The sequence below is a fragment of the Cupressus sempervirens genome, chromosome 9 (assembly GCF_028749045.1).
Source record: "Cupressus sempervirens isolate cs-2001-9-10 chromosome 9, ASM2874904v1, whole genome shotgun sequence".
Taxonomy (NCBI): domain Eukaryota; kingdom Viridiplantae; phylum Streptophyta; class Pinopsida; order Cupressales; family Cupressaceae; genus Cupressus; species Cupressus sempervirens.
The window spans coordinates 131,288,313-131,432,491 of NC_143126.1; positions in this window are offsets into that span (position 1 = coordinate 131,288,313).

Sequence of the window (144,179 nt, forward strand, 5' to 3'; positions counted from 1 at the left end):
ACTACATAAGTAGCTATAAGAAAAAAATTTAATTTGTTGTTGAAGCTTCTATTAAAGTATTGCCAAGAAGGGGACATACTAGAGGTGTGCATGGTTAAACTTGTTAGAAAGTAAAGTCCACCAAGATAACTGGTGGGGGGGGGGGGGGGGGGTTGGGAGGTGAATCAGTTATGAAATTAAAAAAACTCTCAATATTTTCTTTAATTCTAAAATGTGTAAACATTAGATACAACCATGGAAAGATAACCATACACAATAACACTATATTTGTTAACTAGGGAAACTCCTGTCAGAGGGAAAACCTCGGTGGGGATGGTACCCACAAGATGATGTACTAATATAAAAGTTCCTTGTGAAAGGATAGACTTTTTTAGGATTCAATTAAATAAATTCACTACATATGAGTCCCTTTTGGGAGACTTTGAAGTCCTATTAGGAGATTTTAACCCTGTTAGGAGTTGTACCTGTTAGAGTAGGGTTACTGTTGCACCAAAAGACCAATCTATCAATTCCCAATACAACAATTTAACTTATAGTGCACAAGAGGTGGTTAAGCTCTTATCATAAATCTATAGGGGAGTGGTGAATAAATTTACAACAATCTCCCCCTTAGCATTATCCGAGGGTCTGAGGATTCAAACCTGTGACCAAGCTTTGATACCACTTGTTAGAGTGGGGTTGTTGTTGCACCAAAAGATGAATTTGTCAATGCCTGATACAACAATCAAAGTTATAGTAAACAAGAGACAGTTAGGCCCTTGTCACAAATCCTGAGGGGAGCTCTAAACAAATTGATAACAGTGCCAACCCTATTAGGAGTTGAAGGAAGACAAATGGACCTACTATCCAAATAACTCTAGTACTATCCTTATTGAATAATACAAGTATACATAAAAAATTGTCCAACAAAAAATCCTCTAATCAAATACATTTCCTTATAAGTTGACTATGTCTCAACTGCACCAATCTCTGCTATGATCCAATAGATATTTGCATGTAAGCTCGTACAGTACATCAAATAAATATGACTGCATTTCACACTTTACATATAAGGAAAGTATATTTCACTTATACCAATCTCTAGAATAATTTATTGAATTGCCCTTAAGGCTTTCCCAATTTTCAATAATAATATATGGCCAACTTAAGGTATTATATTATACGTTACATTGCAATTTTACACCTTTTCACAATTACAAGTAATCTACCAGCTCATGGTCTTCATAACTTTCTACTCTTTGATCATCTGAATGTGTGTGATTAACCAAAGCATATTGAGCATGTATTCAACCTCTTTCTTATCTCTCTCAACTATATTCCATCTTTGTTAGGAGATAACATCTAAACATTAGTACTCACTTTCTATAGACACTTTTTGAAAGCCGCCTTCACCAAATCCTTCATAACTTTGTCTATACTTCATATTTTGGTACACACTCGTAATTGTGGCATCTAGATATACTCTACAACATAATCCCACATGTGCATAAGTTTATCCTCATTCCTCAGACTACACAAAGCCAATCTTTGTATGGTGCTCTATCAGTCCTCATGTAATAACCAATATGTTGACATCAATGAAAAAATCTATCATAAACACAATATATAACCACTAGATCATGTCTCCAACACTACTAGGATACTCCCCTATAGAAACATAATCAAAATTCATGCTAAAAATCTCCCCCTTTGGCATTGATGGCAACATAGATGAAAAATAATTAAGTTTCACAAATACCGAATTTGTCTTTGTTGCATCTACTCCCTCATTCATGTTGTCCATGAATGTTATATACACTATAACCATCATGCACAAGGAAGGTGTTAATTTTCCCAATACATCAACATATTTTCAATTCATCTTCATCATTCAAAATGAATCTCTCCCTTAAGCATATCTCTCATAGAATGTTATCCATGTGCTACTCCCACCATAAGTCCACGTGTTGACCTCCCATAAGATGTCTCTAAACATTCATATCAAAGGATGTTTTTAATGTGTTACTCTCCCCCATTGAAATCAATGAAAAAGGTATCATTATGTCAATTCTCTAAGAATGATCTAAAATAAGCTCAAGTCTCCAAAGACATAATTTAAATATTACTTACCAAGAGTCCTTCATGACTCATCTCAAACACAAATGCTCCCCCATAGAGGAAGCATCAAGCATCTAATCTAGATAAAGGAAATAGTTCTCCACTACCATTGGACTAATGTAATCTCTACGTCAACTACTCAAAAGTAGGTTGGGGAATAACCTGAATCATACCTCTCAAGTACTATATTGTGTCCTTCACCAAGGTTTTGTAAATATGTCTACTATCTACTCTTTTGTTCTAATAAACTCCATTCTAATCTCTTTCTCTACAATTTTCTCTCTCAAAAAATGATACTTAAAAGATATATGCTTTGTCTTTGAATGTAAAACTAGATTATTTGACATACTCACTATACTTGTGTTATCACAATGTATAATAATAGGCTTTGTATTCAATCCCAATGTCTTTCAACATTTTCTTCATCCAAATAATTTGATTACAAATTTTTTTGCTACTACATACTTTGCTTCTAACATACTTTGTGAAATACAATCATGTTTCTCTTTTAACTAAGAAACTATTGTGGTTCCACAAAACATGCCCCATTCCTTGCTAGGAATGGGGAACCCCTATTTTTTTTTGGATTCTTAGGCTCACAATTCAGGACTCGAAAAAATTCGAAAGGTCAAAAGGTCAAAAGATTAAAAAATCAAAAAAATGAAAAAAATTGAAAAATTGAAAAGGACATAAAAAATATAAAATCTGAAAAAATATAGAAATTACAAATAATAATAATAAATTTTTAAAGCATACCCACACACCATACATGATGCGTGGGGTGTGCATCATCCAAAGGGTGCGCGACATGCACCTGCACGCTTGTGTAGGGGTGTGCCATGCACCTTGCTAGTGGGTGGGGTTATAAAAACCCCCACCTTCCCCCAAAACCCTTAAACATTTTTCATTTGTACTGCATTTTTTCAAGATCGTTGGGTTTGTTGCCTTAGTCTTCAAGCTCTTTGTACCACGCACGACTGAGCTCTCCACATCTACAATGAGATTTGCTAAACATGAAAAACCATGTCATGCGGCTCATATGTGCGTGCATCACGCCACTCACCTACGTAGTCCACACCTCTCACACCACTTGTGCTGTGATTTGCACACAAAAAAAACTCATCATGTCACGCGCCATTTTTCCACTGTGTCGCATGCCATTTTTCCACTATGCACCCACCATATTGTGATCCACGCCATGGCGGCACCCATCACACTGTTCTCTACATGCCATTCATCCACCGTGCCACTTGCAATTTGTTCGTTGTGCACCCACCATGCTGCGATCCACACCATCGCACGTGCCCACCATGTTGTGCTTGTCACTGCACCTGTGTCACTGCCCCGCGCACATGCCAATCTCAAACATGTCGTGTGCGCACCACCAAGCCATGCCGCATGTGCACGCTCTGGCTCCTTTGAACTGCCATATATATATATATAAAATAAAATAATATATATATATATATAAAATAAAATTATATATATATATATAATATTAAATAATAATAATAATAATAATAAAATATAAAAAAAGAGCACACCTTATTTATTTTGCATTAAATAAAAGGAGGAATTACATTTTTTTTGTGTTTTTTTATTTTTTTTATTTTGAACTAATAAACATTTTTTTGTGTGTCGTGCAGATATAATGGCATCCACATCTGGAGAGAAAATGACACCTAAGCCAGTTGTGTTCAAGTTCCAAGGTGTGCCATCAAAGTTGAGGTTCCAAGATGATTATGTAGAGATTAAGGACACTAATATAAGACACACTAACTTAGGAGAGTTCCTCAAAATCTGCAACAAATCCACTAAAAGATCAGCTCTTGTATCCACCTTGATCCGTTCCAAGTTAGTGAGCGCAACTTCACATCTAGTAGCAGTACAATTAACATAATCAATTATGACACTAGCTTAACACTCTGTTCCTGAGGAAAGGGTAGTAAAGAGTGTGACTGGAGAAGTTGTATTGGAACTCTGACTTGACAACATTGAAAGGGTCTTCCATCTCCTGAGGTCGGATCAGTTCATAAGACTCTCTTATGAAGTAGCTGAGAGATAGTATAGGGAACACCAGAAAGAGGTGATAGAAATCATCCAATTCTTCTATCTCATTGAGAAGACTCCTTTGGGTAGGGTCACAGGAAAGGTGGACATGACTAGGGGATACATGAAGGATGACATTGGATATTCTATCATTCTTTTGAGCAGAGTCATGGGTCTACTAGCAGTTGGCCACCTCAACGCTTTCATGGTCAATTTCTTTGAAATAAGAAAGATGACAAGGATGGCACTAGACTAGGCCACCATCCTGAGTGAGAACTTGTGTGAGCAATTGGGGGTAGTTAAAGACAAGAAGACGTTCTATATGACTTCTTACATGGTATATCTACTTGCAGCAAGGGCGAAAAACTACCCGAGTTTGTATAAAAGAGGCAACATGCAAGATCCTAATGCTTGGCCCTATATTGTCTACCCTCAGTTGGTGAAGAAGAAGCTCTAAACACAGAGTAAGGAACATAGAATCGTGAATGACACATTCATTTTTGCGATTATCTGATTCATAAAAGGTGATTACGCAAAGAGGTTATCTGATGAGGCAATAATACAAATAACAACTCTCAAGGCCTACTTCATCCAATTTAAGACATTCACATATTTTTGGGTAGCTAGTGCATCTATCAACCCCAAGAAGCTCTCCACATATCCAAGTGACAAATTGGTGTTATTGGAGATTGCACGGTAGATTGAATCTGCGTATGAGAGGGTGAAAAGATAATAAAGGCCCTATTGGACATCACCCCTGGTCATTGGACCATACCAGGTGAAATAGAAACAAGATATTCCATCCTTTGACTAGGAGTGGGAGAATTATTCCCTCAAGGAGTACAATTCCCTAAGGCTCTATTTTGACAATATCGAGAAAGTGGAGAGTCTAGCTGGCAAAGAGTTCCACCATGAAGATGCCATTGAAGACCATTGGATGAAGACAATAAATGATGATGATGTCCACATAAAGGACTATTGTAGGATGACTTTGTATTTGGCTAAGAAGGCTCTCAAGTTGAACATTTTAGAGGAAATAAAGCAATAGGATTCACAGGAGCTGTTGGATCCCCCATTCAACTTAGACAAAATAGGAGAGAGACCCATCATGAATGTTGAGGTTGACAGGGAGGAGTATGATGATATTAATCATCAGGCAAGGCATGTAATAAGAATGAAAAAGGATTGGATCAAGAAGCCTTTTCAACTTGATCCAATACCAAACACCATGATCTTTCATGATCAAGCCTGCCCTAAGAAAGGTAGAGGGAAGAAAGTTATAATTCCTACCTTTGCAGCCCAGTCTCCCATTAGGTCAGAGACAATATACCAAATTGACCACCCAGTTGGATACTATCATCCTCCAGAGGAAGGGAAAGAACAAAAGGAAGAGGACCTCCCCTCAAAGGATTCAAACAGAATAGGTTGAAGCGCAAGTATCTCTCCAGCAATAAGAAGAGAGTGTATAAGGGTCCAAGGATACTTGAGCTACTCAAGCCCAGGATGACCGTCAATTGCCTCCCTTTGTGCCTAGCCAATCAAAAGAGGGAGAGAGTCAATGGGTTCCCATACCTCCTTCATAAGAAGAGCTAGTGTCCCCTTCTACCTCTACAAAGCAAAAGAGGATTAAAATTTGAATGAAGAAGAGGCAAAGGGTGACTAAGAGAATGGTGTCTTTTCTGTATATTCTAGAGACCATACCAGAGGGAGAAGAAGAAGAAGAAGAAAAGGAAACTGATGAGGAGGAACAACTACCCTTTTAGAGAAGAACTCAGCTAGCTAGATCCATAGAGCAAGAGAGGAGAAGAAGTACCACGGGTGGATCACCATCCACCCTAGCAGGACCCTTAGAAGTCTCTTCTTTGGAAGATGAAGCACAAAAGTGGGTGGAGGAGCAGAGTGAAGAAGGTGATGACATTTTCAAAATGTCAAATTTTGATTTTATGCCTATCAGAATAGAGCTAGTTAGGGATAAGATAAGGGATACCCCTACAGGTGAACCTCAATAAGAAGACTAGACACAGATGTTGCTAGATTCATAGGGTCCTAATCTTACTCCCCCATCTCCACCACAAGTCACAGTGGTAGATAAAGGCTCGATTATCTTCTACCCTAGAGTCCATAAGAGGAACAAGTTCAAAAGGAATCATCACAAGTGGAGGAACAAAAACAAATGGCGATTGATGAAGTGTCAAAGGAGAGACAAATGGTAGAATATTCTCAACCACCTTCCCAAGACACCGAGGTGTAAGCTGCAGGGTCTACTAAAATAGAGACCACAGAAGGAGAGCCCTCTCAAAGGGAGAGTACTCCAAGGAAGAGTGATAAGGGAAAGGAGGTAGTAGAACATACTCCTTCATCCTTGAGAGGTAGGTCTTTGGCTAAGCACATCCCAAGATGGCTCTAGTAAGAAGTAATGAGGAGTACCAAACCTCAATTTTGCATCAATGAGGAAGACATTTTTGAGATTTCAAAGATTTTGAATAAGCCCAAGTCCCCATTGCATGAGGCAAGACTATTGACATTTGTCACCAATACGTGGGACTAGGAGTTGTTTATGCAAGTAGTTGTCCCTTCTGAAGACATAGATGTAGAAAGCCTTGGTCCCCAAGATTATCAATACAAAGAGGTTATGTTGGGAAGACCCACATAGGATACAACCCAATTGATGGTGACCATGGGAATCAAAGAAGTCTTTAGGAGCATGGAGCAGGAAGAGGTCAAACTCCAAACACTTCGAAGGCATAATGAGATCCTAAGGGGATATTTAGCTGAAGTGGTTGGTCCTCTTGATCCTGAGCACCTCGAGGACAAATTGAATACCATACTCAGAGAAGGGGTAGCTGTACATGTGGAACCATTTTTGAAAGCCTATCAATAGTGGCGAGAAAGTTTTGAGGATAAAGGAATTTTGATAATTAAGGGGAACCTAAAGTTACTGTAGGCTACACAGGAGAACATGAATAAGATGGTAGTGAATTTGAAGCAGGACTTTAGCATTATGGACGAGGTAAGGGTTTGGAGCAAGGACTTACAAATTTTGTAGACAATAAAGGGACAGAGGTACAAATTTTTGGTAGATGTATACACTATTGAAGAATTAGATTTGATCGATGATTGGATAGAGAAGATCACTAATAGTAATAAAGTAATGGAAACATTACATGCAGAGATTCATAGGCTCAAGGACCAAGCCTGAGAGTGAATTTTGGAAGTAGAGAAGCATTAGAATGATGTTGGCCTAAGGATTTTTGAGGATGAAGAACAAGAGAAGTTGTTACCTGTAGAGGTAGTAGTGGAAAGTTTTAAGAAGATTTTTGTGGAAGCTGCTAATGATGAGGATATTAGACAAGCCTTTAGGATTGAAGAAGCTTTGTTAGGATACCAAACTCAGGGATTTTGTTGACACCTAAATTGAGGTAGACAATTATAAGAAAAAGGTCAAGGAAAAATATGAGGTTTTGGATTTACTAGATGCAGCTAAAATTATTGATATTATAGAGAAATTCAAGGGCAAACATCCAAACATAGCTTTGGGATGAAGAAGAACAAAACCCAGATGCCAGAATTTCATTTTTGACACTTTGTACAATTTTAAAGTTTTGGACATTTTTTAACTCCATAGGTCCACAGCTCCGCAAGTGCACATTTTTGGAAAGCTCCACCAACAATTAACCGCCAATTCCAAAAATGGAGCTTTCCATGCATCGAAAGCGCATTCTAATGACAATTAAACTCTGAAAAATGCTATAGTAAAGGATCAACTTCCAATTTTGGTACTCCTAGACACTTCCACTTTGACTCAGAGCTTTCTCATTCTTTCTTCTCTCATAATTCTTTGTTTTTTAACATGTAATGGCTCATCCATCTAATTAATGAATACAATATAGATGGAGTCCTACTTAGCACCAATCATATTGTAGTTTGTATTTAATTAGTTTATTTTGTTGATTAAAAGCATTTTATTGCATGGAGAATATCTCTTACTCTCAACAAAAATTGAGGAAACAATTTCTTATAAATACCCCATTGTAATATGTAATAAGGGTTGCCATTATTTTGCAATAAAATTATGCTTTTGGTGTTCGCATTTGGAGTGTAGTAATTCTTGCATGAATGTGTCATTGTTTTGTGAATAATATTTGTGGAATTATGATTGAGCCAAAGGTTTATTACTTTGTTTTTGGTCATGCATTTCATTAGTTTTGGTGTTTTTTATGGTATTGATGAGTTCCGTTGCATAACTGGCTTAAGAAGAAATCATCAAATTGTGCCTACATAACTTTTTATCTCGCATGAGCACACTTTTTGTGGCCTTGCAATTTGATGAAGGGTGAAACATCATACACTCACTAAGTTTCTCACTAATGATTGCATCAGTGGAATTAGGGAAGTGATGTTGCTTCTTTCATTAGTTATTCACTGATCTCTTTGAAAGCTTAATTTGTAGATGTATTGTTCTCCATAACTTATGTCCATTAGGAATTTTTCAATTTCACATTATTTTCTTTCAAGTTTTGTTATTTTCTTTGCTAACCCCCTTGTTAGAATAGGAATTCATACTAGTTGCATTGTTAGATTGCGTTGATAAAAAACATAAAAAATACAAAAAACATAGTTCTTTTTGTGTGTTATTTTGAAATAGTGTGCAGATTCTTCATCTCATCCAAAATTGAAATGAACCAGCAAAGGCCTCCTTGTGAACAATCACATTTATCTTCAACTGAATTGATTCTATTAGATCGCAAGATCAACCTGGAACCTTGGAGTTGATTCACAAAATCAGCTTTTTAAAAGAGGAATTCACAAGAATTCCTACCATTTAGCATCGTGCATAATGAAAACTCAATAGAAACCAATCTTTTTCCTAAGAAAAATGCTCCACTACTAGTGTTCTTTCTATCATGTACACTTTCTACCCAATTTGAATCAGTGTATGCACATAAAGTAAAATCATTTGATCTATCATACCATAAGCCATAATAAAGTGTACCCTTCAAACATTTAAAAATTATTTTTACTATTGCATAATGTCTCTTTAGGATTTTCTTGAAATCTTGTCATAATTCTAACTTCATTAGCTATATCAAGTCTCGTATGTGTCAAATATTTCAATCCAAAAATCATAGATATGTACTTTTCATGTTCAACACTAGTGGATTAATCTTTGCTAGATAATTTACATCCAGTTATCATAGGTGTTCCAATAGTTTTACAACTTTTCAAACCAAATCTCTTCAAATAGTCTTTAAGATACTTAGCTTGTGATATGAAAATACCATCATAGTTTTGCACAATATGAAATCCCAAGAATTACTTCATCTCACCAATCACTCATTTCATATTCTTTGTTCATTTCTTCTAAAAATTCCTTACTTGCTTCATCATTACCTCTAAAAATAATGACATACACAAATACTACAACAATAAGTAATCCTTTATCATCTTTTCTCATATACAAGTTACTATCAACATTATCTTTCATAAATTCCAAATTTGTCAAGTGTTTGTTTAATCTTGCATACCGGGCTGTAGGTGCTTGTTTTAGTCCATACAATGTCATCTTCAATCTATAACCCATATATGTTAGCATGAATGTCGATGATATTCCTTTGGGGGAGTATCCTAAGCATTAGAGAGATTTTTTAAGATTTACATGTTGCATTGATTACTGCATTTTTCATTGATGTCAGCATAATTTTGATTCTATGAAGACTGACAGAGTAATAGGTAGAGAATGAGATCCTACAAATTGTACATTGATGTTCAAATCAAGCATAGTTAAGGAAGTTTTCTACACTTTTTCCTAATGAAGTGGACAAGAGCTCATACAGAGAGTCAATGATATGAAGGAGATATTCCTAATTTACAAAGGATAGTATACAGACAAAGTACTTGAGAAGCAATTTTTGATGTTTGGATTGTATCTTCTAACAGAGATAGAAGAAAAAATGATGATTATGTTAGTGAGTGTACAATATCAGAGGTCACGCGTGTGATAAGTTGTAAATATTGTGGGCCGATAGTGTAAGAATTTTCCTTAGGGAAAAATCACCCAAGATCAAGAAGCTCAAGCACTAGCACAATATGGACCAATAAAGTATGATCAAAATAACAATATGAAATTCAATTGATGTACATACACTCTACGAGTGCCTGAATATAAAGGCCTCTAGACTAACTAGGAGTCATCATGGTGATAAATCTCACAACCAAGAACATGTCCATTGAGAGTGGATTATCCTCCATTGAGCACAGAAGTTAATGCGATAATGAGAGGATAAGATTAACATGGGTGTCATGTAAAATTATGTTGTAGACACCATATGCTTAATTAGATTGTGAACAACTATGTTATCTACATGATAACTCAGTTGATTATGCAAACTCTAGTGTTGTAGACACCATGTGCTAGAATAAGATGCTAACTCCTATGTTGTCAACAAGACAACTCATATGAGTATGCATACTCCTAGGTGTCTAATCTAATAAATAATAAAATAATTCATTAACCTAAGAAAACTTAAGTGTAATAATAATTTATTATTTACACTAACACCCCCTCTTAAGTTCAACTTAGGGGAATGCACTTAAGCTTATGAAAGCTATAATGAAAATGCATGATGGGTCTCGGCTACTAGGCCATGTTAGGTACCCATGTACAAATGCAATGCAATCTCTCTAAAAATGGAGAAAGAGGGAAGACCTCATGGGAAAAATCCTCCCCCAAAAAAAGAGATGAAAAAACAAGATGCATGGATGGATGGAGTAATTTAAAACCCCTCATTACACCATACATCGTGTATGTACAATAGAGAAGTATGAGAAGTATGAGAAGGAAAAAACCCCATAAGAGAGAAGAAGAAGAAAGGATACAAGGTAGTCACCCCCCCACCCAAATGTAGATGTTGATCAGTGATAGTTTCTCTAAGATGAATGTAGAAGTTGATCCATGACTGCTAAATAATGTTCCTCCCTTTAGGAAGAAACAATATCATAGGTACATATGAGATGATTCCCCAATGTGTAGAAAGAATCACCTACTCAACTATCCCTATGTTGATACTGATGGTCACCCCTTCCAATACTATTGAAAATAACATGTTCAGATCTAGCAAGGATGGATGTAGAACATATCCCAAAGAACCAACTGTCTCCTCGAATGATAAAGAGACCTCCTGCAACTGTTGTACACAAGAATCTGCAATCATATCAACATGGTAAGACTGATCATGTAGAGAATAGACAAGAGGGTTAGAGTATTCCCTCACAACAACTAAAGAAGGATCTTCTTCATCAAAGAGAAGATGTATATCATCAATGATGTCTTCCAAATCTACTATGTAGGACTTAATAAACAAGCATGAAATATCTGTTATGTAGTCATCCCCTAATTCTGGAATTAAGGTGTACCCAACTGTACTGAATTACATAGACCTATCATTATAGCAATGTATGCATGTGGAAGGTGTTAATGATGTGCATCTGTCAATAGGACCCCTCCATAGCTAAACCTATTAATTCACTATCACTATTGTCACTATCAATTTCCACAATGTATGAAGTATGGAGAGGATTAGAGGATAAGCTAGGTGAACTTTCCTCAAAGTGAACATTCCTCTCTATGAATATCTCATGAGTCTCAAGATCCATAAGTCTATATGCCTTAACACTTTTTTCATATTTAATGAAAATACAAGGTCATGGTGGTGGTGCCTTGCATTCCCTTGAAGATATGTATGCCCAAGCTAGACAACCAAAAACCCTGAAGTGTTTCACAACTAGTTTCCTTCTGCACCATGCCTCAAAAGGAGTCATTCCATCTAAGACATTATGAGGAGACCTATTAAGGATGTGATTGGAACTACTTATAGCTTTGACTTCAAGTGATGGATTAAGAGACTTAGCTTGAATCATGCAACTGCCATTGACTTAAGAGTTCTAATCCTTATCGCTGCAACACTTGTCTTTTGTGGACTAAATAGTACAAGATTCTAAAGATCAATACCCTCAGGTTCACAAAAGTCTCTAAGTCTTGAGTTCACATATCTACTTTCATTATTCATATGAAGAACCTTGATGGCTTTACATTGATTGCTTCTCAACATGACTCTTGAAGGCTAGAAACTTATCAAACACTTTATTCTTGTGATTAAGAAAGTAGACCCATGTGTAGCATGAAAAGTCATCAATGAAAGTGAGGAAATAGCAACCGTTGCTAATTGATGTCACTAAAAAAGGGCTAGCTAAAACCATATGAACTAACTCAAGAATAATTGATGCTCTCAAATACTTCTCTTTGTCAATCTTCTCCTCTAGATGCGTATCCATTGAACAAGTTGAACATTCACTTGTAGAAAAGTTGATTGTAGGTAGACCTTTGACCATATTTTTTGAGCTAAGTTGATGAAGATAGCAGAAGGCAAGATGTCCATATAGCTCATGCCATAATTTACTTTGTGAGTGAGAGTGTGTCAACAATGCATGTGAAGGAAACTTAGGCACAAAGTGGCAGAAGGAATAAAGCCTTGTGTCATGATTGACTTTACCTACTACAACCAATGAATCATCCTTAAGATTTTGCACCATTACTGAATTAGGAAGGAACTCAAATTTATTGCCACCTCCATAGTAAGTGATTTGGTAAATTGAAAGGAGATTAGTGCTAAGGTTAGGAATGTAGAGGACATCTTTGAACTCTCCATTTTCCATCTCAACTTGTCCTATCCCTTAAACTTCCACTTGTGTATCATTCCCTACAAAGATGTGAGGTACCTTAGACTACTTCAATGAAGAAAAATGTCCTTTTGAAGAACCCATATGACATATGATATGAGACACTTGAGTCAAGAATCCATTCCCCTGAAGAACTTAAACTTTCCATAAATGCTTTCCCTTTTCCCTGTGAAGTGGATGGATTTGAATCCTTGGAAGCATTTGGCACATTGATTTTGTTCTTCCTAAGTAAGTTTTCCAACTTATCTATTCTCTTAGTCTTGCAATGATGCTCATCATGATTTGGTTTTGCAATATACAGAAAATAGTTTATCCTTCTTGTTGTTGTTCCCCTTCTTGTTGGAAGAAGAATTGCCTTGATGTGAGGAGGAAGATTGTTGTGTCTCTAGTTGTGATTTTTTCTTACACTGCTTTTCATGTTGTTGGTAAAACTTTTTCCGCCTTGATTTGATTGGTTCTCATTACTAGCTACCGATGTCCTAGACTTGGATGACTTGAGAAGTCTCATATCTATCAACTTGGATTGTTCCAACATCAATATTTATGCAAATGCATCAAATGTACGCTCAGTCAAGGCACTTCCCATGGTCAACTTGTGAGTGTTGTAACTTAAAGCAAAAGATGCATACTCTGAAGGTAGCCTCTTCAAGATGTGATGAATCAATCTATCATCCTTCATGAGACTACCATAATCTTTAAGTAGTGCTCTCAATTCATTGGCTTTGTTGACATAGTCTTGAATTGTGTCAAAATTCTTGGGATCTAATAGAAGTAAATCATCCTCAATTTGGAATCCCTTTTCCTCATCCACCTTACCATACAAACCTTAAAGTTTCTCCCAAGCACCCTTGGCATCCTTAAAGCTAGAAATGTGGAAGAAGAGATCTCTATTAACACAACTCCTAATAATTCCTAAAGCCTAGTTGTCTTTAACTTGCCAATCAACTAGTGCAGTAGCATCAGTGGGTTTTACAATTGCACCATCAACATATAGATTTAAACTTTTTTCCATTAGTCTACCCCATACAATATCTTTCCATGTAGTATAACTATGTGAAGTTAAAAGTGGAGTTTTAGGTGAACCCATGATGCAAAAAATTAAAAGAGCACAAGAACACAAGACACACCCCCCATTCACTCAATCAAAGAACCTCCCCCCCCCTCCCCAATGATGTTTTTGGCACTTTATATGTAGTGCATTTAAAATAGGCCACTTGTTAAAATGGAAAAAAGTGGACTTTTGATTTTCTGTTTACAACCTCCTCTTGGAGTTCAAATCTGGTACTTAGCAATGTAGCTCAAATGTACAACAATTGTGAAGTTTTATCAAAGCAATATAATGCAAAAAAGGACCTATTTTTGAAAGTGGTATTTTTGTCCAAACAAGCCTATAATTTTATTGTAGATTTGGAAAGTAGACAAAAAAAAAACACTTAAAAAAGAATAGAACCTGAATATGTGTCCAGATGAGCTCGAATTAAGCCTTTGAAGTTGCAAAAATTAGGATTTGCAATTTGCAAAAAAAATCAAGAATAGAGGTCTCAAACACCCTACACTAATGTGTAGATCATAAAATTCCACCCCAAAAGGAAAAAAAAATTGCTTGGAAAATGGAGTCCGTATGAGGGAGATATCGCTATTTGAAAATCACCTCTACAATTATTTTTCCTGAATCGCCACCGTCACACCTCCAAAAATTAATTGACTCTAGATTTCAACTCAGATGTCCAATTTTGATGAAACAAAAGTTGATTTGGGGTTTTTTTAACCTTTTCAATATGATGCTGATATTTTATTTGCACCAGCAAGCTCCAATCTTGTGTTGAAAAAAAATGTCTCGTACTGGCCTAGAAGGCCAATTTTTTTGCAGAATTTTGGAAATAAAATGCAAATCTGAAAAGCAAAAATGTAGAGACACAAAAATATTAAGATCTAAAAAATTAATAGCACAAATCTACAGAGATTATAACAATTTCACAAATCGGGCCTTTTGGTTCTAGTTTGCAAAAAAAAATTGCCTTAGATTTGACTATAGCCTAGGGTAGGCAAAATTATAGTCAAAATTCACCGAATCAATGTTTCAGATGCAATGATGAGGTTTTCTTTAGCTCTAAATTCTCCCAATGACTGCGATACTCCAGATCTGCATCGAGGTCCTCAAAGAGGTGAAGCAAAAATTGTCTCCAATGACTATGTGAAGAGAAGCTCCCTCATGTCTGATACCATGTAAGAATTTGCCTTAGGGATAAATCACCCAAGATCAAGAAGCTCAAGCACTAGCACAATATGGACCAATAAAGTATGATTAGAATAACAATTATGAAATTCAATTGATGTACATACTGTAATGTCTCCTTTCTACCATTCATAGCATGACATGTCGTTAGCCTATTTCCCCATGGTCCCATAGGCTAACCAGGACATCAAAGGGACTTAGAGGCCATTTGACCTAGACAGTTTCAGTTGTAGGTGTCTCTGAGGTGTTTTGAGGTAGTTTTGGGCATACTTACTATTTATAGTAAGTCATTCTGGATATGATTGGACATTCTATGGCAGCAACATATCAATGGTAAATGTTTAAAATCAAAAAAAAAAATCATTAATTATTGATATGATTTATTTTCATGCATTAATAAAGTCATTTTATATAGTTAAATTCAAATATTTAACTTTGTTAATGCTTAGACTATAGTTGGTGGGAAATATTTAAATAAAAGAGTCCCCTTTATTTTATAATACATTGGAGACATAAGTTACATAAGGGAGTTATGTTTTATCCCACATTGACAAGACGAAGGCATGGGTTTTGTGAGAACAAAATGAAAGAGGTGGAAGAGCTTCCATTGAGGCATGCTTTGGTTGATTGAAAAAATTACTTGTTTAGTTTGGAGATAATCTTCCTCGGGCTTTGAAGACGAAATCCCTCTCATCTATCAATCTCCACATTGTTGCAATATATATTCTGGTGGTTTATTTGGTGCCTGCAAATCAGAAACTAATATGCATAAGGTTTTAAGAGCAGATTGCAAGTTTTTTATTTGATGCTATAGTACTCGCTTGAATAGTACCCGCAGGAATAGTGTCGTGCTACAGTAACTCATGAATAGTAAAATTGCTACAGTGAGATGCTTGAGTTTCACTCTTTCCCATGAAAAGTATCTTTTCTAACCTGCACTAGAGTTCTAGGTGTTATTCTCCAATCCTAGTAGATTAAATGAGAATCACAGTTGGAGATAAGAAGATGGACTTGTTCTTGGTGGCTGCCAACAATATAACAGATCAGTAGCAAGTTCAATTGTAGGGTAGAGATGCCATCATTAGGCACTACAATGATTTGAAATTTGTCATCAACACCAACAAACATCTATGTGATTTATGGAAATCCAGGTTCCTTCAATTTTGAATGTTTTTTGAAGACTTTAAATAATGTCAAGTTGCCTAAAGGGTTAATAGTTTCAGTCATTTATATCTGTAGAAGCTATTTTGTTACAAGTTTCTTATTGTAAGTGTAAATAATCTTCCATGAATGTATATCTCACATCCATATTTGAACTAAGTTGATTGCTCAGTATTTTTATCTACAATAGTACAGATCAAATTGCTTGCCAAGTGTTTGATGGAATTCTTGAGTACATATCTAGTACTTTAATTTGCTCAGTTCAGGTACATGCCAAGCGTTTGACAAAATTCTATAGTGCAATATCAATGTTTTGGTGATCTTATTAGCAAGGGTCTTTATAGTGATATCTAGAGGATAATTTACATTTTGATGTGTTGATTCTCAAGCATTAGAAGCCACCTATAGCTACTTTTAAGTACATATCAAATTGATAAAATTAGACCCAACAAGTTGGAAGGTTGCAATATTCCTTGTGTCTCTCAAGCACATTTTAGCCCTATAAGACCAAGGGATATTACACATACACACTAGGAGTGCCTAAATATAAAGGCTGCTAGATTGACTAGGAGTCAACACAATGATAAGTCTCACAACTAAGTGCATGTCCACTAAGAGTGGATTATCCTCCATTGAGCACACAAGTTAGTGTGATAATGAGAGGATAAGCTTAAAATGGGTGTGTCACATAAAATTATGTTGTAGACACCATGTGCTAGAATAAGATGTTGACTCCTATGTTGTTAACAAGACAACTCATATGAGTACACATAATCCTAGATGTCTAATCTAATAAATAATAAAATAATGCATTAACCTAAGTAAACTTAAGTAAAGTGTAATAATAATTAATTATTTACACTAACAGATAGTATTGTGTAATTACAATATAATTGTTTATCTTAAAGGTCCTATTATAATTATTTGGGAAATCCTCAAGGATGACTCCAGAAATTATTTTAAGGACATGGTATAAAGGAAGCTTATTTTTCTTCTAATAAAGTGTAAGATGTGAGAAATCATTCAAGTTTGTGATATGTGAAGTATTTGATAAATGTGAGTAAGTGATCCAAGAGATTATTGGATGTGAATTTGATGATCTGGTATCAAGATCATAAGAGGTTTGATCTGGTCAAGAGGACAACAAAGGAGCTAGGATCATTACATTTCTATTATTTTGCAAGGAATAATATAGAGACCAATTGGATAGTGAGTTCAGTGGTCTTTCCTATGAAGTTGTTTGATCACTAGGTCCTTCTGCCTTCCACAACTCCTAACTAGGTTGGAACCTCCTCAAAAGGATTCAAAGTCTCCTAACAAGGACTAATATGTACTAATTTTATTTTATTGACTCCTAATAGAGTCCATCCTCTTATAAGGAACTTTTATATTAGTAAATCATTTTGTGGGTACCATCCCCACTGGGGTTTTCCCTCTGATCAAGGGTTTCCCTAGTTAACATATCTAGTGTTATCATGTATGAGTATCTTCTTATGATTGCTCAACCAAATTCCATCATTGTTAGGAGATAAAATCTAAACAGTAGTACTTTCTTTCTATAAACATTGTTTGAAATTTTCCTTCACCAAATCCTTTATAGATTTATCCAGACTTCATATTTTTGCATGCACTCAAAACTCTATCTTGTAGACATACTCTAAAACATAATCCCATATGCACATAAGTTGATCTTCAATCCTTGAATTATGCAAAGCCAATCTTTGTTCTTTTCTTTTCCAATCTTCACACAATAGCTAGTATGTTGACATCAATGAATTTTTTTGTCATGAATTCAATAAATAACCACTAAATAATTATTCCAACACTGCTAGGATACTCCCCCATAAAAATACCATCAACATTCATGCTCACTAAACCTATTGTAGAATAGAGTACTAAGACACACAAGGGACATAATCAAACATATCAGTCACATAAAGGTGATCAAGTATTGAGAAGAAGAGGGATTTTAACATAAAAGTAAGTTGCATTCATAGAAATCAAATTCATTGCTATTCTCTAGTCATTGTAGTAGACAAATCCTTTCATAAGGAGAGACTATACACTTTGTATCGTGTTGTAAAATCCTTTAAAAAAGTAGGTCCTAATAGATCCCATTGTATTACTCCTAATAGAGTAAGTCACTAGAAGAGAAAAAACATTGTAGCCCTAACAAGGCAACCTCTTACTGTAGTAGTGATGGATTTGAGGGTGTCATCCCCACCACAGTTTTCCTTCTGACCAAGGGTTTATGAATGACCAATATCTTTGTGTTATGAGTTATTCTATTATAGATTATGGTTTCATGTTTATGGTAAGATATAATAGTTAAATCTATTCTTATTTTAGTGTTGATGTTGAGTATATGTATAGTTAATGAGTTGGAAAAAAGAAAAGGGTATATCAGATTTGATTAAGTGTAAAAGGATACTGATTTTCCCCTTTCCCCTCCTCCTCTCAATATCATGCCTTTCCTAAATAATCCAATATAATTTTGGTTGAGGCTTCTAGATCACATCAATCAAAATAGGGATATTGAGATTACTTTGGATTTGAGATTCTACTTGTCACACTACTCAAAACACAATTCTCAACTTTTTTGATTTATGTTTAACACCTAAATTTTTCTTGAAATTTTCAAATTGACACCAAATATAGTGAAAATCATGATATTCTCAATAGTTCACTTCTCAAGAGTGTTTATAGATATAAGTGTGAAGAATGATAATTATTTTCCCTTTATTTATGCACGAAACCTCTTATAATGGTTAAAAGTGTTTTTCACTAGTTAAAGCTAGTAGTCATTACAAATCTTGTTCTACTCTAGTAAAATTGTTTACCTTTTAATTATTTTCTCTTCTTAATTACTCTTGAGCTTTCATTGTTACTTTATAAGGTACAGTCATTACATTACATATTTTATGAAAATTTAAATGACTATTCATATATTTTAGGGATCAGTTAATGATATCCTTTTAAGTACTCCCCTTAAGTCATTTCTTGACTTAGTTTGATGAAGATTCCACCACACCTATGATTGATGGCTATTGCTCCTATTGCCTAATTACTTGTCATTTTTCTTCTTCCATATCTTATTCTTCCTAGTTCTCACTATTTTTATATTAACATCTTTATTTCCTTTTTTATTTTCTAATTGGTTTAATGATTAGTTGTTCATCCTACAATCCTTTTCCAAATGACCAATATTATGACATAAAAACATGCCATATAGTTGACCTCCAAGGTCATGTATGACCTTTTTTTAGTTAATAGCCATGTGTCCATAGTGTCCACATATTGTACATAAATCATCAAATTATCTTTCCTTAGCCATTGCGATCACCTATTTGATAGGGGACCAGGGAGCAGTTATTTTTGACATGCAATCTTCAACTTTATGACCATATGTGTTACATGCATAATAATAACCATCAATTATACTTCCACTTGACTTGGTTCTCTTATTGGATCTACATTCATAAATTGTAGCAATGGCCATTAAATACTTGTAGTTTATTAATCACTAATTTTCTCTATGAACATTAGTAGTATGGCCAACTTTTCCATAATTGAAATAAGTAGGTTTAGTGGTTTTCTTACCAGTTATACTAGTGTGTACCTTCAAATCTTATGGAGTCTCCTCTAGCTTTGATGATTCTCATTTCCTTAAATAGTGTTAAGCTTTCATTTTGCACGATGCTTAATGGCAAGAATCCTTTCAAATTCCTCTCTTGAAAAGCTAATCTAGGATCAACTCCAAGGTTCCAGGCAATCTTGTGACCTAATAAAATCTACTCAATTGAAGATAAATGTTTATGTTCATGAGGAGGCCTTTTTTGGTTTGTTCCAACCAATTTTGGATAAGATGTTTGATATGCTTGTTGTTTCAAAAAGTAACCACAAAAGAGATATATTTTTGGTATTTTTTGTTTTATGATGAATGCAATTTATCGATGCAACTATATGAATTCCTATTTTAATCAAGTGTTATAAAAGCAAATAACAAAGATAAGGTGATGAGAGACTAAAGAAAATAACTTGAAAGGGAAATCTCTAATGGACATAAACCATTGTAACAACACGTATGAGAGTTAAATCATTGAAAAGATAGGGTAGGAAACCAATGAAAATAGGAGCAGTGCTTCCTCAATTCCACTGATGCAATCATCAATCAGAACTCAATAATAAACAAAATATGTTCCACTTCTCATAAAATCACAAGGCTACGTAAAGTGTGCTCATACAAGACAAGAAGATATGTAGGAACAATAGTGATCTCTTCTCCAACTTAATACATCGGCAAAAAATTGTTAACACAAGCCAAACACAAAAACTAAAAGGCCGCACAATCATAACAACACAATTAAACCATTTTCTCCATTATTATTCATGAACATGCATTCACAAAAATAACACACTCCAACAAGAATAACTACACTCAGAATGAGATCACCTATAACATATATTATTGCATCAAAATAATGACCTAGAGTATATATTACATCCCTATATTTATAATATATCATCTCCTCTTTTTGTGTTGAGAGAAATATTATCATGAAAACATATGATCAAAACTAAGAAAACAAATCTAATTATATACAAACTGACTCTGTAAATGGTGCCAAGTAGGTCTCCACCCTTGTTTATATCAATTAATGGGTGCATGAGCCTTCAAATGACTTAAAACAATAAAATAAAGTGGTGATAAGAAGAAGGAAGTTGCAAGAGGATTTGAGAGTCACTAGAAGCTCTAAAAATGAAAACTTGACCTTCTGTGGGCATTTATGGGAGTTGAACTATCATCAAAATGTGTTTCTGGTGCATGGAATGCTCTAAATTTAGAACTGGCAGTTAACTATTGGTGCACTATTGCTTCTTCAAAATTGTTGATGCACCTCTATGAATAATGCACCTATGCACTTGTGCACCTTTGTGATAGGTTCTAAAATTCCAAAAATTTCCCCCAAGTGTCAAAATTGAATTTCCAGCATCTAGGTTTTCTTCCCCCTTTATACCAATATGATGTCTAGATGTTTTCTCTTGAATTTCTCAATTATCTTTGTCACTTGGGTGGCTATAGTAAAATCTAAAGCTCCATATATATCCTTAACAACCTATCAGTAATTACTAACTTCTATTTGGGTTATCGCAAAATCCTCAAGTTTAGTGTCCAGCTCCAACAATACCTCTTTAGTCTTGAATGCTTTCTTGATATCTTCATTGGACGAAGCATCCTCAAAAATTATTCAAAATCATTGAACTACTAATTGTACTAAATTGAGCTTGGTTTTTGACTCATCCTCAAAAATGTCAAGGTTGGTAGAATTGTAATACCTCTCTGCTTCCAAAATCTATTCTTGAGTATGATCCATCAACCTTTGTATATCCTCATGCAATTCTTGTATAACTTTATCCCCAATAGATATTTTTCCTATCCAATCATTGAGCTTATCTAGCTCCTCTACAGTATATACTTCCATGAGCATACAACACCTTTGACCTTTTAGTGATGTCAAATCCTATAGGTCTTTTGCTCAGGTATGTACCTCATCCATCAATCTAAAATTTTGGTTCACTATGGATACCAACTTATCTGCGCTCAAATGAAAATATTGTAATAGGTTCAAGTTACCCTATATTATCTATACACCTTTCTCCTCAAAACTATTAAGTCATTTCTAACATGCTCCCAAAAATGAATCCACCTATACATTGCCCTTTTTCTTCCTCTCTAGTGCCATAGCAAGAGTGATCTCTAGATGATCTCAGTCTATAGGGCCCACTACTCTATATAAATAACCTCTTAGAAGCTCATTCTATTTCTACAGTAGTATCAACTCAGACTTATCTTGGTCCATGTGTCTAAACACCTATTTTATGCTCGCAGTGATCAATATTTTGGTGGTATCTATTGTGGGCCTTCCTAATAGGACCTCCTTGATTTGGTAATCTTTAGGAGTCAAATCCTCACTCATAGGTGGCTCAGGATTTTTAATGAATTTTAATAGCTCATGTATTCCCTCCTTGCAGTTGCATTCAACTGTCTCTTTTGTTGAACCATAACCTCCCTCTTCAGCCAGGTCGATGTAGTGCCCATTAGATATGTATACTTAACTAAAGAGGGGTTTTGCTCTATAGGCCCCTTTCTTGTATCAATACTCTTTGGAGTCTTTTCTTTTTGAGAAAGATCACCAATTTGAGTTTTTGTACTTGCTTGGGCTAAGGTCCTAGCCTCTTTACCATGATGAGTTTGTCAAGGTTCCTCATATATTTTCCCCTTCTTCAGTACTTCATCAACTTGTAATTGTTGAGGCTCTTCTTCCTCTACTGCTTGTTCTTTTGAGTCTGTAATGGGAGGAAGTAGCATTGTTGATCCTTTGTCTACGAAAAACAAATCCTAAGATGGTGGTGTTGGTAGGCCCAAAGGTCATTAAGCTAGAGGTGGTAATTGGTTCTAGTCCTCTCCTAGGGATTGACTCATGGGAGTATCCCTTATCTTGTCACCCACCATCATAGTACCCACTAGCATAAAGTCAAAATTAGAGAGGTCAAAGACATCTATCTCTTGACCCTCTATGTCTTCAATCTACTTTTGTTGCTCATCCTCTGAGCTAGCAACTTGAATAGGTTCTTTTGGAATGGATGACAGTGTTATAGTGGAGCTTCTTCTTCTTTCCTTTTCTATGGCCCTAGCTGAATGAGTCCTCTGACTCAAGGGGACATATTCAATCTATTCCCCTTCTTTTGCTTCAAATTCTAGAATGGTATTAGGTGTATACATCCTAAAATGGTCACCTAGGCTATGGGCCCTAATTCTTCAATTTATCAATTTCTTAAATCAATGCATCACAATATTTTATTGAATCAATTCAAATCATTTTTCCTTGATCAAATTGTAATTAATTTAATTATTTCAATATTTTCTAAGGTTTGATCATTTCATCAATAATATTATTTAATTAAAATAAAACATCATTTTAAATAAATAAAATAATCTTATTTAATTAAAAGAAAATCTCTCTTTTAATTAAATAGTTTTATATTATTTAATTAAAATCTTTCCTTTTATTAAATTATCTTATCTTATTTAATTAAAAGAAAATATCTTTTTAAATAAATAAAATAATCCTATTTAATTAAAAAAAACTCTCTTTTAATTAAATAATCTTATCTTATTTAATTAAGAGAAAATTCCTCTTTTAATTAAATAAATAAATCCCCACTTAAAGCTCTCTTTTTGATGAAAAAAGGAAATAAATCAAATAAAGATTCCTTTTTTTTGCACATATCTCTAAGTGGTGAGCTTTTTCCTCTTGTCTTTTTAGGGATTCATCCCACATTCCTCTTGTGAGAAGTCTCCCACCTCCACAATTTTTTTTATAAGGAGCCCTCTCCTTCTCATTTAGATAGATGTTAGTTGCTATAGTATTGTTATGCTTCAGGTTTGGAGAGTGATTTTGGAGAAGAAGTTTGTGCATTAGAATTTGGACATTGGAGCTTCATTGCAACTTCCCTCTTGTTGTCTTCTTCTCTCATGCATCCATGAATTCCATCATCATGCTTCATCCTTGCATTTTCATATAAGCTTACAGTCATATTTTCTTTCATAGATTAATCTTGCATTGTTATTTCCTTTCATAGATTAGATTTCATTTCAAGCATTGCTTTGCATTGTTATCATTTAGATTAGCTTGAATATTCATTTGCATGCATATTTTGATCTTTGAATCTTATTTATGGTGTACTTGCATGGGCACAAACTAGGTAAAACTGAGGACCTTCACTAAAAATCCTTGCACTCCTTGAATAGAGAGCTATGAGTTATCATTTGAGACCTCATTCTTGAGCAATCTTGGATAGAATGACTCATAGAAGTGTGTCAACATTTTTTCACACATCAGGCACTTTTGGGGGAGAGTTTTCTTTTTCTTCAATCTTCTTCTACATGTCTTCACCATAGTAGACTCTATCCTATCCTTTTTAGGAGTTGAGGGGGAGGCTTCTTCCTCAATACTTGTCGGTGACACCCTTTATTCTTCCTATTCCTATTCTAGCTTTAGCTCTTGCTCTTGTTGGTGAGGTACTTTCTTTGCTTCTTGGCCTTGAGTAGTTGGTTGGGCTTGAGGATTTTCCTATCCAGGATTAACCTATTGTTGAGGTGGTTGGGCTTGAGATGTTTATTTATTACCCTTTTCCCCTCTCTTCCTTTTCACTCCTTTATCTGCTTCAAAGTACCCAACCTCTCGCTTGTGTTGATGAACCATTTCTAGCCTTACTAGGGAATAAGTTAAGAAAGTTGGTACTATAAATTTTGCACCTTTTCCTTTGGTAGGCCATGTTGTGGTTTGTAGAGGAACAACATGTGGAACTAGATCAAGTTTTAAATTTTTCTTGATCCATTCCTTTGCTAAGTTGACTAAATGGTGGGCTTTATTGTTGATGTCTGTGTTATCATCCCTACCAATCTCTGCATTCATTATCAACCTATCATAATTTTTTTCCCTATTGTACAATGGTCTAAGACATCTTCTATGTCTTTCTTGACAACCTTTAATGGGATTTTTATTTTTAGGGTCTTCTCTGTCAAATATAGAGTCATCCTACAATAATCCCTTATTCGGATATCATAGTCATCTATTGCATTTATCTAGTGGTCCTCCAATGCATCTTCTTGTATGAAAGGCTTCCCTGCTAGATGCATGACCATCCTTGTATTGTTAAAGTAAGGCTGAGGGGATTTGTACTCTTCTAAGGGATACTAATCCCATTATGAATCAAAGGTCATGATGTCTTTCTTTTGTTTGACCTCGAAAGCATCAATGGTGATTGGTCATACCCATGCCTTTTTATGTTGTTTCCTCACTCTGTTATATGTAGATGTGAGTTCCCTGGTGATCTCCAACAAAATGAGTCTATCAGACAGATATCTTGGGAGCTTCTTTGAGTTAACCATGGTACTGGCTACCCTTAGGTAGGTGAATGTTTTAAACTAGATGTAGTAGGCATTGATCTCTATTATTTTGGATGTTTCCTCTACTGACATCCTTTTGGCATAATCACCCTCTATGAATTAGATAATTGCAAATATAAAGTTTTCATTCACTATACTCTACACTCTGCTCCAAGAGTTTCTTCTTCACCAGCTGAGGATATACCACATAGGGCCATGCATTAACATCTTGCATGCTACCTCTTATGTAAAGTCCTAGGTAGTCAGTTTTTTGGCTTCTAATAAGTACAACAAATATGACATCATGTAGAATTTGGGGTATATCTTAACAACTACCAGCTACTCATCTAGGTTATCACTCAACATTATGGCCCAGCTAATTGGTATCTTGGTCATTTATATGGTTTCTATGAAATGGGCCATCTAGATATGAAGATGTGCAGCTGCTGGTAGACCCATAACGCTGCTTAAAAGTACTATGGCATATCTAATCTCATCCTTCATGTATCCTCGGGTCATGTCTACCTTTTTCACTCTGTGGCCCCCTAGTGTTCTATCAATCAAAAATGATGATTGGATTATCTCTCTAGCTTACTTCTCATTTTCTTGGTACCATCTTTCTAATCCCTCATAGGATATCTACAAGTATTGATCATCCCTATGAAGCTGGAACGCTTTCTTGATGTTTTGAGATTAGAGGTCCAGGACTATCTCACTTGTGATGCTCTTGACAACCTTTTTTTCCTGTACTAAAGATTTTCTTCTACCAATGTGTTCATCTCTCTATCATCTGATCTTCACTACTTGCTTTGTATTCACCACTCATCTTTGTCTCACACCTTTTGTATGTCTCGACCACTTATCTACTTCTAGTGTATTTTTCTCTCTATCTCTACTCCCACTGTTTTCCTTAAAACGTATTCAATATTTTGTGTCTTATATTCTTTTTTTCTTAATTTCGCGTAATAACCCTCTAGTCATGATGAGAATAAGTAGATTTTGGATATAGTTTAAATAAACTTAGGTTATTTTGGTAGATAAGGTTATTTCTTAGACACCCTAATTTCATATCTCAACAAACACTAGCATAAGCAAGATACCTATCTATAGGTGACCTTTTTAATGTAATTTAATTGACTAGATTCCTATGATATAATATGTTTATTAATAACTCTATCCTAAACACACATTTTTGTAACACTATTTAGAGATTGCTTGTGGTGTTTTCATCAAGAAAATGATCATGTTTTATATTTAATGTATTTTTGTAACAATACTCTTAGGATATTAAAAATTATGCTATTGTGGACCATGCTTTATATTTTCTTAGAATTCTTATTCAATATCATTCTTTCAATACCTTGGTAGACATGTTGGCTATGTCTTCTTTTAATTCATGTTTATAATTTTTTTAAAATCTAACCTCATTAACCCATTGTGCTTTATTTATACGTGTATGTGCTTACTCTATCTGGTGTGTATTTGGGATGAGGGGAGGTGGTCATAGTTACTTCTTTGGGAGATCTACAAGATGTATTATACCTCCTTTGTTGCCTATCATTTTTTGTATGTGTGTGTGTGTGTGTGCACGTGCGCGTGCATGTGTATATATGCATATGCATATGTAATGTATCTTGTTAGTCTGTGATGCACATATTTGTAATTACTAGGAATTGAATCCACTTGGATACATAGGTTTGAGTGTGCCTCAAAATTCTCAAACCAATTGTTGTTAAAAAGGAGATGGATCCATGATCCATATAGGAACCCTATGCCTATAATTCTTGATTAGAGAGTTAACTACCGATTGGGGATCTTTTGTTGTTTTACTTACGTTGGCATTGTGATATTTTTACATTGACAGTTTTATGAATGGTTGTGATCTTGAGTAGATAATTTCATACATAGACATTTTATTTGTGATTTTTATGATCTTGATTTCATTATATTTATGTGGGTTAATCAGGTATGTTTATCTGAGTATATAAGGGTCCACACATATATGCTCGAATAGATAGACATTTACAATTAGTTATTGCTAGAAATATATGATAGGCTAAGTTACTAAGAGGGGAGGGGTGAATCAGTAACTATTAAAACTTAATCTTTACTTACCAATTAATCCTTCATGAATATTTTGATCTAATTACATGCATGAAAAACTAAAAGCATTTAAACATTCATAACACTTTGACTCACAATATGGTGACCCAGAAACCTTCCAAATAGAAAGTACAACTAGAATGGGGATGATACCCACAAGCTTTAGTATTGTAGTATAAAGTTGGCCTATTAAGGCTTACAATGATCACTTTTGATGATCCACCTTGTTAGGAGCAATAAGGACTGCTAGGTCCACCTTGCAAAAGGATTTACAAACATATAATGAAGTATGCACTTGATAAAGAGATGTAAAAAAGATTTTTAAGTCTAGCTTGTGAAAGGATTTAACTGTTCCACCTATTAGGATGAACCAGAGGATGATCTTTGATCTGCAACTTGATTTGTTGAATGAAATTCCTTTGAGTGTAATGATCACCTTCTTGTGATAGATAAGTCTTTGTTGCTCCTTGTATTATTGTAGCCTTTTACTTTTCACTTCTGCACTTTTATACTTTGATGATACCTCTTTTGGATGTGATTCAATATATTACATATATGCCAATCTAATTTACAAATCAACAAAGTCGGCTACAATAAAAGTTTCATCAAAATACACAAAGTTAGCCCAACTGCAGGTACTTGGGTTCTAAAGAAAAAATCGATGAGGTTTTGATACTTGGCAGCCATTGTCAATGCTTGACATCATCATGCACTTGGTAAACATAGAAACTCAACTCATACTAATCACTTCCAATTAGTATGAACTCAGTCTACACTAGTGACTCGATGAATATTGCAAAACTTGACATATAAATTGCATCACTTAATTCACACTACATAGCTTGGTCAACACTGGACTCACATCACTAAAATTATGAACTCGGTAACCATTGCATAACTTGGTTTGCATTGAGAAACTCAATAAGCACTATGAAGCTCAGTTTATGGTGATAATCACCAACTTTGTACATACTGCCCAGTGCAAACTGAATGATGTCCTTGGTACTTGGTAGCAACTGTAGAGCTTGGTAAAGCCTAAATTACTTGGTTAGCATTGTTAACTATACAATAATCTTGGTAGTTATTAGCTATCTGATTAAGTATGTGTGTGTTTGTGTGTCACTAATAAAAAAACTTGACTGAGATTTCAACAATCTCCCCCTTTGGCATTAGTAACAAAAACACTTATCAATCAAAACTAAATCCTCAAAAAGTTTCAAACAATCTTAAGTCTTCATCTTGTGTCTTCAACTTAGTAACATAAATTATTTTTGAGATTTTTCAAATTACTTTTGTAAGAGATGTTTATCTAAATATCTATGCATGTATATAATATGATGGTGCTCCCCAACACATATATATTCAATATACTTTACATTATATACATTTTCTCATCTTCTCCCTATTATTGCATCTTATATTACATATTCTTCCCATTTACAATATGCTTTACATGTTATATACATCTTCTCCCCCTTTTTGACATAAATGCCAAAGGTGTATTCTATACAATTATGCCAAAATGTAACAAGAAATCAGAATGTACCTTTATAATTAGTGACATTGTCTTGTCCCAATTTTCTTGCAACACCTTGCTTGCATGTAATGCAATCTGCACTACTGCTGATAATTCTATCATGTGATCAGCAGTGGAGAATTTGTTATCATGGATGAGAGTTTTAGCATGTGCAACATGTTTTTGCAATGTATCCATGTTAGGAAGAATCATGCCCTATATATCTACAAGTGTAGCTCTTATCCTGGCCTCTTCCCTTAGCCATTCTGCCTGTATATTAGTTAGAAATATGATCTTTGTATAGTGAGAAGAATTGTAGCTCAGGTCAAGTGACAACTGGTTTGCACTTGCCTTCAAATCTTCATTAATCTTGGAGAGTTCATCTTTAATTTCCTATGTGAAAATGGATGTATCACAGATTTTATTGAATAGAGAAGTCATGTTGTTTTTTATTAAGGAAAACAAGCTTTAAAAGGGCCCTGAAACCCCAAACATAGAAAAGAAAGTCAACAGTTTAAACAAAAAAGGCCACCAAGAGCCTGAAAGTAAAATAACAACTCCCTAAAACATAAAACAAGGAAAAGCCAGGGAAGAGTACCAAATACCAGGACAGGCCACCAAAGGCCAGGGCAGATCAACCAATGTCTCTGAGCATCTCTATGACATTGATCTCAAGCTCAAACAACTCTCCCATTTCCTCCTTTGTTTCCATAGTGTCCTGCTTAGGGGCGATGGTGTCTTTCTTTCTGGTGCTGGCCTTGGTTCTTTTCTGGACACCTTCCTCTAGGGGCTTGTCTTTCTGATTTATACCCTATTCCTTCTCCTTTCTACTTTGATCCTTGCCATGGTGGATGAGCCTCTTTATGTTATCTTGATCCTTGAGGATGTTGAGGTTTTTCGAAGATATGCCCTACAAGGTCTTCACCATATCCAAGGAGGTAGTGTTCAAAGCCTCCAACTTCTTCTTTGTGCTGAGTTCATCCTCATTAACCCTATTCCTAAGGCTGTAGGTCTCCCTTTCCAACTCACTGAGTCTATGTTTGAGATCAAAGATCTTATGGTAGAGCCATTTAGTTGTCTTGTAGCTATCCACAACACTGTTCTTAGCATTATTCAACACATCCATCTCCAGGTTGTCCCTAGCAATGTCATTGAGGATTATTAAGGAAGGGTCTATAAGTTCTTCTATCTAGATCCTATCCTCCTCATTCTCATGAACCTAGGTACATATAATCTCTCTCTTGATCCCCAAATTAGTAGTGGTGTGGTCAAAATTTCTCTAGACCACCTTCCTATCCTTGCCAGTGATGGAGCACCTATAGGTGGAAGTGCCCACATCATCATAACCCTGGTTGAGTTCCAAGTTGGGCTACTGCTCAGGCTTGTCCATTGGGTTCTCTTCCATCATCGCACTTCCCTCGCCCTACTTCTCCTTATTGACTTCCTCCTTCTTCCTCTTATTCTTGATTGTCTCCACGCCTTCCTTTTCTCTGCTGGAAGGCACTTTGATAATAATCTTCGACTTGCTCTTCTTGCTATCTTTTCCTTTTTCATCCTTGGTCGTCTCCTTTCCATCAGCACTATTGCCCCCAGTCTCCATGCCATTGTCCTGTTCATTATACCCTTTGTCTAAAGAGGTATCTCTCCTAGTCTCAAGGGGAGTACCTGTGAGATTGTACTTTCACTTCATAGATCTACACCTTCTCAAAAAGAAAATTATTACCCTTTTGAGAACACACATGTGTGTACTAAAATCAGCCTACGGGAAACTAATATTCATTATTATCATTAATAATACCCAATCTGCCTGAGATCGATCCATATTGATGGTTTCATTAATTTTTGATGGAATGTCACTTCCATCTGTCTATCTAGCCACCTCACCATTTTTGATCCCCCAGTTCACCAGCCTATCCACCACATTTTTGGCTTTGCAAAATTCATGTGCCATGTGAATTTTATCAAAGGTTTGAAGGTCTTTGATGCTCTCCCCGATAATATTTTCCATAGTCTAGGTAGGTTTAATTTTCCCCTTAAGGCAGTTGATAATGTTTTTGGAGTCTCCCTCTAACCAGAGACATTTCACTCCCACATCTTTGGCCAACTTGATAATTTGGTGAGCAACCAAGGCCTCGGAAAAGTGATTAGTTTGTCACTCAATGGGAGCAGTAAAAGCTGGAATGCCTTTGCCATGTTCATTCCTGATAATTCCCCCCATTCTAGCCCTGCCCGGGTTGCCTTTAGCAGCCCCATCAAAGTTGGCCTTGAGCCAACCAGCAGGAGGGAGAGACCAGCAATAATTCTCTCTATTATTCTTGATCTTGAGAGGGGGAGGGGAGGGGCCCTTGGTAGTGGTGTGGTTTTCCATAAGGGAATGGAAGCATTTATGGAAAACAACTAGCTCATTCGCCTCTTTGTCCCTAAAGATGTGGTTGTTCCTCTCCTTCTACACCCCCCAACAAAGATGGGGGAGAGCCCAAATCCATAAAGAATTAGGGTGGTTTCCCTCCAAACCAAACTACCATTGAACAAAGAGCTCGAGGGTGTTTAAGGGAAAGCACCAGGACACTTTGAAAAAAGACAGGAAGTGGGACCAGACTACAACAATGAAGGGGCAATGTAAAAACAAATGATCCACACTCTCACAATGCCTTTTGCAAAGGATGCATCTATTGGGTAATATGTTGCCACATTTGGTGAGATTATCAACCATGAGAATGCAATTTTGCAAGAGATTCCAGGAAAAGAAGTTAATCTTCAGAGTAAGGCCATGAAGCCAGGATTTTTCCCACTCTGGGGCCTGGACCTAGGAAAGGAGAGATGCATAGCTAGAGGCAACCATGTAGAGACCATTAGTAGTGTCCCCCCATACAATAGCATCCTTATTATTGGATAAAGGGATGAGTCTCAGCTAGTTCATAAGCGGTCTCAAGTCCTCAGAGATCTTAGTGAGGTCTATCCAACTGTCATTGATTTTGTAGTCCCTAACCTTGTTGCCAAATCTCTCGGTGCAAGCATTAACCTAGGGAATGAAGGTCTCACTCTCCTTGAGTGGGCCTAGGCTAAGCCAATCATCCCTCCAAAAATTGATATCAACACCATTGCCCACTGACCATTTGGCTTTGCCAAAGGCCAGGACCTTGGATCGCAAGAGCCCATTCCAAATGAAAGAGCCACTAAAAGAGAAGTCATGTTGTTGGCAGAGGTTTCTAGTAAGCTTAGAATAGTAGACAAGTCTACTTGGTATATTGCAATCTTCTATACAATTAACTCCAATACTTTATTTTCAAATTTCTTTTTTGCTCTCTGCAATATTTTTTCTTGTCCATTCAAATCTTCATTGAATTTCTGGACCACTTTTGCTAACTAAGCCAAAATATGTTGAGAAGTGTCAACCTCAGTGTTGAGTGCCTCTACAATAATGTTCTTTGCATCTTCAAGAACTTGTTGCTCTTTATTCCTTTCTTCTTTAAGACTTTGTTGCTTAGATTTCTTCTATAGAAGTTCTCCTATTATATGCATTTGATCAAGATTTAGATTAGAGCTATCCTAATTCAAGATAACTATATCCTCATCAAGATCAATGTCTTCTTCCTTTTCTTTACCTTTTCTAGAAACTTTTGTACTCAGTTGAGGCTTGCTTTCAAATGTCTTAGTACTTATTATTTGCATGCTTGGAATAGAAATAATGGCAGAAATAGTAGGAGTGGCAGAAAAAGTAGATGTTGCACTTATTGAAGAAATACCTTGATGCTGAGTGACCAAAATTAATGGAGGAGGAAGTATTGACTACTTGGTAGATGAAGTGATGGTCACTTCAGTCAATGAAGTACTGAGCTAAATAGGTGCAAAGATTGGTTAAGTGCTTGAATTTGCAGTATTTGACACAACCAACTTGGTAGTAGCTTTCTCTAAGCTAGATAGCTTTGAAGCTTTGCTCAGAGAGTGAGAAAGTGAGGCTATAATTGCTACTACAATCTTCTTAGGTTCGATCTCCTCAATGCTCTAAATCTAAGGGAGATTCTCCTTGGTAGCTTCCTATTCTTGTTCATCGTCATCTTTATTCTCATGATTGGTTTCTTCTTCATCATCTTTGTCCTCTTCCTTGTCATCTTCATTATCATTCTTGTCACTGACATGAACCACAAAATCACTCTACTTATGAAGATTGTAAATATTCTTCCATGTGTTAGTGGCATTCCTTACCACATGTTCAATGTCATTGATCAATATTGAACAAGTGTTAAACTTCAAAGTAAGTTTCTCTTCATTCTGCTTGATGGATTCTTTCACTTCTTTATCACTTAAGCTCAGCATGAGTTCCCTCAAGGTTTTCTCATATATATCTTTTACAATTTTCTTAGCATGTTCCCATCTTGGCTTAATTTTATCCATTAATTCATTGGGAATTTGTGGTGCAAGTTGGTATGGAGAATATTTCCATTTACCTATCTTAGACATAACCATGTCTTCAACTTTCTTTTTCTCTTCTACGGTTTTGGTTTCATACCTCAATGATTTAAAGTTAGCCATGATGGCTCTAGAATCAATTTCTTTTACTTTCTCTTTAAATGTGGGTGGAGGCCATTTGAAAATCACATCTCCTACTTCTTCACCCAATTTTAGTTTTTTCCTAGATGCCCTTCTTGTAAACATTGCAGTAGATATCTTGGTAGGTTTGGTTAGATGAACCTTACCTTTCTTCTTGACCGGCTCTTCTTCTTTTTTCATCTTCTACATCATCTTCTTCTATATCATCTCCTTTTCCTTCTGTCAACAGGAGACTAGAGCTAGTTTGTTTTAGTTTAGCTATCCTTTTCTTACCTTTTTTGACAGCCTAAGGGAGTTTTATTTCTAATTCAATTCTTTATTTAGCTTCCTATATGTTCCAAAATATGTATCCTTTGGATCAATAGGTTCATTTAACAATGCCTCAATAATATCCCTTGTGTCATCAATATTAACCTCATAACCTAGAGGACTGACCCATACAATTCTCGATTTGACTGCTTATATATATAGTTTGTCACAATCTACCATAAAACAAATATCATCCTTGTATTCTTCTACAAGTTTATTTGGTATCCTGAACCTATTATTCATCTTATCCTCAAATGTATGAAAGTATTTGTCCATGATACTGACATAATTTTCTCCCATTTCTACTATATACTCATTGATTTGATAAAGAACAGGTATATCTTTTCTCCATACAACTGTACCTTTTAAAGGGAAAAAAATTGCACAAAGAAAAATAAATAGATTAAGAGTAAACCAAAATTACAAGGATTATTCTTTGATTTCCTGATGCTTTTTATATTTTTGTTGAACTGGTTCAACATCAACTCGACAAGGTCAAAGGACATGTTGTTCTTGACTACTTTGAAAGTGAGATCCACAGCTTCACATGATACACTATTGAGTCAACTGGAGCTATATATCTTGTGTGCAATAATATGAATTCCAAATTTTAGCTCCATATTAGTAACACAACTGATGTTCATACCCCTTCCATCTCATTCAGAAAGGTTTTTCTTCTCCAGTTCCACCCGACTTAGGGTTTTGATGGTTTTTGCCTTTGTTAACATTGGAAGCCCTATGATCTGATGAATCATTTTCTTTGTTATCAAAATAGGTTTCTCCAACCATAACTATCTATTGTGCACATGGCTAAGGATAAGCCTTATCCATTTTATCTAAAAATCTTAGGGCATGTGTGGAATGTGGGTCAAACTCTTCACTTCCAGGTGTTGATGTTCTAGTTTTAACACACCATTCATACACAAAAACTCCAAAGTTTCATCCATTCCTAAGGTTCCTATGTCTTAGATAGAAGATTGAAAATTCAAAAAAATATTATTTATCAGAAGTACCTTCGATGGAATCTGAGATTTTTCTCTGATGGGATCAAGTGTTTTTGTCATTGCCAGACTAAGGTTGAAATTAGGTGTTGTCCATTCAACAGCTTGAACCAACATTTTGGACCCTTTCTTTGTCTTGTTGCTGGAGGATTCCATCACTCGGCAGGGTTTGAGAAAATGTGGAACAATTCACATAGATCTCTTGGATGAATAGAAATTGCTCTTTGCAAATAGCTCTTGAAAATTCAAAGTAAAAAATGAATTTGGTTTCACCCTTGTTAACAAATTTCAATCACCATAAATGCTTGGTACATTCACTTGGTTGATGATATACTATCTTCCACTTGGCTTGAATTAATTTCTTGGTGGGAACATTCATGAATCGGTGTCCACATAACAACTTAGTTACTTTTGACCTTTCTTGACAAGGTCTTGCAGCCTGACGTCGCTCGGTAATGTTCCAAATTTTGTCAGACACTTGATGATCCCTTTACATCTTGAATTCTGATATGGATCTTTCTTTTCTACTAACTAGAACTGATATAGGATGTCTACTTCAAAATCTTAGTTCCATTTATCCTTGTGGGAGACCAAGTAGAAATGTTTGAGTCACCCAATTCTTGAGTGACATGTGCTTCATTCCTCGAACTTGCATTCTCAAAAAATTTAGGAATTCACTGCTACCTTATTTTCTTTTTGATGTTATCAGCCTTGACTTTCTTTTCATCTTCAATTCTTCTAGTGTTCGTATAGTTATTGGCAAGATGACCAAGTTCTGTACAAATGAAACATCTTGTAGTGGTGTCTTTTGTCCTCATGTGATGTTTCACATAGTTTATTCCAATGTGTCCAAATTCTCCACAATAATGACATCTACACCAATTTTTGTTGTCCCAACCATATATATCTTTTACAATATGTTATGCTAGATTCAATATCTTGATTTTGCATTCAGAGGATTTGTGCCCATGCTTCTTGCATATGGGACATTTACCCTCAAATTTAGGTCTCTCTTTGCATTCATTAGCTTTATGACCATGCTGATTGCAATTGTAGTATTTTCCATTGAATTTAGCTTTACCATTGCTCCAACATTTTTTTGATGTATGACCTAACTTACCATAGTGACTACAAGTAGGTCTTTAATTCTTTTGAGCTCCTTGTTTGGATGATTCACCTTCTTCTATATATCCAATTCTTGCATTGCCCTTTTGTCTATATTGGATTTTCTAATTCAATTGATCCATGTCTGCTTGATATTTCATCATCCTCTAATTGGTTTTCCTTTCGGTGTTTAGATCATTCTTTGATCTTAAATTCATGATTTCTTCATTTGCATTAGTAAGATAATTAATGAAGTCTACCTGTTGAAGGGATAGATGCTAAATTTCATTATTGTTTCCATTTAATTCTTCTTTTGTTTTTATCTTCCATGACTTCACATAGTCTTACTGACTGAATTTCTTGCTCTATTTTCAGCTTTCTTACTTCTTCTTGAAGTGTGCCATTCTTTTCTAATAGTTCTATGATTTCCTCATTAGCTTCATCTGAATTACTTTTTGAATGAATGTCTACAATTTCTTCTTCAATGTAGAGTTTTTCATTCATCTGTACTACAAGATCTTTTATTTTTTTCAAGGATTGAAAGAGTTGCTCCTTTGTTTTCTTGAGTTGCCTGATATCCAAATCCAAATCTAGCTTTTTATTGTCAATAGCCTTATGAAGTCTGAATAACTCCATAGCCTTTGATCTTTGCTCAAGTTGTTAAACTTTTTATCTGAGAACTACAAAGCTCTAATACCAATTGTTGGAAATATATGATAGGCTAAGTTACTAAGAGGGGAGGGGTGAATCAATAACTATTAAAACTTAATCTATACTACCATTTAATCCTTCATGAATATTCTAATCTAATTGCATGCATGAAAAATTGAAAGCATTAAAACATTCATAACACTTTGACTCACAATATGGTGACCTAGAAACCTTCCAAATAGAAAGTAAAACTAGGGTGAGGATGATACCCACAAGATTTAGTATGACAGTATAAAGTTGGCCTATTAAGGCTTACAATGATCGCGTCTAATGATTTGCCCTGTTAGGAGCAATAAGGACTGCTAGGTCCACCTTGCAAAAGGATTTACAAACATATAATGAAGTATGCACTTGGTAAAGAGATTTACAAAAGATTGTTAAGTCTAGCTTGTGAAAGGATTTAACTGTTCCACCTATTAGGATGACCTAGTAGATGATCTCTAATCTGCAACTTGATCTGCTAAATAAGATTCCTTTGAGTGTAATGATCACCTTGTTGTGATAGATAAATTTTGTTTCTCCTTATACTAATGTAGCCTTTTACTTTGCACTTCTACACTTTTATACTTCGATGATACCTCTTTTGGATGTGATTCAATAAAATACATATATACCGATCCAATCTACAAATTAGAAAAGTTGGCTCCAATACAAGTTTCACCAAAATACACAAAGTTGGCCCAACTGTAGGTACTCAAGCTCTGAAGACAAACTTGGTGAGGTTTTGATACTTGGAAACCATTGTCAATGCTTGGAATCATCATGCACTCGATATACGTAGTAGCTCGACTCATACTAATCATTTCCAAGTAATTTGAACTCAGTCTGCACTAGTGACTCGGTGAATACTATGAAACTCGACATATAAACTAAATAACTTCATTCACACTGCATAGCTTGGTCAACACTGGATTCACATCACTCAAACTACAAACATGGTAACCACCATATAACTTGGCTTGTACTGAGAAACTCAGTAAGCACTATGAAGCTCGGTTTATACTGATAATCACCAACTTGGTACAAACTGCTTGGTGCAAACTGAATGATGTTCCTGGTACTCAGTAGCAATTTTAGAACTTGGTAGGGCTTGAATTACTTGGTTAACATTGTTAACTGTACAATAAGCTTGGTAGTTGTTAATTGTTTGATTAAGTGTGTTTGTCACTAATAAACAAACTTGACTAAAATGTCAACAGTTATATGTGTGTCATTAGTTTAGATACACTTCTTAGTGAGTCTTAGTTTGATTGTATTATTTTGTGAAATAAAAAAGACACAATTTAATTGAATAAAATAAATATAATAAAACATAATTACACCATAACCTCTTTTTGAGAATTGAACACTTAACTTGCTAACTACCAAGCCCACTATCCACCATCTCACCACTCACATTATTTAGGAACCTTAGTAAAGTATGTATGGTACAAGCTATTATGAAAGGATAAATCAATAAATACAAATAGTAAAAGGACATGGGAGTTGAACCTTTGACCTTGTGGATGAGAAGGGAGAATCTTAACTATTGGGCTATAAAAATTCTTTGAGATGAGAGCCCATAAGACAAACACTTAAGAGATTTTGAGATACAAATCTCAACAAATAAAGATAAAATAATAATTTATTTATTTATTTAATAAATAATATCTATACAACCTTTTAATAGATTCATGATTGTAACATCTATAACCAATGCAAATATCCAATTGCTCATCAAGAATGCTTCTTGGAAGTTTGAGGGGGAGAAGTATGGAAATAGTATTGAAACAAAAACTTTGTAGGATTTTTGGAAATATTCTAAGGAAGATGAGGACTTCTAAAAAATTCTTGAACCAAGGATACTTTTCAGATTAGAATGCACTTCTCAAAAGAAATTTGAGAAGGAAAGAAAAGAGAATAAGGGAGGGAGCATACCAAACCAAGGACTAAAGGAAATTCTAATTGACCTGGACATCTCCCTCAATACCCTACAAGTAGCTCTCTCTCTCTCTCTCTCTCTCTCTCTCTCTCTCTCTCTCTCTCTCTCTCTCTCTCTCTCTCTCACACACACACACACACACACACACACACACACACACACACACGCGCGCGCGCGCGGCACACACACACACACACACACACACACGAGACAAGAAATAAGTATTATGGTAAAATATCAAAGATGGAGAATTTGATTAACGCAAGAACATGTGTGTTGTATACTATCATTCTTTGCGAATCATATGTGTAAATGTGTTATGAGTTGTCCTCATATTGAAATACAATTTTTGAATATGTATGTGGCCATACGAATGTTGTGATGTCATAATTTTATAAATTGTATCCCAGAGTAGGAATGGACCAAGATAGGGTTTCCAACTTGTAATGTATTCTCGGAGTGGTAATGGGACACCTCATATGTTGAAAACTAAATGGGGCTTCAATTCTTGACATTCAATTATATTTTTCATGTCTAGAAGAAATGTGCAGGAATATTGCATGTATGCATAGGAATACATCAAATATGTGTATCCTTGTGCATTCATAGTCTATAAGAAATTATTGCATAATTGCACAACTTTATAGCATAAAAGTGCAATGTTATGAAACAAAAACACAATAACATGAAAGATAAGCACAAGTGTATGAAACAAAAGTACAAAAATATTAAACAAATACATAGTTTCATAAAATTACACAAATGCACAACTATATTGGATGGATGCATAGGCATATTAAATGGAAGCACATAAAAATTGCATGAATATGCAAGAATAATGAACAAATGCACAATAAAATTAAATGGATGCACAACAATGGGGAAACTCTATGAAGCTAACCTACAAAGTCATATTGTAGCATCAAGGTATTAAAGTGAATATTTAAGTATAAGAATTCCTTCCTTATACTTTAAGTTACATTTCATGTTATACATCTTGCACCTTTTCAGATAGATTTTGACCCCATAAGAGTTAAAAGAAATATTTTATATTTTTCAAGTTTTTAAAAAAAATTAGACTTGTCCAGATTTTAGTAACTAGGAATTCATATTGTTCTTTTATATTTTGTGGCTTTACATCTACTTTCAAGGTATTTACTTTCTAGGGATATGATATTCATTCTATTTATGCTTACAAAGTTTTTCAAAATATGTTTGTTGAAAGTTATTTCATATAAGATGTTTTAGGGTTTAGTGGATTGACCTAGGGGTATGAGATCCTATAAATGCACCATAAACTAGTTTTCCCTCCTGAATGATTGATTTATAATTTGAAATGAAGCCTATTTGGTCACTAGAGCCCTATGGATTATGTGGCTTATTTTCTTATGTTGTTATAACTTCGTGATGTTGTTTTATGTGGATATGTTTGAAGTATGAGTCAGGTTTTGGAACTATGGAATATGGTACCCTAGGTCATTGTACCCTAAACTCTTTCTGACTTTTGGTGAGTAGGGTAGAGGCCTTAGATGAATGGCTCACTATAGGTTTTAGGGTTCAGAAATGACAACTAGAGGATGTTTTGATGTGGAGACTGATCAGACTCAAAGGTTTATTCAGTGTAATTTCTCCCCAGATTATTTCTACAGGGTCAAGGGGCAACACCCCTACCGAGTCATGGGGTAGCACCCCAAGTGCACTCCCTTACTCTTTGGTTGTGAAGCATTTATACATATTTATTTTGAAAATAGAACTAAGCTGTAAGCTAAGTCAAAGAAATGTGTATTTTTTGGATATGGCATTGATGAATTTGGTTATACAATTTGGGATTTTAAAAATCATAAAATTGTAAGAAGCAAGGATGTCATATTCAATGAGAAAGTGTTACACAAAGATTTGTTGCAACAGCATGAGAAGAATTAAAGTGATTATGTAGTGTTGGATGATACTCCAAAAGATGATGTTCCAACAATCCCTCATGCTATGCAACAACTGCAACAACAAATATCACACACCCTAGTGAATGTTACATGGTCAATAAGGTTAATTAGAACACCAAAAAGATTTTCTCCCTCTTTGTTTCTATTTTATTAATAGATGTTGGAAAACTTGAATGTTATGATGAAGCTACGCAAGTGGATACAAAGATTCAATGGGAGTCTACAATGAAAGAAGAAATGGACTCCTTGCTGAAAAAATAGACATGGGATTTATGCAAGTTGTTTGCCGATAAAAGGGCTTTACAAAATACATGATTTTACAAGTTGAAAGAAGAGGATGGAAGTAAGAAATTATTTAAAGCCAAGTTAGTGGTAAAAGGATTTTCACAAAAAAAGGGTATTGATTTTGATGAGATATTTTTTCCTATTGTTAAAATGACTTATATTTGTATTGTTTTAAGTATTTGGCTATTGAAGATTTACATTTGGAGAAACTTGATGTTATAACAACTTTTCTTCATGCTGATTTGGATGAAGAAATTTATATGGTACATCCATAGGGATTTGAGGTCAAAGGTAATGAGAATCAAGTGTGCAAATTGAAGAAAAGTTTATATCGCTTGAAACAAGCACCTCAATAACATTATATGAAATTTGATAGTTTTATGAATGAGCATGGTTATACTCGGTGTCATTCTGACCATTGTATTTATTTTAAGAGGTTAGATGATGACAACTACATTGTTTTATGTTTATATTTTGATGGTATGCTTGTACCTGGGTCTAACATGGATCACATTAAGGATTTAAAAGAACAGTTGCCAGATTAATTTTCTATGAAGGATTTGTAGAGATAGGAAGAAAAAAATTGACATTATCTCAAGCTAATTATATTATGAAGGTGTTGCAATTTTTCTCTATGGAGAATGCTAAAGTTGTCAGAAAACCTTTACCTGGTCATTTCAAGTTAACTAGGGAAATGTGTCCAAAGACACAAACAAAGGAGGACAAAATGTCCAAGGTAATTTATGCTTCAGCTATAGGAAGCTTGATGTATGATATGGAATGTACTAGGCCAGATATTGCACATGTAGTAGGAGTTGTTAGTAGGTATATGAGTCATCTAGGGCTTGAGCATTTGAATGCAGTTAAATGCATTCTCAAATATTTGAGAGGAACATCCAGTAAGTGTTTACATTTTGGGGGCTTTACTACCAATTTATAAGGATATGTTGATTTAGGTTTGGTAAGGGATATTGATACTAGGTGAAGTACTCCAGGTTATGTATTTACTATTGGTGGGACAATAGTGAGTTGGATTTCTCAATTGCAAAAGGTTAATGCTTTATCCACTAATGAGGTAGAGTATTTTATTGCTATAGAGGAAGCCAAGGAGATGATATGGCTTTAGCTCTTTATAGAAGAATTGGGACACCCATAGAGGGATAATTATTTTTTGACAAATAGCCAGAGTGTCATTTATCTTACAAACGATTATTCTCTCCATTCAAAGACAAAACACATACAGTTGTGGTACCATTTCATTTGGTCAGTTTTGGATGATGGATAGTTAAAGCTAGAGAAGATACATATAGATGATAATCTAATAGATATATTTACAAAGGTAGTAACAAGGGAGAATTTAAACTCTTTTTTAGCTTCATTTGGTCTTCTAGACTGAATAGAATAAAAGTATAACAAGGCCCAGGGTGGTTTGATATCCCAGTGAGAGCTATACGTTTAGCAGTGTTATGATCAGTCTCTAAGTGGAAAATTATTGTTGTGGAGTCTAATCAGTCTCCAAAAGGGAGATTATTGTAATGTGGAGCCTAATCAGACTCAAAGGTTTTTTTAGTGCATTTTCTCCCCATATTATTTCTATGGTAGTTTGGGGGCAACACCCCAGGTGTAAGGTCGAGGGGCAATGCCCTCGCCCCTCGAAGCCATAAATGACTCAGTATTGTAAAAGGCATCGGCTGCTATTTTTCTATTATATGACTTATTCTAGCCCTAATTTTGTAAGTAGTAAAAGTTTGTATAAAATGGATTAGGGTTAGCGATTTCATACTGTATGGTGATATTGTAGCTTCTTGCAGTGGTATTGAACTGTAAGTAATTACAAATTGTAATAACTAGATAATAATATTATTGGACTTGTTGTTAGTGGAGATAACCTAGGGATTGGGTGAGCCATGTTAAATCCTTGTGTCTTGTGTTCTCTTCTATTAGATTTATTATTTTTATGATATTGGTTATGTTTAAATGTAACTTTTATTTTTGTCTCTAGTTGATCCTAATAGAGGATCATATGTGATAGAGACCAGGGCCGTATGTATGCTATCTCTAGATGTGATTTTTGTTAATCAAGATGAAAAATTAATAAAATTAATGGGTTATGTGTTTGGTAATTCACATTAATCAAGATAATTAGATATCATGTATGTTAGAGTACTTAGGTAGGGATATTCTATGCTACGAGATTTTCTAGCTCTCTGGTAGGTTGATCCCTATATTATAGAAATGTATTATAGTACATCATACATATTGCCATTAGAGTAATTGGGTATGGATATTCTATGTTTTAGGATGGTCTAGATCCCTAGTAGGTTGATCCCAATATATAGAAATGTATGGTGATACTCACCTAGATGTAGTCAAACCTCTCACACGTGATCTTCCATCTAGTTGTCCATTTTCTCATGTCTTCTTTTTGGAAATTTTCTCTCATGTGGCTTATTGTTATCTTTGTACTTTTATTTTGGGGTATAAGCCTTATATTGCCTTACAACCTACGTGGATCATGGTCTTGTCACCTAGCTTAGGGGAGTGGAGCATTTATGGCTCCATGTGGTTGGGTTGAAAAACATTTTCAAGGTATTGCTCGAGTTCTTATGGATGGCTTTATGTGGACCTTGCTAAGTAGTTATTGAAGATTATTTTTTGAAGTCTATATGATGTATTTCTTTGGAATAAATATATGTTATATTGTAATTTAAACTCTAGAAGAAATTATAGGTTGAAAGGTTTATGTATCATGAATTGAAAATCTATGTAAAAGGGTAAAGGGTATCTCTAGGAGGAATGTACATACATATTTTATTATTTTAAAAGATAAATAAAGTTATGATGATGTCACAACATTGTATATTTCCTTGTATTTAGATTATGATAATGATAACATGTATGAAGAATAAAAAGAACTAGACACTTTTCAAATGTTATCAAATGAATGATCAAATTAATTAGCGAATAAAATAAGATTTGGTAAACATATATATTTAATGGTTTAAACATAAGTAAATGCATTTGATTAATAAAGCTTATGACAAGAGTTCCTAACTTACAAATGGTAATAGTAATTCAAGTTGTACAAATAGTGTTTGGGTTTAAGGAACAAATAGTTAGGAAAGACTATTTAAGTGTTTATTATTACACCCTAACTTATATAAGGTCATATGTGGATTAACTTGGGACCAATCCTACTTGATGATCTAGGAATAAGAAAAAAGTTGGTTTAAAACCTAATTAATATAACAAGGAAATGGATATTGGGATGAATAATATATCAAACCATAAGTGGACATAAAAATGATATATGGGTTAACTTCAACAGTGAGGATGAAATGTTAGAAAAGAAATTAAGTGAGCAATAATTAAGGAATACTTTTTGAGTTGGTTGGATGAGAAAACCCAACTCTTTAATTTTAGAAATTAACTAATTTTTCTAGGGAACCTATTAGGACTCTTAAACCTATCATTAAGTGAACTTAGTGAGCAAAAAATAATTGAAAAAAAATGTCATTCACCAAACTTAGTAACATTTTGTGTTGTCCATTCATATTCCCTAAAGGGCCATTACATCTCATCCCTTTATTCAAATTACATTATTACGATTCTTGTACCATATTCCCTTGTTGTATCTTTATTTCCTTGACACATTTCCAATCATTTTCTTTCATCACTATTGGATATGTTCTTGTGTGATTTCCAAGATAAGTCAAAACATGTTTGACCTGTTGATATTCCTTCTTGAATTCTCTTTACTTGTATCCATCTCATCTTCTAGTTGTAAAAGTAATATTATTTGTTTCAAGATATTTAATAATTACTACCTTGTCTTTGACCTTATGGATTTTACCAATAATTTGATCACACTCCCTATCATAAATCTATGTTACCTATAACTTTTCCTTACATTAACAGTTGTGACCAAGTGTCACCAACCATAACAGTTGTTCTACCACTTGTGCTTATAAAACCAAATTGATAGGGTTATCATCAATGAAAACCTATCATACTAACTTTTAAAATTCCAACATTTGAGGAACTCCCTTCACCCTTTATCCAAAGACCTTTTCAAACAACAAGTATTGGCCAATCCATTATGAATTTTCACAATATGACTATCAACACCTTTGCCATAATAGTCAACCTTTTCCTTTTATGATGCATGTTTACACTCCTTTGGTACCTTTCAAAATTATATGATAATTTTTGAAGATACCTCCTAGGGTCCATTCAATCAATCTTCCATCATGAAGCATTTACCAATCAACAATTAAACATAAAATGGTAATACACATTCTAATTTTCACAATGGAATTGGAAACAAAAATCTCTAATAACTTTTGAAATATTTAATATTTTCCCAATTACTCCATATAGTATCTATATTTACTACTTAATTATAGCATAGACAATTTACTTAAAGATCTAATATTGCAACCCTAACATATGGCATTTTCCCTAAAACTAATAACCCTCGTTGAGAGCTTTGAATATAGTTTTTGCCAAAATATACATACTTTATGAAATCCAATTAAATGACGTGAATATAAAATTACATTAATCATACCATTTTTCTAAATGAGTTTGGGATTGTTCTAGGGTCATATAGCTATGTAGACTTTAAAGAAATCAAACACAAAACATGGAAAACGCATAATTTCTTGACTGACTTTTATTGATTCTTGAAACCTCCATAGAAAATATTGACTCAAACATGATTCTCTCAAAACAAAGAGGTTTTATGAACGTATAAAATAAATTTTCAACTCAATCTATCAAATCTCCACATTGGCTTATCTATTGATCCACTCATTAACACTATTTTGCAAATGCTACAAAAGTTCTCAAGCAATGTTTACAAATTCTCAAAACCTTACCATGACCTGCTCATGTACATCATGACATAAAAATTATGTCACATATAGCCAAAATGACTCAAAAAAATCCCATTCTACTTTTATTTTCCCCTTTGACTAGTTTGACCATGTTTGACCTTTTGGTCCTAGTTGCCCTAATTGGAAGCTTGGCTTAATAGCCATACACGATAACTTCACTTTATTACACTTGACATATAATTAACTAATAGACCTTATTACATATGTGATTCATCATAGATCCTTGGAACCATATGTTCTCATGTACCATAAACCTGAGGATAAGAGAATTTGAGTCCCCTTGAATGCCCTTCTTCTTCTTTCTAGACTTCCAATTCGTTTGTGCAATGCTTTTTATCACTAAAAAAATGGAGTTCTTTCTCCTTTATCTTCATTTTTTTCCTTCTTACATCCAAGTTTTAAGCAATTTCTTAGTTCTGAGAACTCAAATCTTCAAGATGTGTGTCCATGTCCTCATGGGCATCTTTAGCACAATCATCTATATAGAATCTCTACATGGTTTCATATAACTAGTTAGGGAAAAAAGCATACCTCCTTTATTGGAATAAGAGAATAAGAACCCATTTGGTTATTTGTGTTAACCATCACATAATTATGCACATTGATTTCTTTTCCATATTCTTGACTAGCTACAACACTAATCACCTTATGAACACTAACATCAAAATACTTATACATTTTCTTTTCAAGCAACAGACAATATTGGTCATCTTCTTGTTTAAAAAAAATTCATCATGAGATTCAACATCAACATGTCCTTTTATTGGTTCATCCATTAGAAAATCAAAAAATTTATCTCCTAGATCATATTGAGCAATAGATTCATGTTTCACCTTTGCTTGTTATCTCATTCTATTGATAGTCTTCCTTGTAGGCCACTCGATATTTGGTATGATTTGAAATTACCATGATTGAATCACCTACTCTATGTAGGCATCCATGGGTTATTCAACCCTTTTTTTGAACCTCCCTAACTTTTTTATTAGTTATTTCTCTTTTTCCTCTTCCCTTGTTTTCCTTTATTCTCTCTTTTTCCTCCTTTCCTCCTCTCTATCTCTTCTTTTCTTTTCTTTCTTCTTCTTCTTTTGTTGGTGCAAGGAGGGATGGAAACAAATAGGGCCAAGGGCACACCCAGGTATCGAAACCACCTTACAAAGTAAACAAAATGAAAGCAACATAGAGAACAACACCAAGGAAAGAGTGAACAAAACACTTCTATTTATTCATCAAATTATCAACATACATGCCTAGCTATAAGGCATTCTAGGTTATGACTAGATACAAAATAAAACTTCAAGATCCATGATCTAGCTTCAAATTCGCACTTCTAGACACATCTACTTTGAAATCTCTAAGCCCTCTAAGTCCTACTCTAGCCTAAGCCTAAGCACCTTATTTATTCTTGGTAAAACAAATTATAAAAGACTCTAGATCATTACATAATAGAAAGGCCATCCTCAAAATGGTCAACACTCATCCCCAGACAAGATCCTATCAATAAATTCACGATCCAAATTAAATACAAAAATTGGTTCCAACAAAGAACCAAAACACAGAAAACTTGGTCAATAAAGGACTTGGGCATCAGAAAAAATCATGTTCACTTGGCACATGAAGGAAAAATTGACCAACATTGCACAACTCAGCCAATACTAGACAAGTCGACAGTAATTGGAACTTGGTAGCAACTGGAACTCGACAGTAATTGGAACTTGGCAGTAATTGGAACTTGGCAATAACTAGAACTTGGTAGTACCTAGCAGAATGAAAAAAGAAGAAGCAAGATTACATGGAAACCTAGGATGCTCTTGCATCATTGAATCCCAATAAGCTTTCAATGCAATACATGCATCCCACAACACTTCTTGTTATGGGTTAACTCTGTCCTTTTGTCTTACCTATATTTAGTCCCCACCTAGTCTTTTGACAATTGCTCACAAGTTTTCCCAACCTATCACAAATTAGAAAATCAATCAAATTATGTCTCCACCCAAACTTTATGGGCTTTGATACCAATCTAATACAAATATCATAGGGAATCATATCCTTTGCTTTGACACAAGGTCATCACCTTCTTATTTTTGTGATAACACCCACTCAAAGGAGTCCCGTGATGATCCACCTTAAAATTTTATCAAAATTAGATTTTAATAAAATCCACAAAGTATAATGGACCCAATGAAATAGTCTATTATCAACCCAAAGTCACTCACCTTTACAAAGCTTAGATTATTTGTATTTATGCTTGGAATAATCACCATCCCCTTCTCCATAATAAATTTCAGCAATCAATTTATATCGAGGTATTTTCTCAATCTTGAAAGCTAAACAATACTTTAATGCATATTGGATCCTCATATCCCTAAGTTATTCCCTTTGTATATCCAATGATAATACTAATTGATATTTTATGGTAACAATATGTCAAGAAACATCAAGGGTTGTAAGTGCTCATCTATTTGTTTTAGTTTTACTTAAATGTTCCATTACCAAAACTTGGATCAAGACAAGGAGAACATAATATTGAGGTACACCCTTATTCCTTCATCCAAAGACTTTTTCAAATAGCAAACATTGACCAATCTATTATAATTTTTTGCAATATGATCATCATTATCTTTGTCATAACATTCACCCTTTGACTTTTGTGATTAGTGACTACACTCTAGTAGTACCTTTCACAATGATATGGAAATACCTCAAGTCAACTCCTTGGGTCCATTCAATTGACATTTCATCATGAAGCATTTATAGATCAACACTTAAACATAAAATTGTCATACACATGATCATTTTCATAATAAAATTTTAAACAACAACTATAACTTTCCAATAATGCACGAGTTCCAATTTCGTCTAATTTTTGGTATATGGCTTAGTTACAAACATCATATCCAATTTATAGAAAAAATTGAGCAGTGCAACCCTAACTTACAACATTTTTTCTTAAAACTAGTAATCCTCATTAAAGATTTTGAATTTTTTTCCAAAGCATTCATAACTTCCATTATACTTTATGAAATCCAATGAAACCAAGTGTATATAAAATTACATCCATCATAACATGTTTCCAATTTTTTTTTGGGATTGTTCCAAGTTGTACGACTATAAAAACTTTCAAGAAATTAAACAAATAACATGAAAATTACAAAATTTATTGATTATTCTCTATCGATTCTTTAAACCTTTGAAAATACCCTTTACACACATCCCATTCTCTCAATCTAAAAATGTATAATAATCATATAAATTATCTTTCAACTAAGTCTAATTGTTCTCTGAGTTGGTTGGTTAGTTGATCCACTCATTAACATTATTTTACAAATATTTGCAAAAGATGTTAAGAAACATTTTTTAAACTTAGTATCATGACCTTAATTGCACGTGATGACCTAAATTTTGTGTCACACATGACCAAAATAACTAAAAAATCCTATTCTACCTTGATCTTTCCCCTTTTACCAATTTGAGCAAGGGTGACCTATCCCTCCTAGTTGCCCTTATGATGCAAGTTTGGCTTAATATCCATACAAGGTAACTTCATTTTATTATAATTGACATAGAAATGGTCTAATATACCTTATTACATATGTGATTCATCATAGATCCTAGGACCCATAGGTGCTCTTGCACCATACTCCAGAGGAAAAAAGAATTCGAGTCCCCTTGAATGCCCTTCTTCTTCTTTCTAGACTTCCAATTCCTTTGTACAATGCTTTTGATCCTTGTAAAAAAATTGAGTTAATTTTCCTTTTTCATCATGGTTTACCTTCTTCCATCCAAGTGGTAAGCAATGTCTTGGTTCTAAGAACTCAAATCTTCAAGATGTGTGCTCATGTCCTCATAGGCATCTTTAGCACAATCATCCATATAGAATCTATTCATAGTTTCACTTAAATGGTCAGCAAAAATTTGTATACCTCATTTATTGGAATAAGGGAATAAGCATCCATCTGGTTCTCAATGTGAACCATGACATCATCATGCATAGTGATATAGATTTGATTGAATTATAAGCAAATATATTACAATATCAAGAAATCAGAGAATAATTTTTTAAAATATCTAGTTGAAGGAAAATATAAGCCACAGAGGATGATGGATTTTTTAATTAATTTTGTTAATAAAATCAAAGTATAAGAAAAAGTTGATTTGAAATTAAAAAGTTAAATCTTTATGAAAGCAAGTTAATATTATTAAAAAAAAGAGAGCAAAATTTAAAGATGACAACATTTACGAAACTCTAAAACAAAATCATAAATTATTATCTAATTTTTAAAACCCTTTATAACAAAACATGTGAATAAAATAGATGGGTGATTGCTTTTTATTGATAAAAAAATGTGAATATAATAAAATGATTGAATGCTAAGAATATTTTAAAATAAGTTGTAATGTTGCACTTTATATGACAAAGGTTTAGTTATTCAAATTTTATAAACTAAATGTAAATTTATCATAAAATTTTGATTGAAACTTTAAACATAAAAGGAACAAGTTTGAGAAATCCAGTAGAAAGAAGAATAGTATTTAATAATAAACCAATTTTGGAAGCAACCATTCCAAACTACTTAAACCAATAAACATAATGGCTTTGACAAAAAGCTATCCAAACTAAAGAGAAAAAAAAAAAAAAAAAACTTAAACAAAAGATCAAAGTTCTTTGGCGACAAGGCATCCAAAGAGGGTTAAAAAAAGAAGATATTAATAAAACCTATAAATGCAATGAGTTAAAGACAAATATTTCAGTCTATCTTCTCAAAAAGTGTCATAGCAAAAATGTGTTCTCTACAAAATGCCAACCTTCATCAACTACTAATCAAACAAGGATTAGTAACCCACTCTAATACCATAAAAGGAAAAATAAAGAGAAAATAAATAAATGAGATTCTAGGAGATTTTGTAACACAACATGAAATTGTCTACCTTGTTTAGTATCTTTTGTAAGGAAACTTACAAACTTATGGTGATAGTTTTCAAATAATTCAATTGAAAAATTAATCAAATAAAAAAAATGAATCCATATGTAAATAATATTCAACATACCCATGATAATGTGACATAAAATATACTCTAGGAAAATCCTCATGAGGGGGGGAAAAAAAACCCAACCTCCAAAAGCATTTATGTCACATTTATTATTTAGTAAAGCATCGTTTCAATGTATCCATGAAAGCCTTCAACATGGCAACCATAGAAAAAACATCCCATGTGAAGAAGCATGTGATTGTACATATCATGACATGCTTCTAACATCCATGAATGCTAACTTGGTTTACCTTAACAACTACCCTTGTCACTAATTCTATATAAATAAGCTCCCACAAACCACCAAGTGGTATTACATAAAAATAACATGTTGAAACAATGTGTTAACTAACCCTTGACCTCATATTTAATATTGGGTGCTTTATTTTTCCCCTTTTAAACATATATCCCCAATATTAAATATTTTCAATGTAATATAACAAGATTACAATACAAGATCAAGTTGCCCAAAGAAAATTCTAAAATAATCTTGACATGCTACATGTCCATATAAGTGCTCCTATGTGTAACATACACAATAAATTAAATACAAAACTTTTAAACATTGTTATGGAAGGTGTACAACACCCATATTCCTAAAACTTTTTCCTCAAATTGAGTTACAAGAAAAGTTACATAGCCAACATTCTCTTGATTTTCTAATTGTGATGCATTAGCCACCTATAACAATACATAATATACAACTTTTATTACTATAGAAAAGGATCAAAATTTTGTATCTCCACAATGGAACCAACCTAAGCATGTTTACTTCTTGGGGAGTAAGAAAATTTAACCTACAATGTACAACAATTACATGCAAAACATCAAATAAAGCCATTAACTGGCTTGTTGAAGTAGTTTCCCTTACTAACCAAGTTTTGGTTTCTTTCATGCACTTAGGAAACCAACTAGGGAAACAAGCATGAATTTTATTTCACATTTTTCTTAACTACCCTCCCAATGCTAAAAAAATAAAGCTCTCTAATATTGTATCACTCTCTATTTGAGAAAGACATGCTTACTCATTGTGATTTTTAACCATGTGCTCTGAAATAAGCATGACTAGGAGAAATTTGAAAATTTATTGTAGAGATAGATGTCTTATAGGGCATCCTCTTGATAGTAATAGCTCCAAGAAATCAACCTTGACTGTCTTGTTCTACTCCTCAATTTTGACACCTTACTATATTGAAACTAGATGCTCAATTTTATTGTAAAGAGATGATCTCCACATATTTCTCATGTTTCTTATGAACAACTTCCTTGAAATATACTAATATAGTGTCAAACCTTGAGATGAAATCCATTACAATGATGGAAAAATCATCTTCCAACTTATACCTTACATCTACCTTATCTTTATCCTTCTTCTAATGCTTGTCTTATTGTTGTAATCTATGGTTCTACTCTTCTTTTATTATAGTAGGTATGACTCTTCCTCCTTTTCTTCAATTAAGGTTTTGGTGTGTTAGAATTGCTTTATAATAACTAAGAGGGGGGTGAATCAGTAATTCAAGGTCCAAATGTCCTAATAAAACTTTTCATCAAGTAAAGTGAGCCCGTTAAACTATTCATGCATCCAAGCTTAAACTTTCCTACTTAGCAAGTTACTGTAAAATCAACATGAAAAAATAAGACATGAAAGATCAACAAATAACACAGTGATTTACATGGAAACCCAATTTCAGAAAAACCACCAGTAACATGCTACTCAATTCTCACTCTTTTGAAGTGATGCCCTATGAAAGGCCTACCCTGTTAAAGGCTACAACACACTATTAAATGTGACCTAGATTTAACCACCCTATTAGAAGTGGGTCTAGTTAGAGGACTTTAGAACATTCACTTGGAATGCCACCCTATTAAAGGATTTACAAATGGTTGTTAAACCAACCTAAGTACATAGGATTTTACCCTAACTGAAACAATTGTTAGAGAGTAACAACAAGGGCTTTTGACCTGATACAACTCATAACTTAACTTGCAGATTTTAGATCTCGGTTCAGCTCACAACATTGCCTGGTTTTCAATCTCTATAGCTCTGATAGCTTGTCCTCCTTTCAAGCTTTGTCTCCTTGAGTCTCCATGCCTTATATACCAATGCAATCTCCTATATGGCCACTTATTGAAACTAAGTCTCTATGCTATGTTCTTCCTCCTTCTCCTTGACACCCTTCAACAACTTCAACCCAACAACTCTAGCTTCTTATCCTGTGACTTCTTAAATAGAAGTCTAGAATTCTCTCAAATCTTCTCACTTTTAATGTCAGTTTGAATGGATTAGGTAGGATTTAATGAATCTAACCCATAGCTTGTTCCTTCTAGAAACATCATGAAGAATTCTCTTGAATTCACCCAAAAATGGTTTACTTCAAATTCTATGCCACCAACTCATCATCCTTATCCTCCATCTGGTTCACAAAATTTAGGGTAACAAACTTGTTAGCTCAGATTTGTTGAATCTTTGACTTTTCACATAATGCAGTAGCTCGACACTATTGAAATTTTGGTGCTCGACACGTACTATGTTACTTAACACCAACTACATTTTACTGATGCTCAACACCTACTATGGATTCACTTGGCATCCACTAAGTTATTCTAATTCTTGACACCTATGACTTTCTCATCTCTTTCTGTATCACTCAACACCCACTAGATTTTACATTTACTCGGCACTAACTAAAAATTTGCTCGACATGAACTAGCTTGCTCAAAATCACTAATGAACTTAGTCAAGCTTTGCAAATAGCCTTGTTACAACTTGTACTTTTGAAGTTTCTTTGATCTTTGTACTTCATTACAAAACCATAACTCAACCTTTCCCTTAGGTACTTTTTTTACATCTTGTTGATTAAATTATCTTCATCAATCAACTAAGTGATAGTACTTGGATCTTATAAGAAATTGTCATTCTAGAAAATAACAAGTTTGACATCAGTGACAAAACAATGATTAAAAATATTCTTTATCAACAATCTCCCTCTTTGCAAACAATCAATGATCTTTTCAATCAGATTTCCAACAATCTCCCTCTTTGGTATTGATTACAAACCAAACTAATCAACCAAGTCATTAAAATGCCAAAAAGCAATTTTGTTACCATTTCTATTTTCATCAGCTTTCACATCTCCCTCTCTAATCTACTATCCTAATTTTTTTGCTTCTACTTCTCCCTCTTAAATGTTGTTTCCTTTCTCTTTCCTTTCTACAAATAATCTTCTGCATGTCTGATTATTTCCTGTATGACTCCCTCCTTTTGTAGCTTAATACTTTGATCAGTTTTGCTCTTCTTAACTACTATTTCTCCCTCTTACATTTTTTTCTTTCTTAGTTTCTACTATTTCTCCTTTTTTTCATTTGATTCTATAGATTTGATTAGTTTTTTCTATTTCTCCCTCTTTGACAACAATGCCAAAGACATATTATCTCAGCATCTTAACATGCAAGTGTAGCAGTTGCAAGTACTCCAATTTCTCCCTCTATCACTTTACTTGTGGCTTGTTTGGATTTTTAGTACTTTGATTACTTTAGGCAAAACCCTAAATTAAATATCATCTACATCAATTTGTAACTTTTTAACAGTTGACTCATTTGATGCAAGGCAATCTTGTTGTTCTTTAAACAACCTTGGATAGGGGTATCACCCCTTTAAGATACTCAAATTCATATTTAGGTAGTGCTTTTGTGAAGATGTCAGCAATTTGTTCCTTTGAGCTGACATATTCCATCCTTACTTTCTTGTCTTCCACCAATTCTCTTACATAGTGATACTTAATTGCGATGTGCTTTGTTTTGGCATGCATCCTAGGATTCTTTGATATGTTGATGGCACTTGTGTTATCACAATAGAGTATCATAGGTTTAGTTACCTCTTCCTTTATACCTTGCAACAGATGTTTGATCCATACAATATTGGTGCAGTTGATAGCAATAGCAACATACTTAGCTTCTGATGTGGACTGTGAGGTACAACTTTGCTTTTTGTTGGTCCAAGTAACCAATTTTTTACCTAAGAAAAGTGCTCCTCCACTAGTGCTTTTTCTGTTGTCAATATTACCTCCCAAGTCTGCATTAGTGTAGGCTTTCAACTCAAATGTTTCACTCCTCTTGTAATATAAGCCAAAGTCATTTTTTCCTTTTAGGTACCTCAATATTCTTTTTACTACCATCAGATAATTTTCTCTTGGGTTAACAAAAAATCTAGGAACTATTCCAACAACTAATGCAATGTCTGGTCTACTGTGCACAACATACTACAACTTTCCAATCATTGATCTATACAATGTCTGATATACTTCAACTGACTCATCATTATTGGATAACTTATGTCCTGTTACCATTGGTGTACTGATTGGTTTTGAATCTTCTAACCCAAATGTCTTGAGTATCTCCTTGATATATTTTGATTGGGTCACAAATATGTCATGCTTTAGTTGATGTATTTGCAATCCAACAAAGAATTTGATTTCTCCAAACATTAACATCTCAAATTCATGTTTCATTTGATCAAAAAAAATTTGCATAGGGTATCTTTTCTTCAAAATATTATATCATCAACAAAGATCTCAGATATCAAAATGTCTTTACCTTTTTCTACCTTGATATACAGGTTGCTATTGTCATCTGTTCTCTCAAATCCATTCTTCACAAGATATTTGTGCAGTCTCTCATACCATGCTTTAGGTTCTTGCTCCAAACCATAGAGTGCTTTATGCAGTTTATAAACCATATCCTTGTTGTTTTCATCAACAAATCCCTCTGGTTGTTCTATATAGACTTCCTCTTCTAGTATACCATTCAGAAAAATAGACCTTACATCCATTTGATAGACTTTGAAACCTTTATAAGCAACATATGCAAGCAGTATTCTCACTCCTTCCATTCTTGCAATAGGGGAAAATGTTTCCCCATAGTCCAATCCTTCTTCTCATCAAGCTTGTTCCTAAAGACTCATTTGATACCAATCACATTCTTATCAACTAGTCTTGGGACTAAGGTCCAAGTTTTGTTCTTCTTTATCTGATCTATCTCTTCTTCCATAGCTATATGCTAATTATCATCTTGCAATGCATCTTTTACTATTTTGGGCTCAATCTTGCTCAGCATACATGATTCATTCCTTAATCTATTCCTTGTCATTGGTTTGGCTTCCTTGTCACCAATGATTTGTTTTACAGAGTGATGTCTTCTCACAGACTTGGATAGTCTTGGTTCTTTCCTTCTTTCCATGTTTGACCCTTCATCTTCAGAGTCACTAAGCACATCTCTATCTTTTATTTCATCATCTCTTTTATGTGTACTAATTTTAGAATCAAAATGTGCATTTTCTTCATTCTGCAACTTAGCTTCTGAATGCAGCTTGACATTCACTAGTTGTGACTCGATTGATACTAAAACTTGTTGCTAATTCTCAACTTGATTGGAAGCTTCATCTTTAGTAGACATTCCTTCATAGGAGTATACAAAGGATTTATATTCTTCTAATTTCTTAATTTCATCAACCTGAGTTTTTGCATGCTCATCAAAATCTACATTTTCACTCTCCACAATCTTGTTAGTATTAGTATTCAAACACTTATATGCTTTCCTTCTAGTGGAGTATCCAAGGAATATGCCTTCATCACTCTTTGCATCAAACTTTCCATTTCTAGAATCTTTAAGAATATAGCATTTACAACCAAACACTTTGAAATCTTTTGCATTAGGTGTGTGTCCATACTATAATTCAAAAGGTGTTACATTTGTACCTTTCTTGATTTGAACTCTATTTAGGGTGTAGATGGTTGTACTTACAGCTTCTCTCCAATACTTTATAGAAACATTTTTCTCCATCATTAATGTTTTGGCATAGTCTATCACTGATATATTTTTTCTTTCTGCAATGTCATTCTAAGATGGAGGCCTTGGTGCTAATTTTTTTCTTTTAATTTCTTTGTCACTACAAAATGTCTCAAACTCCTTTGATGTTAATTCTCCTCCTCTATCTGATCTTAGGCACTTTAGACTCTTTCCTATTTCTTTCTCAACCTTGGACAAATACCATTAAACATTTGAAATGCATCAAATTTTTATTTTAGGAACATGGCAATCATCATCCTAGAGTAGTCATCCACAAACAACATTATGTATCTATCTCCTTGGTAGCTTTGTACTTCTATTGGGCCACATAAGTCTGGATGGACTAGTTCTAATACTTCTTTGGAGGTGTAGGTTTTTCTTTTGAAACTTAATTTGGTCATCTTTCCTAGTTTACATTGGTTGCACATTGTATTTTCAGGCTTCTTCAGCTTAGGCAAACCTCTGACTTTCTTCTTTTTGCTAATGCTAATTAGATTATCAAAGTTAACATGACATAACCTCTTATGTCATAGCCACACATCATTAAGTTTTATAATAAGACAGCTTGTATCTTCCATATAAAGGTAAAACAAGTTACTCCTATTTTGTTCACCTTTTCCTATCATATTTCCATCAATGTCATAGATTCTAGCCGATTTGTTTCCAAATTCTACTTTGCAACCTATATTGCCTAGTTGTGACACACTCAGCAGATTATAGTTCAATCTTTCAACATAATATGCATTGTCACATGAAATTTTCTTTGTAAGTTTAATAGAACCTTTTCCTTTGATTTGACATGGAGCATCATTTCCAAATCTAACACTATTTCCATCATACTGAGTAAAGGTAATAAACTTACTTTTGTCTCATGTCATGTGATTTGAGCATCCACTATCTCTGATCCATTTGTCATTCTTGTTCACACAAGTTACCAGTTTTGTTTACTCATCTTCATTTGACTTATCCTTCATGGTTACATAGACTACCTCATCATCATTTTCTTCAAAATCTTCTTCTTCAACAATATAACACATTTTGCCTTTGTCTTTGTAATCTCTGCTATCATCTTCTCTTATGTTCTTGTTCTTGTTTCCTTCTCTGTAGTTCTTCTTTTGTGTGCATCTTGTAGCAATATGTCCTACTTCATTGTGATTAAAAAAAATGATAGGAAGCTTACCTTTGAATTTACCTTTGCCTCTATGAAATCTTCTAGCCAGTAGTGCTTCCAATTGTTCCACATCTTCTTCATCTATGTTGCTTTCATTGGATGCATATTTTACCGTTTTCTTCTTCTTCTTTGACTTCATATCCTCAATGTATTTTATTAAATAGCTTGGCCTTGAAACTAGATTCAATATTATCAAGTCTGTAGTTGTCAAAATTGGACAACTCAAATGTAGTGAGTCTTCCTACTATTCCTTCAAAAGTTAGCTAGTTTCTTGGTATACACCTTAACTCTTGGATGGCTGAAACTCTAATAGCATAGATAGGGAGCATGATTCTTAAGTATTTTCTATTAACAGTTTCATCTTCTAAATGACCACCCAAACTTCTTATTGCACTTACTACTTCTTTCATTCTAGAGGCATATTTAGCAACATTCTCACCTTCCTCCATTTTCATGTCATCAAACTTTCCTCTAAGGCTTTCTCTTTTTGCTCTTTGAACATTCTAATCTCCTCCATAGATATCAATCAAGGCTTTCCACATATTGAATGCAAAGTCACATCCCTTGATGTCATCAAATTCAACATAGTTGAGGGCAGAGGTAATCTCTAGCATTGCCTGATTGTGCTCCTTTTTCTTCATATCTTCTATAGTAGGTACAACTAGATCAACATGTTCTACTTCAATTGAGGTTTGTGCATGATCACTTATTGATCCAAGGTGAAACTTCATCAACTTTTTCCATGTGGTGAAGTTATCTCTATTGATCTTGGGAACTTCTCTCTTGGACATCTTAATCTTCCTACTTCTAGTACCTTTAAACTAAATCAACAGATGGCTTTGATACCAATTGTTAGAATTGCTTTAGAATAATTGAGAGGGGGGTTGAATTACTTATTCAAGGTCCAAATTTCCTAATAAAAGTTTTCATCAAGTAAAGTGAGCCCATTAAACTGTTCATGCATCCAAGCTTAAACTTTCCTACTTAGCAAGTTACTGTAAAATCAACATGCAAGAATAAGACATGAAAGATCAACACATAACACAGTGATTTATGTGGAAGCCCAATTTGGGAAAAACCACCAGTAACATGCTACTCAATTCTCACTCTTCTAAAGTGAGGCCCTATGAAAGGCCTGCCCTATTAAAAGCTATAACACATTGTTAAATGTGACCTAGTTAAAGGATTTAACCACCCTGTTAGAAGTGGACCTAGTTAGAGGACTTTATAACATTCACTTGGAATGCCACCCTGTTAAAGGATTTACAAATGGTTGTTAAACCAACCTAAGTCCATAGGATTTTACCCTAACTGATACAATTGTTAGAGAGTAACAATAAGGTCTTTTGACTTGATACAACTCACAACTTAACTTGTAGATTTCAAATCTCAGTTCAGCTCACAAGATTGCCTGGTTTTCAATCTTTATAGCTTTGACAGCTTGTCCTCCTTTCAAGCTTTGTCTCCTTGAGTCTCCATGCTCAATATACCAGTGCAATCTCCTATATGGCCACTTATCAAAGCTAAGTCTCTGTGCTCTATTCTTCTTCTTTCTCCTTGAAACCCTTCAACAACTTCGACCCAGTAACTCTAGCTTCTTAGCCTGTGACTCCTTAAATAGAAGTTTGGAATTCTCTCAAATTTTCTTGCTTTTAATTTTATTTAAACTGGATTAGGTAGGATACAATGAATCTAACCCATATATTGTTCCTTCTAGAAACATCATGAAGAATCCTCCTAAATTCACCCAAAAATGGTTTACCTAAAATTTTGTGCTACCAACTCATCATCCTTATCCTCCATCTAGTTCACAAAATTCAAGGTAAAAAACTTTTTGGCTAAGATCTAGAGAATCTTTTACTTTTCACATAATGCAACAGCTCAGCACTATTCAAATTCTGATGCTTGACACATACTGTGTTACTTGGCACCAACTACATTTTATTGATGCTTAGCACCAACTATGGATTCACTCGGCATCCACTAAGTTTTTCTAATGCTTGACACCTAGTACTTGCTCGGCTCCTTCTATATCACTTGGCACATGCTAGATTTACATTTTCTTAGCACTAATTGAAAATCTACTTGGCATGAACTAGCTTGCTTGGCACTCACTAATGAACTTAGTCAAGCTTTGCAAACAGCCTTGTTACAACTTGTACTTCTAAAGGTTCTAAGTGTGACCAACCTCTATATCTTCAAGTATATTATCAATACATCATTTTACCATTGTCTTAACTGATCCTTGTACTTCATTACAAAACCATAACTCAACCTTTCCCTTAGGTACTTTGGTTACATCTTGTTTATTAAATCATCTTCATTAATCAACTAAGTGATAGTACTTGGATCTTATAAGAAATTGTCATTCTAGCAAATAGTAGGTTTGACATCAGTGACAAAACAATGATTGAAAACATTCTTTATCAACAATCTCCCTGTATGCAAACAATCAATGATCTTTTCAATCAGATTTCCAACATGTTGTCCATAATTTATTCCCCAAGAAGATGAGCCTCTTCACTTTCTTCTTCTTTCTTTTGTACTTCCATATCGAAAATGAAGGGGAGGTGTTTAGATAAGAGAATTGGATGCTCTTATTTCCTTTTTATCTCAGCCTACTAAGAGGTTTTTTTTACGATGATAAGAATATCATGCACATTGTTCTTCATGTTTCTCTTATTAGAACTCCATTAAACTTGTTTCTTATCAAGCTCATGTTTGCCCCCAATTTCATTGGCTTGCATGTGGAGGTTTCAAAAAGCTATAATTTGGCCTCAAAACATCATCTCCATGTTCTTAGTTTGATACTAAAGGTTTCAAGAAATTAGACACATAGCATGAAAAACACACAATTTCTTGAATGATTTTTATTGATTTTTTTCATACATATGCAAGCATAAAAATATGCAATGTACATTATCAAATGAACCATTAGTCGAACATGCAAAGTTGGGCACCCATCTTTTTCATATTAAGGTATATATAGGATGTTCTTACACATTGTACCATCTTAAAAAGCTTGCATCTATAATTACTATTCACTTTAGCTCCATTTTAGTATGTGTGGGTTCCTATACTTATTTAGTTATTGACTAATGCTCATTGGACCTTTAAATTAATATTTTGAGTCTTGTATTGATTTTGTTTCTTCAAAACCTGAGGTGAATCTTTATTTCTAAGTGTTTTTATTTTATTTTTCTCTCAAATCCCATAATTCATTTAATCATCTAAGCCCTATATTACCACTTATGGAATTTATATTCTTTCTTGACCTTGAAACTAGCTACACCCCATTTTTGTGCATACTCTCATTGTCCAAGACCTATGGTCCTAATTTGGGCCTTGATTGGTGGGTACATGGCATTTCAATTGCCTCTTCTCTAGGTACAGTGTGTTTTAAATACCCTATACCTTGAGATTTTTTATCAAATTAGAATTAGGTATCTATTTTAGGATTTTAGTAGATGATTAGGACTTACAGTAAACCTCGTTGAGTTTTGATCCCTATGATGTTGTGAGGCATATAAACACCCAATATCTCAACCAAAATGATCAATAAGAAATAAAGAAATCAAATTTCAAAATATTTTCCATTATTTTGAATCTAAGCCTTCTCAAGGTCTTCAAGAATCTCTCCTTAGTTATTCATTACAAAAGGCTTCTATTATTTATCATGATTTCCTTTAGGCTTTGGAGTTAATGATGGTGTATTAACACTTTTGATAACATCTAAAGAGGCATTGTGTCATTAAGACACAAATTAATTCACAATTTAGATCAAGCTTTTATTTCATCTTTACTTTTGTACCATCCTATAAAGTTAGCACCCATTATTGATGGTTTTAGGACCAATTAGACCCCATTTTTTTTCACTTCTAGATCTTAATATCTTTATGCTAAATTTCCCACATCTTTCATTTTATTTCCCTGGAGCTTTTGACACTTTGGATCTACTTCAAAATTAACAATGTCAAGACTAGGTCGTTCCAAGTTGGCCTTATCCTCAAGCATTTATTTTAAGTGGTCTCCAAGCCTAATGTGCAGGCTTTTCTGATCGATATTTATTTGCATTCAACCCAACACTATTTAATCCATAAATGAGTATAAAAGGACATCAAATATTGTCATTTTGACATCCTATAATCATGTGCAATAATTCTAATATATGATAAATCCATTATTATAAAATTATTGGCAATTCTAAGAGCAAGTACGATCAAGGTAATTGAGGATTTGGATTCAAGATTTGAATGAAATCACTTAATTCAAGATTTCAAAGGTTTTATCCACTAAATAAAAGGAAATATTCACTAATTGATGTGAATTTTTCTCTCACGATGGCCAAGTAGAGGAATTCTCAAGCAAGAAGAGGATCCATACATCCATTCTTCTTCTCTATTCGAGATTCAAAACATACATTCATTCAATATCTAGGATTGGAAAGCATAGATCCATAAATTTATGAAGGAATCATTGATTATACAACACATCCAAACATACATTCAAGAATATTTGTGGATATTACTATTTTCTACATTCATCCATGAGGGTTTTTCATTAAAGGTAAATCCAATAATTATCTTGATTATATTACTTTCCTTATGAAACTTATATTTCATGTCAAGTTTCATTCCTATATAATTGATTGACCAAAGAAATCCCCTTTCAATGACCTTTTCCACTTCTTATTATGTATAGGAAAAAGTTTTTAGAGTTTTGGATTCAAATATTAGTAGTTACAAAACTAATGGTAGATCCTTCACAAATTTCATTAGATTCAGAGTCTCAAAAACAAGGTCAAATTTTTAAGACAAGATCAAGTTTAGCATACATATGTTAGAGTAATTAGATGTTTCATAATTACCTCTAGTTTTCTTAAGCTAAACTTTAGAAATCTAATAATTAATTATTTTATTAATTATTTTGATGCAACCTAAATTAGACCTTTTTGGGTTTCGATCTCCTTTATAAGGATGATCTCCCATTGTAAACATTAATTCACTTTTTATAATAGCAAAATTCTTTTCACTCATCAAGAATGTCTCATCTATGGATCTTGGAATTCGAGCCTCCATAGCTTTTGCTTCTATCTTTTTGTGACAGGTGTTTGCATGCAGGTGATTCTTCAGAATAATGGGGTTGATCTTTCATCAACTTCAACATGGTATCAGAGCTCTATATCTTCATGCCCATGTTCTTTTCTTAAGATATTTGGCATCAGTTTTCAAATTTGTGGCTTTCAAGGATTTTGTATTGGATTTGGAGGGGGACCTATTTTTTGGAGCACTTTGAGCCCAAATGGACATCATTGTTGACCTCATAGCACTTGAAAAACCACATTTCCATATAAAATTTGTCTCATTTGGACAAAATTGACTTCAGAGGCAAAAAAAAATTACACCCAAGCCATATTGACCTAGGCACGAATTCCAAGGAGCAATATTTTTTCATTCTTTTTGGTTTAAAATATAGGAATTTTTGGAAATCACAATGTGAATGGGCAACTTGCATTAAGCCATGTGACTCTGTCTTCTCCTAAGAGGCTTGCTATTCGTGGTTTTCCATATCACATTTGATTAATTTTTTGGCCTCTCACTAACTTTTTCTAAGCCACACTATACATTTATCAGCCTCTTTTTCCCAAGCTACGTTGACTTGTTTGAATATTTATAGCTTTATTGGCTAGTTGTGGATTGTTGGTCTTGATGTATGCACAATATTATTATTGGTGGACAACATCCAGTTTAAAGTGGAAAACCTCCCAATAGTACCCACTCAGAACTTGCTTCTCATGCTCCAAGTCACAGACTCATGCCTACAATGTATCAGTGGAACCCCTTCTTTGACAGTGATCATTGCTCAGCTTCATCCTTGGCCTATGTATGTGGTCAACTTTGGAAATGTCCACTAGCCCAAGGTCAAGGATCTTTGCATGCAAATGAACTCAAAGTTTTGTGTGAAGTTCACAAGGTTGTTGGAGTTTGGATGCCAAGTTATGTGTGATTTTCCACATTTTCTATGGGTTGCACATTTATTTTGGAGGCCACATCACTAGTGACTCATTTCTTGATCCATCCACCCATTTGTGGACCCCTTGTTTTCTTTGGTTTGGTATGCATGCGTGATGGGAACAAAATTGTTTGGTGGATGATATTTTTAATTGACCAAATGTTGTTTTGGGGAGGATTTTTGTCTTTTTGGCATCAATGACCCCTTCCTTCAATCACCTTGGCTGGTGATCTTTTTCCATGATTGGCAGTCTCCATTTTTTGTGCCTTTGAGATCTCCATTGAGATCTTAGGCCAAAATTAACATTGGGATCTCCACTAGCAACACTTGTGCATGCATTCTGGCACATATTTTGTTTGGTATGTTTAGGAGATGTGGTCACAACTCCTTTCAAACATCAGGATCCCCAATCCTCCCATGATCATTGGCCCCTTCTCTGCTATAAATGAAGGCCATGTGGCTTATACAACTATGACCCCTTGACATACTTATTTTTTGGAGGATTATTAGGTGGTTTGTCCCATTGGCGATATGGTGAATTTGGTTTTGTGGCTTGCCATTTTTTTATTGGTGCACTCCTCTTCAGTGCCACATTAGATTTGCATGCCTTTTGGAGGGCCCATGGATCAAGGAAAAAAATTAAACTAGCATTATTTTTTAAGATTGTATTTTCTATGGAAGATTCACTCCCTCAATCATAGGCCCCTCTATTCGTGCTATGCTGATTTGGATGCGCTTTTTGACATTTTTCTTGCCATTGATTAGACAATTCATTATTAGTTTGGGTGTGACTTGGCAACTTTTTTTGGCTAGGGTATGACTTATCTTGGGGGTAGCTCCTTCCTAGAACTCATTGCTTTTTCCAAGCATGGGACCATCCTTGGCCACATGGACATCTATTAAGCCACATATTTTTGGCATGAGGGAGGTTTGAGATGTTTCTTTTCTCATTAGTGGTATTCACATGGCAGTTTAACTTTTTCCAAGTTTTTTAGTAGCGATTGTGGTATTTATTTATTTCTACACACATGGTTACATATTTTTGCCATCAGATTTTTTTTCCAGCACCAACCCTTTGCCTGAGATGTGTTTTTGACAATCAAATTTTTTTCTGATAGGGATCATTTTCTAGCTTATTTTTTGCCTCGATGGTTATTTGAGCATCAAATTTGGGCTCGTCACTTGTTGACATCAACACCATGTCACCATTGCATCAACATTCATGCCACTCTTTTATGCTCTATTTGGACCTACCTTCATTTTTTTGTTCATATCTTGAGCATACAGACTTTGTTTTCTGCCAACGAGATATCTGGGAGTTTGTGTTGACCTCTTTGTGGTCTTGGTTATCTCTCTTATGTGCATTTAATCTTGGTTCTAAACTTGGGGCTTGTCCTAAGTATTTTTGTGTGGTTATCATGTGTTAACTGCAGGTTAACATTTTGTATTTAATGTTTGTTGTGAGCCAACTTGTGGCTTAAATATGCATTTAATGCATGGGGTTTAATTAATTTTGTAATTTCTAGGCTGACTTTTGGCCTAGTTGGGTATAAGTAGGGGGTCTTGTGGAATCTTTTAAGCATTCATTCATTTCAAAGGAGTGAGTCTAGAGAGTAGCTGAAGGGTGAGTTTTCTTGAGCGTGTGAATAGAGCACCGAATGTGAGGTAGTTTACAGTAGGATTGTGGTGGAGTTATGAGTTTGTAAGTAGAGCTAGTAGCTAAAGCTTGAGAACTAAAGAATAGCTTGGTGGACCTAAGGGTACAAATGTAGATTCTTCTTGGTGTTCTTATCTAGTTGTGGATCTGGACTAGCTAGGGTTTGGATTAGATCTTAAGGGATCTTGAAGAACATTTATTGTAATTGTTGTTGTATTTGACCCTAACTCAGAAGGCCTTATAGTCAGGCATATTCCATGTAAATAGTTATTGTATGAATAAAGAGTTGTGATTTGGTATCAAATCTTGCATTTTTGTTATCTTGTGTTGTGTTTATTTTTTGGGGGCTAGGACATCTCCTTTGGAGATTCTCCTACCTTACACTACATTAGGTGGTATTAGAGTGAAGGTTGTTCCTAAGTGTGTAGATAGATCACCGAAGTTGTGGCAGTTTGCACAAGGACTTGGGTTGAGAGAAGTTGACCTGGGAAGATCTTGATCTAGTGGTGTATTGTTCTTTCTGGAGTCCTAGATATCTTGGTTGTGAGGTGGCAAATTGTGATTCTGACTTGTGAACTATAGAGGGCTTATAGGTAGATCAATGGATGCAAAGATGGAAGGTTGATCTTGTTGAGGCATGATTGTAGAGAGTTTATGGATTGCAGATCTATGGTCTTGGACTTGTGATGTGGTTTCTAATTGTCAATGCAAGGTGGTAGGTTGTAATCTAACTTGCAAACAATTTGGATTTATCATAATGAGCATGGGAAGGATTTTTTGTAGAGGGTTTTCAAAGATCATGATAGATGGCTCTAAGAGGATTAGACCTTAAGATGATTGTGAACCTCTATGATGTGGTGGAGAGGAGGTTTTCTAAGATGTTTGTATGATTTGAAGCTAGTTTGGTTGATCAAGCTAAGGAGGTGTCTACTTGATTTGAAGCTAGTTCAATTGATCAAGAATGAAGATGGCATAGCAAGGTCATGGTGGAAGAGGTTGGTTTTGTTGATCAGTTTGTGGAATCTGATATATAACTTGCAAATCAACTAGAGGTTGTTACTAAGGATATTCCTAACCTTGTTGATGCAGGGATGAATGTTGGTTTTCATGATCAGTCAGTTTGGTTTGATATGAAAATTGTAGAGCACCTTGTCATGGATGATCTGGTTGTTGTTGGTGGTGAGCTGTCTATTGTAGTGCATCTTTTTGTGAGCAATGAGATTATTGATTTTGATATTTTTGCAATGTGTTGATGGAGATCTACATTTTTTTTTTGTTGTAGATTTTGTTGCTATTGGTGTGGATTTACTAGTTGTTGCTATGGATGTGGATTTACTAGTGAAGCATTATGTTTAATTTGTTCCTAGAAGTGAGCATGTTGATTGGGTGGTTGAGATTCTAGTGTTTGACAAAATGATGCAGATGTGGATGATTTACATGTTGGTTTTCTTATCCCTATTGGAGTGGAAGCCTTTAGTAAAGATGAAGATGGTTGTTGATCTTTCTTTGGGCATCAAAGTATGGGACACACTTTTCTATTTACCTGGAGAGTTTGATGTAGGAGCACCTTAGGTTTTCTTGATGACTACTTTGGAGTTCATGGGAGGAGGCTCAGTTGTTGATTTGGAGAGTGCTTGGAATGGTACTTGGTCAAAGAAGGAGTGGTGCTCGACGTGGTCTAGGAACTCAGCATGGTTTGGGAGCTCAGCATGGTCTATGGAGCTCAACATGGCTTGGGAGCTTGACATGCTCTTGGTTGCTCAACAATGCTTGTGAGAGCTCGACGTTGGTGACACTTGGTAGTGTGTTGGTGCCAATTAGAGTTCTTGGTGCATTTAATGCATGTAGCATGTGATTGTGAGGTGGATCAATCTGAGGTTTCTATTGACCTATTTGTGGTCTTGGTTATCTCTCCTATGTGCATTTAATTTTGGTTGTGAAATTAGGGCTTGTCCTAATTATTTTTGTGTGGTTATCATGTGTTAACTATAGGCTAATGTGAGGGTTAACATTTTGTATTTAATGTTTGTTGTGAGCTGACTTGTGGCTTAAATATACATTTAATGCATGGGGTTTATTTAATATTGTAATTGCTAGGCTAACTTATGGCTTAGTTGGGTATAAGTAGGGCGTCTTATGGAGTCTTTTAAGACATTCATTCATTTTGGGGGAGTGAGTGTGGAGAGTAGTTGAAGGGTGAGTTTCCTAAGTCTATGAATAGAGCACTGAATGTGAGGCAGTTCATAGTAGGATTGTGATGGAGGTGTGAGTTTGTGAGTAGGGTTAGTAGCTAAGGCTTGAGAACCAAAGAATAGCTTGGTGGACTTGAGGGTACAAGTGTATATTATTTTTGGTGTTCTTATCTAGTTGTCAATCTAGACTAGCTAGGGTTTGGATTGGATCTTGAGGGATCTTGCATAATAGTTATTGTAATTATTGTTGTATTTGGCCCTAACCTGGAAGGCCTTACAGTCAGCCATATTGCATGTAAATAGTTATTATATGAATAAAGAGTTGTGATTTGGTATCAGATCTTGCATTGTTTTTATCTTGTGTTGTATTTTCATTGTGTGTTTATTTGCTAGGGGCTAGGACATCTCCTTTGGGGATTCTCCTACCTTGCACTGTGTCAGGAATGGGCTTGCAAAGTGCCTTATTGGCCATATAGAGTTGTATTCCTAAAAGTATACAATATATTTTTAGTTGGGTTGGGTCCCTTTGTTAGATCTATTTTTTATGAAGTTTTCCCATAAAGTTTATTGTCTTTTAGCCATTATAAAAGATATTTTCCCCTATTGGGTGGCAACTCAGTCTTAGGTTTTGTTACTAGTGCTTGTATTAAAGTGAGAGATGGTAGATAGAAGGAAAAATATAAGAGCTTATGTAAAGGAAAACCCAGATATCCCGTTGTATATAGAATTACCAAAGGGTGATAAAAAGAATTGGCACAAAAGGAAAGGGGAATCCAGTCATACATGGAAACCCAAAGATAACCCACAATACCAACCCTTAGTTGAGAAAGAGGTTTCATCCCACAGTTTCAAATCTGAAACTACTAGGCTTCTGGGTAATATTTTCACAACATCTTATCATGAAGATGGGTTTTACCAAGATAAAATGGTATCTCCCAAATGAACTAGCATCTCTGACCTAAAAGTGTTCAATCTAATAGACCAAATCTTAGACAAGTCCCATACATTAAGAGAAACCTTATAGATTTGGATGACCCTTTAAAATATGAAGTAATAATCATAGACCATAATGAATTTCTTTTTGAAGTAGAAGTCCTTAAAAGAAGGGTTGCTAAAGAAGAAGCCAAATGCATTCATTTAGAAAATGACAAAGAAAAAATTACCATGATCACTCTCAATGAGAGAGATAATTTGCTTAGCAGAATGGTTGATTTAAAAAAGCAAAACAAGAAGTTGGAAGAGAGATCCTCCAAAGTGCATTCAGATGTATTTGGAGATGTTGAAGATTTGAGGTCTAAAGTCCAAGAGCAGGAACATTATTGATGTAATTAAATATTCACTAATTACACTTACTTAATCTTAATTAGGATAATGCATTTCATAGTAGTTTGTGATTGAGACACTTAGGAGTTTGTACCTCAATTAAACACATGGTTTAGGAGAGTTCCACTCTAGGTGGTCATAATTGTTATCGCATTCCACCTTTAGTGCACTTATTACATTATTATCCTCAGCATTGTACATACTTCATTGCATAATCGAGGATGATCCACCTTTGGTGGACATGTGATTCCACCTTGTGTGGGTGATAGCTTATCTTCTCCTTATCATTGTCTCTTATCACCTCTCCTATATAAGGAGGCCTATTATGTACATTTCAAATCAATCCATTGGATGTCAATCAAGTCCATTATCAATAATATCATTCTTGCATCTTCATGCAATTCTCTTTCCAATCTCTTGTGGAAGTTATCTTGGTCTTTCATTTGATCGTGGGGGTGTTGTAGAGTCACCTAAAACTCTAACATGGTATCAAAGCTCTCATGGTGTGAAGACCTCTTCTCAAGAAGTGCAATCTTTGCTTGACTTATTGTTGGTGTAGAATTGGCAATTTGGACATCACAATTTGGAGTATATTTTGGGAGTCCTATTTTGTGACCTTCTATTTTAGGTGAAAATTGGAGCTTGCTGGTGCAAATCAGAGATTGGAATCATATGGAGGAGGTCCAAAAAACTCTAAATCAAATTTTTTTTTATCCAAATTGGACATTTGAGGCCAAATCTAGAGTTATTTGATTTTTGAAGGTGCGGTGGCGGTGATTTAGAAAAATAAAATTTAGAGGCATTTTTCAAATAGTGATATCTCCCTCATACGAAATCATTTTTTCAAGAAATCTTTTTTTGTTTTGGGGTAGAATTTCACAATCTACACAGTGGTGTAGGTGATTGTGGATCTTTGTCTCTAAAGTTTTTTGAAAATTACAAATCCCATTCTCTACAACTTTCAAGGCCCTATTTGGGCACATTCAGTAACATTTTCAGGTGCAATTTTTTTGGATGTGCATGATTTTTCCTCTACTTTCCAAATCTGTAATCAGATTTTAGTAATTTGGAGTGGGCATATCACTTTCATAAGTAGGTCATTTTGGCTATATTTATACTTGGTGAATACTTGGATTGCAATTTTATTAATTAAATCGGTAATTTTAAGGAGTTATCAATTAATTTCAGTCATTCTTTGATTCATTATGGATTGTTTTAAAGTTGCATTGCTCACTTCATATAATTATCATGAATGGGAACAAGTAATTTCTAATTAGTTGATGAGTATTGGATTGCCTAGAATGATTCTTGGACAAGATCTAGAACTAGTTACAGGTGTTGCAGAAAGAAGGAAATGGTTTGATAAAAGGGATAAAGCATTTGGCTCTCTTAGATCTACCATCTCCAATGATTTTCTATATCATATTGCATCATACACACATCCTCATGATGCCTAGACTATATTGGAAGGAATCTTTGGTAAACTTGATAGAATAAGAACATTCATATTGGAGAATGAGCTTATACGTCTAAGTCCATGTAATTTTGACCATATTCAAGACCTTTTCACTAAGTTAAATTCCATTAGATTGGAGCTTTCTAATTGTGGTATTACTAAAGATGATTAGCAATTGATATTATCTATTCTTTTCAAGCTAGGTCTTGAATATTCAATCTTTGTTTCCATATTCCATGCTACTATGGATGCTCTTGGGAGTGCATATAAAATGCCTTCTCTTGATGAATTTATAGCTCATCTCACAAGGGAACAAGCAAAGTTAGCACACATGAGTCAATCAAAGCCTTCCAAGTATCGAGCGTTGGTTGCAAATGACTCCTCTCCAAAAGCTCCCAAAGGAAAGGGAAACAAAAAACACAAGGATCCTAAGCAACATGAAAAAGGTGATGACTCTCCTTCACAACATAATATGGAATCCAAGTCCTCTTCAAGAGAGGAAACATCTAGAAGAAAGAGAGATAAATGTGCTTATTGCAAAAAGTTAGGACATGATGAGTATAAATGCTTCCATAAGAAGATTGATGAGCTCACTACATTCTTCAAAAGATCAATATCCAATTTCCCTCATCAGTGTCTTTTCCTTCCTCTCAGTATCAGGCAACTACTACATCTATATCATCATCTAGAGGCAAAGGACAAGCACTCATTGCTTCCACACATCCTGAACAAAGTAAATGGCTTCTTGATTTAGGTGCATCACATCATATGGGATCTTCTATAGATATTTTTTCTTCTATTGAGCCTTGTAATTATCCACCTATATTGATGGGTAATAATACATACATGAAGTTTTGTGGTAAAGGTTCTATTCCTATGGGAAAGGGTACATTTAATGATGTTCTTTGTGTACCATCCTTGACCACTAATATCCTTTCCATTTACCAGATTACTCACAGGGCACAAGGTAAAATTATTGAGTTCACTCCTAATTATGTATATATTAGGGATGTGGAGACTAGAGATGTCATAGCTATGGGAGTTGTTGATCATACATCACATTTGTATTCATTTGCATATTTTGTTGATAATGATGATGATATTCATGATATACCTAACCCTTTATCAAGGGTGAATAATTCATGTGAGGAGAACATTGGACACTTGAATCATTTTGTTCTTGAGACAAGTGTTGAACTTCCTACTCCTCCATCTCCTACTTCTTCATACATGAGCTCTACTATTGAGCAAGATAATCTTTATGCTTCAGATCTTGCAATGCGGGATGAATTCTTGGATGCTCTTTTAGATGAGTATCATAATGCAAATTTGGTTAATACATCTGAGGGAGTTTCTCTTTGAGATACTTCTTCACCTTCTTTGGAGATTGGATTTCCCAACTCTTCATGTTCTCTTTTTTTTCACATCTCATAGGTTAGCTTGATGGTGTGACAAAATCTTTGAGCTTGGAGACACCTATTCAGTCTTCAAATATGCATGCATGGAGACCTTCTTCCTCCTTCCTCACTTTTTACATGTAGTGGCTTCTCCATCATTTGATGTATTTATGTCTTCCTAAGGATAGACATGTTTCTTCCAGGCATTGGATTATATTTTTCTTGCAGGTACTCTTCATCTATATTGGAGCTTGTTCATTATGCGGGGGGGGATATCATGTCTCCTTATTTCCTTCCTATGGGGAGATAATTCTTTCTATATACATGATGTATGTAATTTTTGGGGGGTCTTAAGTACTCCATCCATCCATGCATCTTTCTTTCATCTCTCTTTTTGGAGGGTTTTTCCCATGAGGTTTTCTCTCTTTTTCCACTTTATGAGATATTACATTTCATGTATTACTTTGCATATTGTACATGGGTACCTAAAATGGCTTAGTAGCTAGGACCCATCTTGTATTGTGAGTTTAAGTGTATTCCCCTAAGTTGCACTTAAGGTGGGGTATTGGTGCAATTAAGTATTCACTAATTAAACTTACTTCAGCTTACTTAGGATAATGCATTTCATAGTAGTTTTTGATTGAGACACTTAGGAGTTTGTACCTCAATTAAACACATGGTGTAGGAGAATTCCACTCTAGGTGGTCATAGTTGTTATCTCATTCCACCTTTAGTGCACTTATCACATTATCATCCTCATCATTGCACATACTTCATTGCATAATGGAGGATGATCCACCTTTGGTGGACATGTGATTCCACCTTGTGTGGGTGATAGCTTATCTTCTCCTTATCATTGTCTCTTATCACCTCTCCTATATAAGGAGGCCTATTATGTACATTTCAAATCAATCCATTAGATGTCAATCAAGTCCATTATCAATAATAGCATTCTTGCATCTTCATGAAATTATCTTTCCAATCTCTTGTGGAAGTTATATTGGTCTTTCATTTGATCCTGGAGGTAATGTAGAGTCACCTAAAACTCTAACAAACATCTCCTAAAATAAAAAGAAGGACCGGTCATATCTCAAATAAAACCTTATAAACCTATTGAACCTGAGATCATACACCTAACTGTGAAACATCCCGATAAAGGAAAATAGAAGGTTATAGGGATATAGATAAATGAACCTCAAGTTATTCCCAAAAAAATGTAAATCCTACCATGTCTAAATTAGACTTAGACTTAGAAAAAGATAAGAAGGAAAGAGAGAACTTAGATAAAGAGCTTGAGAAGGTTGTGAATGAAGCACAAGTAGCTAAAACCAAAAGAAAACTACAATTTATTAAATCTAATTCTACTTTAGCTTCTTAGCCAAATATGTCCTCACAAGCTACACCCTTTATCTCTGCTTGTGTACCATTAATGCCTAGTCACAACATATCATAGTTAACCCTTGCTTCATCTTCTACTACAAATATCCAAATCGCTATTGCTCAGCAGATGCAAATCCTAGTACAAACTCAAGTTATTGGGCCAAGCACATCAAATGTTGCTAGTTCTCAAAGAAGGCCCATTTATATGGATAAGTATAAACAAATGTCTTTTCTAGGCATTCCTCATTTCTATTAGAAATAATAGTCCACCAAGATAACTAAGAAGGGGGTGAATCAGTTATCCAATTAAAACATTTATCAACCTTAATTAATATTAACCATTTGATCAAAGTAAACAACAACCATAACAAAATGCACATACACAATTACACTAGATTTGTTAACTAGGTAAACCCTTGATCAGAGGGAAAACCCCAATGGGAATGATGCCCAAAAAGATATATTGATATATGTATTCCTTGTTAGAGGATGAACCCTATTAGGAGTCTATAAACATATTCAGTACATAAGATTCCATATTAGGAGACTTTCAATCCCTAATTCCAACTCTATTAGAAGTTGTGCCAACCCTATTAGGAGTTGTAGGAGGCAAAAGGAACCACTATCCAAATAGCTTCTGGGGCAAGACCACTAAACTTCACTGTCCAACTGATCTCTCAACTCTTCCTTATAGAATAATTGTTCATACTATGCTTTAACCTCTTTTCTTTGTCATGTCAACTAAACCAATCACTACCAGACCTTGTAGCCCATGTCACAAACCTCAAATCCAAATATCAAACCTCGAATCTCAAAATAAAACATCGGCAATGAAGTTTTCTCCAACTTCACTCTCCCTTGATTATCCTTGCATATCAATTTTTTTCTCTTCTACTATGATCTTTGTGCTTCATAAAATTATTCATACATAACAAAGGAAAATGACCTTCCTTTATATAGAATCCATAAAACAATTCCATGAGTTGGCTATTACACCTTCTCAATGAATTATTATAGGACCTCATTAAGAACATGTTATACTTAGTGATAACATCAATTTGTCACCTTGTAACTTGAATAAATTTTTGTACGTGTAATATTATGATAAGTGAGCTTAGCCACATCATCTCCAACATGTCTTCTACATGCCTTTAACCTTGCTTCTTAGAATAACAACTCTGCTAAGAGATATAACAAGTTTACCAGAACATGCTTCTATAAATTCTATCTCAAAACAGTCTTCACCAAAACTTGCATAACTTTTTACAAAATTAATATCTTTTTTTCCCATATACTAGATACTCAGTAGTATCTCATATTAACCTCAATAGTGAAAATCTCAACAATCTATTTGTACCAACTTGATCTTTACCGTTGTTCTCCTATCAAATCCCACAAAAAACTACTATGTTGACATCAATGACAAACACAATCATGAATGTAACATATCATCAAAATAATGATCTAATAATGTTTCTACAATACTCCCCCATAGGAATATCATTAGCATTCATGTTTTCAACAATCTCCCCCTTCGACATTGATGGAAAACATCTAGTTCCAAGAATACTAATTGTTAAATAGTATGGTCCTTTGTTTTCAAATCCTCTTCATCAACCATACACACTTCTCCCCATTGATATACCTTAATGTGCTCTATATAAAAATGTTTTTCATGTTGTAATCTCTCCCCCATTGACATTAATGTTGAAGGTTTTAGCTACCATCTATCATTGCATCCTGTCAATCTCTGCAACAACTGTCTCTGACCTACTCAAGTGTCCAAAGATAGTATTCAAAAAAAAAATTATCAAGAGTCCTAGATGAATCTACCTATCATAGATACTCCCCCATATAGGAAGCATTAGCATTCCATCCAAATAAATAGTAGTGCTCTGTATCACTGGATTGATGCACCCTTGCATCATCTACTCTGATGTAGGTAGGGGCATAACCCCTAGCATACCTCGCAAATACTCAAAAGTCTCTTTGGGAAGAGGCTTGGTGAAAATATCTAAAATCTACTCTTTGGTGCTTACATACTCCAATCTAATTTCCTTTTCTACAACTTTCTCTCTCAACATGTGATATTTGATAGAAATGTGCTTAGTCGTAGAATGCAATAATAGATTCTTAGACATAATCACTATGCTTTTGTTATCACAATGTATGACAATAGGTTCAATGGATTCTATCCTTATATCCTTCAACATCTACTTCATCCAAACAACTTTATTACAATTGTTTTCTATTTTAATGTATTCTACCTCTGATGTACTCTGTGAGATACAATCATGCTTCTTGCTTAACCAAGAGACCAATCTTCCTCCAAGAAAAAATTCTCCACCACTGGTGTTTTTTCTGTCATCCATATTGTCTACCCAATTAGCATCAATATAAGCATATAAATTCAAATCATTAGATCTGTCATACCACAGTCTGAACTCTAGTGTTCCCTTCAAATATTTGAATATCCTTTTAACTACTGCATAATGTGCTTCTCTGGGATCAGATTGAAATCTTGCAATAATTCTAATTACATTTGCTATATCTAACCTTGTGTGAGTTAGATATTGCAATCCTCCAATCATAGATCTACACTTCTTCTACTTGACGGTAGGTGTCTCATCCTTTGTAGATAACTTGTGTCTAGTTATCATAAGTGTTCTAATTAGTTTACATGTTTCCAAATTCCTTCTTCATTTCTTTTTCAAACTTGTCACTTTCATTACCATCTCCTCCAAATATGATATCATCAGCAAATATTACCAAAATAATCAATCCATCATCTATTTCTTTCCAATATAGATTATTGTCAACCATACCTTTGCTAAATCTAAGTTTTGTCAAATGCTTGTCCAACTTTGCATACTAGGTTCTAGGTGCTTGTTTTAAGCCATACAATGCTTTATTTAATTTTCATACCATGTCCTTGTCATCTATTAAATGAAAACCTTTAGGATTTTCTATGTATACCTCTTCTTCAAGATCTCCATTCAGAAATTTTGAGTCAACATCCATCTGATACACTTTGAATTTCTTATGTGCTGCATAGGCTAAGAATAAGCTTACTACTTTAATTCTTGCCACATGAGCATAGGTTTCATCATAGTCTATTCCTTCTTGTTGTGAGTAACATTTACATACTAATCTTACTTTGTTCCTTACAACTTCACCTTGTTCATTCATCTTGTTTCTAAATACTCATTTTGTTTCTATCACATTCTTGTCTATTGGTCTAGAGACTAATTCCCTTGTCTCGTTCTTCACTATCTGGTCCAATTTTTCTTTCATAACTTGCTTCCAATAGTCATCTTTGCATGCCTCATCTACATTCTTTGGTTCTACTCGAGATATCAAACATAATTCTTCATTAATTCTACTTCTTGTCACCACACCTTTATCTTTGATGTCGATGATCTGCTCTAATGGATTATTCTTTATGATATTCTTACCAGAAGTAGGAGTTGTTATCTCAACTCTTAGCTTTGTTCTAGGTTCCAAGCTTTGTTCCTGCCTTAGGTCAGCTTCATTTTGCAAATCATTGTTAGTCTCAAAGAATACTTCATCATTCTTTGGTTTAGTAACAATATTTTCATCATCACAATTGTAGTCAACTATTCTTTCTTGTATCTTAAATTTGTCATCATCTCTTATACTTGCACTTTCAACAATAGTCTTAGTTCTCCTATTATAACATCTATAAGATCTTCTTTTCAATGAAAAACCAAGAAATATACCTTCCTCACTTCTAGCATCAAATTTACCAACATAGTCATCTCTTTTGATATAACATTTGCTGCCGAAAATCCCAAAATACTTAACTATAGGTGAGTGACCAAACCATAGTTCATAAAGGGTCTTGTTTGTGTCTTTCATGACCTACACTCTGTTCATAGTGTAAACTATTGTATTCACAGCTTCTCTCCAATTCATCTTGGATACATCATTCTTAGCTAACATATCACCAGTCATATGATGTGAACAACCATTGTCAATTATCCAATCAGATTTCTTTTCAACCTATGATACCAAAGCCATTTTCTTTGGACTTTCTTCTTTAGTAGCTACAAATCATATTCCATCAAAACTAGCACTTACTGCTTGTTCATTAGATTCATCTTCTTTATTGGCATACAAACAATCTCTATCTCTTCTAGCTTGAAACTTTCCTTTATACTTTTTCTCTCTTTTAGGACACTTAGATGTATAATGACCAAACTCATTACAAGTCCAACATTTAAATATTTTCTTACCATCTTTTTCTCTTCTTACAAGAAGGGCTACTCCTTCTTCTATCTTTTTGTCCTCATCAGATCTACTACTACTAGCAAAATCTCCTCTAGAATTTATCCTCTTTGATAGATTAGGTTGCATGTTTAGGGCACTAAAAGCTATCTCTATTCTAGACAATTCTCTAGACTATATAAGCTCATTCTCAACTACTTAAAGTCTCCCCAGTAATGTCTCCTTGGTGAAATTTTTGTTACAAGAGATCAACAACTATATCATTTGAACTACTTTCTTAAATGGTGGTGTTAAACTCTTTAATATCTTCTAGATTACCTCATCATCTTCCTTGGTTCCTCCTTGAGATCTGATACTTGTAGTAATTTATGATATTCTGCCTATATATGTTCTCATAGATTCATCTTTCATCATTTTAGCATCTTGAAATGCACAAATCCAACTTTGTAGCCTCAATTTATTAGAATATAAATCACTTTCAAAACTATTTTCCAAAGCTTTCCAAATCTTATAAGAAGTATCAAGTGTTTTTACCTAGTTGTACTCTATTTCAAGAATTGCAGACAATAGTTCTTTTGTAGCTCTCATATTGCACATGGAAAGTTCTCTCTCATCCTTAGTATAGGTTTCCAACATACTTTCAGCAATAATTAACTTTTTTTATTTTGTCAAGATCCAATATCATGGACCCATACACATCATATTTGTCTTCATATTTTCCTTCTAGTTGTCATAATTTGCTCCATCAAAATTCGGACTATCAATTCTAAATATGTTAGCCATGGATCTCCCAAAGTTGTTAAACTTTATCTTCAAGGACCTACTACTGTGATACCAATTGTCAGAAATAATAGTCCACCGAGATAGTTGGGGGAGGGGACGGGGTGGGAGTGGGGGTTAATCAATTATCCAATTAAAATATTTATCAACCTTAATTAATCTTAACCATTGAATCAAACTAAATAACCATAACAAGATGCACATACACAATTACACCAGATTTATTAACTAGGGAAATCCTTGATTAGAGGGAAAACCTCGATGGGAATGATGCAACAAAGATATACTAATCTATATTCCTTGTAAGAGGATGGACCCTATTAGGAGTCTATAAACACATTCAATACATAAGAGTCCTTGTTAGGAGAGTTTGAATCCCTGTTAAGAGATTCCAACCCTGTTAGGAGTTGTGCCAACCCTATTATGAGTTGTAGAAGCTAGAAGGACCCATTGTCCAATAGCTTCTTACACAAGACCACTGAACTTCACTGTCCAACTAATCTCTCAACTATTCCTTGTAGAATAATTTTTTGTACTATGCTTTAACCTCTTTCCTCTATCCTTTCAACTGAAAAAATCACTGTCAGACCTTGTAGACCAAGACACAAACCTCATATCTCAAAATAAAACCTCGGCAACAAAGTTTTCTCCAACTTCGCTCTGCTTTACTTATCCTTGCATATCAATTTGTTTCTCTTCTATTCCACTCTTCATGCTTCATACAATCATTCATAAATAATAAATAAAAATGCCCTTCCTTTATACTAAATCCATAAAATAATTCCTTGACTTGGCTATTACACCTTCTCAATTAATTATTATAGGACCTCGTTAAGAACACATTATACTTAGCGATAACATCAATTTGTCACCTTGTAATTTGAATAAATTTCCATATGTATAATATTATGATAGGTGAGCTTCGCCATGTCATCTCCAATATGTCTTCTACATGCCTTTAACCTTGCTTCTCAAAATAACAACTCTACTAAGAGATATATCAAGTTTACTAGAACATGCTTCTATAAACTCTATCTCAAAATAGTCTTCACCAAAACTTGCATTGCTTCTTCCAGAATTAATATATTTTATTCCTAAGGTTAGCTACATACACTAGACACTTAGTAGTATCTCCATTAACCTCATTAGTGAAAATTCTCAACAATCTATCCATACCAAATTGATCTTTACTATTGTTCTTCTCTTAAATACCACAGAAAATTTCTATGTTGACGTCAATGATAAACACAGTCATGAATGTAACATATCATCAAAATAATGATCTAATCATGTTTATAAAATACTCCCCCATAGGAATATCATCATCATTCATGCTTCCAATAGTTTCCCACATCCTATTTCAAATGACTTTAGAGATAAGGTCATTAAGCTTTTAGGAAATAATACTGTAACTAGTAAAGAGCATCTAAGAAAGTTTATAGACATGCTCAATGATTATGAGGTGCAGCATGAGGATGTTGTAATGAATTTTTTTGTTCATTCCCTCATAGAGGATTCTAGGGATTGGTTTAGGAGGATTATTGATGATAGCATTAGTTCTTGGAGTGACTTGGAGATGCTCTTCAAAGAGAAATATGGTGACAACACAAATTTTGGTTTTATGTTGAATGAATTCAACAACATAAAAAATAACCAAAATGAATCCACATTTGATTTTAATGTCAGATTTTAGAAAGGAGTGTATAAGTTATTCCATGTGATGAGACTTGGTGAAGATGTATGCCTCACTACTTACTTCAATGCATTTAATAATAACATGGCCTATACTCTTAGAGACAAAGACCATAGGACATTAAGAGATGCTTACAAAATGGTAGTGAATATTGAGAATAATAGGAGAGCTTCTGGTAAGTTGGGTAGAAGAGATGACCTGAAATTGTTCAATCCATGAAACAATAAGAAAGAAGGTGAAAAACTTGTTGTATGTAAAAATCCTGAAGAGGATACAATGGGTCAAGTTCTAAACCTACTTAAGAATATGAATCCACCAGAATTTAATGCAAATAAGCCCAACACTGGTGAGAAAGCTTCATTCAACAACAATTATAATAGGTAGAATAAAATGCAAAATTTCCCTTATACAACCCAATGGAAAGATGTGAAGCCTGTTATCCCTCCTACTAAGAATGATAAAGAGAAGGGTACACCAGATCTATTACAAAGAAATTCTATGAACATGATAGATGATATGCCTTGATGTATTATATGCTAGTCACCTCATTCCCCTGACTATTGTATAGTTGCTTAGTCCTTTGTTGCAAATTAGCATGCAAAAAATGAAGAAGGAGAGGAAGAAAATGGTCATGAGGATTTAGGATGCAATATGATAAACTTGTGTGACAATGGTGAAGAATCTAATTTTGAAGATTTTGAAAATAATGTTGTGAGTTAGAGAAATTTCTATCAATTACACCATTAGCAAGTGTTCTCAGATGACGAAGATCAACATGACGATAGGGTTGCAAGATGAAGATAGGGTATGCAATACTGCATCAGGTATAGAAGGTATGAACTTGAGAAAACCATCCAAAGAAGAGATTGATAAGATCACTGTAGAGATGATAGCCGATGTACATAATACTTACAATCTGAGAAACAAAAGTATTGATGATGTCATGGGTAAGTCATTTGGTATTTTCATTAAAGACATTAAAATGAATGATGAAAATCAAAAGGACAATTCAATGACAGCTAAGGTCAAGGATAATAAGAGCAAGAAGTGTGAGCCTTAAAAGAAGTTACATTTTCAAGGAGTTGAAGCTGTCAAGGTAAATATTCCTAAGAAGAAAATAAATCCTAATGTTACCAAGCAAGAAGAGACACCTATGATTCAAGCACTAAAAACTATAAGTAATTATGTTAAACCTACTGTTTATGATCCTTTTGATATGATATCCATATTCTCATATTATTGTCAAAGTTCCCTTGTCTAAAATGTTTAGAATAGAAGAACACAAGAATAAGGCTCTCTCTTGGTTGGGTGGGATGGGAAATAGTAATGTTGTTGAACAAAAACCCATAGTTATGCATCATATGCCACTCATAGTAAAATACAAAGGAGTCATGTCCTAAATACCTTAGATGTATTTAGATAATTCATATCTAGCCTACATAGAAGACATTGATCCTTTCTTTCTTAGTCTGGCCATAAATGACAAAAAAAAAAAAAAATTGCATGATTGACTTAGGAGCATCAAACATTATTATGTCTTTCAAAGTTATTGAAGCCCTTGGTTTAAAAGTAGATACCAAACAAGTTAGGTGTAGAGAAATGGATGCAAGGGAAGTGCTTTTCATAGGTACAATTAATGCATTACCTTTTAGACTAGCTACCTATCCTAATGTTGAATTGACTATGACTATCCTTGTAGTTGATATTCCTCCCCACTATGTAATGTTACTCTCTAGAAAATGGAGTGTTCCAATGGGAGGTATCTTGGAGTATGACTTTTCATATGCTACTTTTCATATAGGAGACAAAGCTATCAAGATTGAAAGAGAACCAAGGTTGCCCACATGTTTGAAGATAATGTTGATAAAGATGCAACATGTTTTCTGGATACTGAGGTCAATGCATTTAGAGCTAAACTTGTCATTCAAGAGATTGAGAAACCACCCCCACTAATTACACAAGAGGTAACAAGTTGCATGGATTCTCAAAACTTGCAGACTATGTATTTTGATGGAGCAAGTTCTAAGGAAGGATCAGGAGCTGGAGTAGTATATATATCTCAAAAGAAAAATACTTGTAGGTATTCATTTACCTTAAATTTTACATGTACCAATAGCATTACTAAGTATGAAGCATTTTTATTGGGATTAAAAGTGGCACCAAGTCATGGGATTAAGAAAATGCATGTTATTGGTGACTCAAAATTAGTTGTGTCTCAAGTTAAGGAGATGTATGCCTCCAAGAACAAAAGGTTGAAATAGTACAAAAATGTTGTTTAGGACCAAATAGAAGCATTTGATGCCTTTTAGCATTTCTTGGATGGATAGAAGTAATAACAAGATGGCTGATCTATTGGCTAATGTAGCTATTAAGCCAAATGGCATATCATTTGTTGGTGTATCTAAAATTGAAATGCAAAATAGGCCATCAATTCCAAATAATGTGGAATGTTGGCAAGTATTTGAAGATGAAAAAGACATTTTGAATTTCCTGCTAAATGAAGATAAGTATTATGGCCAAGAGTTAGATTGTAGTGCTTTGATTGAAACAATAGATGGAAAGGAAACCATTTTTGGCCAGGAAATTCTACAATTAAAGACAAATAAAGTACCAAAAGGATAGGTAGTCTTGGAAATTATTTTTGATAACCAAGATAGAGTGCATCTAGAGGTTAGAAATCAGAAGCCATAGGAACTTGAAGAGATCAATCTTGGTTTTCTAAAGCTCCTAAAAAGTTATATATTGGAATTATCTCCTAAAATTAGAAAGTCTTTAATTGATCTACTTAAATAATTCAGACATGTTTTTGCATGGTCATATGATGACCTTAAGGCTTATAGGGAGGATTTGTTTCAGCATGTAATACCCCTCAAAGAAAATGTCAAGCCATTTAGACAAAAGTAGAGACCTGTAAATCCTACTTTAGCCCCTAAAATGTAAGAAGAAGCTATGAAGCTTAGGGATGGGGGGATCATCAAACCAGTCAAACATTCTTCATGGGTGTCAAACCTAGTACCAATCAGGAAAAAGAATGGGGATATTAGGCTATGTGTTGATTTTAGAAACTTCAATAGCTTCCTTAAAGGATAATTATGGATTTCCTAATATGGAAGCCATGTTGCAACAAGTACTAGTTCAGAGCTAATGTCCGTGATGGATGGTTTCTCAAGATATAACCAAGCTTTTGTTGATGAAAAAAAACAATTTAAAATAACCTTCACTACTCCTTGGGGAACATATGTGTATGTAAGGATGCTTTTTGGCTTGATAAATGTAGGAGAAACATTTCAATGAGCTATGGATGTTGCATTCAAGGAGTATATTGATAAATTCATGGTTGTATGCCAGGATGATTTGAATACATACCCAAAAAAGGCTTAGGACCATTGCAATCATTTAGAAAAGATTTGCATCAAAGCTTTAGAGTATGGGGTTTCTTTAAACCCTAGGAAGTGCACTTCTGGAGTGATAGGGGAAATTGATTGGTCACATAATATCTAGAGAAGGAGCCAAGATTGACCCTAAGAGAGTAACAATAATTGATAAAGTACCTAAGCCCAAGAATGTCAAAGGAATTTAGTCTTTCTTTGGATAGGTAAATTTCTTGAGAAGATTTGTCATTGATTTTGCTGAGATCAACAGGCCAATCTCCAAGGTACTCAAGGAAGGAGCAATCATTAGTTGGGAAGGTGAGCCTATAGTAGCTTTTCAACAAATCAAGAGTTCCATTAAAAATGCACTAGTTCTTAGGACACCAAATTATGTAAAGCCAATGCATTTTTTCTTTTGCATCTTTCCACAATATTGTAGTAGTTTTGTTGCAGAAGAATGAAGAAGGATACAAACAACTAATTGCACTTTTTAGTAAATCCCTCCAGCCTATAGATCTAAAGTATGAAATCAATGAAAAATAGGATTATTCTTTAGTCAAATCTATGAAATCTTATAGATGTTACTTAGTAGGTGCTACTATTATTGCATTTGTGCCAAGTGCAGTAGTCAAAAATATTTTCTCTCAACCAAAGGTGTCTAACAGAAGATGCAAATCGATAAGTTGGATTTAGGAATTGAATATTAATATATAGATCACTAAGTTAGTGAGAGGCCAAGGGTTAGAAAAATTGATGGCTCAATCAAATTTGGATGCTAACCAAGTGAGTCTTGTATGTGAAAATTTTTAATCAAGCACTTGTGATATGGATCATTGTGATTTGTACACAAATGTGATATGTTATTTGTAGGATGTGGAAGCCCCATCCCACCTAATAGATAATGAAAGGAGAACTAAAAAATTGCATGCCATTAGGTATGTTATTATTAATGAAAGTTTGTGGTGGAGAAATTTTGAAGGAATACTCTTGAAATGCATTGATCACAAAGAATCTGAAAAGGTATTAAATGATATGCATTCAGGGATATGTGGGGCTCATTATATGGAAAAGACTACTACCCACAAGGTAATGAGAGTAGGATTCTGGTGGCCTAGTTTATTTAAAGATGCACAAAATCTAGTCAGAAGGTGTCATTCATGCCAAAGATTTACAAGAAAGTTAAAAAAATTTGGCAACACTCCTTTGAAGTCAGTAGAAATACATGTACCCTTTCATCAATGGGGCATGGATTTCATAGGTGAAATCTCTACCAAATCTAGTAGTGACTACTCATGGATATTGGTTGCAACAGACTACTTTACAAAATGGGTATAAGTTATTCCAACTAGAAATGCTACTAGTAAAGTGGTTAATAGTTTTCTATTGAACAACATCATAACAAAGTTTAGGTTTCCTTAGAAAATTGTGACTAATAATGCTATGTGTTTTAGATCAGAAGAAATTATTAAGTTTTGTGAATAATATGGCATTACCAAATCAAGATCATCACCCTATCATTCATAGGGAAATGGACAAGCTGAGTCTACAAATAAAATCCTATTGAAAGTCATTAAAAGGACTTTGGATGAAAATAAAAAGGCATGGGATTCTAAGTTACATTTGGCAATTTGGGCTGACAGAATGATAGTGAAGAAAGCAATAAGTGTTTCATCTTTTGACCTAGTGTATGGAATCCAAGCAAGGATACCTCAGAATAATCTGATAGGTATTTACAACTACATCCAGATGTATGATGATGATATTATTGATGATATGCAATAGAGGATGGACAAGTTGGTAGGATTAATAGAAACCCAAAAGGAAGCATCTATCAAGAAATCAAAATTACAGCTACAAGCCAAACTTTTATATGACAGGAAAGTAGTGGCTAGGAAGTTTGAACTCGAAGATCTAGTTTTAATGTGGAATGATAAAATTATGGACAAAGGCAAGCATGGTAAATTTGATCCTATCTAGTTGGGTCCTTATCTGGTTGATTCTACATGGGGTGAAGATTCCTAAATTTCAAAGGAGCTATCGGTTGATATTCTTGAGCTTCCAGTTCATGGACAATTATTGAAGAGGGATTTTTGCTAACATACTTATTTTTCCATGAACGCTCATGAGGCTAATTATTTCCTCTACTTTATGATAATTTTAATACTCTATTTTAATACCACCAAGACATTTGTGAACTTATGTTTACCTAAACTGATGATTAAAGTCTAGACTAGAACCATTAACATATGGGTAGATAGTATATCATATTTTGCCAATATTATATATAATGCAATATTCCTTATAACCATTAGAATGTGTGTTCTAATTTTTTTATTTAATTTTATTATACATATTTGCAATATCTATGCATTATAACTAACTTGTTAGCAAATGAAGCTAAAGATGGTCGGAAGCATTCAAGGGAAATGTTGAAGATGGCTGACGACATTCAAGGAGAAAACATTAAGGTTCAGCCACGATGGAGTGGAAGAAGTCATAACGGTACCAAGAGATACAACCACTACCAAGGAGGAGCTATGAAGAATTGCTATATTTTCTCTACATTTACTATTGTGCCAAATCAGTTGTCCATAATTTATTACTCGTACCGTGACTATTATCTTTCCTTACTTTTCTCTAAGGGATTTGTAGTTAGTTTGCTTTCTTTCCTATTTTAGAATAAGTGTTGATCCTCTATTTATAGGGATCAGATCAATAGTGTTAGGAGGTTAGAAGAAAGTTTATGAAAAGAAACTGTTGACTCTTACAGTGAGTTATTTTTACAGTTTTATGTATCATTCTCATGTAAGGAATTTTTGCAACATAATGAAATAGCTCTTGGTTTACATTTTGTGTTAGTAGATTAGTAGAAGCCAACCAAGGGGGCCCACTTGGAAGGTGGATTAGATTAGATTAGTATAGATTTGTTTTCAGTATTTCTCATATTGCAGGTAGAATTCATAAGTTCCTTCTTGTAGCATCATACTTTGTGAGTGTTCCTGCAGCATTTGTAAGAATAGTTATAGTAGATGAATTGAGTTGGAATATAAGTTAGTATTTAATTATATTACCAGCATTCATTTTAGTAAAGAGTTAAGTGTGTTAGTTTCCAATAACACTAGTTTAGATTCTTTCCTTGCATTTTAATGTCCTGTAGCATAAGCATAGTGGCATTGAGAAACCTAGTGCACATGCTGTGCCAACCATTTCAAGTATACATCCCTAGGTTGACAAATTAAATGCACCTCATGGTGGGAAAAATAGTCCTTAGATTTAATATACTATTCCTAAGTACAACCTTGGGCATGATTATTATACACCTATTGTGAGGTGGATCATTTTTGGCATTGTTGTCAAGAATGGTGTCAAGCTAGGAGCATTCTTGAATCATAGTTCTTAGTTTATCTTTTTTAGAATTTTGTAGTCCTAAAAATTTCTTCACTAGTGTGAAAAATTCAATTGCATGCATTGAAGAGGAAGACAATGAGATGAATATGGAAAATTTCTTCCACAAGAGTCTGTTAATTTCAATGAAGAAATTGAAGAACAAGAAGTTGAGTTTCCTTTTGAGGATGCAAGCCCTATTTTTCCTATAGAATCATCCTCAAGAGAAAAACCTATAGGTATGAGTGGTCTTCAACCTTTTGTAGAAATTTTTGGCCAATTTCCTTGATAGTACTACTCCAAATCCACCAATTGTTAACAATCCAGTACCCAATGTTCCTTTTCAGCAACAATCTTATAATCTAATACCTCTAGTAATGGCATAATCTACTTTTCTATTTCCTCTTACAAGCCTCATAAATAATGCTAATCTCAAGAATATACTCACAACTAGTCTTCCAAAGTTCTATGGCCTTGCAATTGAAGACCCTGATACTTTCTTGTTTGAGTTTGACATACTTTTTCATAGATTTGACTACAACATTGATGCCCATAAGCTCAAGTTGTTCCTAGAAACACTACAAGAATCAACTCTACAATGGTTCATGGGCTTAGGAGCCAATGCAGCAAGAACTTGGGATGAAATGCAAACTCTATTTTTGGATCAATATAAAGAGTATTGCAAAGCATCTAGTTCAAGAGGAGATGACATCTTTAGGATATCACAAAAGGAGGAAGAAACATTGGAAGACTATGTTTCATATTTCTTATATACACTACAGAAGAACCCTTAGCATGTATTGTCTAAGGATTCACAAAAGCTAGTCTTTTTTAGAGGTGTGCATGATAATTGTCTAGAAGCACTAGACCTGATGGTTGGTGGTGATGTATATCAATCTTCCTGGGATGACCTCAAGAAAATCTATCAAAAATTTTCAAGGTCAACTATGAAGAAAGGCCAAGGACCTTGTTCCATAGTCACTAAAGGAATCAATCAAGGTATTTCAAAGCTCGAGATATCTAACCTACTAATAGATTTCAAGCAATACATCATAAATGATGTTGCTACACATCTCAACACAATGACTACAAAGAAGAAGCATGTAGAAGCTGAATCAAGATTGGCCAAGTAATATCCTCATTGCCACAAATAGAAGTAAGACTGCACATGTAAACTAGTAGCCAACCTGGAGAACCAGCATTTATCAATTGAGTACATGAAGATAGATGGGGACAATGATCAGGTGTTCTTCATTGCTTAATGTTGACCATAGGCCTCGATACAAGGTATGCCTCAAGATCCTCTATAATTTTCAAATCCTTATAATAATCAATGGCAAAACCAAAGCTATCAAAATATCTCCCAGTGCTCCCAACCTTCTTGGCCAAACTAGTATAGTTACCATTGGCCAAACTAGTATAATCACCAATGGAAAAACTAGCAAAACAATCAATGGAAAAATCAACAAGACAACTAGCAATCATAGCATGTAAATTAGCAACCTAATAATCAATGAAGGGGGCCTTCACAATGGTCTAATCAAAATCTTGGTATCCCACAACTACCACTTCCAATTCAACAACCTGCAATAATGCCATCTCCTGCAATAATGCCACCTCCTGCAACAACTAATGTTAACTCTAAGCCAACTCAGTTGCCTACTCAACCTCCCAAATCCAAAAAACAAGCAACCAAAATAGTAAATGTAAACTATAGACACTTGTCAATCCCCTACATATTCCTTGGAAGTATCTAATATACATTTAAGGTCAGGTAAAACTTTGCCTACACCAAAATACCCTATTATAACAAAAGTTGTAGATACTCCTATAACACCCCTTCTAGAAGTGATGCTACTAGATATCAACTTGCCAATTGATGTATCTAGCAAGACTATTGACCATACCATAGTGAATCCTCATTTTCCACATAGACTAGATAAAGAGAAATCTGTACCCCAAAAGGAAGAGACATTTGACATTATTGAGCAGTTGAAAAATATGCATGTTCAAATTCCTCTATTTCAAGCTATCAAGGATGTCCCTCTTTATGGAATGGCTATTAAGGAAGCATGTCTTAAGAAGACAAGGCAAAAGCCGAAAGACCCTAAAATATTTCATGTTTTCAGGCAACTAGCAGATATCATGTTAGGGAAGGTAGTAACACTAAAGTATTCAGACCCTGGTAGCCCAATGGTTAACTTGATCATAAATGGACAGGCTATGAAAAATGCTTTAGTTGATCTTGGAGCAGCAATCAATGTAATGAGAAAAGATACAATGCATAGGTTATGCATGGAGGGCTTAAGGACAACTCCCATAGTGTTACAACTTGCAAACAGTTCAATTGTCACTCTAGATGGTCTCATAGTAGATGTGATAGTGACTTTAGATTCATGGGAGTACCTTGTTGATTTTCTTATCCTATCACCCAAAGTCAAACTTGCTAGCTATCCTATTATATTAGGAAGACCCTAGTTAGCCACTATTGATGCCAAAATTAGTTGCAAATCAGGCAATATGACAATTTCAAATGGTCAAAACATAAGGAGGTTAGAGTTATATCTACCTGCCCAACCCCAACTAGATTTTGGAGAACTTATTTGGCCAGATTTAGGAGATGAAGTGGAAGAACTAAATATTTTAAATTAGCTCATGATGTTTCATAAACAATCTTTTCTAAAGATACAAGAAGATGATGATATAGTACAAAGCATTCTCACCAATGAGTGTATAGTGGCCAAAGATATTGATGAAAGTTCTATCTTACAACTATGTACCTATGAAGACCATGTTTATCCAGCAACTCCTGAAATAATTGACCAGCTATTGCCAAGAGAAGTATCTACAAGACCATTACCATAAGTGTTAGTGGTAGAATTAACAACTACTATGGAACTTTACCCTTGTCATAATCTTCATGTAAACAATAAGTTGTCCATATCCCAATTGGAACTGTTAACCAAGCTCCTCAATCAGCATAAAAAAGCCTTTTTTTGAGATTATAAGGATATGGTAGGATTGATTCCTAAACTCTACATACATCAATGAAGAAATCTTGCCTCCGATAGCCTGAAAGGAGAATAAACCCAGCATTGTGTGAAATAGTTAAGACAAAGTTGCAAAAATTGTTGGATGTTGGATTTATCTATCTAATATCTAATAGTAAATAGGTATCACCCTCAGTTATTGTACCTAAGAAAGGAGGGAAGTGGTAGATCTATGTAGACTATAGAGAATTAAATAATTCTACCAAGAAGGATCACTTTCCTTTGTCTTTTATTGATAAGGTTTTGGATACTTTGGCTGGAAAGAAACATTTTTCATTTCTAGATGGATACAATGGATACAATCAAATAAGAATTGCTCAAGAAGATCAGGAGAAGACCAAATTTACATGTCCTTGGAGTACTTATGTTTTTTCCAGTATTACCATTTGGTTTATGTAATGCACTAGCTACTTTCTAGAGATTTGTAATCAACATCTTTGTTGATATATCACATGACAACATGGAGATATACATGGATGAATTTACTACACTTGGTGTAACATTTGAGGAAGCTTTGAAGAACCTGGAGAAGGTACTCATCTAATGTGAAGAGCACAATCTATCTCTCAACAATGAAAAATGCTTCCTAGTGATGCAGGAAGGAATAATATTGGGACATTTTATCTCTGAAGTTGGAATCCAAGTAGACCGTATAAAAGTAGAGGTAATTCTCACACTCCCCACCCCTAAAAAATAGAAAGAAGTCAGATCTTTTTTAGGACATGTTGGTTATTATAGAAGATTCATTAAAGATTTTAGTCAGATAGCTAGTCCTCTTCATACCCTACTTACCAAAGAGATTGAATTTACCTAGACAAAGGAATGTGACAACTCCTTTCAAAAACTTAAATCATTGTTGACCACTGCACCAATACTTAGGGGTCCTGATTAGACTTTTCCTTTTCACATACGTACAAATGCTTCTAACTATGCCATAGGTGTAGTTCTAGGACAAAAACCTCAACATCTTGAAAATGAAATCTACTATATTAGCAAGAGCCTTCATGGACCATAATTAAACTACAAAATGACTAAAAAAGAATTGTTAGTAGTAGTTTATGCTTTGAACAAATTTTGGCATTACATAATTGGCTATCCCATATTTTTTTATACTAATCATGTAGTAATTAAATACCTCATGAACAAACTTGCTATTACAAGCAGGTTAGCAAGATGGCTACTATTGTTGCAAGAATTTGATATCACCATCATTGATAAGCCTGGGAGAGGTGGTAGTTGATTATCTATCAAGAATCCACCATGATGAGAATGACACTACTCTGATAGATGATGCATTTCCAGATGAGCATTTATTTTATATTGATGTCCAAACTCCATGGTATGTAGACATTGTTAACTACATTATAGCTAATAAAATGCTAGCACATTTCTCTCACAAGGAAAAGAAGTTAGTTGTAGAGAAAAGTTTCAATTTCTCTTGGATTGATAATATCTTATTTTACACTGGACCTAATCAAGTTATGAGATGTGTGAGAGAGGATGAGATGTATGACATTCTACATGCATGTCATAATGAACCATGTAGAGGATGCTTTGCAGCAAAAAGAACAGCATTGAAGATTTTAACAACTAGTTACTATTGGTCTACACTTCACAAAGATGCATCCAACTATGCATGGAAGTGTGATAAATGTCAAAGGATGGGCAGACCAACAAGAATAGATGAAATGTATCTCAATCTACAACTGGCATTAACACCATTTGACAAATGGGGAATGGACTTCATTGGTCCAATTGATCCTCCATCCAATGGGAAATCATATATCCTTGTGTGCACTAACTACCTGACAAAATGGGCTGAAGTCAAAACCATGAAGCATGCTTGTGATCACAAAGTTGTAGAATTTTTGTATGAAGAAATCTTTACTCACTATGGTGTACCCAAAGAACTTTTTACTAACCAAGGTGCTCAATTCACTTCTAATCTGATCGCAGAACTTATGAAACAATATAATATCAAACACCAAAAATCAAGCCCCTATCACCCTCAAACTAATGGACAAGCAAAAGTCACAAATCAGGAAATAGAGGCAATCTTAACAAAAGTAATTCATTTGCACCGAAGGGATTGGAATAGTAGACTACTAGAAGCTATATGGGCCTACAAAACAACATGGAAGACTACTATAGGGTTCACACCATTTGAGATACTATATGGGAAAGTAGAAATTCTCCCCATTGAATTTGAACATAAAACTTTTAGAACAGCATTGGAGTTGAACATTAAACTTCCTACAGCACAGAGGGAATGTCTTCTGCATCTTAATTCTTTGGATGAAATGCACAAGGTTGCTCTAGAATGCACCAAAATTATACAAAAGAAAAGGAAACAATGGCATGACTCCCACATAAATAAACAATTTCAAATTGGTGATTGGGCATTGTTGTATGAAAAGATATTCCAAGCAAGTTGCAGACACGATGTTTGGGTCCCTATGAAATAAACCATGTATTTGCAAATGAAGCCATCCAGTTAACTACCCTTAATCCAGTATCTTTTAAGTTCTTATTCAATGGCCATAGACTCAAGTTATATAAATGGCCCCAAACAAAAGAAGACTTCTTGTAGCAATTTCAATGGCTAGCTTCACATGAACAATAGGTAACCCTTCCTACAGTAGAAGGTGTTGACCTCCTACCTACAGCTCTTCAATACTAATTTTCAAACATGCCCATAATAAAAACTTTATGTCCACATAAAGTTCAAAATAAATTCTCCATTCACTTTCTCATTTCTTCTTTTCCAACTCATCTAATTCTTTACCTACCACCCATGCCTCTTCCACATCATCATTTTATAATGCTTTCAATAAACACTGCCAGTTTGCTGACATATGTTATTACCACTGATGTATTTTATGCCACCTTTTGGTATGTGCAATGATCAACTAACAAGTTATAAGCTTTTCAAATCTTTATTCATTTATAGTACATAGATTTCATTTCTTATATCTAGTACTACATTATTTATATTATTGCGACATTATGCCAATTTCATACCCTATGTTAAGTAAGACAAGTGTGGAAACTTATCCACGTTTCATAGGGGAATGGAAGGTTACTAATTCTCAATGACCTTCCTATTTATTCATTAATATTTTTCAAATCTTTATACTCCCTTTTATTGATTAAAACTCAATTGCTATAAGTGTTTAAGCATTGTGCCCTTATTCCTGAATGACTCCTAATTGTCAGGCTATGATGTGACCCATATTTAATTTTCAAGTGATCTGAATTCAATTCTCGGATGTTTTTCACATATTTATGATTTACTCTCATTAAACTACATTATTATTGCTCATGACAAGTTTTTATGACATTAATTAGTTTAAAAGAGTGTGAAATGTGATAATGGATCTGTAAAAAAGAAGAAGCTTGAATTCATAGGAGGGAAGAGAGAAATAGTGCAAGCATAGCAAATAGTGAAATTGTCAAGCAAAAATGGGTGGACAATTGCAGTGATGAGAACCAGTAGAGCATATTATTTTACTCTCAGACGTAGAGGCAGTGAGAAGATTTAATGTGTGTGGCTAGTTAGGGTATTTCTTAAGTCTAACAATGTTTGATGAAGAAGAAGCCACAAAATTTACAAGAACATCTAATGAGGGAGAAGCTATTGTATGGGGATTGATGGTTGTTGTTATAGAAGAGCAAATAGCAGAAGTAACTAGGTTACCAATAGTAGGAGAACATTACCCTACTATGCATGATGCAAGATTAGTCAGGACTTAGTTTATCACAACAACTGATCCTCAGCTAGATATAACCAAGTAGGGTTGCAAAAGAACGTCTCTTATGCCGCCATACAACGAGCTAGTTATGAACATTATTAGGTACCTCACCTATGAAGGAACATTTTTATATTTGCATGAACATCATTTTAAATTGTTTAATTACATAAGACACAATTATCCAGTAAATGTTCCCAATTTCTTGTATAACATGTTATGCATTAGCGTTGAAGAAACTCAAAAGAGTAAGGAAAACTATGTCAACCATCATGCCTTAATAAAATTTCTCATAAAGAGATCACTTAAGGATGCCTCTCCCATGTCATTGGAAGAATTCATCCAAGCTAAAACCCTCCAACCCTAGGTTGTCCTTAATAAATAGCCCAATGAAGAAAATGTAGCTCCCATTGATGAACATACTGAGCAAAGCACTCAAGATGCTGAAACTGGTAATATGCAAGAGAATGTGCAAGAGAATGTGCCCTTACCTATTTAAGAGACTAAAATACCTACCTCTTCCCAAGCAAAGAGAAAATAAAAATAAAAAGAAGAGACCTCGGCTTCGATAGTAGAAAAACCAAACCCTGTAGTTGCAAAGCAAAAGAAAACTAAGATGAGTCCTGCAGCAGTCACTCCTATAGCAGAGAAACTGAAAGGAAGTAGTAGGAAGAAGGTTGTGATACCTGAGGGGAACCCTGTGAGAAGAAGTTCTAGAATGAAGGGACAAACTTCTAAAGTGTCAGTAGAATCTCAATCTACTTCATCTAAAGAATCCCCAATAAAAATTGTTCCGAATGACTCTCCTCCTCACCCTAAAACTTCAAACATTCCTAAAAACCCTAATGAGGAATGTAGGGTTGAAGTAAATGAAAATCAAAATGATTCCCCAATAGGCCAACAAGGTACTCCAAGTTGTAAAGACACCAGCCTAGTTCCCTACAAGCCAACATGGCTTATAAATTTCTTAGAGCAGTCATGGAGGGAACAGAGGAAAAATAAAAATAACTATGAAGAGGACAATGGTTCCATTACCCTACAAAAACATATTTTCTAGTTATATAGAAAACATATGCTTGTAGTAGCCCTATGGGAAGAGGAGAAGAATAAGATGAAGAAAGTCATAGTGTCCCAAGGTGAGAAAATTACAGATTTGAAAGAGCAATTAGCAAACCAAAAACAAAGGATGGATCATGCCCTCAAATTGGCTCATCAAGCACTTACTTGTAGACCACCAACTCGGATTTATGCTATGTGTTTAAGGAACAATTCTTTTTATTCCAACTTATGCTAACCCTCAGGAACATAAATGCAAAATTCAAATCAGCTTAGGAATTCTATGGTTTATACTAGACTCTACCATCCTGACAACAAAACTTTCTCTATGAGTTATATGTGCACAATTTTATCATTCCAGCAGAAACCCAATGGAATCCTTTACTCTACATAGGGGATATACATTTGAGGGCTTTGATGTTCTAGATGCATAATGAAGCTAATTATAATAGACAATTGAATAATTATAGAGATGAGGAAAGAACAGAGCCCCTGTTATTGAGAGCTGAGAGCAATAAACCAAAGGAAATTCTTAGGGACTGGTTTAGATTGACTTATGGGGATATGGACAAGGAGATAAGGGATAAAATCTTCACTACTAAAACCAAGGTCTATGCAGAATATGGTAACCTACCTTACTTTACCTTTCAAAGAGCCATGGTTGGTTTTAAAAGTAGGTGGGGTAGATTATCTAAGACACTCAAAAAATTAGAGCCACACAGTCCTATCAATTTAGAGGTCGCGCTTCACCGAGTTCAAAAGTATATATAATTGAGGAAATAGGCCAGGCCAGAACTATGGTTCCCACTCACAACATAACCTCCAATTCTCATGTGGCCCCTATATGATATTAATGCTAACAGACTTGATAAGTTACAGGAGGACAATAGAAGGGAAGTTTGGGAGAAAAAACGAGGATTCTACTACACCTTCAAAATTAGTAGGAGAGGAAGGACTGAAGTTGGAGAGTTTAGATCACTAACTAGGAAATTACATGCTTGAGAACAAGCATCAGTTTACAATGGGGTAGATGATGAGGCTAATTATTGCCTCTATTTTATGATAATTTTAATACTATGTTTTAATACCACCAAGACATTTGTGAACTTATGTTTACCTGAACTGATGATTAAGTCCGTAATAGAACCATTAACCTATGGGTAGATAGTATGTCATATTTTGCCAATATTATATATAATGTAGTATTCTATATAACCATTAGAATGTGTGTTCTAATATTTGGATTTAATTTGATTATGCTTATTTGCAATATCTCTACATTATAACTAACTTGTTAGCAAAGGAAGTTGAAGATGGTCAGAAGCATTCAAGGGGAATGTTGAAGATGGTCAATGACATTCAAGGAGAAAACATTAAGGTTTAGTTGTAGTGGAGTGGAAGAAGTCATAACGGTACCAAGAGACATGAACGCTACCAAGGAGGAGCTACGAAGAATTGCTATATTTTCTCTACATTTACTATTGTGTCAAATTAGTTGTCCAGACTTTATTACTCGTATTGTGACTGTTATCTTTCCTTCTTATTCTCTAATGGATTTGTAGTCAGTTTGTTTGCTTTCTTGTTTTAGAATAAGTTTTGATCCTCTATTTGTAGGGATCAAATCAATAGTGTTAGGATGTTAGAAGAAATTTTATGAAAAGAAACGGTTGACTCTTATAGTGAGTTTTTAAAAAAAAATTATGTATCATTCTCATGTAAGGAATTTTTGGAACATAATGAAATATCTCTTGGTTTACATTCTATGTTAGTAGATTAGAAAAAGCCAACCAAGGGGGGCCACTTGAGAGATGGATTAGATTAGAGTAGTATAGATTTATTTTCAGTATTTCTAATATTGCAGGTAGAAGTCATAAGTTCCTTCCTGTAGCATCATACTTTATGAGTGTTCCTGTAGCATTTGTAAGAATAGTTATAGTAGATGAATTGAGTTGGAATATAAGTTAGTATTTAATTGTATTTCCAGCATTCATTTTAGTGAAGAGTTAAGTGTGTTAGTTTCCTATAGCACTAGTGTAAATTCTTTCTTTGCATTTTACTTTCTTGCAACATAAGCATAATGACTCATTAAGAAACCTAGTGCACATACCGTGCCGACCATTTCAAGTATACATCCCTAGGTTGAAAAATTAAATGCACCTCATGGTGGGGAAAATAGTCCTTAGATTGAATATACTATTCCTAAGTATGGCCTTGGGCATGATTATTATACACCTATTGTGAGGTGGATCAAACAATAGTATAGTGTTTTCTGTACATTGTGTATTTTCTTGTGCATATGTGTCACTCTTTGTATATATTTGTTCTTTTTTTTTGTGTGTGCATTTCTCTCTTAGAGTTGTCAATTTTATCATTTAAGTGGTCTTCTTCTTTGAGGGATTTTGAGCCCTCGCATGAATCTATTATATTCATTGTCCCCAGACAAAGCCATTGTTGGCCTAGTTTTTCTCATTTAAGAATTTTGTAAAACTATAGTGAAAAACTAGTTATTATTTTGCATTTGAGGGGGGGGGGTGTTGTGCACTAGAAAAATCTCTAAAATTTGTTGCTCTAAAGTTTTTGTGCCCTAGGTTCCTAAAAAATGGTTTTACATTGTTCATATTTTTAAATCTACATAGGAGGTCTTTATAAAATCCTAAATGCTTTTGAAAAAACCCTTTATTATATGATTTTCATGCTTTCTTTTATTATTTTCATGAAAACCTATTAACCGAGCACATAATTCCTCTTTAACCCTAGGTTTATGCTAGGTCAATTTGCGTAGTGTTTCTTTTGAAACTCCTAACCCTTAGAGAGTTTATTGTATTGACTGTCGATCATGTGAAGATTAACGATGGGTGTATCCCCACATTCTAAAGTTGCACAAAGTTTTAAAAAAGTGGGGATGCAACCTGGTGACACATATCCCTACGAGTCCCCTTTCCTTGGTTTTAAAGTAGTGTAAATCATGCAAGTTCTCGATCATCGATCAAATGATGATTGACAATTTTTGCTTCCCCAGATTTTGAAGATGTATGGAGTTTAACTAAAGTAGGGAAGTGATGAGCTGCCACATGGATAAATTGGGATGAAATTTAGTTTGTGGGCCACAAAAAGGAACTATCAGAGAAAGTGACAAATTGGCATGTTTTGATTGGTTAAAATTGTTCACTAGGATAGTAGAAGGTTAGTTTTGTGAAACCATCAATCAAATGATGATTGAAAATTGTTGTTTCCCTACATTTTGAAAATGCTCAAAGTTTAGTCAAAGTGGGGAAGCGAGGCAATGACATGTGGAATTGGTGGGGTCTGTTGTGCCATGAGATGCTAGATGATGTTGAGTTGGATAATATGCCAAATGTTTTGTCCTAATTTTTCAAAGATGCAGTGCATAAATGGAGGACAATGCTACATTGGATTAGGGGGCCCAATATTTTTTAAGTGAATGTGGTAATACTTTGGATCATTCCAAATCATCAATCAAATGATGATCGATGATGTTCCTTCCTTAGATTTTGAAGATGATCAAACTTTAACTAAAGTGGGGAAGCAATGCATTGACATGTATCTGGCTGCTCAAAAAGGTAATGCAACTTTTAGAGTTTTAAAAAGAATCATTTGATTTGGTATAAATTGATGGCTAGGTTTCAAATTTTATGGTGCGGATTGAAACATGACAATTAAAACATGAATTATGATCAATGCAAGTTTGTGTGAAGCTGATTACCATTAAATTTGTGATTTCTCTCATTGTTGAGTACCAAGCAACATAGATTTCAGAGTGTAGAAATATTCGTAGTTCAAACTATGTTTTCTCAAAGCTATGAATTGTTGTAGATGAAAGTTTCAGTGAAGCAAATAGTTTGTCTAGGTAAGTACTGAAAACCTCTAGTTAATTAAGAAATTGCAATTATAATTGTGATAATATAGACAAAATGTCTCCACAAAGGGATTTCTCAAGAAAGGTGGATTATCAATTGAGAGCTATGCATGATGATTTTTTATAACAGTTACCACATTCCACTAATGAAACTACTAAAGAAAAAGAAATAGTTGTGAAAAACCCTAAGTTACTGATTAGTGAGGGAATTTATGACAAGGCCCATTGGTTAAGAGATGTTAAAACATCCACTTGGGATTTATAGCTTTTCCAAAAATGGTTTTCAAAGAGAAAACACGATACTCCTCTAAAAAATGTATGGGAGTTTGACATTGGTAAGCTAGTTGTCCTAGGTATTTTCTTTGATGATGACTTACTAGAAATGACAGTGAAGAGATATGACCCAGTGTAAAGGATAGTCAAAATTCATGCTAGAGATAACCTTTTTAGGGTTTCACTAGAGGTAATTAAGGAAGTTTTCAGATTAAACCTTAATCACATTGTGCATGAGAAAATTGATTTTGAGGATTTGTAGGCTAAGTATGATTCTCATATAGTGTACCTAAGGAGAGGGCCATTGCAAGAACACTGTGTTAAAGTAGGTGAATTTTCATTAGTGACTGCAAATACCCCAGAGCCATTGTTAAGGAAATATTTCAATCCTAGAGCTCAAGCAATATACTTTTCCCTCTACAAAATTTTTTGGATGGATGAGCAGGCAATATGGCATGAGCTCAATTTTTTTATTTCACTACATATTTAGTAGAAGAAATCCATGATAGATTAATAGGCATAAACAAGGCTAAAGTTGTAAAACCTTTCTACTAGTATTCATTGCTGATGTACATATGTTTGTGCAAGGGTGTTTCCTTTTTCTCCAAAGAGATGAAATTGGAACTAGAAAAGGATGGAAAAAAGTTACATGTTCAAATATGGAGTGTAGATGTAACTTGGGAAGTCATTAATGCTAGTTTTGTCAGATTTGACAGGCATTTTTCTTCTAATATAAGGATTCTATTTACTAGAGATAACCCTAGAATACCTCAGTCCTTGTTGGAATTGATTAGACCTAAGGATCATGCCAAAGGATTGAAGATGAGTCACAATTGGGGAGAAATCATCCCATATTTAGTTTCTATTATGTTCAAACTGTATGGTTTCCTAGGGAAATCGCATGTGTTGTAATATCAAGTACCTTTGAAGGTGCAAAATTCTTATGGCAAGTAGGAGTGTTAGAAGAAAAAGAACTGTTGGGCAGATTTAAAGGTATCATCTTCCCCTAGTTCACTATGGTCCATAATTTTGTTTTTGTAAAAGAAGGGTTGGAGGAAATTAGAATTTTTTTTGGACAAGTATCACATGGCCTAGTTCTATTCCTACTTTATTGACCCTGAAGGCTTCTATGATTTGTTTAAAGAGAGAACCAAATTTAAATCACAAGAACATGTTGTTTACTTCCTTAAGGATATAATCAGGAATCAATTTTCACTACAAGAATAGGAGATTAGGAAAGAGAAGTGGAAATTGTATAGTAGGGTGCTTGAATTTGTTAATGCTTTTGAGCTGGAATATGATCCCCTTGCTGATAAGAAATATTAAGGTGCTAAACTAGATTGCTTATGAACAATTTTGCTAGGATTATGCAAACCCTAAATGAAGAGAAAACAATTTTGACCCAAACATATCTAGAGCAAGCCATTGAGGTAGAAAAAAGGCTAGCTAGCAGAGCAGTCATAAACCCAAGCTAGTACCCATTGCAGAATAAGGTTGGTTATGTTGTGGCAAGAAGTATACAACCTATGCCTCTTTATTAGAGATAATTTTCAAATAATCCACCTGTTGCACCTACTACAAAGAAGCAAAACAAGGTTCCTCTTCCAAGGTTGAAGAATATTCTCCTTCAGAAACCCCTATTTGTATAGATAATGAAGACTCTTTGAAGGAGCAATTAAAATACATGTATAGTAAAGAGAATATTGTCATAACTACAATAGAGATAGAGGAAGGAGCACTTGTAGAGCCCCCAATGCCATCTTTAGATCTTACGATAAGAGATTTTAAGGGAAGAGAAATTGACCCTATGGTGGAACAAGCGTCCAATAAATTCATAGATGATGAAATATTTGTCAATTCTAGGGCTTTCAATCAATTTTTGTGGAGAAATAACATAAGCAATTTTGAGGCAAGGTGTAAGAAAATTAAAATAGAGCAACTTGATTGATCCGGTGGATATTTTTGTCAAAATTGAAGTATCTCCAAAACTCCAACAATCAGCATCAGTTTGAAGTCTTCAAAATTTTGGACCCAACGTAATTCAAACGGGCAAAAATAGAGTTTGTATGTAAAAGTTATGGTCAATCAAAGTTTGGTCAAACTAGGTACAAACATTATCAAAAGGTGAAAAAATAATCATCTCAAAAGTGGTCAACAATGGATTTCAAATTGAAGATCTCTTCAAGAGTTTTCCAACGGTGTCCATTTCATAAAAAATGGAGCTCGTATGTGAAAGATATGCCCGATCGAAGTTCGAGATGATGAGGTGGAAAAAAATAATTATTTAAATATTTAAAAAAATTAAATTTAAAAAAAAATTTAAAAATTTAAAAATTAATTCCAGTGGTGCCAACGGTTGAACCCGTGACCACCGGCTTCTAAAGTCCGGTCAGTGGCCGTTGCACTACCGGCGGTCTTTATAACATATATAACAAATTTCAAATTTAAATTTTAACAGTTGCTCATTTTAGTTAAAGACAACCGGTGTGGAGGTTAGAACCCCCAACCTCTACCTTTTTAAAAATCTATATTATTGGGACAGATTTTAGTTAAAGTTAAAACAAAGCCAATTCCCCCTTGCCTAAATAAGGACATTTGTTAAAAACTAACCATCAAAAGGGTATGAGGACAAATTTGTAAATTTAACCAAAAGCCTTATTTCGAAGGGGGGATTTTTATAGGGCCTATTATTGAATATTTTGTTTTGCCCTATTTTAAGGCATTTTTTTGTATAAAAGAAGGGTTAGGGGCCATTTTGAAGGCATGGAAATTAAGGGAGAAATTATGCAGATGATGAGAGAGAGTTTGTGTATATGGAGACTTAGTGATTTTTTCTGCACATAGAGGAATTTTTGTTGTGTGTGCTTGAAGGGAATTGTCACAAATCACTTGTATTGATTTATAGGAGTTAATCAGATCAGTCCCCCTATTGGAGTTGGACCTGGAGACATAGTCCTAACTGGACAAACTCTGAAATCAAATGTGTTATCTCTTTATCTCTCTTTCTATCATTTCATTATGTATTTTTCTTATCTGAAATTACATAAATTTGCTTATTTAAGCTTTAAAATTAATTTTATGTAATTGGTTAACATTCTCTGTAATAGTCTTAGATCCTAGAAATCAAATCAAAATTTGGTATTAGAGCTTTTGTTGGACTAGTATTACAGATTTGAATGTTAAAAAGATCCAAGTTGAATAAAGGAAAAGGTGATCTTGAAGAATATAATCCTGAGATCAAAAAATAAAGAGCTAATCCACCATTCCAGATGGAAGATAAAGGTGGTGGACAAGGTTTAGAAGATCGAAATATCCAGAAGACTCTCCAAAATTTGTAGTCAATGGTAGAAGTCTTGTTACAAGAAAGAGAAGAAAAGATGCGAAGGCGTGTAGTTCGTGATGGCAAAGGGAAAAAGAAAGGCGTTGATCATGATCCTGATCATGAGCCTCCATCTACTCCCTCTTATCCCTCTTCTCCATCTCCTCCCTCTTCTCCCTCTTCTACACATTCTGAGTCTTCTACTATTTTTAAGGGTGGACATAAGCCCCGAATAAAGTTGCATGTAAAGTTTGACTTGCCAAAATATTGTGGGGAGTTAAATGTTGAGAAATTAGATGACTGGATTCAGCAAGTAGAAGTCTACTATAGAGTTCAAAACCTTGTAGATGATGTTGATAGAATTCAGTTAGCCTCTCTTTAGTTAGGTGGTGTAGCTCTAACTTGGTGGGAGAGTAGGACTCAGCATGAAACCTTACAACATGGTAAGTTCAATATGTCTTGGTCAGAATTTGTTAGTGCTTTAAAGAAGAAATTCTACCCCCGAGGCCATATGCAGCAATTAATGATGAGTTGACAATATTTTAGGCAAGGGAAAGGTCAAAATGTCCAAGAGTGCACCCATGAGTTTCGTAAAGAGGCTATTTCATTAAATGTCCCATTGTATACCTAGGACACTTTACTCAAGTATATAGGTGGTCTTCATTCTTAGCTAAGGCACTCTATTCTCATCCTAAATCCTTGTAATTTGGATGAAGTATGTGTTCAGTCAACACATTTAGAGTCAAGAGGTAAGGGTACTTTCATTGATAAGTCCAATAAAAAGCCATCTAAGTTTGAGGAAAATTCCAAAGGCAAAGGAAAGGGTAAAAAGATAGCTATAGTAAAGAAAGAGGGTGAGAAACCCACATGCTCACATTGCAAGAAAGAAGGGCATGATGATTCCAAGTGCTGGAAGTTGCATCCTGAAAAGAGGCCAAAGTGATTTGGTGGAAATAAAAGCAAACAAAAGATTGTTATTGTAGTGCAACAAGATCTTGGATCTGATTCTGGAGATGAAACATAGATTATCGCCATTAGGATCCAAGGTAAAGGAAAAGGTATTTCTCTTTCATCAGCTACCAATTCTTCTAGCATAAGTGCAAGTACAAGTGAAGATTCTTCTCCTAATAATAATAAGAAAAGGAATGAATTATTTCACATTCTAGTTGTCATCAAGCAAAATAAGGTTGATACATTATTTGATACGGGTTCTCAAGTTAATTTGATATCCAAGGAAATTGTTAAGAAGCTCAATCTAACTACAACACCTCATCCAAAGCCATATCCTCTTGGATGGGTTTGCAATGATGAACAATTACAGGTAACCAAGCAATGTAAGTTAAGATTTGTTAGCACTGCAAACTTTGTAGATGAGGTAGAAGCTAATGTAGTCCCTCTAGATTTTTGTGGTCTTGTACTTGGAAGTCCCTATTTGTATGATCGAAAATCATCTTCTATAGGGGGGAAAATAAGTGTAATCTATTTAAAGATAAAATTGAATACATTGTATGGGCACATAGGTTAACACTAATCTGGCACTAGTTAATGTTGGTCAGATGAAAAGGTTAGTCAACTGTAGTAAGAATTTTGTGTTGATGATTGTAAAAGCCAAAGAAGATGAAACATCTGATGCATTTAAGGGATGTGATCCAAAACATAAGGTTGAAATGGTCAAAGTTTTTTTTGCTTATGATGACTTGTTTCAAGAACCAAAGGGATTACCTCCTACGAGAGAGATACAACATGAAATCCAGTTTCAGCCAGAAGCGCCACTTCCTAACATCGGCATGTATCATTTATCAATCTTGTAGAATGAAGAGATTAAGAAGCAAGTTCAGGAGCTCATTGAGAAAGGAGTTATTCATCCTAGTACTTCTCCTTTTGGTTCTCCTATTGTGTTGGTTTCGAAGAAAGATGGGACTTGGAGGATGTGCATTGACTACAGAGCTTTGAATAAGATAACAGTAAAGAACAAGTACCCTCTTCCTAGAATTGATGATTTACTTGATCAGTTGAAACATGCAATTTATTTCACTAACCTAGAATTACGTAGTAGATATCATCATATAAGAATTGTAGAAAATGATATTTGGAAAACTACTTTTAAGACAAAACAAGGACTTTATGAGTGGTTGGTTGTGCCATTTGGGCTTTGTAATGCACTAGCTACATTTATGAGAGTCATGAATGATGTCTTTTGTCCTTTTATTGATGATTTTTTCATAGTCTATTTAGATGGCATTCTTGTATTTAGTAAGTCTTGGGATGATCATGTAATTCATGTAAAGAAAGTACTTGATGTATTGAGAAAAGAAAAACTCTATGTAAAGATGTCAAAATGTGAATTTGCAAAGACATCCTTAGTGTACTTAGGCTATTTCATAGGAAATGGTCAATTGAAAGTAGACCCTGTGAAGATAGAATGTATTGTAAAATGGCCTAAGCCAAGTACAGTTACAGAAGTCAGGAGCTTCTTAGGTGTAGTCCAGTATTGGAGAAAGTTCATTGCAAACTTTTCTTATATTGCATCACCATTGCATGCATTAACCAGTACCAAGGCAACTTTTCAATGGGGAGGGGCTTTTAACACTTTAAAGGAAAAGTTGAGCACTGCACCAATTTTGGCTCTACCTAATTTACATCAACCATTTGAGATTAAGATAGGTGTGAGCAGGTTTGCCATGGGAGTTGTACTTATGTAAGGAGGTAAACTAGTCTGCTGCCACTCTGAAACTTTCTCAAGAGCAAATTATCCTACTTATGATAAGGAACTTTATGCTTTAGTTCAGATTGTTAAAAAATGGAAGCACTACCTAATGGGAAAGGAAACTATAATCCACACTGATCACCAACTACTACAATATTTGCACTCACAATCTAAGTTGCAACAAAGTAGGCACTTTAGGTGGATGGGTTTTCTACAACAATTTCACTTGGTAATTAAGTATAAGAAGGGCTCCCATAACAAAGTAACAGATATGCTCTCTAGGCCTCCTATTAAGAATGCTTCGATAATCCTTTAGAATAGTTCCATGGTTCATGAAATTTTTTAGGAACAATATGCTAATGATGAGAACTTTAAGTATATTTATGCAGGTTTAATCCAGGGTAAACATGTGGAAGAGAAAGATTACTATGTGTAGGATAACTTATTGTACCACTTGGGAAAACTATGCATTCCTAAAGATGAGCAGGCACATGTAATCCGTGAAGCACACACCTCTTTTATTGCAAGACATTTTGGGGTAAGTAAGACATTAGCTTAATTGCAGAAATATTGTTACTGGTCTCGTATGCAGGAAACTATCACCAAGTATATAAAAGGATGTGTAATGTGCGCAACCAACAAACCAAGCAATAGGAAATTGGGTTTGTACACACCATTACCTGTACCATCTCATCCATCAAAAAGTGTGTATATGGACTTTGTGGGAGGTTTACCTATGTCTAGGAAAGGTCATGATTATTTGTATGTAGTAGTTGATCGGTTCAGAAAAATGTGTATTTTAATGCCTTGTAAAAAGTAGGTCGCTATTGAACTGACAACTCATTTGTACTTCCAAAATGTATGGGTTCATTTTGGGTTACCTACTTCTATTGTATCAGATCGAGATTCTCAATTCTTAGGGGGATTTTGGTCATCTTTGTGGGGACTCATGGACACCAAGTTGAAGAAGAGTATAGCCTTCCATCCTCAGACTGATGGACAGATAGAGGTATTCAACAGGACAGTGGTTCATTTGCTTAGACGTTACTGCAGCAAGCATCCTAAGTTGTGGGATGAAAGTCTTCACTATGTGCAACATGCTTACAACCATGTGGCACACTCTTCTACAAAGAGGTCTCCTTTTGAGACTTGCTTCAGTTACTTGCCAAAAACACCAATGGATTTTGCTTTTGGAAAGGGTGACATTATCGATGGACGCCAGATGCAGAAAGGGCTTTGAAGTTCATCTAGAAGGTCCAAGAAATCCATCAAGAAGTAGAAGCACAATTGGAGTAGAGCCAAGCAAAATACAAGGCTCACCATGATAAGCATCGCATTAATCATCAGTTCCAATCTGGTGATAGAGTTTGGTTACATATTAGTAAGGAAAGAATGTAAGGCAAAGGAAGGAAACTCAAGCCTATTAGGTATGGTCCTTTTGAAATCTTGGAAAAGATTGGTACCAATGCCTTCCGCCTTAATCTTCCTCCATACATGCAAATTCACTCAGTTGTCAATGTTGAGAATCTGAAGTTGTATGAGCCGCCAATGATCTTGGATGAAGATATCAGTGTTCAAGTTCCATCAGTTGATGATCTTTCACCAGAGTATATGTTAGAATTGCCAGAAGATGTTATCCTAGATAGGAATGTTAGAACTTCATGAAGAGGATCAGTTGAATACCTCTGAGTGGGATTGAAGGGGATGCATCCAAGTAAGGAAAAATGGATGGAGATTGGTAAAGTGAGGGAAAAATACCCTCACCTGCTTTCTGAGTAATCCAAACTTTCGGTGGTCTAAAAGCTTCTCAGTAGGGAGGCTTGATCCAAAGGATATTTTTGTCAAAATTGAAGTATCTCCAAAACTCCAACAATTAGTATCAGTTTAAAGTCTTCAAAATTTTGGATCCAATGCAATTCGAATGAGCAAAAATGGAGTCCGTATGTAAAAGCTATGACCATTCAAAGTTTGGTGAAACTAGGTACAGAGGTCATCAAAAGGTGAAAAATAATCATCTCAAAAGTGGTCAACAATGGATTTCAAATTGAAGATCTCATCGAGAGCTTTCTAGCAATGTTTGTTTCATAAAAAATGGAGCTCGTATGTGAAAGATATGCCCAACCGAAGTTCGAGATGATAAGGTGGAAAAAAAAAAATTAAATATTTAAAAAAATAAAAATAAAAATTTTAATTATAAATAAAATTAAAAAGTTAATTCCAACGGTGCTAGGGGTTGAACCCGCAACCACCAACTTCTAAAGTCCAGCCAAACTTCAAATTTAAATTTCAACCACTGCTAATTTTAGTTACAGACAACCGGCGTGGAGGTTGGAACCCCCGACCTCTACCTTTTTAAAAGGCTTTATTGCCATCACACCATGCGAGTGGCTTTAATTATTATTGGCACAGATTTTATTTAAAGTTAAAACAAAGCCAATTCCCCCTTGCCTAAATAAGGGCATTTGCTAAAAACTAACCCTCAAAAGGGTATGAGGACAAATTTGTAAATTTAACCAAAATCCTTATTTCGAAGGGGGGAATTGTTATAGGGCCTATTATTGAATATTTTTTGTTTTGCCCTGTTTTAAGGCTTTTTTTTTGTATAAAAGAAGGGTTAGGGGCCATTTTGAAGGCATGGAAATAAGGGAGAAATTATGCAAATGATGAGAGAGAGAGTTTGTGTATCTGGAGACTTAGTGATTTTTCTTGCACATAGAGAAATTTTTGTTGCATGTGCTTGAAGGGAACTGTCACAGATCACTTGTATTCATTTATTGGAGTTAATCAGATCAGTCCCCTTATTGGAGCTAGACCCAGAGACGTAGTCCTAACCGGATGAACTTTGAAATCAAATGTGTTGTCTCACTATCTCTCTTTCTGTCATTTCATTCTGTATTTTTCTTATCTACAATTACATTAATTTGCTTATTTAAGCTTTAAAATTAATTTTATGTAATTTGTTAACATTCTTTGTAATAGTCCTAGATCCTAGAAATAAGATCACTGACAGGAAAGACTTTGAAATTGAAGCAGAGATCAAGGCCAACCTCATGGAAGAGTTTGAGAAAATAACCCCTAAGGGGGGAAGGAAATTGTTAAAAGACTCAAGGATCATGATACTTCCTGAATGGGACATTACTAATGCAATGGTCTTTGACGTAGTCAGGAAAGAAAAGAAGACCTAATTTAAAAATGAGGATGAGGTTTTGCAAGCTCATAAGGGGATCAAACATAGTAATGATCATAAATCTTTGGTCATCTAGTCCATCTAGAAGAGAGACAAAGCTAGGATTCAAGAGGTCTTAGACTTTGAGCATGCAGGCAATCTCATGGTCTATAGAGCTAAAGAGGTAGATAGTCACAAAGTGGCCCAAATGATCAAAGAAATGGCTAATTTTAGAGATGTGGTTATTGCCAAGGACAAAAATAAATTCTTAGAATTAAATGATAAACTTGAGAAGGTTTTGGAAGCCTACGAAGAAAGAGGGAGGAAGGTATACCAACTGGAAAGTACAATTGCTCAAATGGATAAACGACTTGAAAAAATAAAGATAGGAACTCAATCTGGTTAGCTCAGGATTGCTCTTCCTCCTCCTCCTCTAGTACCACCTTTTAATACCATCCCAATTGTAGAAATTCCAAGTACTCCTCATGAGCCACAAATGTATACAAAATAAGAGCTTGATGAGGAGAAGGCAAAAATATTATCATTACATGTGGAATTTAGCATTAAGCATGAAGATAGAATAAGAGATAGAATATTGTATTTAGTGGATAGAGTAGGTTGGCCCTCATTCTATTTAGAATTATAAAAATTAGTAGAGATATGGAATGAGTTAATAAATAATGAGCCACTTTTAAGGCCAATTTTGGACAAATGGATTAGCAGGGATGATGTCATTACAACCCTTTGTTGTCATGTTATTGATTTTTTTGATGAATAGGTGGAAAGAACTTTTGATCGCGCTACTGATCTCTTAGATTTTGATTATAAGAGAAATTTGTTGCAGGGAAAAATAAATAATTATTTCCTGAAATACCTTGGTAAAAAATTTGATCTCTTTCCACATGCTCTCAAAGGTATATGCCAAATAAGAGAAAAGGAGGAATGGGATAAAGAATTGAATGAATTAATGAGCATCAAGCTTAATACAGTTGTAAATGATGAAAAGTATATTTGGTTTGCTAGAACTACTAAAGAAGTTGTACAGGTACAACTATTTTTTGATTCTTTCAAGCAAGATTTTGTTGAGATAAGAATAATAGGAAGAGAGGTCTTAAAGAAAGAACAAAGTTAGGCTTTGTATATGATATGTTCAAAGCCCTAGAAGGCATTTTGAGATGAAAAACATTAGTAGGCTTCTTAATCTAAAAAATAACCTGTCCAATATAAAGATGAATCAAGGCGAGCCTATCACCTCATTCTTTATGAGCATAACAAAATTAAGAAACCAACTCTCAATAATTGGTCACATATATGATAGTAAAGAGTTGACTATGATAGTTATAAATGGAATTCCTATCTCGTGGGAAAACTTTAGAAAATGAATAAGTAATCATTCTAAGCATCTTAAGTTTGATTGATTAAAAGTTGACTGCACTCAAGAAGAGTGTAGTCTAAGTTATCTAGAGGAATTGGTATGGCATCCGCAAATGAAGACATTTGGATTCTCACCACCAATCTAAAAAGGAAAAGGGGAAATGACTCAAATGGGAAACAACCATTTAAGAAACTATGAGGCCTGACCTTGACCCATCATAGCATAGTTGATACATTATTATTTTGATGCTCATGACTCGATATGTCGAGACATTGTTGGATACACTGGAAATTATTATGTATTTTATGTCATGCGATGTTTTACTTTTAGATGTTTAATTATGTATTTAATGTTTCATGAACATGTATACTGATGATGTAGTACAAAAAGTGAATGTAGAATTAGGACTATGATTAACACTTTGATTGTGCAATTTTTAATGGTTAAGTATATGAGTAGAAACAAGAATATATATATATATATATATATATATATATATATGTATGTATGTATGTATGTATGTATGTATGTATGTGTATGTGTATGTATGTATATGTATATGTATATGTATATGTATATGTATATGTATATGTATATGTATATGTATATGTATATGTATATGCATGTGGTTTTCTCGAGATACCGATATGTGAAATGAGTGTGCAAGATCTATTAGCCAAGGAATCTAATGGAGAATTAGAACTAGACCCTATGTACTGTTTATAAAAACTAGGGTTGAGTCTAATGAAAGATGCAGACCCCGTTGTTTCATATTTCTTTTGTATCATAAATTGAATGTGTGTATCATTTTGTAATCATTAAGTGTTAATGTTTTGTAACAGTGATTTTATAGTGCTGCTTGACACTCGTGATTTGTATATGCATTTCAGCATGATAGTTAGGGCTAATTGAGTAACCTAAAGAATCTCAGTTGTAATAGGTTAGTGACCTGGTACTAATTAGTTAAGTAATCATGATGAATTACCCTAATTAGGGTTTAGTGATAAATTTGCATTCTTAAGGTTTTTAGAAGGTCCAAAAAAATTTCAAGCATTTTAAGAGGTCCCTAAATAGTCCTAGAGGCCAAAAATTATGAAAACTAAGTACCTAAGGGGTATATGTATGGGTTGGGGGCATTTTCCACCCCTCTAGCCCCTTTAGTTGACTTTTGTGATCACCCTGTTAGCTCCTAATTTAAAAATTTTATAAATAACCAAGAAACCAGACCAATGCATATAAGGCTAGCAACTTCCTATGACAGATACACTTGACTGCAGTCTTGGGCCAACTATAAGGCATAACTCCTTCTTCTTCTTCAGGCTCTGCAAAACCTAGGTGGGTGGACCTATAGATTCTTTATATGGTACCAATTATCAAAGCATACACTAAATCTAATATAAAGCAGATAAAACTCTTATTTCTCTGATTAACTCATGTAATAACACAGATCTACAGTAGCAAATTGCAACTCTATGATATTCACAAGCTAAGTGAGGGCATCACATTTAGGTTCTTCAACATGAAAGGGAAATACAATTGATTATTGATGTTGATTTTCAACAAATCCTCAAACATGCAGCAATAAGAACAAATTGATCCTACAAATGATTAGTGCCTAATCCATTGGGCAATTCCATGAATTGAATACATACATTTGTGATATCCAAGACATATTTCATACACCAAGATATCAAATCCATCCTATCACTTTGTGATTCAAACATCGATGTTCATTAAGACCTCATTCTTATGAAATATCCTTCTCAAAATAAATAGCAACCCTATCAAACACACCAAGCATTTACTTGGCCCTTTGTTCCAATAGCAAAAAATATGTGACATACAACTTTAAAGGGATGCAAATGGGTCTCATCTCTTTGATCCTAAACCACATAAGACTGCAAATTATTGGGATAAGAAACGAGAATCATAATGAAACTAAAGAAATTCTAGCTCACTTGTATTCATTTCCTTGAAATTATACATTCAAATGCATGAAATTCAAAAACACAAACACCTAACAGATCTGAAACTAGTTGAATTAACTTCACTATTGCTATTCATACATAAGAGAAATTGTTGAATGAATGGTGTCTCAGTATTGGGAATACATCAAAACTAGAACTAGAATATGGTCTCACAGTAATGTGTAATGGCATCTAATGGGCTACATTGATACACCAAGAAAAGTGATGGCACCGAAGGTCGCTATATTGCTATCGGGAAACTTGTTCTTCTCCCCGTTAGTGACATAGCGCCCAGACAAAAAGTAGTACTGTGGCAACTTTTCAAAGAAAGTGGGTTCCAAAAAATACTTTGTTAGATATCCATTATAAAGCTTTGGAACATGATGGCATCTAATGGGCTACACATATACATCAAGAAAAGTGATGGCACGAGAGGTTGCTATATCACTATCGAGAAACTTGTTCTTCTCGCCATTAGCGACATAGCGCCCAACCGGGAAATAAACACACATGGGCCCCAAGAAGCATGGTAATATGGCCAAGTTTTTAAAATTTGAATAGAAATGCTAGTGGGGCAGGGTTTCCTCATGTTATCAATAATTGGACCCACACCTTAATTCATAAAACGTATGAAAGATTATGATCGTCAGATCTATCTCAAATCTACAATCGTCGCTATCTCGCTATAGTGAGTTTCACGAAGGTTACTAATAGTGACATAGTGACAAGGGGCCCATCATATTTCTTTTAAGTAATGCATCAAATATCTCCCACACAATCAATGCAAAATCAACGATGGTTGCTATATCACTATGGCAAGGTGCTCACTTTTTATGTATAGCAAGATAGCGACACAATGACACATGTCCTCTGAATTATGTGGGTCCAATTCAAAAGTGCCAACAATGAAGGAAAGGTTCACATGGTGAAATTTCATTGGGTTAACAGCCAACTTGTCAAGTGGAACATGAGTCATCTTTGCTTGCATCCTTGGATTGTAGGATTTTTCAAAAATCTACTGTGTAAATTTGAATGTAGAAGGTGATGCCACCCTATGCATTTATGAGAGATGAAAGCTTTGTGTCTGAGAAAAAATAGAGTATAACATAGAAGATTTTCTTAGTTCCACCTTACGTGAACAAAGATTCCAAGCATTTCTAAGCAAAATCAATTATTGAGAAGACCGTGCTGAATTTGGTAAGATTGTGAAGTAGTTTGTTCGCAAAAAGATTGCAGCAACACTAAGAAGAACTAGAGAAAAATTCAAAGTAAGTATTTGCACTATAATCCTTGCCCTATTTCAATTTCTTCAAGAGTTAATTAAAAATGGCTCCAAAGCATAAAGTGTTTTATGGTCAAGAGAACTATTTGGATAGGAATGTCCACGATGATTTGCTTGAACTGCTCCCTCCTTCCACCATTGAAACTATAGAAGTTAAAAGGCTAAATTCATTAAACCCTAGGCTGAGAATAGCAGATGGGCTGTGTGACAAGGGAAACTGCATTAGGGATGCAAAACTTCATAGACTGGTCTTGTTTTTTTCAAAAAATGGTTTTCAGAGAGGAACCTTTTTGCCCCACATGCCAATATCTAGAATTTTGATCTAGGGAAACTGGTGGTTCCCAGTTTTTTCATGGACTATGATCTTTTGGAAGTTGTAGCTAAGAATTATGACCAAGCCCTTAGAGTAGTGAGGAGAACTGATGGTGAAATCTTGATTACAATCAGTGCAGAGGAAATTAGGGAAGTTTTCAGTTTAGGGTCTATCACTGATTATCATGTGCCCATTGATTTGAAAGGGTTAGAGAATGAATATATGTCTAAGAAAGATACAGTTAGGTAAGGTGCACTAAGGGTACACATAGGTAGAATTGGAACACTGCCAGCAATAATAGCATCCTCTAGGGAGCCTTTCAAAAGGGCATATTTCAATTCCAGGGCTATAGAAATATATAGGTCCCTGTGAAAAGTTTTTGGGAGAGATGAAGAGGAGTGTATGCTTGTGGATTTTATGTATATGATTACTCAAATTTCTTCTTTTGGTGTGGATATAATTTTTGATTTTTCTTCCTACTTAGCTGAGGCGATTCACATTGGACTGACTGGAATTGCTAAGGGTAAGGTGGAACAAACTTTTGGCCATTATTCTCTATTAATGCACATGTTCTTGTTCAAGGAGTTACATATTTTAGTAAAGAAATGGAATTAAACAGAGAAGAGAGTGGGGAAGCACTACCAGTTCAATTGTGGAGTGTAGATATGACTTGGGATGCAGAGAATGCTAGTTTTGTTAGGTCTAATAGGTATTTTGCTTCAAAGCTGAGATGCCTCCTATTAAGGGACAATCCCAGAATCCCCATAGCACTAATGAATCTCATTAGGCCTATGGATAATCCAAGTGGTTTGAAAGTTTCATATAATTGGGGAGATGTTATTCCATACTCTATTTCTATTGTATTTAGAGTATATGGTTTTAAAGGAAACCCTTATGTACTACCTTACCAAGTGCCTTTGAAGGTAGGAGTTGTAGAAATATTGTGGCAGCTAGGAGGAGTGGAGGAAACCCTTCTATTGAAGAGACAAAAGGGGTCATTTTTTCGTACTTGCACAGTGGCTCATCATTTTGTAACCACAAAAGGGGGTTTTCTTTCTCTGCACAAGATTTTGGATCCTTATAAGATGGCTACTTCTCACCCTTGTTTTTATGATTCTGAAGGTTTTTATCATTTGGCTCTGAGGCACAGAATTAAGCTAGGTAAAATCGAACATGAATTTTATTTTCCTAAAGACTTAATAAGGAATGAGTACTACTTGTAGGAGCAAGAGACTAGAAAAGAAAAGTGGAGAGTCTTTTCTAAAATTTTGGATTTCATTCATTGTTTTGATCCATATTATAGTCCTTTGGATGATGTAGTTACAAATGTAAATAAGATGAGAAAACTTATGAATAATTTTCCTTAAATAATAGACGCAATGAATGAGAAGAAGCAATTCTTTATTAGGTTCTACTCGGATAAGGCCAAGGAAGTAATGGGAAGATTGGGTTTTACTCCCAGTATAAGGGCAGGTCAATTAACTGTTTAAAAAAGGTCGGGGTATACTGTTATTCAAAATAAAAGGAATACTATGAACAAAGGCAAACAAATAATTGAGTCCACTAGTAATGTTTTGGAAGAGAGGCCTTCTGAGCCCTCCTGTAAGAGGAGAAAAATAATAAGAGAGGAGGATCCTCATGTTGAGGAGTATTCACCTTCATAGACCCCTTTGACAATTAAGGAGGAGCAGCTCACTAATGAGAAAATTGAACAAATTGGGTCACAAGGGGGAGTTTTTGTTACCCAAGCGAAGATTGATGAAGGAAATCCCCAGGAGCCTCTTGTTCCAAGCTTTGAGCTGATTGTAGCCAATTTCAGGGGAAGGGAATTGGGCCCTATTTTGGAACAAGCCAACCAGTAATTTTTGTTAGATGATAGTTTTGTAAAGTCTAGGGCTTTCCATCAGTTTGCTTGGAGGGCAAACATGCACAATTTTGAGGAAAGATGTAAGAAAATGAAAATAGAGCATCCAGAAATGGATGAAGCCTCCATCCAAAACCAAATAAAGGAAAAAATGATGCAAGAATTCTAGAACATTACCCCTAAAGAGGGAAAGCAAATGGTAAAGACTTCTAACATACTATTGTTTCCTAATTGGGATATTGCAGATGCATTGATTTTCAATTCTGTTTCTAATAAATTGGAGTTACAAGACCCAAATAAAAAGGAGTTTGCAGGGACTACTTTTAGTAATGAACAAGTTGCTCTTGTTATCTGGTCACTAAGAAGAGGATCCAAGATTATATCAGCATAGCCCGATGATTCAGGACTGATAGGGAATATCATTGTAAGGAGAGTTTCTAATACTTCACGTGTACAGGCAGCCCACATGAATGTAGATTATTCTCAATTTGCCTTGGCTACTACAAAAAGGGAGGAAAAGAAAATTATTGAATTATAGAGCAAATATGAGGCAGTTGTGGATGCCTACAATAAAGAGGTAAAAAAGAGAGTTGAGCTTGAGAGCAAGCTATTTGGAAAATCCATCAGGCCTAGAACAACATACCCTTGCCCCCCAGTTGAACCCTTCAAATCCACACCCCTCATAGAAATACCAAATACACCCCAAAGGCCACAGTACTACATTGCTGAGGATTTTGAAGAAGAAAATGGTAAACTATGGGCCTTACATGTAGAGCTGGAGTCAAAATATGAAGATAAATTAAGAAAAGCTCTCACATATTTGGGGGACAATGTTTAGTGGCCACTAATTCATGATTAGTTGGCCAGGGTGATCAGTATCTGGGAGGAGTTGAAAGCCAATGATGAGGCTTTAAAGCCTATCATAAATAAATGGGTGAGAAGGGAGAAAGAATTGACATTTTTGTGTTTCTCTGTTATAAATAATTCTTATGATCAAATTGAAAAAACCTTTGATATTTTTTTTGATCTTACTGATTTTGAAAATAAAAGGATTCATTTATAGAAAATAATAGTAGGCTACTTGAACAAGTACAAGAGCCAAAAATTCAGTTCGTTTCCTTGTGCCCTAGATAAAAGAAATAATTCGAAAAGCAAAGATGAATGGTCGAAGGAACTTGATGATAATTTTTGGTTAAGGATGAATAGAATTGTAAATGAAATAGGGCATGCATGGTGGGCTACCACAACAGAAGAAATGGTGAAGGCCCAAATATTCTTTGATTCTTTAAAATAGGAATTTGTTGATATTGATAATGAGGCTGAGTATATATTAAAAAGATAGAGGGATATTTTGCAATTCAATTGGCCAGATGACACACTATTTGATAAGTGGATGGCAAAAATAGTTCTTGGTGAATAGTTTGATGAAGATGAAACTAATAGTGATGAGGTGCAGGGTGAGGAGATCCAAATCATTAACACCGTCACTACTCAAGCCCAACTAGAAGAAGAAGGCAAGAATAATTAGTCACTTTTAGTTGCAGGCTTGGGACCACAGGATGTTGATACAATTGAAGAAGAAAAAAAGGTAGAAGTTACTCCTACCGTACAGGATAAAGACAGTGAAAACCCATAGGTGGATATTAATGTGCAATCATCAAAACAATCTTCATCATTGGCTAGCTTGGTGGTTGCATACAAAGAGAGATCAAAATAGCATCCAAATTAACAACATTAGAAGATGTGACAGAAGCTGACCCGCCAAAAAAGAATGTTTTGATTTGGACATCTTTCTATTACTTGCAATTTTGTCTTTTGTGATAGGTGTATGTAAATATTTCTTGTAAAGGACACCTATCATTTTCTCTTAGCCTGAAGCTTGTTGCATCTCACACTATATAAGTGAGATGCCAAGGCTAGAGAAAGGGTCCAATTTCTATTGTTTCTAGGTGATATACTTAGTTTTTCGGTCCAATATGTTGAGCAAGTTTATGATGTATTTTCTCTATTAGTTCCTGAGAATACATGAATATAGAATGATCTCTATGTTTCTTCTTAAGGTCATTCTGAGTTTACTATAAATCTATACAGTTTTCAAAGAAAATGAATTGAGTTGTCCCCATATCAGTTCTTTCTAAATTTTGTCTCCTTTTGATTACTTGTTTATCTTGATGTTTTATAAGTAAAGGCTTGTGCAATTAATACAATCCAGTTAGGTTGTATATCTGTTCATCACTACTATTAGTTCAATGGATTAAGTAAAAGCTTGGATGAATCTGATAAGGTTTGCCATAGTAGTAAGAAGGATTTTTGAATGATGAATTCTGATAAGAATTGTTGATAATATTTGTTGTAAGGCAACAAAGTAGATCTAAGGATTTGTAGTAGACTTTGAGCCCTAATGGATTAGGCATTGGTCAACTTGATTTAGCTAGAAGAGAAATATGTCATAAATGGTTTTCAAATGCATAATTATAATCAATTTTACTTTTATTTCCTATAGATCTTCAAAGTTGGCCAGTACTTGTTTGCATGGAATGTTTTAGCTTCAGTTAGCCACTATTGTTGAGAACACCTACAGATCTATAGAAGAATTTTGGCCAGATCTATTATATGGGATGTGTTTATCAAATTGTCAAGAATTATGCATGTATTTGAGGATTTGAGATGAGAATCTGAATAAAACTAAAATAATTCTCATGCAATGTTTCCCAGTCTTGAATCATCCCTGGGTATACCCACCCTAGTTTTGCAGAGCCTAAAGAGTAGAAAACCACCTTTGGTTTTATTGAATTTGGGTCCAAATGGTTTGCACACATAATTGTTAATAGGAATTGGCTAATCCTTAGATTGTGTGGGCGATATCATTTTGGTATTGAGCATTTTGTTGCGTAGTAGTTATAAAACTCCAACACACCCAAATATCCCATTTTTGCTTTATTGTGAAAATTGAAGTTTCACCATGAGTTTGATAAGTTAAACTCCACCTTGAGGTTTTCCTTAATGACAGGATTGAGTTAGAAGACTCTAGAAGCCTTTAGTCGAGTGGGAGAGTTATTGTATTTTGTAGGTGGTTGAGTTGGGAACCTATTTAGTGGCAGATTTGAGAGTGGAAAGTTGTTCACCCAACCTCTAGTTAAAGGGAGAAAAGTCAGGATTGAAGGAGAAGGAAGGATAGATCTTCTCAAATTTTAATTGCCATAACCTTATTATGAAGGTAGGAATCCTTCAAGTTTGTTTTGTTCATGTTGTATTTCATTTCTTAAGTAGGTTTTTGCATATATATGTTTGTATGTTTGATGAACTATTTGGGATGGGATTGTAATGGGTTTTATTTAAATATTTTTCCTTTGTATTTTACATTTGATCTTTGAGGGGATTGTAAGGGTTATATTGGAATTACTCACACTTGCATAGGGAAGAAGTGGTCATATATGAGACGAGGGTTTCAGTTGGACTTTAACAGTGTAGAGTCTCTCCTCATAATGAGGAGAGGGAGAGAGTAAGGTGTTATGCCCCCCTACTCATCAGTACAAACCATGTTTTATGTTTGGAAATTTGAGAAATGGAAGAACACAAGTTCTTATGATTATAGCCCTAAAAAGGCACCTATTATGGTGTTGTGACTGACGTCTCCTATCTGGAAAAATCCACCTTCTCCCTACTATGATTTGGTAATGGACCTATTGTACAAACCTAGGATGGGAGTAAATGATTGATTTGTATCTTCATGTTAAATTTTTTGTCTCCCAATCAGTTTTTTTCTCTCCATGGTTACCTTGATGTGTTTGTAGATTTTCATAATGGCTACCCTATTATGGAGCCAAGCAGGAAATTCAAAGTTGTTATTTAAATTCAAATGTGTTGGAATATTTCTCCTTGGGATTAAGATCCTATTGTAAAAATGTTATTGTTAAACTTATCTTTGAAACGATTATGATCTCGGGTTTTCTTCCCTGGTTCTTTCCCTAGGGAGTCCTTGAATCAGATGAATGAATTAAAAAATGTAGTATTTTCCATTCATATGATATTCTATGTGATTAAATTTTTATGCATATGTTTATTGGAAATGGATGCAATGATGTTTTACCTTTTTGTGTGACAATATTATAGTTTACATTTGTATCCATGGATTAAATCGTAATTAGAGGAAATGATGATAAAATAGAGTTATGCAAAATTGATTCCAAACTATGTTAAGAAAATACAAGTTTATAAATGGCATTTTCATTTTGCATGTTTGTAATCATCAGAAGCATAATATTCCTATTCGAATACCCAACCATTACATTTAACCCTATGTTTTAATCAACTTAGAAAAAAAAAATCCCTCTTGGCTATATATATATATATATGAGACTGGAGAAAAAAAATTCACATCCTTAGAGCAAAAAGCTCTCTGGAATTTGTATTGGGAAAGAAATAAATCCCCTCCTTTAAACAGAGCATATTATAAAGATTCCTTTGAATATCCTTATTTGAATTTAATTAATATTATAAATTTAAATAAAAAGAAAAAGAAAAATACTTAAAATAAAAATCTAAATATCCTAAACCCACCCACTAAACTTTATACAATAACTACCCATTTCCCCCTAAAAATCCCATCTACCCACCCCACTAGCATCTTATCTCTTACCTAAGCATTAGTTTTGGGAAGTGTGGAGGGAAACAAAACAAAGTCTTTTTTCAAAAATCAAATGCATTAATCATTAAACTCCCTCCCTTTAACCATCTCCTTGCAACAACATCACCCCCACCTTTTGGTAAGCGCTCAATGTGGAAGGAGGACAGTTTGGGGCAATGTGCCCATGTGAGTGGCATGGGGGGGGAGGTAGTTAAGCATGAGGGTTAGTATGGGGTAGATGGGTAAGGGATTGGGTAGTTAGAGTTAGGTGTTACAAAAGTTAGTCTGTATTATATATGTTAGATTTTAATTAGTGTTTAGTTAAAAGCTAAAGTTAGTATAATTTAGTTTTAGTTTAAGTGATTTAATTAGTTTAAAAAGTTGATTTGATGTTTTAGGAGTTTAGTTAGCTTTATTTTTAGTAATCTAATTAGTGTGTTTTTTAAATGTTGGTAAGATTAAGTAAGGAGAATTAGTTAAATTAAAGTTGATTTGTTTGTTTTAAGAAATAATTTAGTTTATTTATTTTTCTTAGGAGGCTTTAATGTTGAAAATTTGTTATGAAAATATAATTAGTTGTTAATGTTAGTATTTGAATATGTTAAATGTTAGTATTTTAATAAGTTCTTTAGTATTATTAGTTTAGTTTTAATTTTATGTTTACTAGTAGGTTTAGTGTATTGATGATTTATGTTGGAATGTTAAAAAGTAAATAAATGTTAGAAATGCTTTAGAATAACTGAGAGGGGGGGTGAATAAGTTATTCAAGGTCCAAATTCCCAAAATAAAACTTTTTCATCAAGTAGAGTGAGCCCATTAAATTGTTCATGCATCCAAGCTTAAACTTTCCTACTTAGCAAGTTATTGTAAATCAACATGCAAGCATAGCACATAAAATATCAACACACAACACAATGATTTATGTGGAAACCCAATTTGGGAAAAACCACCAGTAACATGCTACTCAATTCTCACTCATTTGAAGTGATACCCCGTGAAAGGCCCGCCTTGTTAAAGGCTACAACACACTGTTAAATGTGACCTGGTTAGAGGATTTAACCACCTTGTTAGAAGTGGGCCTGGTTAGAGGGCTTTTGAACATTCACTTGGAATGCCACCCTGTTAAAGGATTTACAAATGGCTATTAAACAAACCTAAGTTCATAGGATTTTACCCTAGATGACAAAATTGTTTGAGAGTAACAACAAGGGTTTTTTACCTGATACAACTCACAACTTATCTTGTAGATTTCAAATCTGTATTTAGCTATTCACAATTTTCCTTGCTTTTAGTCTCTATAGCTCTGACAGCTTGTTCTCCTTTCAAGCTTCATCTCCTTGAGTCTTCATGCTTGATGTACTAGTGCAATCTCCTCTATGACCACTTCTCGAAGCAGTCTTTGTGCTCTATTCTTCCTTCACCTTCTCCTTGACATCTTTCAACAACTTTGCATTTTGGCACCCCAGCTACTCTTGCTTCTTGGCTTGTGACTCCTTAAATAGAAGTCTAGAATTGCTTTTCCCACTTGATTCTTCTCTCCTTTAATTTCAGTTTGAATGGATTAGGTAGGATTCATTGAATCTAACCCATATATTGTTCCTTCTAGAAACATCATGAAGAATCCTATTGAATTTGCCTAAAAATGGTTTATCTAAAATTCTATGCCACTAGCTCATCATCCTTATCCTCCATTTGGTTCACAAAATTCAAGGTAGCAAACTTGTCGACTTAGATCTGGCAAATGTTTGACTTTTCAAATAATGTAGCAGCTCAGCACTATTAAAATTTTGGTGCTCGGCACATACTATGTTACTCGGCACCAACTTTGTTTTACTGGTGCTCAACACCTATTGTGGATTTAATTGGCATCCACTAAGTTTTTCTAATGCTCAACACCTATTATTTTGCTCAACACCTGAACATGCTTGGCTCCTTCTGTATCACTCAACACACACTAGATTTTGCATTTGCTTGGTAATAACTAAAAATCTGCTCGGCTCAAACTAACTTGCTCAACACTCACTAATGAACTTAGTTGGGCTTTGCAGACAACCTTATTGCAACTTATACTTCCAGTGTTTCTAAGTGTGGCCAACCTTTGTATCTTCAAGTACACTATCAATACATCATTTTACCATTGTCTTAACTGATCCTTGCACTTCATTACAAAATCATAACTCAACCTTTCCCTTAGGTGCTTTTGTTAGATTTTGTTGACTAAATCATCTTCATCAATCAACTAAGTGATAGTACTTTGATCTTATAAGAAATTATCATTCTAGCAAATAGCAGGTTTGACATCAGTGACAAAACAAAGATTGAAAACATTCTTCATCAATAATCTTCCTCTTTGCAATCAATCTTCTTCGTTTTTCAACAATGATCTTTTCAATTAGATTTCCAACAATCTCCCTCTTTGACATTGATGGCAAACCAAACTAATCAACCAAGTTATCAAAATGCAAACTAGGTTTAAACAATAAATCAAATTCCAAAAAGAAAACTTTTATTCAAAACTATTCATTTTATCAGCAACATAAACTAGCTTATGACTCCCTCTGAATTCTTTTGCTAATAAACTGTCTTCCGCCTTTTTGTTTTGCTATTCCTCTGATTGATTCTTGTCTGCACTATTTTCTCCCTCTGAGCTGCTATTTCCTTTTTCTTGTTCTACTTTTACATATATGAACATTCTTTTTCTTTCTCTTTTCTATGGCTTACCACTGTTCACTTTGTTCTTGTGTTGCTCCTAACTCCCTCTTACATTTGATCTTGTAGATTTGATTAGTTTCTACTATTTCTCCCTCTTTAACAACAATGCCAAAGATACATTGTCCCAAAATTTTAACATGCAAGTATAGCATTTGCAAGTACTCCAATTTCTCCCTCTGTCACCTTGCTTGTGACTGATTTGGAACTTTAGCACTTTGATTACTCTAGGCATGATCCTAAAGTAAACATCCTCTGCATCAATTTGTAGTATGCCAAAAATCAACTCATTTGATGCAGGGCAGTCTTTCTTTTACTCAAGTAGCTTTGGCTAGGGCTATCACTCCTAGTGTACCTCTAAGATACTCAAATTCATCTTTAGGTAGTGCTTTTGTAAAGATCCTAGCAATCTATTCCTTTGAGCTAACATATTCCATCCTTGCTGTCTTCCCCCAATTCTCTTACATAGTGATACTTGATTGCAATATGTTTTGTTTTGGCATGCATCATAGGATTCTTTGATGTGTTGATGGCACTTATGTTATCACAATAGAGTATCATAGATTTAGTTACCTCTTCCTTCATACCTTGCAACAAATGTTTGATCCATACAATATTAGTGCAGTTGATAGTAGTAGCAACATATTTAGCTTATGTTGTGGATTGTGAGGTACAACTTTGCTTTTTGCTGGTCCAAGTGACTAACCTTTTTCTTAATAAAAGTTCTCCTCCACTAGTGCTCTTTTTATCATCAATATTACCTCCCCAGTCTACATCAGTGTAGGCTTTTATGTCAAACTTTTCACTCCTTTTGTAATACAAGCCAAAGTCATATGTTCCTTTAGATACCACAATATTCTCTATAATACTATCAAATGATTTTCTCTTGGGTTAGTAGAAAATCTTGCCACTATTCCAACAGCTAATGCAATGTCTGGTCTACTACGTACAACATACTGTAAATTTCCAATCATTGATCTATACATTGTTTGATTTACTTCAGCTAACTCATCATTCTTGGATAACTTATGTCATGTTACCATTGGTGTATTGACTAGTTTTGAGTCTTCTAATCGAAATGCCTTGAGTATCTCCTTGATATATTTTGATTGGGTCACAAATATGTGATGTTTTAGTTGATGTACTTGCAATTCAATAAAGAATTTGATTTCTCCAAACATTGACATTTCAAATTCATGTTTCATTTGGTTAGAAAAATCTTTGCATAGAGCATTTTTTCCTCCAAATATTATATCATCAACAAAGATTTCAAATATCATAATGTATTTGACTTTTTCTGCCTTAATATACAAGTTGTTGTTGTCATATATTTTCTCAAATCCTATCTTCACAAGATATTTGTGCAGTCTCTCAAACCACGCTCTAGGTGCTTGCTTCAAACCATAGAGTGCTTTGTGGAGTTTGCAAACCATATCCTTGTTGTTTTCATCAACAAATCCCTCTAGTTGTTCTATGTAGACTTCCTCTTCTAGTATACCATTTAGAAAAGTAGACTTCACATCCATTTGGTAGACTTTGAAACCTTTGTAAGCAGCATATGCAAGTAGTGTTCTTACTCCTTCCATTCTTGCAATAGGGGTAAATGTTTCTCGATAGTCCAATCCTTCTTCTTGTGCATAGCCTTTGCAGACTAGTCTGGCTTTAATTCTTGTGATCTCACCATTCTCATCAAGCTTGTTTCTAAAGACCCATTTTGTACCAATTACATTCTTATCAACTGGTCTAGGAACTAGGGTCCAAGTTTTGTTCTTCTCAATCTGATCTGTGTCTTCCATAGCTTTATGCCAATTATCATTTTGCAGTGCATCTTTCACTGTTTTGGGTTCAATCTTGCTCAATAGACATGATTCATTCCTTAGTCTTTTCTTTGTCATTGGTCTAGCTTCCTTGTCTCTAATGATTTGTTCTACAAGGTGATGTCTTCTCACATACTTGGATAGTCTTGGTTTTGTCCTTCTTTCCATGTTTGTTCCTTCAGCTTCAAAGTCACTTTGCACATCACTATCTAGTATTTCATTATCTCTTCCATGTGTACTGATTTCATAGTTAGAATGTGCATTATCTTCATTATGCAACTCAGCTTTTGAATGCAGCTCAGCATTCACTAACTATGACTCGACTGATATTGAAACTTGTCTCTGATTTCCAACTTGATTGGTAACATCATCTTCAATAGGCATTCCTTCATAGAGGTATACAAAGGATCTATAATCTTCTCATTTCTTGGATTCATCAACTTGAACTTCTGCATACTCATCAAAATTTACATTTGCACTCTTCACAATCTTGTTAATGTTAGTAGTTAGACATTTATATACTTTGCTTCTAGTGGAGTATCCAAGCAATATGCCTTCATCACTCTTCGCATCAAACTCGCCATTTCTAGTATCTTTGAGAATATAGCATTTGCAACCAAATAATTTGAAATGTTTTACATTGGGTGAGTGACCATACTATAATTCAAAAGGTGTTGCATTTGTACCTTTCTTGACTTGTACTCAATTCAGAGTATACATAGCAGTACTTACAGCTTCTCTCCAATACTTCAGAGTAACATTTTTCTCTATCATTAATGTTCTAGCACAATCTATTACTGATCTATTCCTTCTTTCTGCAATGTCATTATGTGGGGAGTTCTTGGTGCTAATGTTTGTCTCTTGATTCCTTTGTCATTGCAAAATATCTCAAATTCTTTTGATGTAAACTCTCCTCCTCTATCTAATCTCAAGCATTTCAGACTCTTTCTTGTTTCCTTCTCAACCCTAGCCAAATACCACTTAAACATTTGAAATGCATCAGATTTTTTCTTTAAGAACATGGCAGTCATCATCCTAGAATAGTCATCTACAAATAACATTATGTATATGTCTCCTTGGTAGCTTTGCACTTCTATTGAGCCACATAAGTCAATATGCACTAACTCTAGTACTTCTTTGGAAGTGTAGACTTTACTTTTGAAACTTGACTTGGTAATCTTTCCTAGTTGACATTGTTTGCACATTGTGTTTTCAAGCTTCTTCAACTTAGGCAAACCTCTGACTTTCTTCTTTTTGCTAATGTTGAACTGATTATCAAAGATAATATGACATAGCCTTTTATGCCATAACCAAACATCATCATGTTTTACAATAAGATAGGTTGCATCTTCCATATCTAGGTAAAATAGATTGCTCCTATTTTTTTCACCTTTTCCTATTAGATTTCCATCAGTTTTATAGATTTTGGTAGTTTTATTTCCAAATTCTACTTTGCAACCTATATTTCCTAACTATGATACACTCAGCGGATTGTAATTCAATCCTTCAACATAGTATGCATTATCACATGAAATTTTCTCTGTAAGTTTAATAGAACTTTTTCCTTTGATTTCCAATGGAGCATCATTTCCAAATCTAACACTATTTCCATCATACTGAGTAAAGGTGATAAACTTACTTTTATATCTCCTGTCATGTGATGTGAGAATCCACTGTCTATGATCCACTTGTCATTTTTGTTCACATAGGTTACCAGTGTTATTGCTTCATCTTCATCTAACTCATCCTTCATGGCTACATAGACAACCTCATCATCATTTTCATCAGAATCTTCTTCTTCAACAATGTAGCACTTTTTGCCTTTATCTTTGTAATCTCTATCATCATCTTCTCTTATGTTCTTGTTCTTGTTGTCTTCTCTATAGTTCTTCTTCTGTGTGCATCTTGCAGCAATATGTCCTACTTCATTACAATTAAAACAAATGATAAGAATCTTACCTTTGCCTTTGTAGAATCTTCTAGCCAATAGTGCTTCCAATTCTTCTACATCTTCTTCATTTGTGTTGCTATCACTAGATGCATATTTTACCTTTTTCTTCTTCTTCTTTTGTTTCATCTCCTCAGTGTATTTTAATGATAGCTTGGCCTTGGAAGTAGATTCAAGATTCTCAGGTCTGTAGTTATCAAAGTTGGACACATCAAATGCAGTAAGTCTCCCTACTATTCCTTCAAAAGTTAACTAATTTCCTAGGACACACCTTAGCTCTTGGATGGCTGAAACTCTAATAGCATAGATGGGGAGCAGGGTTCTTAAGTATTTGCTATGGATAGTATTAACTTCCAAATGACCTCCCAAACTTCTTATTGCACTTACTACTTCTTTCATTCTAGAGGCATATTGAGCAGCATTCTTACCTTCATCCATTTTCATGTCATCAAATTTTCCTCTAAGGCTCTCTCTTTTTGCTCTCTAAACATTTTGGTCTCCTCCATATATATTAGTCAAAGCTCTCCACATCTTGAATGCAGAGTCACATCCCTTCATGTCATCAAATTCATCATAGTTGAGGGTAGAGGCAATCTCCAGCATTGCTTGATTGTGCTCCTTCTTTTTCTTCATATCTTCTATAGTAGGTACAACTAGATCAACATGTTCTACTTCAATCGAGGTTTGAGCATGGTCACTTATCAATCCAAGGTGCAACTTCATCAACCTTTGCCATGTAGTGAAGTTGTCTCTATTAAGCTTGGGAACTTCTCTCTTGGACATCTTGATCTTCTTGCTTCTAGTACTTTTAAACTAAATCAGCAGAGGGCTCTAATACTAATTGTTAGAAATGCTTTAAAATAACTGAGAGGGGGGTGAATCAGTTATTCAAGGTCCAAATGCCCAAATTAAAAAAAATTCATCAAGTAGAGTGAGCCCATTAAACCATTCATGCATCCAAGCTTAAACTTTCCTACTTAGCAAGTTACTATAAATCAAGATGCAAGCATAACACATGAAAGATCAACACATAACACAGTGATTTACGTGGTAACCCAATTCAAGAAAAACCACTAGTAACATGCTACTCTATTCTCACTCTTCTAAAGTGATGCCCTGTGAAAAGCATGCCTTGTTAAAGGCTACATCACATTGTTAAATGTAACCTAGTTAGAGGATTTAACCACCCTGTTAGAAGTGGGCCTGGTTAGAGGACTTTTGAACATTCACTTGGAATGCCACCCTGTTAAAGGATTTATGAATGGCTATTAAACCAACCTAAGTTCATAAGATTTTACCCTAGATGACAAAATTGTTAGAGAGCAACAACAAGGGCTTTTGGCCTGATACAACTCACAACTTATCTTGTAGATTTTAGATCTCTGTTCATCTCTTCATAATTTTCCTGGCTTTTAGTCTCTGCATCTGACAGCTTGTTCTCTTTTCAAGCTTCATCTCCTTGAGTCTTTGTGCTAGATGTATCAGTGCAATCTCCTCTATTACCACTTATCAAAGTAGAGTTTATGTGCTCTGTTCTTCCTTCACCTTCTCCTTAACATCCTTCAGCAACTTGGCATTTTGGCACCTCAGCTACTCTTGCTTCTTGGCGTGTGACTCCTTAAATAGAGGTTTGAAATTGCTTTTCCCGCTTGATTCTTCTCTCCTTTAATTTTAGTTCAAATGGATTAGGTAGGATTCATTGAATCTAACCCATATCATATTCCTTCTAGAAACATCATGAAGAATCCTCTTGAATTTGCCTAAAAATGATTTATCTAAAATTCTATGCCACTAGCTGATCATCCTTATCCTCCATCTGGTTCACAAAATTCAAGGTAGCAAACTTGTCAGCTCAGATTTGGTGAATCTTTGACTTTTCAAATAATGTAGTAGCTCAGCACTATTGAAAATTTGGTGCTTGGCACATACTGTGTTACTCAGCACCAACTATGTTTTACTAATGCTCGACACCTACTGTGGATTCACTCAACATCCACTAAGTTTTTCTGATGCTCAACACCTATTACTTTTCTCGGCACCTAAACATGCTCGACTCCTTCTATATCACTCAGCACACAATAGATTTTGCATTTTCTCGATACTAACTAAAAATCTACTTCGCTCAAACTAGCTTGCTCAGCACTCACTAATGAACTTAGTTGAGCTTTGTAGACAACCTTGTTGTGACTTATTCTTTCAATGTTTCTATGTGTGGCCAACCTTTGTATCTTCAAGTATACTATCAATACATCATTTTACCATTGTCTTAATTGGTCCTTGCACTTCATTACAAAACCATAACTCAACCTTTCCCTTAGGTGCTTTTGTTACATCTTGTTGATTAAATCCTCTTCATCAATCAACTAAGTGATAGTACTTGGATCTTATAAGCAATTGTCATTCCAGAAAATAGCAGGTTTGACACTAGTGACAAAACAATTATTGAAAACATTCTTCATCAACAATCTCCCTCTTTGCAATCAATCTTCTTTGTTTTTCAACAGTGATCTTTTCAATCAGATTTTCAACAATAAAAATAATATATTGTTTTAAATTAATGTAATTAAAATATTTATATTATTTATCATGTAATATTTAATTAGTGTTGGTAATATTTAAGATACGATTGACCACATTAATTTTATTAATATTAATATTGTGGTATTAAGTTTGACCTTAAAGGGATGAGTTAGTTACTAAAGATAGTTAGTGGGAGTGTTAAATTAAGGTCTAATATAAATTCAAATAAATGTTGAAATTGACTTTATAATGAATGTTCAAATATAATGAATTATTCCTACACATTGGTTATAAATTGAAATGAACTGTTAAGGTATTGTTAGGGGAACCTTTACCTGACCCTCAACATACCTATAGTTTATCTTGTGGAACAAACATATCAAATTATATCAAAAACCTATGTGTCATGTAAGTTGTAGTCAACCGATATTATCATAGTAGTTCTATTTCAATTTTTTTTTAAAAGAAAACAAAATACATGTGTTTTTCCCCTATTTTTTTGGGCATGACAGAAACATAGAGATTTTTGTAAAGTACAATGTTGTAGATGTGACAATTATAGTCATGTTGCATCAAAGTGTCCTAGTAGACTCAAGTAGTAAGATTTCATAGCTAAAGTAAGTAAGAGAAATGTAAATTTAGAGAAAATTGTATTTTATTCCTCTCTACCTAGTCAAGTATCAAATAGACCATAAACTTAGATAATAGATAGTGGAACTTCTCGGCATATAACAAACTTTAGAGAACATCTAGATTCTATAAAATATTATGAACTAAAACTCTAAAGAACTAAAAATAAGAGGGAATATAATTCAAAATACCTCAAAATTTTGTGAAATACTAAATTTAGAGGGAGATCATAGTTCTTTACACTCCTCAACAAATCCTTTGAGTTGAAGCTTTTGTACTACCATATACATCCAAAATAGATGTCTACACTCTCATCTAGAATATAAAATCTTAAAAGAAGCATTCACTAGAATTAAACCAAAGTCATCTAAGAATATTTGGTTGTCTAGATCATATTTACATTCCTAAAGAGACAAGATCTAAATTAGAAATTTTTGGGAAAAATAATTCTCATGAAGCTCTGAAAGCTTACAAAATCTACATCTATGTACAAAGTAGAGATGTGATATTTAAAGAATATATTACATTAAAAGATCCAAACATGGAAATGAATGATGGAGATTCTCAAAAGGATCCTTCCCTTGAGATTTAAAGGGAGGCTCAAGATATTTACTATGCAATGAGTGCACTTAATTGGTTCTTATATAAACCAATGTAATTACACTTAATAATAGGTCTAAACACGTTGAGATACCTTATCACTATATCAGAGACATGGTTGAGAAGAATTTATTTGAGATAAAATATGTTAGTATAGATAACCAAATGGTAGACATCCTCACCAAACCTTTTGAGCAAATGAAGGTGGAACACTTTTGAGGTAATCTTAGTATGGTTGCAATCATTAATAGAAGTCTCAACATGCTTGATTATAGTACTAATGAAACTATTTTTAATTATGAGTTTTATTTCATGACTTCTTGTGCCTTGTGCATATCATGAAGAAGTGATGACTTCTAAATGATTAATACTTGTATTTTTAGAAGTTATTACGAGTTGACGGTCTCACAATAACTCAATCTTCTATTATGATTGATATCATTAATGCAATAAGGTTTAGTGTTATCTTTGTTTATTACATAAATTTAGTTGGGGGTCTTCTTAACCTTCCCAAGGTAAAGCACTCCAAGACCTTACCTAGTCTCCTATATGTGGATTCCTTCCCTCCAATGCCTAAGGACTATCCAATTCAATCCCAAGTTCTAAATAAGCTAGGTTTCTCCAAGAAACCCTTATCATTCCAACTATAATTCCTACCCCTCTACTACAAGATCTTATCCTTCCAATGTCTCCAACACCTAAAATATTCCCTTACCACCTTATTATTCCATTCACAATAATGGGTTTTGGTCATTTCCCCAAACTAGCTGCTTATCTTGGTGAACTAATTCAATTGTCCCTAATTCAATTAACCCTCAAAAGCCAGTTTTCCCATCTTCATTCAAATTTGATCTAAACAATGTACTAACTTATTTATAGTTTTAGATACCCATTTGGATGGGTCATACAAAATTAGAGATTTACATGTGGTTTTTGCTCCCATATGCCCAAACCCAAAAACCCTACCCAAACATAGGGTTTCCTTGATTTTAGGCTTGGTCCACAAAGTTTTATGGTGATATCTTTGAATGAAACTCCCAAACTAGTTTTGACACTTGAAATATCATCTCCTATGACCATTTAAGCAATCATATCTTGTACCCACTTTCACAAGACACTTCGGTTACTCCAAAACCTCAAATTTATGGCTCAACACTCCAAGTGATTAGCCTCAAAATCAATTGTAGAACATCCAACCAATGGAGATTGGGCTTGAGCATGAAAAATAATGTTTATTATACATTTCTTCAGCATGTCACAAAGAAATGAAGGGTTTTTAGCTCGTGGAATGTCAAGACAGTCTTATTTAACTTCAAAACCCTAGATGCTAGGAAATTGCAAAACAAGGCAAAATGTACACAAAGCTACACTAACACAATAAAAACATGCTCAAATTATAAATATATACATCCACCAAGTATGGATGAACAAGTTAGCCAATGTCAAACTGCTACAAGCATAAATGCAAACAAATTGTATGGACCAGTAAATTGCTAAGATAAGGAAAATGCTCAAAACTTGCTCAATTGATTGAATATTTTTGAAAGTTGGTTTTTCATAGGTTTTATATGTCTTCTAGATCAGTTAGCATTCCCTCCAACTGATTTCATCCATGTTTGGGTGATTTGACAAATTTTTGTCAAGAACTTGCAAAGTTACAACTCTTAGCAATTTTGCCCTATATTCCTCACATTTTCTCCTCATGAGTCCAAATTACACAAGGAGATATATTTTCACTGAAAATTTAATTTCCAAGCCTTATTCATCATTTGACCAAGTTTTGACCATCTTTGACCAATTAGAAAAACTTTACTTTGAAAGAAAAAATGACCTATCTAGTGAACACGTAATGTTCCCAACCTTGTTTTATTGTTCCATGGGCTCAACCTTACTAGGTTTATTTCCTTGAGGATATATTAAATTGACATATATTCCCTAACCTATTCTGACTCTTTTGGAGCAAGATTTCGCTAGATGCTCCTGCACCAATCATATGATGTCTAAGCAGATCATGATATATTATATCTTCTAAATCAATCAACTAAGAGATAGATTTTTCCACATTGATATCTATGAGTTTTATTGTATAGATGTGTCATGATGGATCAACATCCCTAAACAAGCCATGAGTATAATGTTCCTATGGTAAGTGTCAAAGAGTGATGCATGTGCACATATCTTATGAAAATTTTGAGTATATGATGAATATCACGTAACTTGATATTCAGAGGCTATTACTCAAAGTACTTGGTGAATATCATGTGATTTGATATTCTTGGACCATTATCACAATATCACGACATGATATCCAAATGGTGGATATCTCTTGATCAAATCATCCCATTCTTGATATGGCACCTAGGTAATATCTAATTATGTTGATTATCCTACCTAGCTAAGAGGGAGAGTTGATATTAATGTAGCTCTAGTCGGATAAAAATCAATGAGAAAATCATTCTTAAATATATGTGTATATAGAATAGAAGAATGATAATATTAATAAATATCCTCATGTAATTTGAATGATTTAAATTGAACTTTAATATGAATTTATAATAATAAACAAGATTTTATATATATATATATATATATATATATATATATATATATATATATATATATTTGATTGGTAATAGTTTTTTATTTTATTAATAAAGGAGTTTTTACATCATTTCAAAATAGGATCCATAGGTTAGCCTTACTTTCTCTTATACACTTAACTTAAACATCTCCCACCTAAACATATCATAGCTGCCAATTTTATCATCTAAATCATTTACATGGCTCATAATTTCATCTCAACTTTACAAAAACAAAAGGTTTTAAGCCTTATGCCAATTGTCCTTCTATTCTTTCCCCATTATTGCCACCTACAACTTGCATGATTCTCATCATCTTCAATGAGGTTGCAATGCACTTCCATCATTTCTTCACACCTTCAGCCTCTATGAAAAAAAAATCTCACCATGACAATTTCTATTCTACTTTGCCAAAAAACTTCACAAAAAAGAACATCCCCAAAGCGAGGTTCTAGAAATTCCTTATTTATCACTTGCCCTTTTCAGATTTCCTTGTCATTGTTTATGGGCTTATAAAAACAAAAACAAAATAGAAAAAAAATTCATCACCTCTTACTGTCACCCCTTCCTTTTAATCCTCCACCCTTATTGGGAATCTAATGTGCATCACCCATCGTCTCTTCCTCTTCCTTGCGCTTGTCTACTGCCTCAAATGGGTAATAAGGAAACCCAACAACTTCCTTCCCTTCCTTTCTCTGAATTTTCCAATTTTCTCCATGAGATCAACCCATTCCCCTTTAATCTTGGCTTTATAGGTGTCTTTGTCAACCCCAGTTGGCCACCAAACAAACCCAAATTTTCCAAATTTTTCACTTTAGTCAAAACCTAATATCAGCAACACACATTCTAGTAAGGAATTAACCCCTACAATCAAGTCCACTAGAAACAACATCTTCATTACCCATTTAACCTTCTCCACAAGAAATGCCAACTCCAGGCCCCAAACCATCACCATTACTACTATTTTGACATTAATCTACCAATGGTGAGAAGAGTTTTGAAACAAACCCCACACCATTTCTTTCACTGCGTCTATGACTCCTTTTGTGGGGCATTTAAGTAACAATTTCAACCTCGTATTTTGAATCGGGCCAAACAGAGCTTTATGCTATCTTGACATTTTAAAAGTAAAGGTAGCTTCCATGCTTTCCTTTTTTTTTTGTCACTTTCACCATTGTTTTGATTTACTATTTAGAATGTTGAAGAGGACCTTTCTAACTCCTCTAATTAAAATCTGTCATTGGTTTCCTTTCTTGTAAAGCTTCCTGACGCCACTTCAATTAATCATGTTTTTTCTATTTGTGTCCTTTCATTATGAGTTCATTTATTACAGATTTCCCAAATCTGTTCTTTTCATTTTGCTGACAGTTCTTCATGATGTCAGTTTCCTTGCATTCGCACACCCTCTAAAAATACATTAATGTATAAATGCGTTAGTTGTTATCACCTAATCCTTCCCAACAGCTACATCATTCAAAACTTGACATTCATTTTGCCAAAAGGTATGCTGCCCATTTTGAAAAGGTGTCTACTTCCCTATTAGCTTCTTTATAGACATGACAAATTTTAAAATCTGCCAATGCCTTTAAATCTTCATTTACACAAACCAACAAATTGCCTAAGTGTCATGTTGAAATCAAATTGTTTCTTATAGCTTGCACTACAACCATTGAATCTCCTTCCAAAACCACTTTACCTCCTCCTACCTTTTTTGCATGTTTTATTTCCAAAAGTGCAACCTAAAACTCTACTTCATTGTTTGTTCCATCATGTAATCTTATTGCACCAAATACCAATGTCTCCCCTAAATGGTCCCTAATAATACATCCCACACCTAATTTTCTAGGGTTTACCTTTGACTCCCCATCAAAATTAACTTTGATCCAACCTTCTTCTGGAGCTTCCCACTTTGCACATTCCCTCTTATTTACTTTAGAAGAATTCTTCCCCTTCGCTCCTTCCACTACAATTTTTATCTCAAGCCACTCTTTCTAGATACCTCTATCACAACTCATAAACACACATTTTGACATGATTTTCCTAAACATTGCAACACTAACAACTTATTTTATTGAATGATCAATCCTTTTCATTAGCTGGTCAATTATCTCTGTCACTTCCTGAAAGATCCTCCTATTCCTCTCCTTCCACACTTCCCAAATGACAATTGAGGGACTCACCCACCAAACACATTCAAACAAATTTCTCCTCCTCATCCTTGGCCACAAGATACATAAAGCCTTAAGAGAAGGGCTCCATGGTCCAAACCAACCCAATTGTCCCTAAATATGACTCCAACAATTTAGTTGTAATTTCACAATTCAATGAAAAATGATCAACACTTTCCTCCTCTTTTTCGCACATAACGCATTTTGTAGGTCCTTAGAAACCAAATTTCCTTCTTTTATCCCCTATTAGGATTCTTCCTTGCATTGCTAGCCATGAGAAGGTCCCAACTTTCGAAAGTGTTTCTTTATTCCAACATAAATCCCCAACTTCAAAATACACTTCCTCTTTATTTTCAATTATTTCATAACCAAGTTTAACTAAGAACTTATCAGATGCTGTAGCACACCAACTTTTCTTATCTACACGGTTAATGATGCACACTTTTATTCTTGTGAAAATCTCCTTCAAAAAGACTTTGAACTCTCCAATCTTTCCACTCCCATCCTTTACTAAGGATTCCTTCTTTTTCCATAACATAGTCCTTTATATTCTCTCCCCATAAATCACATAGTTTTTGTTTCAACTCTCTATCCACACCCTCCTCATCTAAAGATTTATAACCATTCCAAGAGTCCTCCCAAAACTTTGCATAATTACCATCGCCTCTGACCCATGAAATATAGTCTATTATGACATGCCTGCATTATAAAATAAAGTTCCATATTAATGAACCTCTTATCAGATTTTGAATTGTTAAAATCCTTATGTAGATCTTCTCCCACACTTCCAAACTTTTTTGATCTGTAGATCTTCTCTCACTTTAGTGATAGGAATTTTTTATCCTCTCCCGCATCACTCCAAAATAATTTCCACATATGCTTTTCCACTATATTAATCACCTTCTTCAAGATTTTTAAGCACATCATTGAGAAAATAGACACAACTGTGATGACAGATTTTAGCATCAATATTATTCTTGTAGAAGATAACCATTTACCCTTCCATCCTTCCATTTTTCTAAAGCACTTTTCAGCCAAACCCTTCCACACTTCATTTCTATTTCTCCCCTGAAATAAAGGGATCCCCAAATACCTACTTGGAAAATATCCCTGTTTAATATTAATAATTCTACCAATTGCTAATATTTTATTAATAGTGGTGTTCAAGAAAAAAAATTAGATTTTGTCTAATTGAATTTTTGTCCTAAAACTTTCCCATAGATTTCTTAAGTATTTCTCATCAATCTAGCTTCCTGCTCTGAAGCTTCCCCAGTTAAAAAAGTGTCATCCACAAACTGTAGATGTGAAATTGGGTCTACACCCCTAGCAACTTTAACCCCTTTCGATAATCCTCTCACTTTTTTTTCTTTGATAAGTCTCCCTAAAACTTCTACCAAAATTATGAATATGAAAGGGGATAAAAGGTCCCCTTGCCTAATACCTTTTTCTAGCTCAAAGAAACCTTGGGGGCTTCCATTTACCAAAACAAAGAATCTAACAGAGCTTAGGAATCCCTTAACCAAATTTATCCATTCCTCATTGAAACCAAAAATTTTAGAAGTTTGAACAAAAATTCTCTATTTACCTAATCATAAGCTCTCGTTATATCCAATTTCACCATCATTTTGCTAAAATTTTTTATTCTTATAGAATGAATCATTTCATGAGAAACTATCACTCCTTCAAAAATAGATATTCTTGAGGAAAATCAACTTCGTTCCTCTGAAATGACATCATTTAGAACCAACTTTACCCTATTGGCAGTCACCTTCAAAATGATTTTATACAGGATGTTGCACAAAGATATAGGTCTAAAATCTTCAAAAGTTTTACACTCTTTTTTTTTTTGGAACTAGAGCAATAAAAGTATTATTTATATCTTATAGAAAAAAACACCCTCTTCTTGACTCTTCAACCATCTCCCAAATTTCCTCCTCTATGCAATCCCATATTAATCTAAAACAACTTCTTGTAAAGTCATCCAACCCTCGGCTCTTCTCTTTCCCTAAACCCCATAGAGCCTTGTTAACCTCCTCTCTTGTGACTTCAACACTTAACATTAAATTCTACCTATCTATTACACAAACTGGAATGCACTCTAAAACCTCATATGTTAAGATCTCCCCCTCAACCTCTAATCTCCCTCTACCTATGAAAAAGTCAACCGCTTCTTTCTTTATCAACTTTGGATCACTTAGCACTACTCCTTCTATCTTCTTTGTGGAGAAGATCTTATTATGAGCTCTTATTATTTTAACTGAGTTATGGAAAAACTTTGTGTTCCTATCACCCTCCTTCAACCATGTTTCTCTAGATTTTTGCCCCCTGAACACCTCTTCTCTTAGATGGATTTCTTCATATTCCTTTTTCAGCTTCTTTTCTTCTTGGAAAACCTCCTCCCCTATTGAATTATTCCTTCATTCAGGGTTTTATAAAATTCTTCCAATTCACCTTTTCTCTTAAAAATATTTTGAAAAGACTTTATTCTAGACATTCAACTTACCCTTTATATGTTGTAAATTCTTGAAATTTTTAGAATCCTTATTTCCTTCCCATTCAGGGGCCTCTTTCCACCATTGTTCAAAAATCTCTTTAAACCCACCTGCCCTGAGCTACATTGTCTCAAATTTGAAAGGGCATCATTTAGGAGCACACTCTTCCTAAATTCTCAAGCTTATAGGAAAGTGATATGAACCATAGATAGGTAAAATTTTAGCTTCAACCATCCAATCCACCCTTGTCCAATCCCCCCTAAAAGGAACCTCTCAAATTTTTTAGCTATGTTAACAAACCCTAGCCTCTTATTATTCCAAGTGAATTCCCCCTGTTTAAAGGGAATATTAATTAAACTATTTTCAATTACAAAGGTTGGAAAATTTTCTTGTTTGGCCATTTTCCAATTATTGCCCCCTTTTTCCTCTTCCAGCTAGAGGATAGCATTGAACCCCCCCCCCCCCCCCCGTCCCCAAAATACTAATTTCATCTTGTATAATTTCTAAAACATCTATTAAGATTTTCCATAATTCTCTTTTATCTCAGCTTTAAACTGATAAACATTAAGAATACTAAATTCACATCCTAATTGTTTTGAGGTTACCTTAATCAATTGCCAATTCTTTCCCATTTGCATTATAGTTCCAACCACTATATCCAAATTCCATAATACACAAATCCCTCTCAAAGCTCCCTCTGCTGCAACCCACTCACTCTGCCATCTTCCAAACTTCCTCTTAACACATTCCACATCTTCAACCTTTATCTTTGTTTCTTGCACTAGGACCACATCTAGTTTGCCTTGATCAAGACCTCTCTTGATCAGGCACATTTTGTCAGGGGCATTACATCCCCTGACATTCCACAAAAGGATCTTCATCCTTTTCAAGAGGGATTTTTTCCTCTTCCCATTTTTAATTTACTCTGGCCCCTTGCATTTCTTGTAATTTGGATCAAAGTGTTTAGTGTTCTTCTCCCCCTTTTTTGGCTTTCCCCAATTTGGGCTTTATGCTTTTTACTTTTTTATTTTTCATCGAGGGTCATATTCTCCTCTAAACCAAAAAAATCATCTCCCCCTTCAGCCCCCCAATTTGAATCTTCCTCATTCGAGCTTTCCTCTGAGCTTGACTCCCCTAAGCCTCCTTTCAAGTTTTGAATTGGAGAAATTTCAATGTCCTTGAAAATATCACCCAACCCTCTTTCTTCTTTCCCTTCCAAAAATGTCTTATACCCTTCATCTTCCTCCCAGCCCTTATGTGTTCCCTCCATCCTTTCAAACTCCTTTGCCTCCCTTCCCCCACCTCCTTGTAGCATTTGAGGTTCTTCTTGGTCCTTAAACCCTCTCTATTCTTCCCCTATTGGAGACCTACTAACAACACCAATACCCAAAACTGGCCCTTGCCTTTGCTATTCGCTCATCCCATCAATTTCTTGTAGAACCTTACCCTATTGAGCCTCACCCCCCTCCTTTTCTTGCTAGAATTCATGTTGAGAGACACTACCAGTAGTTTCCCTAGGGCTAGTCTCCTATTCCACCTCCATAAATTCAAATATCCCTTTCCCATTCTCTTGACAATTATTAGCTTTAGTTTTCAACATCATTGAATTTTCCACCTCTACATTAACCCTTTTTAAGAAGTTTGCAGTCACACCTTACTTTTCTTCCCTTATTCAAGCCATCTCTATCACCTTATAGAGTAACCTTTCCTCTTCTTTACCTTTATGTGGACCTTCTTTCTTAAAACATTTTGAATTGTGTTCCTCACACAAACAAAACTCATACACCATCAGACCTTCTTCCCATGACACTAACTATCTCCAAACCACCCCTTCATTGAAGATCTCAACCATTTTAGGTAATTGGTGGAAATCATTCTACATTATGTAGATTCTTGGAAACATTTGAAGGGTTTCTTTATCCACCATTTCTATAGCCTTAATAAATGTGCCTAGTTTATTTCCAATTGCTTTATAACAACATTCCAGCCAATACTCCTGAGGCAGGTTTCTCAACCCCACCCATAGAGGGACTTTGTTTATTATTTCCTTTGTAGAATAAAAGTTTGGGACCCATTTTTTCATATAAAACCCAAACCCTTCCAAAAAATAAGGTCCATTATTCAGAATCCAATCTTTGTCTTGAGCCATTTCTACATAATCATGCAAAAACCATTTTCTAAAGTTTTAAAATCTTGCACCTTTCCCCGTTTCTCGTCACACGAGGTTTTAACCATACCTATTTATGGCCATGGTCCTCCCCATTTTAGGAAAAAAGCATTTCCCTCTAGCAAATCTTTCTTCTCCTTCATAGGATCGCTATCAAGAACCACCCTTTCTACTGTGCATCCTGTCATTTACTGTTCCTCTACCAACAACTTCTCTTGGTTTTCCACCATCTGTAGTTTTCACAGTCTTTTGGCAATATTTTCAAAAACCAAATTTCCCCCAAGATTGATTGATGTGAATCTTTGCATTGTGTGACTTCTTAGGCCATTTGAACCATGTCTCTCTCTATCCTTTTGCCACTTACCTCCATTTTATTGTCCCACTCTTTTCCATTGAAAACTTCCTTGAAAGTTTTAGCTCCCATTCTGCCACCTCCCATTTCTATTTCACCAATAGTTCTTGACTACATATCTTCTGAATAGCTTTGAGCATCCCCCATACTGACCAAACCTTCCATTATTTTTGTAACCATCAATAAACTTCTTTGGGAAACCATTTCTCCAGCACTCTGTCATTTGCTTTGATTTGATATTTTTCAGTAAAGAGGACTATAAATATATATTCATTTAACTATTATTATAAATAATATTAATAGAACATTTGAATTAAGTAGATTATGAGCCGACTAATTTAAAATCATATTAATTTATGAAAAAATTTAACCGCATAATGGCTTTGACGGGGAGCATTATAATTGTGGTCAGTTGCACAAATCACCATAGAACCATGTCCACGTAGAGACATGACTTCAAGGGGACTCATGTCTCCTTGAGGATGTATCCCACACCCAATATAAAGAATATCTTTGTAGACCGAGAGACCATATTCATAGTGAAAACAAAATGTCGATGTCTTCTAAGTGCATGGTCTTTTGTAATCAACTAGACACTTTGTTAATATAGTTTACAGTAAGATATGTACATAAAAACAATAAAATCAGTATTCATAAATAAGCACACATTAAATATAAAGATAAGTAAAATATATCTTTCCAAATCTGATCATATATTTTAACACTTCAAATGTATAACTATAAAAAAGAGAGGTGATCTACCTCTTTACATTCCTTCCTTTTTCCTATTGTAGATTGTGGTGAGCTTGATGCATGTCAACTTATTTATTTATTTTGTACTCCATTCATTTCAAAAAAAAGACATAAAAAACACATTGTTCTTGCATTTCCATATATGTATGTATAGTATATGTGTATGGATGTATGCACGCACGCACATGCACATGCGCGTGCGCGCGCACCCACACACACACACGTATGTATTGTTAGCAAACAGATTTATGTTTTTTTTAAATCCTTCACAAATAACTCTAAAATGTCCAAATTGAAAGACAAACTCTGAAACCAATAGTTGAGTCACTTGCAATTATTTTGTCAAGTGCTCTTTGAATTTGGAAATGAAGGTACAACTCCCTCCTTTTGATTTATAATAAATAATTTTCTGATATGCCTTTAACCAGAAGGAAAAGAAGGAACATTAACATCCATTCATCAACATGATATGAATGCAAAGTTTGATTTAAATAACTCTAAAAGAAAATCTAATCTATGGCATACATACCATCTAATCAATCTTCCCATCTACAAAGAAATGAAATGGAGATTTGATATTCATTTTGCATATTTGGATGAATAAAAACCTCAAGATTCCATTACATACCAAAAATCCTTAATAAATAAGAGCAAGATAACATTTGAAATTAGATTGGAATAACCAACATATCACTCACAACTAGAGAACTATAAGTTCAAACCAACTGATCTGAAAATGTATTTCCCTTTATTCCAAATAAACATACAAAATGACCAATTGATCATTTTGTCCCTAAAACATTAAAAAGTTTGCAAAAAAAAAAAAGATAATATCCCTCTACTTCTCTATTACAACTTGAACTTTGAAAATGTCTTCCCTTTCCTTCAAAAATGCAAAGGCATGTCAAATTGGAGAAGAACCCTGTTATAATAGATTTTCTCCTTTTTAAAGAAATTTTATCCAAGTAGTTCTCAACTATTCATAACTTCTTTTCACGAATCGTTATCTTCTTAGGCACATTACACTAATAATTATTTCTATTAAGAATTAATTATTTTAAATTCCTTTTCCAATTTAACCCATTTCCCAAGAATTTCTTCCCATACAAGTTTTCCACAAATGTTTCATGTTACAATAATAATTAATTCTTTTAAACTCTTTTTCACATTTATTTTACCCCCATTAATTAACTAGATTTATCTTTCTTCCCATTGTAATAATAATTAATCCTTGTAGAATTAATTATTGTGAGAGATTTATATAGATTAATTTGATATTTAATTATTTTACATTTGAATATTTAATTCTTTGAAGAATCAAATATTGTATAATGTAAAATAATTTATAAATGATCATTAAAAGATTACCTTTTGTATTTTCTCATATAATTGAATGGGAGGGAAATATTTAGGGTTTCAAAACCCTAAGTAACACACACACACACACACACATAACTAAAAAGATCAATTTATTTCATGCGACATTTCTTTGTATTGTCTTGTATCGCCATCTCCAACCTATTCTCTTCCTCATAAGGACATATTAGTGCAAGAAAATATTTTAAAATTTTAGTGATATAGTGCTTATGAGGAAGAGAATAGATTGGAGATGGTGATACAAGACAATACAAAGAAATGTCGCATAAAATAAATTGATCTTTTTAGTGATATACATATATGTGTGTGTGTGTGTGTGTGTGTGTGTGTGTATACATATATGTATACATATGTATGTGTATATATATATATATATATATATATATATATATATATATATATATATATATATATATATATATATATATATATATATATATATATATATATATATATATATATATATATATACATATATATATATATATATATATATACATATACATATATATATGTATATATATAAGTTAATATGTATATGTATATATGTATATGTATATATATATATATATATATACATATACATATATACTTATATATATACATATATAAATGTATATATAAAAGTTAATATGTATATGTATATATGTATATGTATATATATGTGTGTGTGTGTGTGTGTGTGTGTGTGTGTGTGTGTGTATATGTATATATATATAAGTATATATGTATATATATACATATATATATATACTTATATATATACATATATATACATACATATATGTATATGTATATATGTACATATATATATATGTACATATGTATATGTATATATATATGTACATATGTATATGTATATATACATATATATATATATATATATATATACATATACATATGTACATATGTATATATACATATACATATGTACATATATATATATATATACATATACATATATATGTATATATCACTAAAGTTTTAAAGAGAATAGTTGCACTAAAATGTCTTTATGAGGAAGAGAATAGGTTGGAGATGGTGATACAAGACAATACATTTGTTTCATGTGATGTTTCTTTGTATTGTCTTGTATCACCGTCTCCAACCTATTCTCTTCCTCGCAAGGACATATTAGTGCAAAAAAATATTTTAAAAATCTAGTGATATATTTTCTTGCACTAATATGTCCTTGAGAGGAAGAGAATAGGTTGGAGACGGTGATACAAGACAATACAAAGAAACATCACATATGGATGGGTGGATGCATCCGTGTGTAGCTCGACCCCCTCTACTCTATATATATGGAGCACCCCTGCATACAAACCCCTCTCCATATATGGCTCGGCCTCCCGCTGCAGAGAAAGAACTATACTATAGATGGTCGGCGGGGGTCGTTGATGGATATAGGATATAGGGCCCCAGCCCAAATATAGGAGGTTGTATAGAGATACGAGAGCAGCCTATCTCTACTCTAGACATCTATATGGCTATCGCCTATCGAATAATATGAAAGAAGGGGCAGTTTAGGGCTCAACTACTATAGTTGTATCTAGGGTTGGGGCCCTTACTCGAATAGGCGATGGTATCCCCATCTCTACTCTATACAGTTGGGGGATCCCAATTCCAATTCAATGAGATCGATCACTAAGGTCATAATCACGACCACGCCCTATAGTTTCTCTAGGCATCTGCACCTGCCTCAACCTATAATTGGTGCCTTGCCCCCTGCCCGCTACTCCTCTTCCTCTCCCTCTGCTTCTCCTACCTTGGCTCTATCTACCTCTTTGTCTCCCCTACTATTCTAAAGGGCAGTTGATGAAGCCTTAGGTGCCCCCCCCTACCATTTTATAGGACCTATAGGCGACTGGTGGATTTGGATCTTAAACAGCGGGCTATGGCCCTAGAATGGATTCTAGGTCCACTTGGAATGGATTCTGGGGACTGGTTCTTTTTTGGATTAAGCCAGGTCGTAAAATGCTTGCTCGGTGCTTCCATCGCTTTGACTCGATGCCGAAACTAAGCTATCTGTTGCCCTACTCTATAACGGTCACTCTTGCATAGGAACACCGGTCTCTAGGGACTAAGCTATTGTCGGTGCAAACAACGCCCATTATAGAGTAGGGGGAGCACTAGCAGATTCTTGCCGGTGCATGTAAACATAGGTACTTTTAATCGCATGAAAATCAGGATCCCATTTCTCATAGATTAGGAGCCTCATGTCTGCTGGAGCATCTATTCTTGTTACCTAGAGTGAGACCGCCCATAAAGTTATAGGGAGATACAACAAACAACTTGAATTGAACTGTTGGGCAGGCCTTCTCTGGGCTTGCCTTCATTAAACTCTTCCTCGTTAACCCTTCAATATATAGGGCGAACTGGTGAACACTCCCACCCATCAAGCAGGTTAACAACTTAACTAGTAGGGGCCCACCCTACTATATTAATATTCTATGGTGAGGGTGCCAAATGGGGGGTGGGCCCCTACTATTCTAAGGGCCCCCCTGTAATTTTATGGTTCTAAAGGCCCCCCCCTATAATTTTATGGTTCTAAAGGGTGGCACTTTCCATCGAGGTGTATCACGTATAGATGATGCAGTTTCTCCACTATAGTTTGTTGAAGCAGCTTCATCATGAACTCAAACCTAAGCTCATAAATCTTTGTGGGCCCTACCATTCTATAGGCACTCCCTGGTGTTGGCGGAGGGACAACAGGGAGAGTCACCAGTGGCAAAATTGGTAGTATACCCCCGATCTCTCCAGCCTAAATAAATGGGCAGGCCCTATCCCTATAATTATGGAGAGCAGGCCCAAAATAAAGAAATGGGCAAGGGATCAGGAGAGAGGTAACTGGATATAAACTTTGGATTGGGTGAAGGCTCCAGTAGGGTGTGAAGATTCCCTATATAATGTGGGGTCCTATCAAATTTTAGGG